This window comes from Coregonus clupeaformis, chromosome 8 (assembly GCF_020615455.1).
Source record: "Coregonus clupeaformis isolate EN_2021a chromosome 8, ASM2061545v1, whole genome shotgun sequence".
In the NCBI taxonomy this organism is placed as follows: Eukaryota; Metazoa; Chordata; class Actinopteri; order Salmoniformes; family Salmonidae; genus Coregonus; species Coregonus clupeaformis.
Genome location: NC_059199.1, coordinates 51,212,037 through 51,356,215, shown reverse-complemented (window position 1 = coordinate 51,356,215; position 144,179 = coordinate 51,212,037). Strand labels below are relative to the sequence as shown.

The 144,179-nt window shown below is 43.5% G+C and overlaps 4 protein-coding genes across 6 annotated transcripts in view; 3 read left to right on the top strand and 1 right to left on the bottom strand.

The window, feature by feature from the left end:
• The window catches only part of LOC121571915 (leucine-rich repeat-containing protein 3B), a 13,998-nt gene extending 1,653 nt beyond the window's left edge, over window positions 1-12,345 (top strand). The window contains exon 2 of the mRNA XM_041883709.1: window positions 10,072-12,345. Coding sequence (XP_041739643.1) covers window positions 10,273-11,094 — 822 coding nt within the window. The 5' untranslated portion in view covers window positions 10,072-10,272 and the 3' untranslated portion in view covers window positions 11,095-12,345. The remainder of the gene's footprint in view (window positions 1-10,071) is intronic.
• A 21,989-nt stretch (window positions 12,346-34,334) lies between these two features.
• On the top strand, window positions 34,335-73,703 carry LOC121571914 (septin-7). Of its 2 annotated transcripts, XM_041883707.1 has the most exons (15): window positions 34,335-34,549; window positions 35,156-35,157; window positions 40,471-40,573; window positions 47,577-47,683; window positions 58,931-59,031; window positions 59,174-59,308; window positions 62,254-62,371; window positions 62,828-62,920; window positions 65,085-65,181; window positions 67,661-67,712; window positions 68,026-68,151; window positions 68,512-68,532; window positions 69,138-69,273; window positions 70,349-70,494; window positions 72,455-73,703. In XM_041883707.1, the coding sequence occupies exons 1-15, from the start codon at window positions 34,495-34,497 to the stop codon at window positions 72,489-72,491; spliced, it is 1,329 nt and encodes a 442-aa protein (XP_041739641.1). In that variant the 5' UTR covers window positions 34,335-34,494; the 3' UTR covers window positions 72,492-73,703. The 2 variants fall into 2 exon arrangements, with proteins under 2 accessions (XP_041739641.1, XP_041739642.1); XM_041883708.1 differs by lacking the exon at window positions 68,512-68,532.
• An 8,094-nt stretch (window positions 73,704-81,797) lies between these two features.
• On the top strand, window positions 81,798-103,868 carry LOC121571913 (endonuclease/exonuclease/phosphatase family domain-containing protein 1-like). Its single transcript, XM_041883705.2, has 7 exons — window positions 81,798-83,125; window positions 95,676-95,727; window positions 100,067-100,177; window positions 102,289-102,423; window positions 102,581-102,719; window positions 102,904-103,098; window positions 103,346-103,868. The coding sequence occupies exons 1-7, from the start codon at window positions 82,275-82,277 to the stop codon at window positions 103,531-103,533; spliced, it is 1,671 nt and encodes a 556-aa protein (XP_041739639.2). The 5' UTR covers window positions 81,798-82,274; the 3' UTR covers window positions 103,534-103,868.
• A 21,204-nt stretch (window positions 103,869-125,072) lies between these two features.
• Window positions 125,073-138,388, bottom strand: LOC121571912 (uncharacterized protein KIAA0895). Of its 2 annotated transcripts, XM_041883703.2 has the most exons (7): window positions 138,042-138,388; window positions 135,625-136,394; window positions 133,673-133,816; window positions 129,027-129,159; window positions 128,296-128,601; window positions 127,648-127,745; window positions 125,073-126,848 (listed from the first exon to the last, which is right to left on the bottom strand). In XM_041883703.2, exons 1-7 carry the CDS (start codon window positions 138,064-138,066, stop codon window positions 126,690-126,692), a joined length of 1,635 nt encoding a protein of 544 aa, XP_041739637.1. In that variant the 5' UTR covers window positions 138,067-138,388; the 3' UTR covers window positions 125,073-126,689. The 2 variants fall into 2 exon arrangements, with proteins under 2 accessions (XP_041739637.1, XP_041739638.1); XM_041883704.2 differs by lacking the exons at window positions 135,625-136,394; window positions 138,042-138,388 and adding an exon at window positions 134,963-135,096.
• Window positions 138,389-144,179: the final 5,791 nt, after the last annotated feature.

The window sequence follows — 144,179 nt, the reverse complement described above, 5'->3', positions numbered from 1 at the left end:
GCGGGCTGCCCCCAGGTGGTAAGGGTAGGCAGCAACACATCTGCCACGCTGATCCTCAGCACAGGGGCCCCTCAGGGGTGCGTGCTTAGTCCCCTCCTGTACTCCCTGTTCACCCACGACTGTGTGGCCAAGCACGACTCCAACACCCTCATTAAGTTTGCTGACGACACAACAGTGGTAGGCCTGATGAGACAGCCTATAGGGAGAAGGTCAGAGACCTGGCAGTGTGGTGCCAGTACAACATCCTCTCCCTCAACGTGAGCAAGACAAAGGAGATGATCGTGGACTACAGGAAAAGGAGGGCCGAACATGCCCCCATTCACATCGATGGAGCTGTAGTGGAGTGGGTAGAGAGTTTCAAGTTCCTTGGTGTCCACATCACCAACAAACTATCATGGTCCAAACACACCAAGACAGTCATGAAGAGGGCACGACAACACCTTTTCCCCCTCAGGAGACTGAAAAGATTTGGCATGGGTCCCCAGATCCTCAAAAAGTTATACAGCTGCACCATCGAGAGCCTACTGTCCGGTTGCATCACCGCCTGGTATGGCAACTACTCAGCATCCGACCGTAAGGCGCTACAGAGGGTAGTGAGTACGGCCCAGTACATCACTGGGGCCAAGCTTCCTGCCATCCAGAACCTATATACTAAGCGGTGTCAGAGGAAGGCCCAAAAAATTGTCAAAGACTCCAGTCACCCAAGTCATAGACGGTTCTCTCTGCTACCACACGGCAAGCGGTACCGGAGCGCCAAGTCTAGGTCCAAAAGGCTCCTTAACAGCTTCTACCCCCAAGCCATAAGACTGCTGAACAATTAATCAAATGGCCACCTGGACTATTTACATTGACACGCTCCCCCCCTTTTGATTTTACACTGCTGCTACTCGCTGTTTATTATCTATGCATAGTCACTTTACCCCTACCTACATGTAAAAAATTATCTAGACTAACCTACCACTTTGAAGATGCAAAATATTTTTTATTGTGAAACAAACAAGAAATAAGACAAAAGAACAGAACTTGAGTGTGCATAACTATTCACCCCCCCCCAAAGTCAATACTTTGTAGAGCCACCTTTTGCAGCAATTACAGCTGCAAGTCTCCTGGGGTATGTTTCTATAAGCTTGGCACATCTAGCCACTGGGATTTTTGCCCATTCCAAGACATTTAAATGTTTCCCCTTAAACCACTCAAGTGTTGCTTTAGCAGTATGCTTAGGGTCATTGTCCTGCTGGAAGGTGAACCTCCGTCACATTCTCAAATCTCTGGAAGACTGAAACAGGTTTCCCTCAAGAATTTCCCTGTATTTAGCGCCATCCATCATTCCTTAAATTCTGACCTGTTTCCCAGACCCTGCTGATGAAAAACATCCCACAGCATGATGCTGCCACCATCATGCTTCACTGTGGGGATGGTGTTCTCGGGGTGATGAGAGGTGTTTGGTTTCGCCAGACATAGCGTTTTCCTTGATGGACAAAAAGCTCAATTTTAGTCTAATCTGACCAGAGTACCTTCTTCCATATGTTTGGGGAGTCTCCCACATGCCTTTTGGCGAACACCAAACGTGTTTGCTTATTTTTCTCTTCAAGCAATGGCTTTTTTCTGGCCACTCTTCTGTAAAGCCCAGCTCTGTGGAGTGTATGGCTTAAAGTGGTCCTATGGACAGATACTCCAATCTCCGCTGTGGAGCTTTGCAGCTCCTTCAGGGTTATCTTTGGTCTCTTTGTTGCCTCTCTGATTAATGCCCTCCTTGCCTGGTCCGTGAGTTTTGGTGGGCGGACCTCTCTTGGCAGGTTTGTTGTGGTGCCATATTCTTTCCATTTTTTAATAATGGAACATTTTCAGATCTTTTTTTATAACCCAACCCTGATCTGTACTTATCCACAACTTTGTCCCTGACCTGTCTGGAGAGCTCCTTGGTCTTCATGGTGCCGCTTGCTTGGTGGTGCCCCTTGCTTAGTGGTGTTGCAGACTCTGGGGCCTTTCAGAACAGGTGTATATATACTGAGATCATGTGACAGATCATGTGACACTTAGATTGCACACAGGTGGACTTTATGTAACTAATTATGTGACTTCTGAAGGTAATTGGTTGCACCAGATCTTATTTAGGGGCTTCATAGCAAAGGGGGTGAATACATATGCACGAACATTTACATTACATTTACATTTACGTCATTTAGCAGACGCTCTTATCCAGAGCGATTTACAAATTGGTGCATTCACCTTATAGCCAGTGGGATAACCACTTTACAATATGTTTTATTTATTTATTATTATTATTTATTTTTTGGGGTGGGGTGGGGTGGGGTAAGGGGGGGTAGAAGGATTACTTTATCATATCCCAGGTATTCCTTAAAGAGGTGGGGTTTTAAGTGTCTCCGGAAGGTGGTGAGTGACTCCGCTGTCCTGGCGTCGTGAGGGAGCTTGTTCCACCATTGGGGTGCCAGAGCAGCGAACAGTTTTGACTGGGCTGAGCGGGAACTGTGCTTCCGCAGAGGTAGGGGGGCCAGCAGGCCAGAGGTGGATGAACGCAATGCCCTCGTTTGGGTGTAGGGACTGATCAGAGCCTGAAGGTACGGAGGTGCCGTTCCCCTCACAGCTCCGTAGGCAAGCACCATGGTCTTGTAGCAGATGTGAGCTTCAACTGGAAGCCAGTGGAGTGTGCGGATTAGCGGGGTGACGTGAGAGAACTTGGGAAGGTTGAACACCAGACGGGCTGCGGCATTCTTGATGAGTTGTAGGGGTTTAATGGCACAGGCAGGGAGACCAGCCAACAGCGAGTTGCAGTAATCCAGACGGGAGTTGACAAGTGCCTGGATTAGGACCTGTGCCGCTTCCTGTGTAAGGCAGGGTCGTACTCTCCGAATGTTGTAGAGCATGAACCTACAGGATCGGGTCACCGCCTTGATGTTAGCAGAGAACGACAGGGTGTTGTCCAGGGTCACGCCAAGGCTCTTCGCACTCTGGGAGGAGGACACAACAGAGTTGTCAACCGTGATGGCGAGATCATGGAACAGGCAGTCCTTCCCCGGGAGGAAGAGCAGCTCCGTCTTGCCGAGGTTCAGCTTGAGGTGGTGATCCGTCATCCACACTGATATGTCTGCCAGAACCACTTTTCCGTTATTTATTTATTTTCATTTCACTTCACCAATTTGGACTATTTTCTGTATGTCCATTACATTAAATCCAATTTAAATTACAGGTTGTAATGCAACAAAATAGGAAAAACGCCAAGGGGGATGAATACTTTTGCAAGGCACTGTAATTCAAAATCCCTCAATGCAGCTCAAGACTATTTGCATAAATGGTTCATCCTTAATAATAATGTTGATTTGATTAACACAAAATGTATCAAGTGATATGGGACTGTACGCGTCAAGAAAACACAGTAGGCTAGACCACTGTAGGTCTAAGGTTATGTCCCAAATTGCACCCTATTCCCTATGTAGTGCACTACGGCTCTGGTCAAAAGCAGTGCACTATGTATGGTATAGGGTGCCATTTGGGATGCAACCCACATCTTTGTTGAATTTCAGGGTGATGCTATCCCATAAATATGGCCTTGACAGGAACATGTAACTTAAGTAAAATAATGACCATATCCTATGGTAAATGATAGAAATAGTGTCATGGTGTGTCAAAATACATTTAAACTCTAAGTCTTGGACCAATCTAATCACTCTTCCTCTTAATACAATGATGGTGTAAATCAAGTTGCTCTTATACCTGTGTAGTAACACTGTAATTACTACAGTAACAACATTGATGTTACATAGTATTCTAGTAATTGTTTTGTAAATGCATAGTAATGGAACAATGGACATTATTTCTTCTCTGACCTTATGGTGGGGTCATATCAAAGAGCTATTTCATTGAACTCTTGACCATTCATTCATCTTCAGGCTAATGCTTCCAGGCTGACAGTTTTGCAATGGATGGCTTCAATATCACTTAACGTAGAATAGTTATAGCTGTATTTATTTTTATTTACTTAATGATTGATCCTTACTGCCATGTTGAGATTTGTCATAGGAATTAGCTTTACCTGTAAGCTTTGGTTGACATCCATGGAAGTCAAAGCTAAGCTCTTACAAGGTGAGAAACAACATGGGGGAGAAAATGATTGAGCAGCCACTACATAGCCTAAGTGCTATTTACAAATCTCATGCATGATTGTAGTTGATTGGGAGCCCTTCCCAGTTCTAGAGTGCGTGCTAGATTGTGATTGCAGACCAATTTAGTTGCGTTTGAAAATAAGATTTTTGTAAAGGTAAAAAATGTAATGGTAAAAAATGTAAAAAATGTAAAGGTTGTATTATTCTCTATCCCCAATCCACTCCCCGGCCTCTACCCCTTAAAATCATATGATGACAGATATTTACTTTACAAAAATCAAAGTTAACATTGATGACATGATACAGATATAGGATCTTAATTTGATCACTCTTTTGTTGCTGAGAATTTTCCTGCACAGAAGGAAATGCAAATTTGTAGTGTATTCAAGGTTTAAAAAGGCTTCTAAAGTTTGTGATTTCCACTTTAAATGTCAGACTTGATTTACCCTAACAAAAAATGTATTATCCCCTACCTATCCACATAATAATTCAACATTTCATGTTGCTGCAGGATTATTTTCATGCTGTAGCAAACTGGCTCAAATTAAGATCCTACATCTGTAATTGGTTAGATTTTGAAAATTGTCTAAACCATACTGCTAACCAATATGATCATATAACGACTGCATGTAAAAAGTAAGGACTTTATTCAATTTATGAAGGTCTTAATCACATATGTCAGAGTCAAGGCCCGCGGGCCACATCCGGCCCGCGAGAAGGTTTTTTACGGCCCCTGGGATGATCTTGATTTATTATTAGAACCGGCCCGCAGACCGCAGCAAGCCGGCAGCCCGCAGATCTTTTACACGCACCAATACTACATTTCCCACAATGCAACGGTGACGCACCGAGCAGTAGGCTGCTTCATTTCAATATTTATTGGCACAGCAGTCGTCAGCATCACAGTAAAATTAACTTTCAGATACCCATCAAAAATGGCAAAACGGAAGGTGGACACTGAGAACCGGGGTTTCAAACAAGGTGGGAGTCGGAGTATATGTTCACGGAGGTAGCTGGAAAACCTGTGTGTCTTCTGTGTGGAGAAAGTGTGGCGGTACTGAAAGAGTATAATCTGAGACGACATTATGAAACGAAACACGCGGACAAAAACAAGAATATGGACATGGAACAAAGGCTACAAAAGGCAGAGGAATTAAAACGAGGCCTCAAATCTCGACAGGCTCTGTTCAAAAAAGCCAAATCACAAGGCCAGGCTGCTGTCAAGGCCAGTTTTATTTTGGCAGAAGAGATCGCTAAATCAGCCCGGCCATTTACGGAGGGGGGATTTCATCAAAAACTGCATGATTAAAGTTTGTGACGAAGTTTGCCCAGAAAAAAGGCAACTCTTTTTAAATGTGAGTCTGAGCAGAAACACCATTGCCGAGAGAGTAGACCAGTTGTCCATCAATCTAAAAGAGCAGCTTGTGAAAAAGGGAAAAGATTTCATTGCATATTCCTTGGCTGTGGATGAGAGCACCGACATTTCTGACATTGCCCAGTTGTCAATTTTCATCCGCGGAGTGGACTCCAGCCTAAGCGTGACAGAGGAGTTTTTGGCTTTACGTCCTATGCATGGCACAACTACGGGGCATGATTTGTATGAAGAGGTGTCAAGATGTGTAAATGAGATGGAGCTGCCTTGGGAAAAACTTCGTGGGTTTGACAACCGACGGAGCACCTGCGATGTGTGGACACAGGAGCGGACTGGTGGCGAAGATACGGGAAAAGATGCAAGAGGAAAACGCGACAGGTGAGCTGACAGCTTATCATTGTATCATACACCAGGAAGCGTTGTGCGGTAAAGCCTTGAAAATGGAGCATGTAATGAGCATCATCACGCGCACAGTTAACTTTATCAGAGCCAAAGGTTTGAATCACCGCCAGTTCAAGGCATTTCTGACGGAGTTAGAAACGGAGCATGGTGATTTGCCTTATCACACAGAGGTGCGATGGCTAAGCCAGGGAAAGGTGCTTCAAAGATGTTTCGAGCTTCGTGAGGAGATTTGTCTGTTCTTGGACAGCAAAGGGAAAGACACAACACAACTCCGAGACGAAATGTTTCTGTGTGAAATGGCTTTTCTGTGTGACATCCAGGCTGCTCAAACGTTGTCTATGTTTGGCAGCACATACCTGTGTGAACAACTGTTTTCTTTGATGAACCTGAACAAAACATCACACAGAAGTCGACTTACTGCTGAACACCTCCACTCAATTCTGAGGATTTCCTCAGCTCAGAGCCTTACCCCGAACATTGATGAACTTGTGGAAAAGATGGGACACCACCAAGTATCACCCTCAACCTCAAACAAGTGAACATTACTGTGCAATCACATATTTAGAGTTTTTACTCAGTTCAAGTTTAAAAGTTAAAGTTTAATATTTGTTTTCACTGCATGTTACTTCTCCTTAAACAAAGTGTTGTTTTTGATTAATAGATTTTTGCACTTTATTTTATTGTATTTCAATCCAATTATATTTTAAAAATATTTCAGTTGAGTGGATGATAGAAAATTGCTATTATTGTTTTTTTCTTTGAAGTAAATTTAGCCCACTTTTGCTAAAATAGAAAATATAGGCTACTGATGGTGCCTTGAATACCGGTTTCTTTCATTTAATGTTCATGTTATGGGGATTTTTATATAAAGGAAATTTGTCTTTTGTGTCTGTTGAAAATTAAAGATTACTGACAGAGCCATAAGAAAATATTGCTTTATTTATCTGATCATATTGGAATATATTTGTTAGGTTTTCAGTAGGTTCAATTAGGTTCACTAGACTATATGCGTCATTTAAAAATTTTTCAATGAACATTCGAACAGTCCGGCCCTCGGCTTGTAGCTAAATTTTTTATTTGGCCCTCCGTCCATTTGACTTTGACACCCCTGGTCTTAATGGTTCCACTGAATCTGAACGACAGAGCAATCATGTCCTTCTTGATTTGTGAAAAGAAAATTGAAGTGGTGGCAAAAATAGAAATTGTCGCAGCTGAGGCTGTATGCTAGTTGTTAGTGGACTGTGGACACACAACATTTACATATAAATTAACATTTGGCCAATTATAGAATTCAAAAGGCGCCCATTTCAACCCTGTATGTGAAAAACCTTTGACACTGCAGTGTGACCAGAGACGGAAGAGGGCCAGCAGCTGAATTCAGCCAGGTCATTACTGTGAAATAACTGTTGGGTATTATGGTATGACTTCAGTCAGTCAGTCATTGGACTTGAAAGGCCTCAAAGCTCACACACTCCCAGTGACACATAGCCTACATTCTCCCCTCCAAAGGGCCTCTGAAGATGATGCATTCAAAATCCCTCATCACCGCGGATACCAACTGTCACTTGTGTTGCTTTGCCATTTTTCTACTTGCGGATGGTGGATGACATGCCTGCATGCAATTCAGCTTTTTGGCAGTTGGCGTTTGAACCTAGACTCACTTGAGGGAGACTGGGCCTCAGACAACACAGATGCTTCCCTCCCTGAAATGGATAAATAAACATAAATTCTATTCTATTCTATTCTAGTCTCTCTGTCATATCTTTGAGCTGTGCCTGGTGCTCCCAGGGGAGACTGGGCCTCAGACAGTCAACACAGATGCTTCCCTATCTCCATCGCTCTCTCCCTTTCTAAATATCTCTCTATCTCTCTCCATCTCTCTCTCTCTCTCTCTCTCTCTCTCTCTCTCTCTCTCTCTCTCTCTCTCTCTCTCTCTCTCTCTCTCTCTCTCTCTCTCTCTCTCTCTCTCTCTCTCTCTCTCTCTCTCTCTCTCTCTTTCTCTCGTCATCATAGGATCTAGTGAACAACACAAGCTGTGGGGAGAGATAGAGCCGCTCCCTCACACTAGGTTATTATTATTTCTATGGTTGTTAGTATCTCTTTTCCCAGATATGGGGAGACGCCCATGTCCATTAACAATCATTGCATTCTAGAGCGTTCTACAATTTCTCCCATCAAGCTGCTGGGCAATATAGTAAAGCTGTGTATAATCAGAATTAATCATATGTCTAAGTGGATACTTTTTAGATCTTTTCCTGTTCGAGCTCGGTAATGAATGTGTTTTATCAGTACCTCAGGGAGATCTGACAGACACGTTAGTATGTGTTTATAAACATGATAGGTAGGGTCTCGATATTGGGAAAGTCATACGACAGAAAATAAGCGCATAGCTCCTTTATAATTGAATAGGGCTGTATTGTACAGTTGACTTACACAGACTACAGGATAGATAGGCTCTCAATATGGGGAAAATACAGTTATGGCTGAATAAAGGTGCCTAGCATTTTTGTGATTGAATAGGGCTGTGTTAATGTAGTTAATGTAGAGTTCCTGTACTGTAAGTGAATTCCACACATTCACCCTGTGCTGTGTCTTCCCCATGTGATGTTCTGCAGACAAAGATCTGTTTTGAGAAGGTGACATTACACAGTGTGCCAGAGGGAGAATGAAGGGGGCGTGATATAACCAGCCTGCTGCACTCCACTGTACTTAGCACTTATCACACAATGTCACCCTATTCCCTATGGGACCTGGTAAAAAGTAGTGCACTACATAGAGAATAGGGTGCCATTTGGAGCGCACACAATGTGTTGCTGTTATCCACAGTACGCAAGCTTACAATAGAGCAGGTGTGTGTTTTTTTACTAACAATACTGATCATGTCATGAATGGGAACGTAAGTAAACATCGCTTCCCTTGTCCGCTCTAACTGCCCATTACTGTGTACGTACTATATTCTCACTCTTACACAGATAATAAAATGTACATGTCACAACAGGCAATGTATATGTTTCACAGGTCGTCATTGTAAATAAGAATCTGTTCTTAAAACCCTTTCCTGCAGTCAAATTTCCAAATCGCCCTCTAGTGGCCTCATGGGTGGAATGTTATTAATATATATATTAAACGCCGAAAATCTGGTGTTTCTATGTCAAACGGTTTTGTTAAATTTCAGTCTTCTGTGATGTATATAAAGTGTAATATTGGGACGCAAACTCAAAATTGAACACATTTCATCTCTATGTCTGAAATGATACAGGTGCCTTCTTTTTTTAAGCCCATAACCATGTGTGTGAGGTGTATACTGTTTCAAAGTAGATTTGTTTAAGACTACCAAGAAACGCTCAGTGTGACCCTGATTTAACACTACCAAGAAACACTCTGTGTCCTTGATTTAGCGCACTGCAGTATAAGGTTAATTGACTAAATACACAACATAGTTTGTAGCTGGCTAGTGTTTGATTGACAGGAGGATTCACAGGTCCATGCTTATCGTCACGTCTCAGTAAAGACTGTGTGTTTATAAAGATGTGTTCTTTTAAGGACAGTGATTCTTCTAACCTAGCTTAACCAATCAAATGTATTTATAAAGTCCTTTTTACATCAGCAGTTGTCACAAAGTGCTTATACAGAAACCAAGCCTAAAATCCCAGAGAGCAATAAATGCAGATGTAGAGGCACGGTGGCTACTGCAGCAAAACCGCCCTAGAAAGGCAGGAACCTAGGAAGAAACCTAGAGAGGAACCAGGCTCTGAGGGGTGGCCAGTCCTCTTTTGGCTGTGCCACGTGGAGATTATAAGAGTACATGGCCAATAAATGGCCATTAAGTCCAGATTGTTCTTCAAGATGTTCAAACGTTTATAGATGACCAACAGGGTCAAATAATAATCACAGTGGTTATAGAGGGTGCAACAGGTCTGCACCTTAACTTTATCGTGTAGCCTAGTATGCCATAAATAGAACAAGTCGTGCAATATCGTTTCTATCAATAACAGTGAGATTATGATGATGTGTATACAACAGAGTAAATCAATGGTTTATTTTCACTTACACACCGTGGTGCTCCTGTTCAGCAAAAACCAAAAGGTCCACACTAGAAAAGTAGTTCAAAATACTTATAGTCCTCCATTAAGCAGTTTTAATATTTTTTAATGCTTCTATCTGTTTTTATTTCAGGTGTGATTATAGCATGAGTTCAACTGGTGGCAGGACCTGCTAGGCCTGAACAGGCCGTGAGTGTGTTGGGGGAGGCTCATCAGTCTCCAGTATGGAGTGTTTGGTATGAGCCGTGGCCGGTCTGTTGGTCCTTGGGCCAGTCCAGTGGTGTGGTGTCCCTGTCCCTTGGCGGGATGCTGAGGGCTGGTGGTCCCCACCAGTATGACTCCCCTGGACCTGTGGCTGTCCCGCTCCATCCCCATGTGCCTGCTCCTCCAGAGCCTGGTCCTCATGGCCCTGTGCTTCCCCTCTGCCTCCATGTGTCCCAAGGGCTGCGTCTGCCAGCGGGCCCGACCCGACCCGGGCCTCCACCTCGGCCCGGGGCCTCTGGGGCTCTTCCTTGGCCTCAATGTCACCTGCACCGGGTCCCGGCTCAAAGAGATCCCCCCGGACCTGCCTCCAGACACCGCCGTGCTCCGCCTCGACCACAACCAGATCATGGCCGTCCCCGACCACGCCTTCCGGGGCCTGAGGCTGCTGCGGGAGCTCAATCTGTCCCACAACGCTGTGGAGACGCTGGGGGAGGGTGCCTTCAGTGGCGTGGAGGCCACACTGCAGGTCCTCGACCTCTCACACAACCGCATCACTAGCGTGCACAAGGATGCGTTCGCCCGGCTCAAAGCGCGGGTCCTGGTGGATGACAACCCCTGGCACTGTGACTGCACCCTGCAGCAGGCACTGGGCGGCATGGCCCACAACCACGAAGCGGCTGCACGCGTCCTTTGCCGGAGCTCCGAGCTCCAGGAGCAGGAGGGACGCCATTTCCTGGCAGTGGACACAGACCTGTGTAACCTGGCCAAGAGGACCACGGACTACGCCATGCTGGTGACGATGTTCGGCTGGTTCGCCATGGTCATCTCCTACGTGGTGTATTATGTACGGCAGAACCAGGAGGATGCCCGGCGACACTTGGAGTACCTCAAGTCGCTGCCCAGCAAGCCTGTGAAGCCAAACGAGGTGGAGGACATCAGTACTGTGGCGTAACATGACATCATCACTACTGGACACTATCAGACATCAGTACTCCAGTGTGATCCCTGTAGTGAGAAATGACATCACTATAGTGAAAACTGACTGTATACGATAGAATTAGATTGCCTAATTAGTTCTAGAATTAGAATGACTAATTGATTCTAATTCTATGCATGACCAGCAGAAGTTCAGAACTAAACCCGGAGATATAGGACCCACATTTCTAGTGTTTACAACTGATTCCAAACTTCAAGATGGATGTAACGTCTTCTGTTGTGAAAATGTTTTTTTGATGTACTCAAAAGAAATCATGATAGATTAAACCTGATTCCTTGCATTTGAAGCTTCACACCCAATATGTGTTAATTACAAAGGTAAACACTGAGAAAGCCCAATTTTTAAAGAGGAGAAATGCTTAAACATTAGTGTTTGTTAGTAGACGCCAATCTAAAGTCAAGCATTTTTGAATGCACAGTATACATGTGCATAGACAACAGCAGTTAGTTCAGATCACAGTAACAGAAGGGTATAGTCTATGGGGGTACCACAGATGGCTTCATTGAGATCTGTTCTGAGATGGTTTTGAAAATCTGAATCTCAGGTTTACATTTTGATAAGTTGATAAGTCTTTTTTAGAGCAAAATCTGGAGAAATGGTTTGTTGGACAACATTTTTGTAAGGTAATGATAACAGGCCTTTGATCTAGAGAGTGTTCTGTGCTTTGTTTAATTTGAACAAATAACGGGCCCCAAACATCAATCATGAAACGTACCTTTAATTTCCTTATGTGAAATATTGGAATCAATGATTTCTTAAAATGATCATGACATCACCAATGTTGAAAAACTACTGTAAAAAGACTAAACATTTCTTCCTTCATTTTTGTCAAGTCCCTGTACTGTATGTTCTTGTTGTCTTGAAATGACAAAGTTGATCCATTGCAACTTAGTAGATTTGTGATGGTCAGATAACGTAGCACAATGGTTTTGGGTAGATATCAAATCAAATGACCCCCAAAAGAGTCAGTAGATTCAAGTGATTTCGTATGTGTGTCATGTGATTTACCGGTACCCTAGTAGTGTCCAAGTTCTCAAGTCCTGAGTCCGAACAAGCGTTTTGTGTTACATGTTAACACAACATATACACAACAACACCCAAAAACAATACTGTGCATTTGGTTTTTCCACAAAACCCATTTGCTATGATTTTTAATGACTCAGTCTATGCTTCCTGAAATAGAATAAATATTCATATTCATAGAAATGTGTTTCACACAAAGATTCCTCTATCAGCCAAAGTGGAGAAATACTCAGTGTCCCAAATGTCACCCTATTCCCTATATAGTGCATAGAGCCCTATGGGCCCTAGTGGAAAGTAATGTACTATGTAGAGAATAGGGTACAATTTGTGACGCACCCTCAGCGTCACTAACCTGGCGATGGGAAGACTGTAATAATTTCAACACAAACATCCCGTTTCTGTTCAGCCCCCATGCTGCGTTCAGAATGAAGATAGATGCATGCATCATTTACCTTGCCTTTAATATCACTGTGTGTAGAGTTCTATCCCCAGCAATGTGAGAAATGAAATTTGCAGCTGTCATTCGTTTAAATGGCTTTCACTTGCATCACAGTGACATGGGCTCACTAAAACATCCCACAGAGAGAGAGAGCTGGAGAGAGAGGGGAGGGGGAGGGCAGGACAGCGAGGGAGAGAGAGGGATAGAAAGTGAGAGACAGAGCGCGAGAGAGATAAAGAGAGAGGAGAGAAGTGGGCGAAGGAGCGATATGGGCAGGAGAGTGAGAGAATGAGAAAAGTGTAAGGTTCTTTCCATATTCAATGCGGATAAGAAATTATGTATTTTGAAAAGGAATGTTTACACAGTTTAGTTTCCCCCCCCAGTGCTGCAAGGTGGCCAGTTCATTTGGGAGGATTTGACGATATGATGAGCAAAGGTTGTTACAACAGGTAGTTACAACAGGTAGTTACAACAGGTTGTTACAACAGGTAGTAGTTACAACAGGTAGATACACAAGTAGGCCTAGTCACAGCACACATTTAACAAACTAACTGTAAATAGGTACATTATTGTTGTGTACAAGAAGGAATTTGAAATCCCTTTAATAAATTGTTGTATTTGAATGTTGTGCTACTGTGCAGCCTTTTGCGCTGTCTTGTCCTGCAGAGCAGAGGCCATGAGTTCATGTCTCATGTATTTGTAATGGGTTTAGGAGAGGATACTTTTTCTTTCAATGCATGTACCGTACCGCAAACGAAGAAAGCACAGTGTAGCCAAGCCAAGGACTCTGGAAGAATATTTAAGTGCCTGAAAAACTTCTCTCATATTTTCTGTTTCTCATTGAAACCAAATAATTTCACATTCAGAGTCGTTTTCTGGACATGAATGAAGAAAGCACTGCGTTTCACAGTCAAAGGTTTCTGTGTTTTGGAATCCTTTCATGTCCAGCATAGTGTATACAGAACCAACAGAACCAACACAAAGGAGACATTAACTCTGTACGGTTTGTCTTTGAAAGAGCTGATAGAAATTAAATGGACTTTGATATCCTAAATGGACTTTGATATCCTAGTTTTCCACCGTATACAGTGAGGGAAAAAAGTATTTGATTCCCTGCTGATTTTGTACATTTGCCCACTGACAAGGAAATGATCAGTCTATAATTTTAATGGTAGGTTTATTTGAACAGTGAGAGACAGAATAACAACAACAAAATCCAGAAAAACACATGTAAAAAATGTTATAAATTGATTTGCATTTTAATGAGGGAAATAAGTATTTGACCCCCTCTCAATCAGAAAGATTTCTGGCTCCCAGGTGTCTTTTATACAGGTAAAGAGCTGAGATTAGGAGCACACTCTTAAAGGGAGTGCTCCTAATCTGTTTGTTACCTGTATAAAAGACACCTGCCCACAGAAGCAATCAATCAATCAGATTCCGAACTCTCCACCATGGCCAAGACCAAAGAGCTCTCCAAGGATGTCAGGGACACGATTGTAGACCTACACAAGGCTGGAATGGGCTACAAGACCATCATCAAGCAGCTTGGTGAGAAGGTGACAACAGTTGGTGTGATTATTCGCAAATGGAAGAAACACAAAAGGACTGTCAATCTCCCTTGGCCTGGGGCTCCATGCAAGATCTCACCTTGTGGAGTTGCAATGATCATGAGAACGGTGAAGAATCAGCCCAGAACTACACGGGAGGATCTTGTCAATGATCTCAAGGCAGCTGGGACCATAGTCACCAAGAAAACAATTGGTAACACACTACGCCGTGAAGGACTGAAATTCTGCAGCACCCGCAAGGTCCCCCTGCTCAAGAAAGCACATATACAGGCCCGTCTGAAGTTTGCCAATGAACATCTGAATGATTCAGAGGAGAACTGGGTGAAAGTGTTGTGGTCAGATGAGACCAAAATGGAGCTCGTGGATGGGTATTCCAGCATGACAATGACCCAAAACACACAGCCAAGGCAACATAGGAGTGGCTCAAGAAGTAGCACATTAAGGTCCTGGAGTGGCCTAGCCAGTCTCCAGACCTTAATCCCATAGAATATCTGTGGAGGGATCTGAAGGTTCGAGTTGCCAAACGTCAGCATCGAAACCTTAATGACTTGGAGAAGATCTGCAAAGAGGAGTGGAACAAACCCCTCCTGAGATGTGTGCAAACCTGGTGGCCAACTACAAGAAACATCTGACCTCTGTGATTGCCAACAAGGGTTTTGCCACCAAGTACTAAGTCATGTTTTGCAGAGGGGTCAAATACTTATTTCCCTCATTAAATGCAAATCAATTTATAACATTTTTAGATGCGTTTTTCTGGATTTTTTTGTTGTTATTCTGTCTCTCACTGTTCAAATAAACCTACCATTAAAATTATAGACTGATCATGTCTTTGTCAGTGGGCAAACGTACAAAATCAGCAGGGGATCAAATACTTTTTTCCCTCACTGTAAATATCTTTGAAAGAGCTGATAGAAATTAAATGGACTTTGAAATCCTAGTTTTCCACCGTCGAAATAAAGAAGCAAAAAACGTGAAAGTAGCATGAAACAGAGAGAATGTGGTTATTGTGTTTGTTCTCTGCCTGTCAATGCTTTGTGATACAACTCAAGACCTAGCACTGATACAACCATCCACACATTGTAAAGGCATGTCATAAAAGGAAATAAAGGAAATATGGACACTCGTGTGATTTATTTTAATTTAGCTTTGGATGGTCATGATGTATGTTGTAGCCTTCTACCCAATACTAGGCATCAGGAGTGGAGAAGGCACCCATATGCCCGTGAAGTCAAGTCAACTTTATTTCAAGTGTTAATCATAAGGTTTCAATACACTTTACAGAGGGACATTTGCCATATGTTGATAACATTATCACACAACATGAAACCTACTGTGCTGTATCGATCACTTGTTCATGTTTTAGCTAAACAACATGTTTCTCTTTGAATAATGAGCTTCAGTATGTTTATTTGCATTTGTCTTTAAAGCTGAAATCCTTAATGGTGAAACTGCCATGTCCGTTTGCGATATTACAACAACAAAGAAGTTACTGCAAACAACGAACACAGTTTTTTCCCCTCTGACATCATTGCAAGGATGATAGAAGAGCACAATATTTACTGCAAAGTTTTTACCATGCTGCACGACGTTTCTCTGCTCGGCAACAAAAACAATAACCAGGGTGGTGGGGCGGCCAGTATGACAGATGCTGAATAAGGTATGTTCAGAAAACACAGACACACACACAGACAAACACACACACTGATGTGGAGCCAATCAGAGCTAAATTGAAACAAAGAGAAATAGCGTTTGAAGTTGAGACTAGAGGCCTCTTGTCAACGTTTCGCTAAAAGCACAGAGGAACAAACGCTGCCTGCCATACGTGAGTGCTCCTGTCTGTCTCAAAACAATTACTCACTTCTTTCTTCCCTTTGACACCACGGCTACATCTGTTCAATGTCTCCCGGCTCCCTCCCTCCAGCTCTCCATTCTTCCATCCATCTGTATTTAAGGCTGTGTTAGGATTGATGCCCAACTGTTCTGAATTCTCTCTGAATTATAAACTGCCACAGACTAAAATTAGATCCTAAATTAGATCTATTTTTATACTCAGACATATTTTTATACTGAAGATACACCCAGAGTCATACTTCATGGTCTCTGCCAACACCCCCCAACCCCTGCGATCTCTCCCTACCAACCACCTCCTCCCAGCTGTCCCCCTCTCATCCACACCCCCACTCTCCCAGCTACACCCCCACTCTCCCAGCCACACCCCCACCTCCCAGCCACACCCCCACTCACCCAGCCACACCCCCACTCCCCCAGCAACAATCTTCCAGCCACACCCCCACTCTCACAGCTACGGTATGACAGAGACAGGCTGTTCCAGAGATGATTAGAGGTAGTAAAATTACTGTATACATGGAAACTTCTCAGACATATGTGTCTCCAAGGACCAGTATCAGAGGGTTTTATATATTATTGAAGAGTGCAACATAACATCTGTCTCAGATGTGAACTTAGAGAAATTCAAAGGACTTCAAAAGATACAGAGAAGTATTGTCTCTCCAGAGGGGTTGGGTTAGGTACCTGGTCTCTTAAGGTGAATCCTAACTTCCACTTAGTCTAACACGGACATCAATGCATGACTACATGAACATTGAAAATTAGGGTTTGCCCCTTAGTGATTGTATCAGCTGTCCCTCAACAATCAAAAATACTCAGACAAGAATGTCCCTGTTTAGCCTGGTCCCATACTGAAGGCTATGTGTTGTAGCCAACTCTTCTATCATTGTCAAGGCATACACAAAGGCATGTTTGGTAATACAATTGGAACACAGACAGGAGTTGGCTAATAGCACACACAGGTCCATAGACTGGACCACCAGGTTATAGTCCCTGTCTAGTCACTATTATTCGAGTCACAAGCAAGTCCCAAGTAGAACGGGTTGAGTCTCGAGTCAAGTCCAAGTCGAGTAGAGTCACAAGTTGTTTAAGTCAAGTCTCAAGTCAAGTAAGAAAACACATCATACATGCAATGACTTGTTCAACTACAACAGTAAACTGTTAATATTCTTGATCACCAATTTTTTTTGGAGCTGCATATGTATTTATGGCTATCCTCTCTCTACAATTTGATGTTTGCGCTGCAACTGATCCTATAGCTAGCTTTACAGCAAATCAGCAATCTGTTCTCTAGCTCAGTGGTTCTCAAACTTCTTGACCCGCGACCCCCAAATATGAGTGGTTCAAAGCTCGCGATCCACCACGCACGGACATGCACGCGCGCATACGCGAACAAAATCCCTGCGCAAATGTAGCCTTTCATTACAGCAATTAACGGTGATGCATTTTCAAAACGCAAAATACAGAAATAAACTGCGTTTTATACCTGCATTTTGAGCGGAAAGTTATTCATGTTAGCAGTCAATATCAACTAGGGACATCATGTCACTTCAGAGCAAGCAGGATCATACGGCCTACCTGTATGAAGCAGAGGTTGAGGATCCTCTGTATGCAGGTAGGAAAGCATGGTCTGTCTGTAGCCTTTTTCTTCCTCACAAATATCGTAACAAATTCTCCAGAATATTTTACATCTTCATCCCAAAAGTATTCAGTGCAGTGCAATGTTACAGCTATCTTTAGACATATAGCCAGTGCGCAAAACTGAGGTACAGTGCATTCGGAAAGTATTCAGACCCCTTGACTTTTTCAACATTTTGTTACCTTACAGCCTTATTCTAAAATTGATTAAATTCATTTTTTCCCTCATCAATCTACACACAATACCCCATAATGACAAAGCAAAAACAGGTTTTTAGACATTTTTATTTACATAAGTAATTGCTATGAAACTCGAAATTGAGCTCAGATGCATCCTGTTTTCATTGATAATCCTTAATATGTTTCTACAACTTGATTGGAGTCCACCTGTGGTAAATTCAATTGATTGGACATGATTTGGAAAGGCACAGACCTATTTAAGGTCCCACAGTTGACAGTGCATGTCAGAACAAAAACCAAGCCATGAGATCGAAGGAATTGTCCGTAGAGCTCCGAGACAGGATTGTGTCGAGGCACAGATCTGGGGAAGGGTACCAAAAAATGTCTACAGCATTGAAGGTCCCCAAGAACACAGTGGCCGCCATCATTCTTAAATGGAAGAAGTTTGGAACCACCACGACTCTTCCTAGAGCCGGCCACCCGGCCAAACTGAGAAATTGGGGGAGAAGGGCCTTGGTCAGGGAGGTGACCAAGAACCGATGGTCATTCTGACAGAACTCTTTGGCCTGAATGCCAAGCGTCATGTCTGGACGAAACCTGGCACCATCCCTACGGTGAAGCATGGTGGTGGCAGCATCATGCTGTAGGGATGTTTTTCAGCGGCAGGGACTGGGAGACTAGTCAGGATCGAGGGAAAGATGAATGGAGCAAAGTACAGAGAGAGATCCTTGATGAAAACCTGCTCCAGATCGCTCAGGACCTCAGACTGGGGCGAAGGTTCACCTACCAACAGGACAACGACCCTAAACACGCAGCCAAGACAATGCAGGAGTGGCTTTGGGACATGTCTCTGAATGTCCTTGAGTGGCCCAGCCAGAGCCCGGACTTGAACCCGATCGAACATCTCTGGAGAGACCTGAAAATAGCTGTGCAGCGATGCTCCCCAAATACAGGTGTGCCAAGCTTGTAGCATCATTACCAAGAAGACTCGAGGCTGTAATTGCTGCCAAAGGTGCTTCAACAAAGTACTTATGTAAATGTGATATTTCAGTTTGTTATTCGTAATACATTTGCAAACATTTCTAAAAACTTGTTTTTGCTTTGTCATTATGGGGTATTGTGTGTAGATTGATGAGGGGAAAAAAACAATTTAATCAATTTTAGAATAAGGCTGTAATGTATCAAAAATGTGGAAAAAGTCAAGTGGTCTGAATACTTTCCGAATGCACTATAGCCACTATAGCCTAATAATGAACTTAACCAAACTAGGCCTATCTGAAATGATCAATGAAATCGCCAGGTAGCCTATTGTTCGCTGTTGCTGGGATGCTATGAGACCAGGCTGATTGTTCTGGCAAAGATGCGTCCGTAGCAGATTGCTAACTGTATTTTATACAGATTATATAAAAGTAGGTGTTTTTGCCAGGCAAAACAGGAGAAAATGAAACTTGAATACACACCTTGCTATCCAGTGAGCACCAGGCTTGTAGCACCACAACTCAGACAGAGACCAGACAAGACTGAGCCAGTTAAAACAGACCATGAGCCAGTTAAAACAGACCATGAGCCAGTTAAAACAGACCATGAGCCAGTTAAAAGACTGCCTGATTGTGATGTGTTTTCATTTCCTCCTGGTGTCTGAGGGAGGGAGCTGGCGATTTCTTATCTGCCTCTGCATATTGCTCAGCATCAGCCATGCCAACAGTGCTGGGTGGACCTAGACATAATCATTTTCCTTGGAAGACTCATCTTAAGTTCATAAAGTCAGAGCCATTAAAAGTGATCTTCAGGGGCATCCATTTATGGTAATTCAAGGTATTGTCCTCAGGGACAAGGTTTTGTCTGAGTCTTATACACAAAACATCAAGGGATGGTTTCCCAGACTCAGATTAAACCTCCTACTGAAATAAAAAGTATATGGAAATTCTTAATTGAAAGTGTTTTTTGGTCCAGGAATAAGCTTAATCTCCATATATGTTTTCACCTTATTTATGTTATTTGTTGCTAATTCCTCATATTAATTTCCACCCTCAGTGTTTGGCATTTTGCTTATCACTACCGTATAATAAATGAATGATGCCATGTAAATACTCTCGATAACACATATCTGATTTCTGCTCTGGGCCATTTTCTGTTTCGACTAAATTATTTCCTCTGGTATTAGACTCATTCTGGTATCTCCTTAGGGTTATTACAGAAGATATCTCTCTTGTCTTTCTGTTTTATCACAATCTCTCCCTGTGCTAGTCTGGTCTACCGTCGTCTGGTCTGGCATGGTTGATTAATGGGCCTGTTGCCGATGTTCATTATTGAATTGAGTTTGAATAAACTAAGAGGTTAATATTGAATGATAAAATGGAGACTCTCTCTTTCCCTTTCTTTCTTTTCCCTTCTTTGAACACACAGAGAAGTGTGATTTTTTTGCCTTTATTAGGATGCCACTGGCACACACACCCATACGCATGTACACACGCACACACACACCCCTTCAGGGCTTCGTGTGGCATTCACACAGGACCGGCTCACCGCCACCACCTGCCTGCCAGGTGACCCCATGACCTTTGGTTACCGTGGTTTCCTTCCTGAGGTTGCCTTGACTCTCTTTCTATATCAGTGGCAGTCAGTGCCGTTTAAGATTAAGGAGGACAATTCTTTTTTTTCATGAGCATGGCCTTATTTATATTACAGCATATTCCATTCACCCAGATCAATGTAACAGCGATAGGTTTAGGCTACTACACGATACTCAAATGTTCCTTATACCCATCATGAGGTTGCTACAACCTAGCCTATGAATAAAAGTTTACAACACAGGTCGAGAGAAAAAATGGAGGTGACAGACAGTGACACATGGACTGACAGTGACACATTCAATAACGCCTTGCACACTCTTGCCTGCATCTAGCTGATATAGGGTGTAATCATTAGTCCAACATTTGCAAACGAGAGTTTCTATTGGACAAATTCAGGTATGTTCATCCCCGTTTTGTTCAGTTTGCTTCCGTTTAAGAAAGGTTTTTCAATTAATGAATACACCCCTGATCACGTGTAAATACAGTTCACTTTCATAGCTGCCACGTTGTATCCCTTCTCACATCTATGCGCTCTCCTCCTCTCACCTTGCCCTTCGCTTGTGGACTTCAATGCACAACACATCAGCTGTATGTGACCAGGCGAAAAAACCTTTCCAAGCTAAACCTTATCATAACCACTACACACAGCCTACATCGTTGTCACTATATTAGCTAAAGTAACGTCATAGTCAACATAGCTAATAGAATTAACGCGTTAGTAAACCCGCTACAATCATGCAGTAAAGTTACAGTGTACAGTCCTTAAGCAGTTTAGCACTTACACCGGCGGGCCCCGGTGGCAATAAATTAGTAAAACCAAAAGCATACCTTGACTTGGAAGAGTTCCAGTGTTGTGTTGGATTGTCATCGCCAGCTAGCTAACATAGCATCCCTCTGTTTGAGCAGGGTGTTTGAGTAGGCTAAACTAGCTATCTGCATTTGCTAGCTGAATAAGTAAAACTGAAAGTAAAAAAAACTATTTTGGAATACATGAATTTGTTAAAAACTGTTCAACTATTGTCTTTCTCTCTCTTTAAGTCAACTACTCATCACATTTTATGCACTGCAGTGCTAACTAGCTGTAGCTTATGCTTTCAGTACTAGATTCATTCTCTGATCCTTTGATTGGGTGGACAATATGTCAGTTCATGCTGCAAGAGCTCTGATAGGTTGGAGGACGTCCTCTGGAAGTTGTCATAATTACTGTGTAAGTCGATGGAAGGGGGTGAGAACCATGAGCCTCCTAGGTTTTGTATTGAAGTCAATGTACCCAAAGGAGGATGGAAGCTTGCTGTCCTCCGGCTACACCATGGTGCTACCCTACAGAGTGCTGTTGAGGCTACTGTAGACCTTCATTCAAAAATAGTGTGTTTTAATCAATTATTTGATGACGTGATTATATTTAATATAGTTATATTTTAAAAGGATAACTTTTTTAATGTATTTTTTTTTTAAATGAAATTCACTGAGGAGGATGATCCTCCACTGAGGAGCCTCCACTGTTCTATATATATGCATGCCATTTTAAGTATGTGATCCCTGCAGGAATTGAACCCCCAACCTTGACAATGCTAGTGCCAACTGAGCCACACATAAGACCACTCACTGTCTTTAGTAATGAGACATTGTTATTCCTTAGGCAATAATATCAGTTTGGTGAGTTTATGCAGCCTCAGAAAGAACAACAATTAGGTATTATATTATATAGGAAAGAAAATCTATGTTTTTTTTTTACTGTATTGTATTGCCCTTCATTTGCTAATAAACATTACAGTGTCAGAGTATCACAGAAGAGGTAATCCTTCCTGAAACCTCATCAGAGGACTAGTCAGGAGGTAGATATGTCAAACGTTCCCCTTCTATGGTTAAATTGGTCCCCTTTGACACTCTACTCTACTCTACTATGAGAAATGTTCAGTTACAATGACACAAAATGAACACTCACTGCAGAGCCTAATTGGGGCTAGGCTGCAACCCAAATGGCATGCTATTCCCTACATAGTGCACTACTTATGACCAGGGCCTATTAGGGTGCCATTTGGGGTGCATATTAGGACTGCCGGTGGAGGAAGTCCTTACTTAACCCAAAACCACTTGTTATGATGGCGGTGCACCTCTCATTCTCAGAGGTACTGGAGAAGGTTAAGCGGTTGATTGGCTCATACAAAAACCATCACTGTGGCTTTCGTCAGAATTATGGTCATTTCAAATAACACATTCACAACCAGACAAAGCTTTTTACACTGTCTGAGTGGATTTGTTGCAGGTTTATTGTCTTAGACAAGACCATTAACAAACCATTACACTTCTCCTCCTGTTTTATGCAGCATACAGCTATTTCTGATGACACACAGGCTGCATGCCTTTACTGTGTATGTATGATGATATCAAAGGAGGATCTCCTGTCAATCTGTCCTATGATTAATTACAATGATATCCTTTTACGCAAGCCATTAGCTCATCCACGGCCTAAATTGCTCATTTAATAATACTTAATACAGCAATGTGTTCTTGTGCCTATTGTAAATGAGGAAATAAGGCACAAAAAACAGTGAAGCCATCAGGCTAATGTAGGGAATTATCTTTAATGTGTATTGGCAGACGCCTACTTTTCTTTACCGTAATTAAGTCTTTGTTATGTTTTAATTTGTTGCCGGAAATTGGGGATGTCAAAGTAATTTCCCCTGTGTTTGGTTTCGATTCCAAACATTGCTCATTTTGTCCAATTAAATGTTGTCGTATGACGACTGTAAATCCACCATGTTAAAAGAACAGCAATAAAACCATCACCTAAGATGGAGGTGTCATCTATAAAGGGTATACATACAGTGGGTTTATGAACGGTTAACAAATAATGAAAAAGTCATTCACAGATCATGAGTTTTATTTAAGAAATTAACAACATCATGTATCTTGCTAAAGAGTGAGATTGACAAATGTCTGCTGTCCAGGTGAAAATGTCACACATTAAATTACTCAGACAGTCCTTTATAGAAAAACAAACATGCTCATAAATGATCAAATCTGAGTTTATTACACCTTTGATAGCAGAGCCAGTAACGTATTGATGAGACTATAGGACAGGCAGTAGGCCTAATTATTTAACTTTCAGTGTCATCTTCTGTGATGCCAGTGGCACGGCCCAGTGATTATCAAACATCCTTTTTTTTTTTGGGCCCAAACACCGGAATAACCCACTCAATGACAACACAAGTTATGTTACCTGACCATTTGCAATTTCTCTCTCTCTATTTTACTAATGTAACCATGCAAGGTGTTTTAGGTATTAACCAACACAGCCATTAAGCTGATGATAACACATGAAGTGTGAGTGTAAATAAAACCATATAGGAAGTTCGTGGGTGGAATTATGAGGAGAAAGTGACAGACTATTAATTGGCGTGAACAAGCCCTTCTAATGAAAGCCACGGTGTAATACGTCGACAGGACCGCTCCCTGTGTGTGTGTGTGTGTGTGTCTGTGTGCAGTCAGGACTGCTCTCCTCCACCTTATCAGAGTGAAGCAGCCAGGACTGTGTGACTAAGCCAGCCTAGCAGAGACGTCACATTAACCTGCATGCATTTGAAGATGGGTGTAGTGCAGGTGATTACAAACCGGCTGTGGGTAGCCCTATCTAACTAGCTAGAACCAGGTATCCCAGCTGACCTGGAAGAACCTCAGCATGGCACGGCTGTGGAGGGATGCTGTTTTTAGTCTTCTCTCACACATTTACATTTACATTTACGTTATTTAGCAGATGCTCTTATCCAGAGCGACTTACAAATAGGTGCATTCACCTTATAGGCACTGGGATAACCACTTTACAATGTTTTTGTAATTTAAAAAAAAAAAAAATGGGGGGTTGGGGTAAGGGGGGGTAGAAGGATTACTTTATCCTATCCCAGGTATTCCTTAAAGAGGTGGGGTTTTAAGTGTCTCCGGAAGGTGGTGAGTGACTCCGCTATCCAGGTAGCAACAAGCTAGCTAAATTTCAAGCACAGTAGCCACTTGCTACCTAACGTTAACGGTTCAGACAATGAGGTTAGAAAACAGCTGAATGGTAGGCAATTATTGTATGTAATTATTGTAGGCAGCCAGCTGGCGTAATTACAGGCACTCTCAGGCGTGAAACAACTATACCGTTGCTAATAGCTACTCGCCAGCTAGTCCAGGTGGTGGGTTAGCTAGCTAGCTTCGTGCTACACTGGGCACAGTCGAATACAATACTAACCTACAATAATTACATACAACAACCCACGATAACTACCTACAATACCTAACTACAATCTAAATACATAGTTTAAGCCTTACTCGACAAAGCCCAAGCTATGTATAAAGCCAAGCTTACCCGACGCCAAGCTTACCCGACGACCTCCTCCTTCGACGCTACAGGAACTCAATGAATGTCACCCGACGTACACACCATGTTCCTTCCTTCCGTCCCTCCCTCCATCTCGCCTGGTTTCTTTCACCCTCTCATGTTCATCTTCACAACCTCTCCCAATCATCTTCACAACCTCTCCCCAAGGCTCTGGAGGAAATCAAAGGTGTGAAACCTCATTTCAATAATCAGCTCAATTTAGCATGACGGCGATGGCACTCTCATGGTTGTGCTGTGCTACAGGAGAAAGCAAACACGAGAAGGAGAATGACCATTCATAGCCAGATGATGGTCCTTGCTGTATGTAGGGATACTGAGAACTATATCATAACTGATTTATGTTGAAATAAGATGTACATGGAGTTCCTCAAGGCTCTGTTTTCGGACCATTGTTCTGATGATGACTTCTAGGAACTTGTATCCTTTGGGAAACTCTTCAGCTAAACCTTTATGGGGTAATTAGACTTTATCTACTGGAACAGATTCTGAGTTGAGGTTTTTACTGCTAATGGATGCATCAAACCATCAACTTTGAAGTACATTTTTTTCACATTTTCAAGCCAAACATCATTCCACCAAACACCATTACTTCCCTGTGAAGTAATTTATATTAGATAATGCTATTTTAAAGCGTGAAACAGGTGGCGTCAAAGACAGTAGAAACCTCGGTCTCAGTCTTTCTTTCCCTGAATAACATTAACAAGGTTAAACTTCTTACAAAGTTATAGTCATGTGGAAAATGCCAATTCTGCTCCTATTCGAAAGCAACACATAAGAAGCATTTTTCTCTATGTCCCATTACTGGCTATGACAGCTGAATGTTGTCCTCCTCAACATATTTATATCTTTGTTCTAGTTTTTGTGGTCTCGTTTCAGTGTGTTGATCAATAGTTTCTCGACAGACTTTAGGGTCTCTTCTCTTCCAGAGAGGATGGAATATGTAAATGCATCCAGTTAGCTAGGGCCACTGTCTGTCTGTTTGCTTTTATGTGTGATTTGGGCAGCTTGTTAGCAGAGTACAGCTTACACATCACAACTCACCCAGCAGAAAGCTTTGGCAGGCAGTTGGCAAAGAGGTCTCTCTGACAATACAAGGCTTTTTGCTTAGGAACTGAATTCTCATTCTGCTTGTTTGGGAGGGAGTCCATTGTTAATTATTTCTCAATGACAAGTAGATATCAGCCTCATTAGGAGGGTAAATGTAAAACATTTGGGAGTTTCTCAGGTACAACACTACGCCAGGATGACAAGGGAGCAGACCACAAGGGTACAACAATGTTAGATGTGAAGGTGTTCATTGAATTAAATTAGCTGTGTACCACCATATGGGCATACATCGCATGTGTGACACTGTCGATAGTGATATTAACATACTGCCTATTGACATGTTGCCAATTGAATTCCTCTGTGTTTTCTCATCATTTGATATATCTAATCAAACCATTTACATACGTTTTTGAAGGATGTATAGAACATTATAGGACTCACAGTATATACTGTTACAGTCAAAGTGTTACCAACTTACCTAGTAAAATAAGCATTATAAAAACCTCATGTTCAGTTTGTGAGTGATTGCACTCTTCATTACCATATTCACATGAAATCCTCTCATATGGCCAAACAAGGCATGTGTTGCCTATGTTTCCTATAAACAGGATCATGGTAAACTGTATTTATCCCTGTTTCAGCATGGCGCTTATGCCCTCATGCTATCTCTATTCTACCATGTAGGATAGAGGCCAGGGAGCAAAGGCTGCATGATAGTCAGTACTGTAGAGAGAGAGAGACACTAAACCAATGGCATGGTTTGCTCATACCAGGGATAAAGACAAACTTAAGAAAATAAGACGTAAAAACACAGGCTATGCTTGCTTACTCTTTGTGAAGAGATGGCAAATATGTTCTATATATGTTAAGTTGTCTTAAACATGTCTAGCTATTGGTGCCAGTGAATCACAACTAATCTGGTGTTGGAAGTGTGGAGGGCCTTAGCAACACAGCATCTGAAAAAATAGGAACTCATTCACTTGGATGGCCTATAACAAGGGGTTCCCAAACTTTTTTGGCCCGTGACCCCTTTTTGACATCATTTTAGCGACCCGACCATGTAAAAAAAAAGTGATGTAATCAAAGGCCATTGTTTACTTTTTTAATTTAGGGCTATGACAGTCTATTACAAATCAGTCTGACAGAATTTTTGACAGTATTTCAATATAAAGGAAGTATGGTTAGAAGTGACTGAAATGCATCAGAAAGGTACTGAGAAGTTCAGAAGATCATCAGGCAATAATTCTGTATGATATTCTGTGTAGAAAATAACATCATCATTGATTATCTTTTCCCCCCAGTCTGATTTAGGGGCTTCTGGGCATTGTAGAGGGAAACAGAAGACACATACCTGTCCTGAGAGTCTTATCTTTCAGTGATGGGGTCATAATATTTTATAGCTTAAACCATTCAAAAGATAGAGCCACATTTGTAGGAAGAAAACAGAAACAACTCTGTTTATTACAACCGCATCTAGCGGCTACCAGAGGTTACTGACGTAACCCCAGTTCTATGAACCAAGCGCAAATTATTTTATTTTATTTCACTTTTTCTCACAATCCCATTTTTAAGTCGCAACCCCTAGTTTGTAAAACGCTGGCCAATAACCTTAACTTCCCAGTATCCATGCCTACTGATGGCTTACAGGCACTGTCTCCCTTTCCACTGCACCCCCTCCCCTGTATTCCAAAGCGTCTAAAAATGGTATTTAATTCAGATGAAGAATGGTTATATGCAATTATTTTTTAAAGAATCCCTGAATATGCTAACGGTTTTCACAGGACACCCCTGAGTCTTTAATCATACTGAAGAATGTGGAACACCCCTGGGCATCTAGGATCCATGTCTTTCCTGGAGCTTTCATGCGAACACTGCTTGGGTCTCATAACTCTCATAGTTAAGTTAGTTCATGGAAGGTATTGGAGTACAGAGTACAGGATCAGACATATCTCAGCTTACTGTAGGTGACATGTAACTACAATGGTTAAATGGCACTATTATGACATACCGTATTCTAATGAGACCATATTGACAGGAGAACTGTGTTGTTGCTGTAACTGTATGTTATTTGAAGTCCAAGGAAAGTAGTGGAGTATAACTGCATGTTACTGTCGTCACTGAATTATCCTGAGTCCTCGTCTCATCGTACTGCTCACGTGTGCCTGCCTACTGTCGCCTGGAAGACGGCACATAAAAGAAGCCTCAGCCTCGGAGGGATCAAGCGGGAGAAATGTCTTAACAGTGTATGAAACACAAAAACTCCCACCGATGAAAATCAATAATGACAACAGGACTGTTTTATGTCCAACTCAGGGAAGCTTCAAAGCAAGCGAGGCTGCTGGAACCGGGTACACAGAAGCCATCAAGCTGCTGCAGTGGCAGAGACAAATGTATTCACATATAGACAAAGAGGTGTCGCATGTGATGGGAACAAAACAGAGTGCATATTTCTTCCAGACAAAACAATGTCTACGTAGAAAAACACCTGCAGGCCCCAAAACAATGCTTGTTCTCTCTCGAGTAAGCCTCTCGTTTTTAAAAACTTGATTGATTTTCTCATGCAGCTTTTCAAGTTGGCACTTTTGAGAGGTCCAGGAGGATCTTGCTTTGTTATTATGGAGGACCCCATGAAGACAGACACACAGACATACACACGGACACACACATGTTGGAATTAACAGTGTACTGTAGGCCTATCACTCCCAGTGCCCAGCCCTCGGCCGCAGCTTATTCAAATGAAGCTTCTCAGAAGGCATAGTGAGGTTTGAGTCCCATACAGCCCTTTCTACTGGTATAATAAGCAGGGTCGTGGCATGAAGGAGAAGGCGTCATAATCTGTCTGTAGTGTTTCCGTACATTAAAACACTCTGTAGGATGGGTAGGGGGTAAGGGTTTGGACACACACACATATTCACGCCTGTGCGCACACACACGCATACACACACACACACACACACACACATCATAGCTGCAAAGTACCAGTTTTCTCCTGAGCAAAGAAACCCACTTTTTCCCCCCATCTTTCTCTTTTCTTTCTCTTGAGCTGTGAGCTTTCCTTCTTTAGCCTCACTAATGAGCTATGGCTGAAGATGACAAGCAGTGTCTCTAATGGCTTGTATTATAACACACACATATGCACGTACACACACACACACCGCATGTTCATGCATGCATTACACCCATATACACGCCCACACTAACGCTCACCCAATAAATCCATACTCACAAGTGGATAAGTTTCATGATTTGATTTGATTTTACATTTTAAATTACATAAACATGATCATTACACTGGCAACAGTGACATTGGTTTGTGACAAAGGTGGGTATAGAATAATTATAGACGAGCACAGTTTTGCACGGGCAAGGACACACATGACATGAAGGACATGCATGTTCTGAATATCATTATTTCACAGACTACCAAAATTCTGTACTTCATTGACTTAAATCTCATAGGAATGTAGCACACATTTACAACTTGCAATAGACATGAAACGAAATAAATAATACCTACATATCTGAGCCTATTTTGGGATAATCTATGAAAAATGTATATACCATTTACTATAATTGTCTCTTATCATTGTAGCAGGAAAATGTCCCCCTGTGCCAAGGCACGCAACTTCACAGCATGGTTTCTTCCCAAGCACTCCAGGGTCCATGTGAAAGAATGAATGAATGAGCAATCGCCTCTCAGTTCTCTTTCTTTGAATGAGGGAATATAACATTTATGGAAATGATATCCATATAAACATACTATACTATACTATACTATACTATACACACACACACACACACTGTAATTAGCATTCAGATGTTATAGAACTACTATGTGAGTGGAGGATATTGACTGAGCTCTGCTATGAGATGCTGTGGAGGGTTTCAGAAGAGTCTGAGTCACAGTTATTACTGCACTTAGATCGACTGTGAATGAATGGCGATTCTCTTTATGACTCAGACATAAACAGTCCTCTACAGGAGAGCCCATTCCCAGGGCCTAGATGTGATTATACAGCCAATCCCGCCACTGTTCACTCCTATGAGAATAAATACTGAATTGCATGGCCATATAGTTGCATTTGAAATCACCAACACTGACATCTTGTGGAGGTTTCATGCCATAACTAATACTGTCTAATTGAGTGCTTTATTCATTGAGAATATTGAATATGTAAATTATGGGGTGTGTCTCTAAAGGCAAACTATAGTGTGTGATAAAGCAAAATAAAAATAGTGTAACTACCCCAATACATTTGTCATGTGTAACCTTTAACCAATCACTCCTCAATTACATCATCGGGCAGCCCTGTAATTTGTCAATTTTCTCACAGTAATATACTCAGACTTCTCTATAATTGGTTAGAGTATTTGTTCATTAGAAGGGTCTGAATCCATGCCTCAGTAATAACCCACACACACACAGTCAGTCATTCAGCCGATGATCTCTCTCATATCAGATATGTAAAGCGGCGTTCTCATTCCTCTACAGTGCCACATCCCATTTCATCTCAACACAGAGCTTGTCATGTGGTTAGTTGGTATGTTCAGGGTTTCAAAGTTTCAAAGTTACAGTCCAATTTTCCTCCTCTGTGTTGGTGATGATTTTAACAAGGGCCTGAGGGACTGTGGCATCATCCCAACGCTGCCACCAATTTAGATAATGTGTTGGACTTAGAAGGGAGCAATCAAGATGCTTGATCCAGTGACACTATGGTGATAGGGAAGGCATGCTATCTCCTGTACCATAGATGTCAAGACCTCTTGGACGATCCTGTTGTGTATATGTGAAGTCCTTTAAATAAAGATGGGCCAGTTTGCCTCCTGATTATGGTTTATCTTCCATACCATAACCACTAGGTGGCACCATAGGTCATATTATCAATCCATGAATGAATCGTTCCATCAAAGATGGTATAGGATTCCATAAACCAACCATGGCTTTCGGGCAGAAAACTTGCCAAATGATTTATAACCTACTTTACTACAGGCCTACGGCAATATACATACCTTATAGGTGATGTGAGTCAGTTATAATGCTGTTAGTAAATCAGGGTTATAAGAAAAGAGTGATGATCCGGGACCTCTGCTCAGTAATATTTCTGGTGGTCCTAAAATCTCGCGATACATTCCTCCCATTTCGTGCCATTGTTATTCACCAAGGGTACCGTGTGCATTTTTTGTAAGCACCTCCCATAGAGATAGTTAGAGGATGCAACATTGTATCTGCCCTATTGTGGCGTCTGTGCAGCATGGACAGCGCCACTGAGTCAATTTTCTTCTTCTGCTACTTCTATGAGTTGGTAAACAAACTGAAAGGGTGAATACTGCCACCTGGAGTGTGTTGTTTGAACAGGTATAAAGCCAAGGTTACTGCCACCTGCGGCTTTGGAATGTTTGCTCATGAGTATAATTCATTGGCTGATCCCTCCTGGTGACCTGGATGGAATTATGTGATCCTTCCTTAATCCATAGGATGTCCCACCCAGTGGTATAGTGGAGGGTGTACGCAGGTATACACCATATACCCACTTATTTTTCAGTGGGCATTGCGTATAGTCACTTCTTAATCCCTACGATGCGTATCAAAGTAGTGTAGTGGAGGTATATACTGTCTCAATTAATAAGGCTGATGGAACAGATCAGAATGTTTAGATAAAATGTTGATAAACTATTAGGCTATTTCTTCACATTTTAGGCGCAGCAATGTGCACCCGGCTGTAGGCCTACACGCTAATGTTCCAAAATGTAATTTGCGGAAAACACCTTTCTAAAATGTGGACCGCACATGGTAAGCGGTTTCATGGACAGAGATGGTAATATCCATAAAAAAATTAGAAAGAGCGGAGATCTAAAGATGCAACAACTGTCATGGATTGCTAATATGGCTACTAGACAATAAAATAAAGTTGAAAGAAAACCAATAGAATAGGAGGACCCATTTGAGGAAGTCTTTATAAAAGAATTGCCTCCACGTTTCTATGGTGGGATTTTGTCTATAGGCTACTTTAAGCAAGGTAAGATATGCCTCATAATACAGATGTAGGATCTTAATTTGAGCTAGTTTGCTTCCGCTGGAAAATATCCTGCAGCAACAGGAAATGTGAATTATTATGTTGATTATAATTAATGACTTTTTTATAGGGGTTGGTACATTTTTCGTTAGGGCAAATTAAATCTGACGTTTAAAGTGTCAATTGCAAACTTTAGAAGCCTTTTTAAACCTTGAATACAATACAAGTTTGCATTGTCTGCTGTAGAGGAACATTCTCAGCAACAAACGAGTGATAAAATTAAAGATCCTACATCTGTATGAAGTAACTCAATTAAGGAACAAGAAAAATATAGCAAAGGTAATGATAGGCCTAACCTTCTTCTGGTAGATGGAAAGGCTTTCCCAAAAACCATCTCAATTAAATGTTAACTAGTTACAAAGTAGCCTATGCCTAAATGGCAGAATGATATCATGATTATTTGCATTATTGGCCATTTCTTTTGCAAACTCCATCCCGTGCTACAGAAACACTGCTAACCAAACAACAGTGCCTATGCACATGAATTAAAGGGTAACTACACTCAAAAAGTAAATATTCCCAGACCTCCTGATGTGGTTTAAGCATTGTTATGGACTTAGAACATCCAATTTATCTACACAGTGCAATGTCCCCAATCACTGCCCTGGGGCATTGGAATGTTTTTTTAGACCTGAGGAAAGAGTGCCTCCTACTGGCCCTCCAACACCACTTCCAGCAACATCTGGTCTCCCAACCAGGGACCAACCCTGCTTAGCTTCAAAGGCAAGCCAGCAGTGGGATGCAGGGTGGTAAGCAAAGATGGTGGATAGATGGTGAAAACAAAGATGGTGGATAAATTAAGATGTCCCATTCGGGCCGCTTACCATTGATCACAGTTCCAGTCTGCTTAAGGACCACCATCACGGTTGACAACTCCATTGTGTCCTCCTCCCAGGGTGCCAAGAACCTTGGCATGACCCTGGACAACACCCTGTCGTTCTCCGCTAACATCAAAGCGGTGACCCGATCCTGCAGGTTCATGCTCTACAACATTCGCAGAGTACGACCCTACCTTACACAGAAAGCGGCACAGGTCCTAATCCAGGCACTTGTCATCTCCCATCTGGATTACTGCAACTCGCTGTTGGCTGGGCTCCCTGCCTGTGCCATTAAACCCCTACAACTTATCCAGAACGCTGCAGCCCGTCTGGTGTTGACCTTCCCAAGTTCTCTCATGTCACCCCGCTCCTCCGCACACTCCACTAGCTTCCAGTTGAGGCTCGCATCTACTACAAGACCATGGTGCTTGCCTACGGAGCTGTGAGGGGAACGGCACCTCCTTACCTTCAGGCTCTGATCAGACCCTACACCCAAACGACGGCACTACGTTCATCCACCTCTGGCCTGCTAGCTCCCCTACCTCTACGAAAGCACAGTTCCCGCTCAGCCCAGTCAAAGCTATTTGCTGCTCTGGCACTCCAATGGTGGAACAAGCTCCCCCACGACGCCAGGATAGCGGAGTCACTGACCACCTTCCGGAGACACTTGAAACCCTACCTCTTTAAGGAATACCTGGAATAGTATAAAGTAATCCTTCTACCCCCCCCATAAAAAAAAAGTGGTTGTCCCACTGGCTATCATAAGTTGAATGCACCAATTTGTAAGTCGCTCTGGATAAGAGCGTCTGCTAAATGATGTAAATGTAAATGTAAAATGGTTCTCCCATAGGCTCCAATGCATTAGCAACTGGGTCTGGTATGAACCAGAAAAAAGCAGCGAGTGAGATGTCTCGCTTCCTTTTCCGCCTCTGGTGAAAGTCCTCAATGGCGCTGCCAGGCTTTTGGGTAGTGCAGCTGGGATATGTGTACTATCCTGTCAGAGCTTTCGTATCCCGCCCTTTACAATGTTCTTGCTGTAAAATGTTTGGACGGGAAAAGTCGAGATGTGGGACGTGTGGGAAAGATCACTATGAAGGAGATGTTGAATGTTTAGTAGAAGAGTGGCTGAGGAGCAAAGACTTGTAACTGGGGTGGAGAACCTGAAGCGAAATCCTTGGAATGCCCGATTAGAGTGAAAGAGACTGAGGTTGGCAAAATCAGGGCAGTTGAGAGAGTCTCCTATGCGAAAGTTGTCCAAAGGGTAGAAAGGTCAAATAAGAGTTTGTTTAGCTGGGCAGAGTTTGTTTAGTTGCCCATAAAAGGCAAACATTTGTAAAATATTTTAAAAGCATTGGATTGGTGTGAGAAATATGGTATCCACTCATGGGGAGAGAATTGGAATTAAGCCTCAGATGAAATGGGTAGGTAGTATTACCAGCAGTACCAATACATTTTTCATTTGAAGAAAGTGGACTGTTGTGTCATTTATAGCAATGGTGGTAAACAGCACTGCCTGTATGGAATATACTTTTATTTTGTGATTTTCTTTTCACCCCGTCCAGTTGGCGGCGACAATACACCTTTTGTATGTAGTTCGCCATAAGACCTCACCGAAGAAGAAGAAGAAGGCTTTTGCGGTGCTAGTCCTCTATCTATCTCTATGTCTCCTTCACATCAAGCATACAGTGGACATTTTTGTCATTAAGCGAAATAAATTGCGTACGACTTTTACAGTTTTGTGGTCTCCCGTGAGTTCGTGAAAGGGAATGTCGAACGGTGAAAGATCGGTTAGTGAGGCGCCTGGGAACGGCAACATTATGGGTGAGTTCTCTGACTGTCCGTTTTAATTCATACTGGAACTTTTGCTATAGTTTGTGTCCTCGGAGTAGGTAGCTACTAAAAAACTTTGCCAGAATTAGCTAGCTTCCTAATAAGTAAGTTACCCTACTAGAAAAACAACGATAGCTCGAAAATGACCGCGAGGACTGTGGCATTAGTTGTGTTTGTTCGACTAAGTGTATTTGTTCTCTAGCACACAGTTTGCTAGTACTAGCAAACGAAAACTAACTTAGGGATCTACCAATTGTTAGCTAACTAGCATTTTAAGATACAGCCAGAGAAGTTGATTACTGGCCAAATGATATACTGTGTGAAGAATGTAAACTGAGTTGAGCAACTTCAGATGCCAGTTGTGGTGCTTGTGAGAAGTTGGCAACCCCAACAAAGGCGCATCATAACTGACGGTACGTTTCTAGCTAGCTACAGTACCTACAGTAGCTAACAAAACTAACGTTATCTAGCTAAGTTAGTTAACTAACTACTAGTACAGAGAGAACAATGAGGTTAGCTAGTTATAAAAACGTTTGCCACTAACTAGCTAGCTAGTAAGTTGTAATGGGATAGTTGACGTCGCAGCTCGCTTGCTAGCTGTGAATGGCTGCAATTCTGAAAAGTCGATTTAGCTAGTTTAATTTCAGACGTAAAAAAAAAAGTGTTGGTAAAATAATCATTAGTTAATTCAAATAGGTTTAATCAATGGTAAAGTCAATGTGGAGGAAACCTGGAGCAAAGTTGTTATGAATCTACAAACTTCCTCAAACACAACATCTAGCTAGCTAACGTTACCTACCTAATTTGAGTGTCTATCAAAATGTCAAACAAACTGTCGTCTATTCAGCATCAACAAAATGTTTTACTTGGAGTGGAGTAGAATGACTGCAGTATCTCCTTTTTGGAAAACCTAGTCCTTGTATTGGTTCACATGAGACTGGATTCATACTGTTGTACTGTACTCACATGGCAGATGCTCTGACTGAGTACCGAGTTACTCTGCCTGTCAGTTATTCCTCCATGTGACCTGTAACTGTAGTATCTGTCATGGAATGGGTTGCTGTGAGTGTAGAGGCCATCGATCCTCACCCTAGCCATTCAAACGTTTTCTCTAGTCCCTATGGAATGCATGCAATGTTATTACTTTAGCTTGAGTAAATAAATGCAGTTTCCCACCATATCTCTCTCAATTGTTATTGAACAATTGCCATCTCTCCATTATTGTTGCTAACTGTTTTTGTGTCAGTCAGTGCTAGGGGTGTCTCGGTGACCCCTGTGTTTTGTTATTCATATGAGAAATGCCATCGGGCTTTACCTGTTCTGAAAAATCCCCAGGCTCTTCATAAACAATTGATTTTCGTCATGTAATTGGATGGAAACTCTAAGCATTTCGAGCATGTCACCATTTTTGGGTTGTAGGCCTATTGTATGACATGACAGACGTATCCTGTGTACTACATGCACTACAGGCCAAGCCTTCCCCAGTGTGAAGGCATATTGTCCACAGTGACACAGCATAATAAGTCCAGTCTGTGAGTCAGTGTGTCAGATGGCTGGGCCTGGGAATGCCAGGATGTCTGTGATGACACAGACACCCCAGAGTTTGTTTAGCTGGGCAGAGTTTGTTTAGGTGCCAATAAAAGCCCCATTTTTGTATTCTTCCTCTAGCGTATTCCTTCACTCCCCCTCAAAGATTTTAAAAGCATTGGATTGGTGTGAGAAATATGGTATCCACTCATGGGGAGAGAATTGGAATTAAGCCTCTGATGAAACGGGTAGGTAGGCCTACACGCAGGCTGAGTATCACCAGCAGTACCAATACATTTTTCATTTGAAGAAAGTGGACTGTTGTCATTTATAGCAATGGTGGTATCCTTTAGTATTTGCAAGCCAACGTCAGTGTACTGTGCTAGGCTAACCTGCTAGGCCTTGCTTTAGGGTTAGCTAAACACACCTCTTTCTAACCTCAGGCTCTCAGAGGCAGACTAGCCTCACATCTCTTCCGTCAGTTTATCCACCACCAGCAAAGAAGAATAACAAATCTACTCTGTTTGAAGGGAGCATGTAGCAATGTGAGTGGGAACAGATTGTATCAGGCTATCAGTGCATGGGGAAATAGTGGTGGAAGGGCAGGCCTAAAGGAGAAGGCAGCGCTGCTTTCCTGGAGGTATGTAGTGGCCTTTGTTAAAGCAATTGTTTGTAAAGGTTGAGGTGAACAGCAAAGACACAGATGTCCACCACACAACGTGTTCCTCGCAGTGACCCTGGCCTTGGTGGAAGCTCTCTCTCCAACCTTGACAGTGGTATTTGAAATGTGTCATGGGAGTTGCCTTGAAAAAGACCTGGCTTCCTTTAGTAAATGTCAACAAGCCGCTTATGCCTGCTATATGAGTCAGGAAGTTGCGGTAGATGTAGCCTATGTTTCACTCCTTTCATTTTTTCATAAAAGATGAGGCTAACTTTTATGACCCTCCCCTTGGACTCACGGAAAAGTAGGGACGGCTCATTGTTTTTGGCTCTGAATTGCACATCAAACATTTCTCTTCTCAGCGCTAGCTAAGAGATCAGCATTATGATGTTGCTGCTGTCTCAGCTATGTGCTAAAGTGGTTGCCATGTGTCTGATCAGTGACAGGCACCACTGACAGTCGTACTGTACGTGACAGACGCTTCTGCTCCAGAGGAGACAGACAGACAACATCAGGAGGAAGTGGCTTGGGCGATGATGCATGCTACAGTAGGCTACATCTGTCAACTTCTAACTTCCCCCTTCCCACCTGGCATTTGCAACATTGAAACCCTCAAAGACAATGAGATTGAGTGAAGGCTAGGTGAGGCAGATCCTCTTCTGTGGAAGTGGGTCGTTAATAGCCAATGAGCTGAAAAACTGTAGAGAAAGAAACAGCCTCCTGCTCTGAGCAGTGCTTTACGGCCAAAAACGGCTCCTCCGCTTAATAATCTCAAGACTTTTGGCCCAACTGTCTTGGTCTGGGATAGCCTGAGTGAGTGCTCAAATTCTTGCCACCTTGTTGTTGATGGCTTTACACTACGATGTTTGAGAGACGAAACATGTAGGAAATTGCTGTTTGTCAGTGAGGACTGAAACGTGGAGTCTAGCTACTGACTCGGGATGATCTGCTCTTCGTCAGTCTCTCCAACACTGGAAGCCGTGTGAAGAGGCCCGTGGGCTGTCGGCCAATGGGATTTCATGGCTATGGGCTGGTAGCCAATTGAATCTCATTTCACATCAGCCGGTGAAAGGACTGAAGGATGTATCATCATCACCTCTCAACTCTGGGATTAACCAATAACAACTCTCATAAACTGACCTAAAATACTGTAGGAAGTTTGAGTTAGTTGTAACTCCTCCAAAACTGACCCTCTGAAGTGGGCTGTAGGAGTGAGGATTGGGCTATTTGAATGCTAGGTAGGTTGACCGTGTTTTCCTCTCTCTGATGTGCTGAATAACAAGCGTCATTGGCTGTCCTACTGCTTTAGCCTAAACTTGTCCATGTCATTACAATTGGCAAATAGATTTTTCTTCTTCCCTTAACTGAGAACATTGTTTGGCTTCTGACCCCACACTCCTCTTCGGTAATGGCTTCTATCCTATTTAGGTAAAGACCCGTTATAGAGGATCTTTCATGTCACTTTACTGGCAGCCAGAGAGCTGTAAAATAATCTGAGGCTACAACCCTGTTTTCCAGACTAGACCCGTCATGAATCGTGATCCATCTCTGTGTTTTACACCCTCTCTGATAAAAAAAAAAGGATGTCTGAGACGTTTATGCGTGGGTTTGACTACAAATAACCTAGCCCTATAAAACATTGGTAAAATCCCTTCAAATAGAATGAGGAAACTAAGTGGAAAAAGACTGGTTATGACCTTATTTATTTGTCATACCTGTGGCAGATTGAATGACATTTTTGGTGAAAGAGATGTAGGAACTAGCATTAACCAAGCAAACCAAAATGATGTGTACCACTACCACCACCACACATCTGATTGAGTGCTATAGGCAAAATAGAGTAGCAAGACCTATCAGTATATTGGTTAGTCTAGAAGTTACACAAGTGAGGTAAACTGTACCTCAGAAGTTCTGCCTTTCTGACTACTATATGAGTAGGCATGTTTCTTAGTCATGATGGCACTTGCACATTGAAACGGCGTCAAAGTGAGATTGACACCTGAGGTCCGCAGGCAGGAATGTGTTATTCTGACACAAGCTGGATGGTGGACTCATTTGTCGCTCTTCTTCTTAACTGATATAGTGTATTTCTAATTTCTTTCCTTTATGGTGTGGTGCTCCTCCTGTCTACTGTGGACTTGGAATCATTCTGCATCTCCTCTCATCCACCACCACCTCACTGTCAACCATCTTGACCTGCACACTCTCCAAACCAGCTGTAAGTATTATTGAGACTGATTACCTAACGTCACTCCACTGTGCTGTACCTTTCGGCTATAATATTTACTTATTTTACAATGTTAAGAGGTACTTTTGGTCATGTAGTGTATGTGGACACCTGCTCGTCGAACATCTCATTCCAAAATCATGGGTATTAATATTGTGTTGGTCCCCCCTTTGCAGCTATAATTGCCTCCACTCTTCTGGGAAGGCTTTCCACTAGATGTTGGAACATTGCTGCGGGGACTTGCTTCTATTCAGCCACGAGCATTAGTGAGGTCGGGCACTGATGTTGGGTGTTTAGGCCTGGCTCGCAGTCGGCGTTCCAATTCATCCCAAAGGTGTTTGATGGGGTTGAGGTCAGGGCTCTGTGCAGGCCAGTCAAATTCTTCCACACCGATCTCGACAAACCATTTCTGTATGGACCTCGCTTTGTGCACGGGGGCATTGTCATACTGAAACAGGAAAGGGCCTTCCCAAAACTGTTGCCACAAAGTTGGAAGCACAGAATCGTCTAGAAAGTCATTGTATGCTGTAGTGTAAAGAATTCCACTCACTCACTACTGTGTCGCTCTGGATAATAGCGTCTGCAAAATAACTAAAATGTAAAAATGTCCTTTCACTGGAGCTAAGGGGCCTAGCCCGAACCATGACAAACAGTCCCAGACCATTATTCCTCCTCCACCAAACTTTACACTTGGCACTATTCATTGGGGCAGGTGGCGTTCTCCTGGCATCCGCCAAACCCAGATTAGTCTGTCGGACTGCCAGATGGTGTTGCATGATTAATCACTCCAGAGAATGCGTTTCCACTGCTTCAGAGTCCAATGGCGCGAGCTTTACACAACTCCAGATGCTTGGCATTGCGCATGGTGATCTTAGGCTTGTGTGCAGGTACTCGGCCATGGGAACCCATTTTATGAAGCTCCCGATGAACAGTTCTTGTGCTGACGTTGCTTCCAGAGGCAGTTTGGAACTCGGTAGTGAGTGTTGCAACCGAGGACAGACGATTTTTACACGTTTCAGCACTCTGCGGTCCTGTTCTGTGAGCTTGTGTGGCCTAGACATTTCCCCTTCACAATAACAGCACTTACAGGAAGTCACTGAGCTCTTCAGTAAGGCCATTCTACTGCCAATGTTTGTCTATGTAGATTGTGTGGTTGTGTGCTCGATTTTTATACACCTGTCAGCAACGGATGTGGCTGAAATGGCCGAATCCACTCATTTGAAGGGGTGTCCACATACTTTTGTATATATAGTGTAAGAATGTTAGATTGGGCATATGAATTCAATTATCTGATGAATGATTGAATTCAACAAATTATCCATGTTGCTGTTTTTTTTATATTTCCTGGACCCGTCAAGTCATCAGTTTTTATAGGCCAGTGATATCCCAGCTACTGTAGCGAAATGTTAAGTGTTGGTAACCAGACTTTTGTTTAGACTTGTTACCCGCCCGGACAGTTGGGAAAAGCACTAACTGATGTTTGGTTTCGGTCTACAGCAACAGAAGCTTCTGGAAGGTTACGTGGGCTTTGCCAATCTCCCAAACCAAGTGTACAGAAAGTCTGTCAAGAGAGGCTTCGAGTTCACTCTCATGGTTGTGGGTGAGTAGAGATCTTTGCAGCCCATTTTACGTCTCCCGCTCCTCTTTTCCAAATAAGACCCCAAAGAACAGAAAAAAGAACCTGGGATTCATCTGGGAAAACAGATGGAGATTTTACTGCTGTGTAAAAAGCTCTTTGTATGAATCAGTGAAGTATGCATGAAAATTGCTGTTAGAGGCTCCATCTGCATCCCAAATGGCACCCTATTCCCTATATACTGTAGTGCACTACTTTTGACCAGGGTCCAGAGAGCTCTGATCAAAAGTAGTTTAGTATATGGGGAATAGGGTGCCATTTGGGACACAGTCCTCTGTTTGAACGATGTGGACACATCTGTGTAAGAAATGAATGTGGATATGTAATATAGCCTACACATGGCCATAGACGTTCATGTGTCTTAGGATAACTTGTCATGCATGTAAAGCGGGACTTGAACAAACCATATTTAAAACAAATGTGCTTGAGCAATGGAGGGTAGGCAGGGTTTATTTCCCCCTCTGGAATGTGTGTGAGGCGTGTAGTGTGCCTTTTGGATTGTGGGTGGGAGGTTTCCTGTAATTCCATTCATGCAGCCAGAGTTGGAGCCTGAACATCTGACGAGAGAGAGAGACGCAGGCAGGGTGCAGGCACCATTACATCCCTGCCATTCTCCACTCCGCTCTGTCCTCTCTGTTCCATAAGTCCTGCCCAGAGCTACTGTCCCTTCAGAAAGGATTAACACCCCTTGACTTTTTCCACATTTAGTTGTTACAGCCTGAATTTTAAATGGATTAAATTGAGATTGTGTGTCACTGGTCTACACACAATACCCCATAATGTCAGTGGAATTATGTTTGTAGTAATATTTACAAATTAATGAACAATGCTGAAATGTCTTGAGTCAATATGTATTCAACCCTGTTGTTATAACCAAAATGTGCTAAACAAGTCACAGTAAGACTCTGTAATTGTTGCCAAAGGTGATTCTAACATGTATTGACTGAGGGGTATGAATAAGATTTCTGTATTTCATTTTCAATACATTTGCTAAAAGGTTTACTTTGTCATTATGGGGTATTGTGTGTAGATGGGTGAAGAAAAAATAAATACAAATTCATCCATTTTGAATCCAGCCTGTAACACAACAACATGGGGAATAGGTCAAGGGGTAGGAATACTTTCTGAAGGCACTGTACAACACTTGGTTGTACAGGAAATGGCTGTGAACACCCTAGTGAGGTCATATTCTGTCCCCTGGCCCTGTGGTGGGCAGGCTGTCGAGTCAACCCATTCCCACCTGCCTCCAGAGGAGGAGAGAGGAGGAGGAGGAGGAGGAGGAGGAGGAGGAGGAGGAGAAGAATGAGGAGAAGAACGAGGAGAAGAACAGGGGGAATGCCTGCCTGTTATTCCAGACCCACTGCTGTCAGTCTGAGTAGAGTTGAAGCATTCAAGTGGTCCCTCCCTGGAGTTTCCCCCTGTGCTGCGCTCGCAGGAAAAAGACAGTTATAGGTTCAATTTTGTCTGGAGCATGTAATTAGAATGGCAGGGTAATTGAAGCTGAGCTCATGTCATGCTGGAGATTCAGCGTCTGATAGTAGTGCATGTTGTTTAGTCTCTGCTGCTCCGTGGGGTGTGTTTCTCTGGGTGTGTTTCGCTGTGTGTGTGTTTTCTTAATTACCAGAGAACTTATGTAATATCCCTGTTTGCGATGTGAAGTGTGCCAAAGTATTTTAAAGGCACCCGCATACTAGGTTTGGTTTGCTCCTAGCAGAACTCTGCAAGGTGACGCGAACGTCTCACATACTTCTTTAAAAGACCTTCACTTGAAAAACGGCAATCGTACTGTTTATCCCTCTTGAGACGCCGTATTAACAACATAGCCAGTATACACTTCCTCATAATATTCAAAATGTATCTAAGATTTATCAAGAAATCTGTAATTAGGCCTCCCGAGTGGCGCAGCATCTAAGGCACAGCATCTAAGGGATTTCCTTGTCCCATCGCGCTCTAGTGACTCCTTGTGGCGGGCCGGGCGCCTGCAAGCTGACTCTGGTCGCCAGCTGGACGGCGTTTCCTCCGACACATTGGTGAGGCTGGCTTCCGGGTTAAGCGAGCAGTGTGTCAAGAAGCAGTGCGGCTTGGCAGGGTCATGTTTCGGAGGACGCATGGCTCTCGACCTTCGACTCTCCCGAGTATGTAGGGGAGTTGTAGCGATGGGACAAGACTGTAACTACCAATTGGACATCACGAAATTGGGGAGAAAAATGGGTTAAAATAAAAACATTAACAATCTGTGATTTTGACTTTTACAGAGGAGGTCTTAGTTAAGCAATTTTACATCTAAGTAAGATGTTTGTAGTATTTATCAAGTTAAAAAAGGCGCACGAAAACCAGTCGTCTCTCGTTGAATGACATCAAGCATTTAATTGAAGAATCCCATCCATAGTTCCCACTCCTAGGAGTAGTACTGTTAACCAATCACCGACAAACGGGCATTGATTTCGGCTACCGAACTTCGTCTTGCCTCAAGAGAAAACGTTGTGTGCACGAACAGTCAAAAATGAACTGTAACGTCACGAAATGGTCATAATATATGCACGAACTGTTTCGACTGGGAAGCAAGCATGCGACAGGCTTTAGGCTCTCTTGGTCAGAACTGATTGTCGGCAGGCCAAGTCAATGAAAGTGGGCCACAGCAGTCAGATGTTTGCGTCAGGGAGTTGACTTACTCGCTGACTCGTTAAAGGGAATTGATGGGTTTGCCAGAAGATATTTAAAGATTGTCACGCGCTAGCCAGACTTATAAAGTTTTATTGTCTTTTCCTGTGCCCTATTTGAAGGGAAAATCCCTTTTTTCACCACACACACTATCATCTGAGGCATACTTTACCTGAACGTTAAATACAGTGAAAGAAGGATTACCTCAGCCAGTTTCTGAACAGAACCACTTTCAATTTCAGCCGTCAGTGTATTTTCTGCCCCGTGTCACTGCAGTAGAAGGCAGCGCCGTCAAATGAACTGTCTCCCTCTCCCTCCCTCTCTGCAATCCAAACCTTTTCCTGCTCCCCCCCCCCTCCCGCCCCAGGAAGCCCCTCTCTCCTTGCATGCAGAGCAGTGCGAAGTTCCTCTGAATAAGCCTTCATGGTTGACACAGCTGCTGGAAATGTCCTTTTAAAGGAAGTGTGCTGCTGGTTGGATTGGTTGCTGATCGAGGAGGGCCACTGGCAGGCATGGGTCAGGCAGGGCTGCACTGAGAGGGTGCCAGGGCCATGGTCATGCTCTGGTCTGGTGGCACTTGAATGCTACTTTCTAGGTCCAGGTCACATAAACCAGCATAGTTCTAGCTGTACAATCACAGAGGCTTCACCTAATACTGTTAATGTGTCAGATCTCTCACATCGTTACAAACACTGCAGTGCCTCAAGACTAAGTCTATTCCATTGCCCTTTGTAGATATTCAATTGACTGGTTTTCAAACGACGACACATTTTGAGTTGGGGGTTAGGCTACAACAGTAGCATCCATGCTAACTGCTCTCCAGTTTTCCCTGTTAACCAGACCACTGCGGAGGATCCCATCCCAGTGTAGGGAGATCCCTTCCCAGGCCCCAGCTATAGCCCAGTGTATGGAGATCCCAATTCTCATTTCCGTGACCATAGGGATTAAAGAGGCCTCTTTCTCTCTGCCTACTCCGCAAACAAATTCTGCAACTCCAGCTCTGAATAGCTTACATCAGCTCTGATATCCCTCCTTCATCCATCTCTCCCTCCCTCTCTCTCGTCTGCAAACAAGCAAACCCACTTCTGAAGTCTGAATAGACAACTTGCTCGCTGGTATCCTGCCATCCCTCTCTCTCTCCTCCATCCCTCCTGTTCCCTTCCTTCACTCTATCCCTCACTCCATCCTCCCACCCAGAGAGATGTGTAGTGTTCTGGCTCCTGTCTTCTTTTCTGTGGTCATAGAGCTAAGCTTCCTCTCTCTCTGCCAATCAATGCTGCTGGATCTGAATCTCTGTATTGAACCAGCTTCACAGACATTCTGTCAGCTTATGGTTTCCCTAATGCAAGCTGACATTTTTAAGACGTATTTCAGCCCACTGTTTTCACAAGACCACAACATGTCCCCTCCCCACCTTCCACCATTCTCCACCCAGCTCTCAGTGAGAGGAGTAGGCCCTAAATCCTGACTTCCGTCCTGAAGAAATATCCACATAGATGATCATATCCACATCGTTCCTCATAACAGCCCGACCGCTAAAACATTTCCGTTGTTATTGTGAGGTCAGTGTGGCTCTAGCCCTGGCGGAAAACATTTACCATGTGAAAGAGTGTGTTGAAAGAGCCTCGTTATAAGGGATGGAGGGAGGGAGGGAGCGCGAAAGAGTGCTCTCCTTTGTGTGGTGTTTCTATCTCTCTCTCCCTCTCTGCCTCTTTCTTGCTCTCTCTTTCCTTGCACACAAGCGTTCAGTAGCTGGTTCATTGGCAGTAGTGAGTTGTAGATGGAGGCTGGGCCTAACCACTCTTCTAAAGGTCAGGAAAAACGCAGAGCACGGTTGGTGCATGCAGCAGCAGTGTGATTCGGTCCTGTGCCAGCCCAGCCTGCGACTCCAGACCCCTTTCATCACACAGCTCCCTTTGTTCAGCCCCTTTCTTTGGCCCCCCCGTCCCCATGCCAACCATTGCTATGTATACTGTTGATGGCGTTGGCTTACCCAGACATAAGGAGGCACCTGGGATTGTTCTCTGAAAATCTGACAAAGATGGTGAAGGAAAATGTAGCCCATATACAAATTCCAGAGCATACTATTGAATGAGCGTACTATGGAATGAATATTTGCTAAAGGAAATGTTCATTGAAATACACTAAGTCAATTAAAATCATGGAACAAGGTTGGATATAGTCTCAATATACAGCATGTTGGAAAGGGAGACACAAAATGAAGTTGAACCTTTATAGTATACAGTGAGGGAAAAAAGTATTTGATCCCCTGCTGATTTTGTACGTTTGCCCACTGACAAAGACATGATCAGTCTATAATTTTAATGGTAGGTTTATTTGAACAGTGAGAGACAGAATAACAACAAAAAAATCCAGAAAAACGCATGTCAAATGTTATAAATTGATTTGCATTTTAATGAGGGAAATAAGTATTTGACCCCTCTGCAAAACATGACTAAGTACTTGGTGGCAAAACCCTTGTTGGCAATCAGAGGTCAGACGTTTCTTGTAGTTGGCCATCAGGTTTGCACACATCTCAGGAGGGATTTTGTCCCACTCCTCTTTGCAGATCTTCTCCAAGTCATTAAGGTTTTGAGGCTGAGGTCATTGTCATGCTGGAATACCCATCCACAACCCATTTTCAATGCCCTGGCTGAGGGAAGGAGGTTCTCACCCAAGATTTGACGGTACATGGCCCCGTCCATCGTCCCTTTGATGCGGTGAAGTTGTCCTGTCCCCTTAGAAGAAAAACACCCCCAAAGCATAATGTTTCCACCTCCATGTTTGTCGGTGGGGATGGCGTTCTTGGGGTCATAGGCAGCATTCCTCCTCCTCCAAACACGGCGAGTTGAGTTGATGCCAAAGAGCTCCATTTTGGTCTCATCTGACCACAACACATTCACCCAGTTCTCCTCTGAATCATTCAGATGTTCATTGGCAAACTTCAGACGGCCCTGTATATGTGCTTTCTTGAGCAGGGGGACCTTGCGGGCGCTGCAGGATTTCAGTCCTTCACGGCGTAGTGTGTTACCAATTGTTTTCTTGGTGACTATGGTCCTAGCTGCCTTGAAATCATTGACAAGATCCTCCCGTGTAGTTCTGGGCTGATTCCTCACCGTTCTCATGATCATTGCAACTCCACGAGGTGAGATCTTGCATGGAGCCCCAGGCCGAGGGAGATTGACAGTTGTTTTGTGTTTCTTCCATTTGCGAATAATCGCACCAACTGTTGTCACCTTCTCACCAAGCTGCTTGGCGATGGTCTTGTAGCCCATTCCAGCCTTGTGTAGGTCTACAATCTTGTCCCTGACATCCTTGGAGAGCTCTTTGGTCTTGGCCATGGTGGAGAGTTTGGAATCTGATTGATTGATTGCTTCTGTGGACAGGTGTCTTTTATACAGGTAACAAACTGAGATTAGGAGCACTCCCTTTAAGAGTGTGCTCCTAATCTGAGCTCGTTACCTGTATAAAAGACTCCTGGGAGCCAGAAATCTTTCTGATTGAGAGGGGGTCAAATACTTATTTCCCTCATTTAAAATGTAAATCAATTTATAACATTTTTGACATGCGTTTTTCTGGATTTTTTTTGTTGCTATTCTGTCTCTCACTGTTCAAATAAACCTACCATTAAAATTATAGATCATTTCTTTGTCAATGGGCAAACGTACAAAATCAGCAGGGGAGCAAATACTTTTTTCCCTCACTGTACAAGACAAATTCCCCAAATCTTTTGTGGTAAGACAGAGTCACTGTAACAGTATGATGACTTTGCCATCCCCTGGCTTCTCTCATCAGAAGAATCCCTGATTAGATTCCTGAAATGCAGACAAGAAAATAATTTGACTGGGAGGAAAGATATTCAGCCCTCCCTCCCTCTCCTGTCTCTCTCCTTCTCTCCATCTCATGTTCAATTTAAACACTGCACAATTTACAAGTGTAAATATTGTACTATATATTGTGCCTTCCTGTATTATACTTATGATAAAATGTTTATTCTATTCTACTGAGCCATTTACTTTGTTCGTATTCTTACCTTTTATTTCTTGTTGTTGCATTGTCAAGAAGGAACCTGCAAGTAAGCATTTCGTTGGATGGGGTATACCATGTGTATCCTTCACATACGACTAATAAAACAACTTGACTTGACGCTGAGGAACGATCTGGAGATGTTGCGACTCAGTCTGGCGTGAAAACAAGGATTAGAAAAACGGTGCGAAATACACCTCTTGAAATTAATCTCTCTACCCCTCTCTCTCACTCTTCTCTCGCCCCCATTTCTCTTTATCTGCCCCCCCTCTTTCTCTAGGTGAATCTGGTTTGGGGAAGTCTACACTGATCAACTCCCTCTTCCTGACAGACTTGTATTCTCCTGAATACCCTGGTCCCTCTCACAGAATCAAGAAGACTGTACAGGTAAACACTAAGATGCCCTATCTATTTGATGTATTTATTCATGGTATATTTGAATGGGAACAGATAGAAACACAGTGAATAAACGATCACCTGATTATATGTTGCACCATAGCGCCAACACATTTTCAACACCCTACTTGTGTTTCTCTCTAGGAATAAAACGTTATACTTCTGTCCCTTTTGTAACAGATTAGTAATCCCCGCCCCTCCCTCCTCTAACAGGAAACGACTGTTCTTTTCCAAAAGAAAATAAATATTTCAGCTCACTCGCCACATTAAAAAGCTGTTTCCCCTTTCTGTTGCTTTATGTGCAGTGTGGTAGCTAGGTAACGTGTCTCCATCCTGTCTGACTTACCCATAAGTCCCTCTGTTGCCCACAAACGGCCTGCTATTCTCTGGTATATTATCTGATGTTGAGGCACTGCCAAGTCAGCAGGTTTTATAATGCTGGAGCCTAAAGGAATTCATACCAGTAGGCCTAACCCAGTAGGTTTGGCCATAATCTGTCTGATGCAGATCTGGGTCGTGTTCAGTGGGAATGACATAGAAGAAAACGGTCCGAAACAGGCCCTGTAATATTTTTCTCTGGGCTGTGGCCTCTTCTGGAATAGTTTAACCCTGGCATTGGCCTGGTTAACTGCTGGTACCCCAGGCTGTGCTAACACAGGTGTGCCCCAGCCAGCTCCCACCCTGCCCTTTCTGTTCTCTTGTTTTGGTTCGTTGATGTCACAGCCCTGACCCTCCCTCCACTTCATACCTGCTCTCTGACACGCTTCTGGGTTGGCCACTCATAACCTGTTACACTCCGACAGGGTGGTATCTACTCATAACCTGGTACCACCGCTGCCCAGTCTGTTGTCTGTCTGTCTGTTTGTGAATAACAAGGCTTACAACCAGTTAATCTACTTAGACTAGGAGGAATGACTTTGACTGCAAAGATATGGGCCTCTGTAAACACACAGAATATCAGACTGACTCATTGACTGGGAAAACGAATGGTGTGCAAAACAAATAGCAACAGGGAGTTTTTGCTGGCGAGAGAACTAGTACATTTCATTATAACTGGAGTCATGCTCCTCTCCTCTCTGTGGGTGTAATAGTAGTGACTACTGAGACAGAAGTTGTTGCTCAGGTCAGGGGAAATTAGTTGTACTCGCTAAGGCAGGGAACGTTATTTCTAAAAAGGGTAACAGGCAGGAAATCGGACATCTCTGAAATGAAAATGGATGGCCCTCCCTTCAGCAAAATATATTTTACCTAATCCCTCCCTGAACGCTTGGGAAAAAAACAAGTGACCCTCCCCTATACCCAAAATAATAATTAAAACAAAGTGGATAGCAGAGAACATGTCTACCGTTTACCCTCACAGACCAGAGCCTTAGAGATGCAGTTTTAGAAACAGTTTTATGTTCTGTAAGCATTACATGGCAACGCAGGAATTTCGATAGCGCACAGGGCTTCGGGACAGAAGGTTGTGTGTTCGCAGACCACCGTGAACAAGAGTAGGGGTGAAAGGTTATCCTGTATAGTAAAAGCATTGCATGAATCTATCAACGTATTTGCAGGTCCGAGAAAAATTTAACTTTTATAAAAATGTCATGCAATTCTGTCATTTTACATATTAGCAGGATCTTTTTTAATACCACACAAATTACCGGAATTCCAGGCTAAGAATGGACAGAGAGATAGGCCTATGTGTTCATCTTATCATATTTCTCCAATGTCAAATCAGTGTCTTGTTTGCATCGAAACTGTCCCTGTTAAATAAATAATTAAATCTGACACGTCATTAGGAATCTGAGCATGATACTTTCAAAAGTTAAGCCTAACTTTCCACCCCAGACAGAGTAGGCCTACCGACGCAGGAAAATGTAAGCTTTAACTACTGGCTACTCTTCTTCCATGGCTTAACCCAATGAGAGAAGGTAACAAGTGTTTCCCTTAAAGCTGTCTGGGTTTAAACATATTGATACAGAAAGTGAATAGCTTAGTCAATTGATAGTGACAGATTACTTCCCAAGCAAAGTCTATTTCTTTGTCTCCTCTGCTATAGAAGGTTGTAGCGCAGCCTCTGAATGTCAGAGAAACTAAACAATTATATATTTCCACATATGCATCGGAGTCACGTCTTTCCCGGGTATTTCACAGCTTGTTTCTAGCATAAAGCACTGCATACCAAAGCGCTGTTATAGATCACTTTATATAATCGGATCGGTTTTATTTTCTTAAAATATCTTAAGCTAACAAGGGGTATGCCTGTGCTTTTTGCCATTTTCTTTAATAAAAGGAAGGCCTATGGCATGCCCTCTCATACCCCCTCAATTTGAGTCTTGGTTTTAACTTAACTGCCCTGCACTGACACGGAGGTAGGCTATTTAAAGAGTGCATGGTGGGTGGAGGAATTGACCAACAAATCTATGGATATAGCATCCTATAGCCTAATTTCGTCTGTCAAACAGGTAGACCTACCTCTTACTTCTTAAATAGGAAGAAATGGGCTCCAACACAAAGCCCTCTTGTTCTTAGTAAGTCTAATTAAAATGGAGACTGTTGAAATGAGTTATGCCTACTCTAATTGACTTACTTTCAGAACCATGAGCTGTCCATTTCTGATTGATTGTGCTGCGGCTGCTGCTTCATGTTTCACCACCACAATGTAAGTTACTTGAATCTGGCTTATTGTGAGGTCAATAACTCAGATAAATACATCATGGGCAAGAAACATATATATATATTGTTTTTATCAAATCAATTATAGTAGTATCAAGCTATCAAAGTTGACCTCCGGTCCTCCTCCTCATCCTCGCTCTCCTTCTCATACTGAACAGGTTATATCCCTCAAACTCAACTCTGGACCTTGACGCCAGTACCACTGCATTGTTTCATTGTTCCCCTCCTAATCAGAGTGATTTAGATCTGGGACACCAGGTGTAGCATAGACAGGTAATGATGGGAAAACCAGCAGGCTCTGGACTTTGTAGGGTAAGAGTTGAGTACCCCTGGGATATAGTCTAGTCTGCGCGCGCCTAATAAAAACATATTCTGTGAAGGAGCCTTTGACTCTCCTCCTGACCTGCCACTGCAGGCCTACACAGCACAGCCATTGGTTAGGCAGCGCACAAAGGTTTTGATCAGCAAGAGCAGAGCAGGCCGGGGCTCAGGGTTGGAATATCCATTGCAGTGTGTAATGCAGCCTAGTTTTATTTACACCATCCCAGCAGCTGTCTTAGAAATATAACTTTGCTCTGTGCTTCTCCGAGCATGCACTTTGTAGCCTATAGGCTATGGATAATTTGAGACCACACTAAATAGCCTATAGGCACACTTGATATTGCGTGTCCAGCGGAGATTCAGAGATGAGGGGCGACATCGAGATATATATATATATATATATAGGGCAGACCAGGGCATACCTATAAATAGTAAAACCAGAGAAACTGATCATCTTGCAGTGGTCTCTTACTTTTTCCCAGAGAGAGAGAGAGAGAGAGAGAGAGATATATATATATATATTAGGGCTGTCAAATGATTAAAATTTTTAATCAAATTAATCAGAATTTTCAGTGGATTAATCATGATTAATCACAATTTGCAATTACACCTGAATCCTAACCATTTTTTTTCTGAAATGCATACCAAAAGATAAATAACAGGACACAGATACATAATTTTCATATTATGTCTGTTTTATTAACACAGCCAAATAATGGTGTTTTAAATCAAGCTGAAACATACTACACACCATAATATTTGTCTTTGTAATGTTCCATCACTTCCTCTTTGGCATTCCTCTTAACCAGGATGTACAATTTACAGTATTCAATTGAACAGAAAGCAATAAATGTAGTCAAATCATAACAGTGACCTACCACATTTTTGCACAATTTGAGTCATCTGTGGGAAAAAACATTTTCAATAAAACTTTTAAATCAAACCAAAGAACAATCTTTTACCTTTTCCTCCATTCTTTAATCCAGTTGCTCAAAAATCCAGTTGCTAACTACTATAACATGTTGCACTGAAACTGGTCTTTTTGTTTGAACATCACCTTTCAAATCTACTGAGCTTCATCATCTTTCAGCCAGTTGCTGAGGCAAACTAACTTGTTCACATTTTCTGAAAGTAAAGCTGACCTTTTCTTGTTCACAATGTGACCTGCAACTGAGAAAAGTCGTTCACAGGGAACAGTGGTTGCAGGAGTGGCTAGATATCAAATTATCTGAGGTTGATTTTGTTAATTGCCTGCAAACATTCAGCGTGGTCTGGCGCAAACCACTTGCTGAATCTGACGGCCCAGCAAACGCATGTTTGGCGTTGACATGGTACTTCAAGCTTGAACAGCTCCGGTGAAATTGAAACTCCTTACAAATCTTGCAAATAACCTTGTACTTGTTAACTGTACCATCATCATTCTTTTTATATTTGAATCCGTCAATAGGCCCACTTTGCTCACCTTGCTCCATCTCGCCTCTAGCTCCCAACCACTTTCCTGACCTGAATAATTTGTCACACTGCGCATGCGTGAAATGCGTTAAAAAAATTGACGTAATTAACAGCAAACAACTAATTAACGTCGTTAACGCGCTATTTTTGACAGCCCTAATATATATATATATATATATATCCTAATAAGCAACTAATTCTAAAACACAAGTATTGAAAGTTAATCAATTACAAATTACATGACCCTCTGCTGGACTAGATAAAAAATAATAATAATACTAAACCCTCCCCTTGACTGAAACTGAAAAAGCCTGACCCTCCCCCAATTTCCTCCAGGTCCCCATTCTGTACATTTCGATCCCTCCCTAACATCCCTAGCTGCCTGATGGCCACTGCTGTAAACCTGTAGCCAGATGCACACATACACATGTCTTCTAGTCTGCAAGGAGGAAATATTAGTCTAGTCTGATGAGGGATGAGCCCCAGTCAATCTGGGAAATCAAGTTACAACCAACCAAGGGGATAACAATCAGACCACCACACTTCCCCGTGATTTATGATACACACACACACTCACAATGTAATTTTTCATTAAGAGAAGCATTGAAATTGATGAGAGATTTTATATTTTTGTGTAGGATTATGGATTCTCCTAAACTGGTCCAAACTAGTGTTTTGCTACTGGTATGGTGGTATTGACAGTGGGGTATGAATGGTATTAGTGATTTTATAGATATTCCCTCTCCTACTCTATTTGCCCACACGTTGAGAAATACTTTTCTTCTCCCGTCCAGTTTTATCACTGACACTGCCATGTTTCTGAATATGGAATATTCAAGAAGTGTCTGTAAAACATCACCACTGCAGACACCTATTTGTAAATGTCTGTTTTGCTGAGAGAGCTGCCTTAATCTGTTTGCTGATCTCTGAGCCCAGGTTTGAATGAGCCTAATGTGAAGTTAAGAGGATTCCCCAAAATGTCCCATCCTTTTGGTTTATTCTGTTTGTCTTGCAGCTGCCTGAATGAGTTCCCGAACTCAGCCACACACACACACACACACACACACACACACACACACACACACACACACACACACACACACACACACACACACACACACAGCCACACACACACACACACACACACACACACAGCCACACACACACACACAGCCACAGACACACACACACACAACCACACGCACACACGCACAAGCTCTGACTGGCGTTGGATCTCATTTAATATGTCAAGTATGGCCTCCAGGCCAATTCCTGGTGTTGAAAGCCATAAACAGCCTGCAGTGTGTGTGTGTGCACGCCATAGGATTGGCCATGCACGCGCCTCACAGCACAGAGGGGCACTCCAAACAGACTGTTTCCTGTGTTGATTGAACAGGTGTTAAACATGGGTCTCTTTTATCAGAGCTGGGCTACATGCCCCTAAATCTAATATCTCTCTGTTCCTATCTCTCCAATGTTTCTCTTACAGCCTGTTTGAGTTCACTGTGCCAATGGCACATCTTATCTTTAACCCAAACACCAGATGTTCTCGGGAGGAGTGGATTTATTTATTATTTTGTAATTTTTTGGTCAGTAAAGAGGCGTTGTTTTGTGAGGTGCTGGTTTATTTGTTTTGTTAAAGCGATTTTTTGCTGTTTGCTTGAGTGATTTTAGATGGCACGTAGTTCCATTCGATCATGCCTCCATATAATACTGTGCATTGCATTGACTTAGTTTTGTATTTTGGGACTGTGAAGAGACTTCTTGTTGCAGACTTGTAGGGTACGAATGTCAGAGCTGTATGTTAGCTGATTGAATAGACAGTTTGGAATTTTTAACACAAGAAGTGACGCAGTCAACCTCTCCTCTACTCCTGGGTTGACTACCCAGGTTGTTTGTGTCTTTGTTTGTTGGCGCAGCACTGACAGTAAAAATCCCAGTCCTTACTAAGGGTTCTGAATCTGAAGATTGAGGGAGGAAAGGAGGGAGACTGACAAGGAGAGAGCTGGAGAAAGAGAAGGGAGCGGGAGGATCTGATCTGTCTGGGTGTCACTACTACCACTACCTGGCGCCATGCCAGTTGAAGAAGAGGAAGTAGTCATAGTACTAACAGGAAGTAGTACTGAAGGTGCCAGACTTGGTTTACCGTCTCATGATGACAACACCTGATCAATGGTTAGCCTTCTAGTTTGACCTGCTTCCTCTCCTGGGCCCTCAGCATAGGTTAGGTGTGCAGCAGGAGTGCTATCTAGTTTTCAGACTTCACAGAAACATCCATCCAAGAAGGATTACCCACATTGTATTGTACCTCCCCTTTGAAGTTGCATGAAAGTGATCCCGTTTCTGTGATTCACTGCCAATAGAAACATAGCCTCTGCCTGGGTGTGTGTGGTATTCTATGTAGCTAGCTTACACCCACAGAAGCTCCAGCATTTCTCTGGACTTGTTCCCTCTCATGTGTGATTCTTCTCAACACTACAGTCTAAATCTCCACTAAGCCCAGACAGCACTGCTCTGTTTTCACCCAGCACCCGCCTATTTGTTTACCTGCGCATTACACACCCTTAAGCACTTATTAAAGTTTAAACGAGATTAGAGTGCATGTCTGTGTTTTCTCTGCTTCCTTTGGCTCCAATCATGAGCGTTATTCCAGAGGTTTCCTGATAAACTTGGCAGGGTCAGGATCCCAGAAGGGAAGAGTAGTTAGTGGGAACTCTCTGCTTGTTTATTCTAGAGGAGGAGGAGAGGAAGAATGACTACAGCCTTTCTTTCTTCTCCCTCTGTCCAGGAACCACAAACTAATGACATTTCACATAATTGTGGTGTCTTTTGTTTCCCAGTCGAGCCAGAGTGATGTGATGAAACCCAATGGAATGCATTGGTTGGGTAATGAACAACAGACCCACCAAGATCCATCCAGATCTGTTTGGAGGTCTGAAGACTGTGGGGTGATGAGGGTTATGCTATATTATGTTATTGGAGGGACAGTGCTAGCCTGGTCCCAGATGTATTCCTCCTATTCAGCCAACTCCAGTGCTCATTGCCACCAACCATAGGAGTTGGCTGAACAAATCTGGACCAGGCTAGGGCAGGGCAGGCGTCTATGTCGGTTAGTTAAGAACAGATGTAGAGGGGACGAGGCTAGCGCTTAGCGTGCTAATGTCTGTCTGCCAGCCCAATGTCCTCGTGTAACACAGCTGAGCAAACCAACCGTAGCGGAGAGGAGTGTGGCGAAATGGTCAGTGTTGTGTTCCTCTTCCCTGTCTGTCTGTGAGGACATTGTGGTCAGTCACTTAGAGGCATGGCTGTGGCATGACTCACTCTGTTGAGGAGAGAGGTAGGAACAGAACGAGAGAGGGGAGAGAGCGGGGGGTGGGGGATAAGAGAGTGAAAAGGAAGAGAGCGGGGGAAGGGAGAAAGGAGGGAGGGATTAAATATGTGGACAGATTATTTCGTAGATGTTTACTCAGCACTGATCCCTCTTCTCCTACCATTACACTGTTTAGTACCATCTAACTCCTTCCAGACAGGGAGGGGTCCATGTCAGTTGTTTTTGTTCATTCAGTGTCTCACACTAGCATCTGCCATTCATGACACTGTAAAGGGCGCAGTCGGTTGAATAGCATGAATGAAACCTGTTTTGTAATGCCACTGTCAATCATCTATGCTATGATGGAGCCTGAGAAGATATCTGTAACCAGTTTTTAGTTTTGGTTACAACGCCAGGGTTGTGGGTTCGATTCCTACGGGGGGCCAGTCACTAACTGTAAGTTGCTCTGAATATTTAGCTCTCTGCTAAATGACTAAAATTTAAACAATGTAAACAGGACAGTCTAGAGAAGGGGGAGGGAAAGTGAGTGAGGAAAAGAGGGGAGAGAGAGGGAGAAGGAATGAGAGTGGAAGAAGGGAGAAAGTCCTACTCTGATGGTGCTTAAAGGACCAGGGTGAGGTCTGAATCTGGGGCTAGAGGTCAGGTAAAGAGACAGGAGGAGCTTAATGTGCAGTCTGATGGATTCCTGTAAGGGTAGGTCAGGGGCAGTAAAAGGCAGCACTACACACACACACACACACACACACACACACACACACACACACACACACACACACACACACACTGTGTGAACAGCCGTGTTCTAGCCAGGCCCCCAGTGTCCGGTCTGGTGCGTAGCAACCTGCGTAGCAACTTAGCGGTGCCAAAAGCCCTGGTCTGCCCTAGAAAGCCCTGGTCTGCCCTAGAAAGCCCTGGTCTGCCCTAGAAAGCCTATATAAATTATGACCGCCAGAACGGACACCACATTTTTTGGGGGGGGGACTGTCGTTTTGGGCTCAAATTAGTTAATGATCAAGTTTGATCCCCACTGTGAATTATTACAAATTTGGACAGACAGACAGACGTGTTGTCACGCTGCCTTATAAAAAAAAAAAGCTGTGTGCATTCCAGCTCTGACGATTGAGTGACTCACGTCAACCGACAAATCTAGATTTACTAGCTGGAAATAAAATAAAAAATCTATCCATGCAATTTCCCTCTCCATTGTTTTCCCTGCTGGTTAGTAGTTCAACTGTGGCTGGAGCACGCACGAACACACACACACACGCACACAGATCAGTTCACACATGACATATCATCTGTGTTTTCAAAACATCCTTCAGAAGAGAACCCATCATGACCTGTCTATGCTACAGATAACGGTTTGGAAAAGTATGCATTGTTTCTGGGTCAAGGATGGTTGTCTAAAGTATGCATTTCATGCTTGTGAACGTAGTCTTTCAAATCAACAAAGTTAGCTATATTTTGAGAGGATGTACGTAGATGAATTGATAAGATGATACCTGTGAAAGTGTGACTCCTGCTTTTAGTGTTCTTTCTGCACAGCCAGCTAGCCATTCTAAATGGTGTCATTATTAGTGTTGTGGCAGAACGGTGGTCTGGACACAGTGGCCTGTTCAAACAGCCGTAAGATTGCGTCCCAAATGGCACCCTATTCCCTACATAGTGCACTACTTTTGACCAGAGCACTATGGGTCCTGGTCAAAAGTAGTGCACCTAATAAGGAATAGGGTGCGATTTGGGACAGATAAGTCACCCACCCAGAAAGCAGACCTACCGCCCGGCCTGGCAGGACACCTTTTTAGGTCCAACTCTGATCCCTTTCACTAGCTGACTGGAAATAGATGCTCCCCCACTAAACACCTGTTTTCTCTTTAATTACCTGTCTCTCCTTTTTTGATCCTCAAAATGTTTTGACTCATCACTGACTCAAACAGTTGTTATTTTATTCTCTCTCTCTCTCTCTCTCTCTCTCTCTCCCTTATCTCCCTCTCTCTCGCTCTCTCCCTCTCCCTTCTCTCTCGCTTTCTCTCTCCCCCTCCCTTCTCTCTCTCACCTAAATCAGCTTGACTATCACCTACCAAAACACACTAGTTGTTTTCTCTTTTATTTCCCTCTTTCTTTCGGAGGTCTAGCTAAATCAGCTCTCAGGCTGTTGCTCTGTGTTAGCCGGCCAGGTGGTGGCCTGCCCACAGTGGGGCCCACAGTGGGGCTGTGTGTGGGAGAGGAAGCCTTTAGCCAGGGCCCAGCTGGTGGGCAGAGGGAGAGCAGCCGTAACCCAGCCTCGGGCCCAGACCACGGGCATTCTGTGGCGCTGTCTAAGTGGAAGGTGACGGCTCAGTTTAGCTGCCTGTGGTTAAACTGAAATGTGCTGCTCTTTGGGAAACCATGGGCTGCCGGCTGGGCTGGCTTTCTCAAAATGGTCCTACAGCAATGAAGTATGTCATCAAGTAAACAAAATGGTAGTAATGCCGCTTATATCACGAAGTACATCCAGTTGTGATATGATGTGTGTGAAAGCATGAGGTATAGTAGTGTTTTATGTTGGGGTCTGTGTACAACCGCTAAAGCTGAGCTTGCTTTTACTGTACATACACAATGATGGCTTCCATTGCAATCTGAGCGGAACACGGCAGGCCTTCCATATGTTCCTCCTGATTTAATTAATTGAAGTGCAGCTCATCTGCTAATTACAAGTGCTGGTCTGCCTCGCCTGCTGATTTTAAAGCTCTCTGATCAGCTAAGAGGCCACTCTGCAAGCCGCTCTGTACACCCCTTACTGGACACTCCAGGTGGGCAGCCAAATACAGCTCTCTCTGGGTCTAAGGTCAAAGATCTAAGACCGTGTTGCTGGATTCATCCTCACAGTCTGCCTGGCTGGCAATCTTCCACAACCGTCTCTCTATCTGTGATTTATATCCGTGATATCTGTGATATAATGCCACATTTTTTTCTACCTGGGCTTTTGTAGTTTAATGGGTAGCTAACTTCTCCGAACAGACACTTTCTAGATAAAGATGAAAGGAAAGGACTGTCAGACCTCCTAACCAAGCCCCTGAGTCTGAGCCCATCCCCTCAACAGAGGAGGAGTGCTTTGAGGTGGAGAGACTGCAAACTGTCACCATTAGTTATTATTTCTTATACACGCTATGATGCAACGCATCGGATGATTCTTTTTTTCAATGTGTCAATATGTTTGTACATGTCCCTATTCCAGCGTTTCCCAAACTTGGTCCTTGGGACCCAAAGGGGTGCACGTTTTTGTTTTTTATCATCAGTGTAGTGCTAGGGCAAAAACCAAAATGTGCACCCCTTGGGGTCCCGAGGACCGAGTTTGGGAAACCCTGCCCTATTCAAATGAACCATAAATGGGAAGAGATTGATGTAATGGTGTTTTTGGAAGTTCAACATGATTCTGTGCTGAATTTCTACACGTCTTTGTTGTAATTATTTAGTGTTCTCTACAATCTCAGGTGGAGCAGTCTAAGGTGCTGGTAAAGGAAGGAGGAGTTCAGCTTCTTCTCACCATCGTTGACACGCCAGGGTTCGGGGACGCTGTCGACAACAGTAACTGGTACGTCTGACTGGATGGCCGGTTAACCGGCTGACTGACTAGCCTGCCCTATATCTCTATCTGAATGTGTATATTCTACATTAAATGTAGACACACTGTTACCTGACATTGAGTAATGTATGTGTGCTCTGCTCTCCTATAGCTGGCAGCCAGTCATCGATCACATCGACAGTAAGTTTGAGGATTACCTCAACTCAGAGTCCCGGGTCAACAGACGGCAAATGCCTGACAACAGAGTGCACTGCTGCCTCTACTTCATCGCCCCCTCTGGACACGGGTAGGTACTGCAGCTGAAACACAACATAAAAATTCAGTCGTGAATCACAGAGTTGAAATTGTCGTGTTGCTTCTGAAAATTTGAATAATTCTTCAAGGGTTAATTGAGCATGATCTTGAGACTGTTCCCTAACAGGGCAGACTAGACAGGGTGTTGGTCACGGGAAGAAATGAGTAGTACAACTACAGTGCATTCGGAAATTATTCAGACCCCTTGACTTTTTCCACATTTTGTTACGTTACAGCCTTATTGTTTTTTTCCCCCCTCATCAATCTACACACAATACCACATTATGACAAAGTAAAACAGGTTTTTAGAAATGTTTGCACATTTATAAAATAAAAAAACTATAACGTTTACATAAGTATTCAGACCCTTTACTTTGTAGAAGCACCTTTGGCAGCGATTACAGCCTCGTGTCTTCTTGGGTATGACGCTACAAGCTTGGCACACCTGTATTTGGGGAGTTTCTCCCATTCTTCTCTGCAGATCCTCTCAAGCTCTGTCAGGTTGGATGGGGAGCGCCGCTGCACAGCTATTTTCAGGTTTCTCCAGAGATGTTCGATCTGGTTCAAGTCCGGGCTCTGGCTGGGCCACTCAAGGACATTCAGATACTTGTCCCGAAGCCACTCCTGCGTTGTCTTGGCTGTGTGCTTAGGGTCATTGTCCTGTTGGAATGTGAACCTTCGCCCCAGTCTGAGGTCCTGAGCGCTCTGGAGCAGGTTTTCATCAAGAATCTTTCTGTACTTTGCTCCGTTTATCTTTCCCTCGATCCTGACTAGTCTCCCAGTCCCTGCCGCTGAAAAACATTCCCACAGCATGATTCTAACACCACCATGCTTCACCTGGGGATGGTATTGGCCAGGTGATAAGCGGTGCCTGGTTTCTTCCAGATGTGACGCTTGGCATTCAGGCCAAAGAGTTCAATCTTGGTTTCATAAGACCAGAGAATCTTGTTTCTCGTGGTCTGAGAATCCTTTAGGTGCCTTTTGGCAAACTCCAAGCGGGTTGTCATCTGCCTTTTACTGAGGAGTGGCTTCCGTCTGGCCACTCTACCATAAAGGCCCCGTGTAGCTCAGTTGGTAGAGCATGGCCCTTGCAACGCCAGGGTTGTGGGTTCGAATCCCACGGGGGCCAGTATGAAAATGTATGCACTCACTAACTGTAAGTCGCTCTGGATAAGAGCGTCTGCTAAAATGACTAAAATGTAAGGCCTGATTTGGTGGAGGGCTGCAGAGATGGTTATCCTTCTGGAAGGTTCTCCCATCTCCACAGAGGAACTCTGGAGCTCTGTCAGTGACCTCCCTGACCAAGGTCCTTCTCCCTCAATTGCTCAGTTTGGCCGGCGGCCAGCTCCATTTTAAGAATGATGGAGGCCACTGTGTTCTTGGGGACCTTCAATGCTGCAGACATTTTTTGGTACCCTTCCCCAGATCTGTGCCTCGACACAATCCTGTCTCAGCTCTATGGACAATTCCTTCGACCTCATGGCTTGGTTTTTGCTCTGAGATGCCCTGTCAACTGTGGGACCTTATATAGACAGGTGTGTGCCTTTCCAAATAATGTCCAATCCATTGAATTTACCACAGGTGTACTCCAATCAAGTTGTAGAAACATCTCAAGGATGATCAATGGAAACAGGATGCACCTGAGCTCAATTTCGAGTATCATAGCAAAGGGTCTGAATAGTTATGTAAATAAGATATTTCTGTTTGTTTTTTAAATGATAGATTAGCAAACATTTCTAAAAACCTGTTTTTGCTTTGTCATTATAGGGTATTGTGTGTAGATTGATGAGGGGGAAAAAATAATTACATCAATTTTAGAGTAAGGCTGTAACATAACAAAATGTGGAAAAAGGGAAGGGGTCTGAATACTTTAAGAATGCACTGTAATGTGCAGCCTAAGACTGTTTACATGTTAGCTGGTCATCCACCCTCCTGCCCCTGGTGTGGAGTCAAGCTGTCACTGTTCATTTAAGCCTAGCTGCGCTTCCCGCCCCACCCTACTGGGGCTGCTGAGAGGCACACTGGGACATTTACGTAATCTGTCCTCTCCTGGGCTCACTTTGTTGGAGGCTCAGTTTCTCCTCTCTGTATCTTGTCTCCAGTCCGTGCCCTGCTCTGCTCAACACTCAGCTCTCCCTGCTGTTACATTACATCTCTACGCTGGGCTACTCTGTGCTCCCCATAAACAAAGGGTCATTTGACAGGCCAGCGCTCTCTCCATTTGGATGTCAGTGCTCCTCACCGTCTTCTCTGACCAAGTCCTTGTTCTGTTCTGCTCTTCATGTGCCTGGCCTGCCTGGCTGGCTGCTGTCTGAGGTTATCCAAGAGGACTAGCACCATATGGCTCTATTCACATTTAACATCTGTCTCTTCCTCTGTGTCCCCATGGGACTCTCTCAGCACAGCTGGACCCAGGGCAGAGAGAAAAGTGTGAATGTAGGCCAAGTGTGTGTTCACACACACTGATCTTTCAAAATGAAGACTGAAACACAATCATTCCTCACAGTGTGAAGATTCATTCTGCTCTTTTGATCTAACTCTCTGAACGTAAAGTTTCATCTAGCCACAGCCAGCCAAGTCAGACCGGAGACTTGTACATGTTGGCATGCCCTTTAGCTTTTTCTTGTCTGCGTGCCAGGATTCAACGTTGTTTAGATATCCCAGCATCTCCTTTCACAAACAGACTGGAGTCTGTAACTCTGTATGAAATACCAATGTGATGGCTGTTTAAATTAGAGCAGTTTTCAGGAAGACAGAACAGAAGAATCCTGTTCTGCTCAGTGGATTTACAGTGTGTTGTGGGCCGGCCAGATGTGCAGTTTCAGCAGCAATGCTGCCATGGAGAGGGAGATTAATTCTGGACAGGAAATGCTGTTTTTTTTAGTCCTGAGGTCAGCCAAGCTGTGAAATCTGAGTTTTTCTCTTCTCTCTCTCCAGATTGAAGCCTCTTGATATAGAGTTCATGAAGCGGTTACATGAAAAAGTGAACATCATCCCGCTCATCGCCAAAGCTGACACAATGACTCCTGAGGAGTGCCAACAGTTCAAGAAGCAGGTATGTGTGTACATACTGTGTGTTATGGGTGACCTGTGTGTTTATGGTTTGTTTAAAAAACACGTCTTTCTCTGAATGCAGAAGTCGATAGTTTGTGAGTTGTGTGTGATTAGTAGTGTATGCAAGCTATTCCTGTGGGAGAGAACCCATGCAATAAATAAGTGATGCACAGTTGTTGCACAGAGCGAGTGTGTGTGTGTGTGTGTGTGTGTGTGCTGAGCACAGTTTCCTCATCCTGTCTATTGACTGACCCTTCAGCGTGAGTGAGTATTGATATTTGTGACTCGTTGGCCTAGATAGACACAACCAGAGGGGAGCAGGACTCACATGATTAAATATCATCTCGATCTCTCTCATCTTTCTCTCTTTCCTGCTTTCTCTCTCTTTGTCCCACCCTCCCCTTGCTCTCACCGTTCTCTCACTTTCTCCTCTCTCCCTCCCCTCCTGTCTTTATAGATAATGCGAGAAATCACGGAGCACAAAATCAAGATCTACGAGTTCCCAGAGACCGACGATGAGGAGGAGAACAAGATAGTCAAGAAGATCAAGGTTTGGATTCTCCCAGTGCCCAAACACACACACACACACACACACACTGCTTTCATTCTCCACCCAAGAGATGGAATTGAATATAAGAGAAAAAACTTGACAAACATGAACACACACATCTTTATCACGGTATGTCGTGTTTACAGCCCTGCTGAAGGCATAACATAAATCCAATAAATCTAACACTAGTGTTTTTGGCTGTACTGGCCCCACCAGCCCCAGTATTGACAAGAGAAGAGACTGAGTGGTTAGTTAGCTACCATAGAGACTGAGTGGTTAGTTAGCTACCATAGAGACTGAGTGGTTAGTTAGCTACCATAGAGACTGAGTGGTTAGTTAGCTACCATAGAGACTGAGTGGTTAGTTAGCTACCATAGGGCCTTACAGAGAAGGCATTTTTCTGCCATTTAAATCCTTGGGAGGAAGCATTTTTTCGGGTCACCTAATTCCAAACTGTAAAAAATATATATATTTATAAATAAACTGAATTAACACATTTATGTAAGTATTCAGACCCTTTACTCAGTACTTTGTTGACGCACCTTTAGCAGCGATTACAGCCTCGAGTCTTCTTGGGTATGATGCTACAAGCTTGGCACACCTGTATTTGGGGAGTTTCTCCCATTTTTCTCTGCAGATCCTCTCAAGCTCTGTCAGGTTGGATGGGAACGTCGCTGCACAGCTATTTTCAGGTCTCTCCAGAGATCGGGTTCAAGTCCGAGCTCTTGTTGGGCCACTCGAGGACATTCAGAGACTTGTCCCGAAGCCACTCCTGCGTTGTCTTGGCTGTGTGCTTACGGTCATTGTCCTGTTGGAAGGTGAACCTTCGCCCCAGTCTGAGGTCCTGAGCGCTCTGGAGCAGGTTTTCATCAAGGATCTCTCTGTACTTTGCTCCGTTCATCTTTCCCTTGATCCTGACTTGTCTCCCAGTCCCTGCTGCTGAAAAACATCCCCACAGCATGATGCTGCCACCACCATGCTTCATCGTAGAGTTGGTGCCAGGTTTCCTCCACACGTGACGCTTGGCATTCAGGCCAAAGAGTTACGTCTTGGTTTAATCAGACCAGAGAATCTTGTTTCTCATGGTCTGACAGTCTTTAGGTTCCTTTTGGGAAACTCCAAGCAGGCTGTCGTGTGCCTTTTACTGAGTAGTGGCTTCTGTCTGGCCACTCTACCATAAAGGCCTGATTGGTGGAGTGTTGCAGAGATGGTTGTCCTTCTGGAAGGTTCTCTGAAAGGTTCTCCCATCACCACAGAGGAACTCTGGAGCTCTGTCAGAGTGACAATCGGGTTCTTGGTCACCTCCCTGACCAAGGCCCTTGCTCAGTTTTGCCGGGCAGCCAGCTCTAGGAAGAGGCTTGGTGGTTCCAAACTTCTATTTAAGAATGATGGAGGCCACTGTGTTCTTGGCGATCTTCAATGCTGCAGACAATTTGTTGTACTTTCCCCAGATTTGTGCCTCGACACAATCCTGTCTCGGAGCTCTACGGACAATTCTTTCGACCTCATGGCTTGGTTTTTTCTCTGTCAACTGTGGGACCTTATATAGACAGGTTTGTGCCTTTCCAAATAATGTCCAATCAATTCAATTTACCACAGGTGGACTCCAATCAAGTTGTAGAAACATCAAGGATGATCAATGGAAACAGGATGCACCTGAGCTCAATTTCGAGTCTCATAGCAAAGGGTCTGAATACTTATGTAAATAAGATATTTATGTTTTTATGTTTCTAAAAACCTGTTTTTGTTTAGTCATTATGGGGTATTGTGTGTAGATTGAGAGGAAAAAACTATTGAATCCATTTTAGAATAAGGCTGTAACGTAACAAAATGTGGAAAAGGTCAAGGGTCTGAATACTTTCCGAATGTACTGTACACACACACACACACACACACACACACACACACACACACACACACTCTAAGTAAGCACTGTTCTCAACTGTCACTGCCATTAGAGCTGCTGTGATATCAATACACTACTTTATCTCCAGTCAATCTTCCATCCAATTTAAAAAAAAAAGGGTAACCTCGTGAATATACTTCACCGCAGCGAAGTTCACACAAAAGTTGACTTCTGTGGACTGTGTGTGTTGCCACATAGCCTTGTCTAACAGGTTTTTATTTATTTTTATTGTGTAACAGTTGTTCCTCCCTCCTGCAGGATCGCTTACCCCTGGCTGTTGTTGGTAGCAACACCATCATCGTGGTCAACGACAAGCGGGTGCGAGGGAGGCAGTACCCCTGGGGTGTGGCGGAAGGTGAGGAGTCATAGGTCAGAGGTCACAGTCAGGTACTGGCCTGGACACACACACACACACACACACACACACACACACACACACACACACACCCAGTCTCTGGGTGTTATTCCATATTAGCACAAAGGTTGTCCTACACATACTGTGTCTATGGGTTTAACTTTGAAAGGTTAATGTGTGGAAGTAATACAGTCTATCTCACCCTACTATGAGGTCAATACATTATCCTGGCAACGGCACTCTGCCTATAGTTTGTGTGTGTGTGTGTTGGGGGAAGTGCATCTGCAGGTCATGTTTGACTTAGAATGACAGTTATGCTTTGCCCCTTAGCCTCACTCAATGCAAATGCTCACATTTCTAGTTCCATCTACATTTCTAGTTTCAGCTCACATAGTTGAAGTTACACAAGTATTTACATGGCTGCAAAAAGAGTACAAATGTAACACTATTAAACACTATTCCTATACTAAACATTAGATTACTAGAACCAGGTTAAGTTCAGTAGCCTCCTGCCCAACAGTTGACATTTAGAGGTATGTTTTGTTGTCAACATAGACTTATGTTTTCTCTGGCTGTGTGTGTGTGTCCGTGTGTCCGTGTGTCCGTGTGTCTTGAGTGATAAAATGCTGTCTGCTAAAACTCAGCATTATCTACTGGTGACATAATGACCATGGAATGTTCTAAACACACAAATAGAGTAGTACTTAGGTCATATTGCATACAACGAAAATGACATTTGTTAATGTCTTAAAAAATGAAAATGACCGTTGCTATGTATCAACAAGTGTAACTATTTAGTTCTACTTTCACTCAATAGAACAGCCGTTTAGATGGAGAGGTGTGTTTTGAGCAGACAGTCCTGTATCTACTCAACAGGATATGTGTGTTCAGTTTTCTTTGATGCTAGACAGACAGACAGAACGACAGGAAGCTGCAAGAGTGCCTTAGCACTCATAAAAAATTGTTCCACTACCTCAAAAACACAATTAATGCATCCGACTAAGAAATATTTTCACGCAGGAATGCAACAGCTCACCGGGAGAGATGAATTGAGAGCACTGATTTGAAAGAGGACTGGTTCACCATTTTACACGTGTCTCCTGTTCATGCCTCTGCATTGTCTTTTTCAAACTCAAACTGACTTGATGGGTACAAATTGGATATGCTCTTTTTTAATTTGAATATAACCCCATGTAATGAACGGTTGTAAATTAGTCTAGAATCTACAGCACTGGTCTTAGTAGAGTAGACATGTTTATGAAGTTTAGCTAGCTCTTCTGAACTTTAACCTCACGACCCCAGCAGTCATCACCCCAGAGCTCAAATCACGTACATACACACACACACACACACACACACAAATGCACACAACACACACATACATACATACACTCTAACCCCAGAACTCCTTCATATCCCCTCTCTGTTCCCCACTGTTTTCTACCGCTGGATGAGTAAATGGTATAATCAGTTCTACCCTAAACTCTAACATTCAGATACAGCTCTTTATCTCTGTCAATGACCCGATTACAAGTCATGGTCTTTGATCTGTAATGATTTATTTTATGTGTGTGTGACTGTAGTTAAGGATAAGACAGTAGAGTTGTGCGCTCTCGACTGGATGAACTGTGCGATTACTACTACTAGAGACTACCTCAGTGGCGGTTGAATGTTACCCGCCCATGGGGAGTGAGTTTTGGAATGTAAAAAATGTTTCTGGCACCATAGAGAGGGCGGGAGATTGCAAGGCCACTCTTCAGCTATGTGATGCACTCCCTACACACAGCAGTCAGACAGAAACCTCAGGGGATTTAGTATATATGGGAGAGTATATGGGCTCCTGAGTGGCGCAGCGGTCTAAGGCACTGCATCTCAGTGCTAGAGGCGTCACTGCAGACCCTGGTTTGATTCCATGCTGTAGCACAATTGATTGGGAGTCCCATAGGGCGGCGCGCAATTGGCCCAGCGTTGTCCGGGTTTGGCCGGGGTAGGCCATCATTGTAAATAAGAATTTATTCTTAACTGACTTGCCTAGTTAAATGAAGGTTAAATAAAAATGTGGCGTCTGCCACCACCATGTGGCTGCTGACAGTATTACACCCATACACTCCTCCCTGTCTATTCCCCACAGCTCTCTAGGGGAAGATCTAAATCGCATTGTCATCGCGTCCTCTCTCCTCGTCACCTTCTCAGAACCCATTGGATGAGAAAGCCAGAGGTCCCTGACCTTCTCCTCCAATGGGTTTTGCGAGGAGTATGCGATTAAGATCTTACCTGGAGCTGTGCCTAGCTCTCAAGCGCTCACTCTGGCTCTCTCTCCCTCCTGTGACTGCCACACCCCCTTGTGGCGACTGACTGTTCTCTAACTATTCCTCCCTTATCTTTCTCTTTCTCTCTCTCTCTCTCTCTCTCTCTCTCTCTCTCTCTCTCTCTCTCTCTCTCTCTCTCTCTCTCTCTCTCTCTCTCTCTCTCTCTCTAGTGGAGAATGGAGAGCACTGTGACTTCACCATCCTGAGGAACATGCTCATCAGGTACCGTTATAACACACACACACACCTCTGCATTATGGTCATGCTCCACTGAGTGTCCTGTTTTAAACGCTGCATGAGCAGCAGCAGATGGCAGAGAGATTATGGTGCCAGTTTTCAGCGCCATGTCGTTCCTCACTGCTCTCTCTGACTGTTTAAATGTATTTTAGTGTCATTATTGTTTTTTACTGTAAAGTGTATTGCTGTGGTTAATTTTAGTTGTAAATAAAGTGATTTGATTTCAGTGGTTCTGTTCTGTGTTCTTGTTCCAGAACCTACATGCAGTTTAAATAAAGTTTAATTTGATTTGATCCAGAACCCACATGCAGGACCTGAAGGACGTGACCAACAACGTCCACTATGAGAACTACCGCAGCAGGAAGCTAGCAGCCGTCACATACAACGGAGTGGACAACAACAAGAACAAGGGACCAATGACTAAGTGAGTACTAACCAAAACTCCACCAAAGGTGTTTGTATGTGGTTCTGTTTTCCATTTCTCTCCATTCCAGGTCTTCTGTATCAGCGTGGATGAAGGGAAGGTGACGAGGCCCTGCACTAACACAATCCTCTCCCCTGATCACAGGGACTAACAGTCACCCACACACAGCTGGATCTAACACAGTCTGATAACCCTGAGCCACTGCTAATTCACAGCCAAGTACAGAGAACCTCACTAAAATGATGCACTGTTATATCACAGTAACCACCAGCATTCATTAGCTAGCGAATAGCACTCTAACGCATGGTCATCATAATATCAGCATGCTAAGTGTGTGTATGTTTCTGTTTGTTTTTTTAGATTTGACACAAATGAAGGCATGTAAGTGTCATTTCAGTTCTTCAAGAACCCCTTACGTTAGCTATGTTTTTACTCTCTCTCCTCTCTGTTTTTCCCTCTTCCTCATACATATATCTGTGTTGCATAAAGATGCTGCTCTTTACTTTATGCTAGATGCCCCTACCAGGTCATGAAATTGATGATATCATTCTACGGCACTCTAGCAAACTGCCCAGAAATCTTCATTGAATACGTGTTGGTAGAATGCTCTCCAATAGTCTTCCTGGAAAATCGTATTTGTGGTCCTGTGATTAGGCTCTTGCTTTCTTCGTGAGCTTCACTCAGCATCCGTACCAGTAGAGCTAGTTGGTGACTTGTTGGTGACGTTCACTAACTCAGCGACGCAATGGCTTGGCTTTACTAACATAGACAGAAATGGCTATTGAATCGCTGGGTCTTCCACATCCAGGGATCTTCCTCTCCCCTGCTCCTCCTCATCCTCCTCCAGGCATAAGTGTATGCAACAGAGATCGTGACAGGAATTTCCACCCTGGCCCAAAGTCTGAGTTTGACTACTCTGGGCTAGGGCTGGGGTGCAAGGCTTTAGCCTGATGGATGTTGTGTGTGTACTTGCCTCAACCCTGCAGGAGTCCCCTGGCCCAGATGGAGGAGGAGAGGAGGGAGCATGTGGCCAAGATGAAGAAGATGGAGATGGAAATGGAACAGGTGTTTGAGATGAAGGTCAAGGAGAAGATCCAGAAGCTCAAAGACTCTGAGCAAGAGGTACTGGAACCTAACAGAACACCTTCACACAAATCACTGAAAATACTCCATTTGTGTGTCCCTTGTTTATTCATTCATTTTCCATAGAGCAATCTCACTAAAAAGACACACCACAATTTTGAATGGTTACATTTTAATTTAATTTATTAACAGAGAAATAGATAATAGGTCTTATTTTACTTTACATTACTACTGCAAAATGCATCATTAGTAATTCAACATGGGTACAGTCCATAGAGGGCTTGAGCTGTCAATCAGAGGATGATTCAGAGGCAGACAGGAAGCCCTCAGAATGGCTTCCAGTTTCTCATCAGAAAAGAGACACTGCAGGTCACTCCTCCCACTCCAAAGCCTTTCTCCTCTCATGCTGCATGATTCTGTCCATTGTCTATCTCACTGTTGCTCTGTAAAAGAGAAACATACTCCTCACCTCCGTGTACCAGTCAACCAGACGGTTCTGCTCCTGCTCAGACAGGTGCTAGCTGTGTTCAAGGAGCATGGCCACCTGTCTGAGCCGGGACGTCCAGTACGGCTCACGCTGCCAGAAACCGGGCTGTCCCCCTCAACCTCTGCTATCCATGATGCCATCCATGGTACAGCCTGGACAAATTGCTGAATGAAGTCACTCATTTTTGAGAAATGAATCAAGCTAAGATAGGAGAAACATGTCACACGTCTAGTCTTGGGGTGTTGCCACCAATCTGAGTTCCAAATCAACATTGGCACCTTACAACCAAACATTCTAAATTCAAAACATTCCACTGAAGTTGCTCTATTTAAATGTGATATCATCATATTCAAATGTCAATGTATTCTTATGATTTAGAATCACCAAGGGAATAACTGAACGCTTTCAAGTCATCACCAACTCTGATTCTTAGCAACAGATGTGATGAAATGTTGTTTTAATATGGTCCTAGCTGTGATTACATCATACTCAGTCACACACACACACACACACACATACTGTATATGCGTGCACGCGCACACAAGAATATAACACACAAACATATATATACACACCCACAACTCCAGCCATGCAAATGGTGCAAACTGTCCTGTATCCTGTCTGCAGCTCCAGCGGCGCCACGAGCAGATGAAGAAGAACCTGGAGGCCCAGCACAAGGAGCTGGAGGAGAAGAGACGCCAGCTGGAGGATGAGAAGAGCCACTGGGAGGCGCAGCAGAGGGTGCTGGAACAACAGAAACTAGACACCTCCAGGTACAACACACTACTACAACACATACATTTCTATTGAACAGTATTACATGGAGTCAACCATGAACAATTGTTCAACCTACAGTGGGGGAAAAAAGTATTTAGTCAGCCACCAATTGTGCAAGTTCTCCCACTTAAAAAGATGAGAGGCCTGTAATTTTCATCATAGGTACACGTCAACTATGACAGACAAATTGAGAAAACAAATTCCAGAAAATCACATTGTAGGATTTTTAATGAATTTATTTGCAAATTATGGTGGAAAATAAGTATTTGGTCACCTACAAACAAGCAAGATTTCTGGCTCTCACAGACCTGTAACTTCTTCTTTAAGAGGCTCCTCTGTCCTCCACTCGTTACCTGTATTAATGGCACCTGTTTGAACTTGTTATCAGTATAAAAGACACCTGTCCACAACCTCAAACAGTCACACTCCAAACTCCACAATGGCCAAGACCAAAGAGCTGTCAAAGGACACCAGAAACAAAATTGTAGACCTGCACCAGGCTGGGAAGACTGAATCTGCAATAGGTAAGCAGCTTGGTTTGAAGAAATCAACTGTGGGAGCAATTATTAGGAAATGGAAGACATACAAGACCACTGATAATCTCCCTCGATCTGGGGCTCCACGCAAGATCTCACCCCGTGGGGTCAAAATGATCACAAGAACGGTGAGCAAAAATCCCAGAACCACACGGGGGGACCTAGTGAATGACCTGCAGAGAGCTGGGACCAAAGTAACAAAGCCTACCATCAGTAACACACTACGCCGCCAGGGACTCAAATCCTGCAGTGCCAGACGTGTCCCCCCTGCTTAAGCCAGTACATGTCCAGGCCCGTCTGAAGTTTGCTAGAGTGCATTTGGATGATCCAGAAGAGGATTGGGAGAATGTCATATGGTCAGATGAAACCAAAATATAACTTTTTGGTAAAAACTCAACTCGTCGTGTTTGGAGGACAAAGAATGCTGAGTTGCATCCAAAGAACACCATACCTACTGTGAAGCACGGGGGTGGAAACATCATGCTTTGGGGCTGTTTTTCTGCAAAGGGACCAGGACGACTGATCCGTGTAAAGGAAAGAATGAATAGGGCCATGTATTGTGAGATTTTGAGTGAAAACCTCCTTCCATCAGCAAGGGCATTGAAGATGAAACGTGGCTGGGTCTTTCAGCATGACAATGATCCTAAACACACCGCCCGGGCAACGAAGGTCTCCAGTCTCCAGATCTCAACCCCATAGAAAATCTTTGGAGGGAGTTGAAAGTCCGTGTTGCCCAGCGACAGCCCCAAAACATCACTGCTCTAGAGGAGATCTGCATGGAGGAATGGGCCAAAATACCAGCAACAGTGTGTGAAAACCTTGTGAAGACTTACAGAAAACGTTTGACCTGTGTCATTGCCAACAAAGGGTATATAACAAAGTATTGAGAAACTTTTGTTATTGACCAAATACTTATTTTCCACCATAATTTGCAAATAAATACATTAAAAATCCTACAATGTGATTTTCTGGATATTTTTTTTTCTCATTTTGTCTGTCATAGTTGATGTGTACCTATGATGAAAATGACAGGCCTCTCTCATCTTTTTAAGTGGGAGAACTTGCACAATTGGTGGCTGACTAAATACTTTTTTTCCCCACTGTATTTTTGTGGTGTCGTATAATACAGTATTTATTTTTCTACTCCTCACCTCATCCTGTACCTTCGTAGAATATGATGGAATATTACTTAGTGTCAATTTTTTGAGAAACAGATTTGTCTGAAGGGTTGGGAAAGGGCAGAGATCAAAACACACCCTTTTAGACAATACACACCTGTTGAAAGGCTGAAAACTGCAAAGTGCTCAGCCAAAGTGCTGCTTGGATATCACACACTGCAGCGAATACTGTATACACAGTTCCTTATGAAGAGCTCTGCCTCTTAATCAACATCTCTCTCTCTCTCTCTCTGCCCCTACAGGACCTTGGAAAAGAACAAAAAGAAGAAGATATTTTAATAGTATTGCAGGAGAACCACCGTGTAACAATGTATTAGTTGCCAATTTACCGGCCTGGACCGTCAGTTTGCCTGTTGACCAACAACCTGTTACTGTGTGTATGTGTGAAGGAGCAACGTGGTCTGTCTGGGGGAAGTGGGTTCTAACTGGGGGAGAGAAAGAGGGTCCTCCATTAGATTCACTTTCAGACAGGCTCAGTCCTGGGACATGCTCCATCACTATATATTAGTTCTAATTTCTTTTACCTTTCTCTCTCTCTCTCCTCCCCAAAGACCTTTCTTATTCTTCCTGAAATGGGCATGTTAGATGGTTGTACAATCATGTTTTGTGGTTCACATTTCTCAAGCACACAGTCTCACACATACAGTCTCACACACAGAAAAACAAAACACACAGTTATCAGCTCTTTCATGATTTCGGAGAGGATTTTCATTTCTTTTTAAACCCCAGAATGCAACAAGACTGTTCTTTCTTTCTTTTTCTCTTTCTAGTTAGATGACCTTGGAGACAGACTGCACTGCTATGTTGTAGTGTTCTATTTAACGCCAAATGACCAAACGGTGAAGTAGGAAGCTACTCACCTCAAGCTACACACCTCAGGCGTTTGTTTTATAACGGTTTTGTTCTTTCAGTTATTTAGTCATCGCTTTTGTTTTTTGTTTTTTTTACCCTCATCCCAAAATGATATGCTCTTCCATCTCTTGTAATTTAAATGATCTAGCCATGGACCCCATTGTATAACTTCAGTCATGTTAGAATGTTTCATTTATTATTATTTTGTCTGTTTTACATTTTTGGTTCTCTATTATATTGGCCCTGCTACAGTAATCGTTTGTTCATTATTCGTTTCATGTTTGTTTGCAGGTGTTTCCCATTCTGATCTTGGAGGTCTACTGTGCATACAGGATTTCACTCCAGCTGACACACAGTAGGCCCCCTTGACCACGGCTAGGAAACCCTGTTTTAGAAGACTGTGGGGAGGAATGCATGGTTGTTGACCCAACCCGTTAACACAACCCTGTTGTTGTTATTGTTGTTACTTACAATTTCCATTGACTGTAAATAAACAAGTCTATATTGTCTGTAATAAACAACTATGGGGTTCCTTTCCCTTACATCACATTTAATTATGTTCATGTACTGCATCTCTGTATTTTTTATTTGTCTTTTGTTGTGTTTTTATAGTCACATAATAAACTTGTGATGATACAACCCAACGTGGTTTTATTGAAATCAACGTTTTTTGTTAAGAAGGTTTTTGTTAAGATGGAAAGGAAATACTGTGGTAAGACGTGGCTTAGCTCACCTTCGAGTCAAATTAAAAGCCATAAGCTGTCTTCGGCGATTTGTCCTCCTCACCAAGATGCACGCTATATCTCACCAGCAGGGGGCAGTGAATAACTACGGACTCCGTCATATCCCATACAGCAGGGATCATCAACTAGATTCAGTTTAAGACGATTTGTTTTCTTGAGCAGATGGTCTGGGGGCCGGAACATAATTACAAATAATTTGTAGACTGTAAATTGACAACAAGACGCCCAAACAGATATATTTGACCAAAATATAATTATTATACACCCAAACGAGGGCATTGCGTTCATCCACCTCTGGCCTGCCGGCCCCCCTACCTCTGCGGAAGCACAGTTCCCGCTCAGCCCAGTCAAAACTGTTCGCTGCTCTGGCACCCCAATGGTGGAACAAGCTCCCTCACGACGCCAGGACAGCGGAGTCACTCACCACCTTCCGGAGACACTTGAAACCCCACCTCTTTAAGGAATACCTGGGATAGGATAAAGTAATCCTTCTACCCCCCCTTACCCCACCCCACCACCCAATAATATTTTTTTTAAATAGTAAAGTGGTTATCCCACTGGCTATAAGGTGAATGCACAAATTTGTAAGTCGCTCTGGATAAGAGTGTCTGCTAAATGACGTAAATGTATTTCAAACCTTGCTTAAATGTTATACTATCACACATTTCTCTATTATGAGTGGGAATACCTGGGAACAGATTTCCAAACCTAAAATCACTTGGAGCTGATTTCCTGGGGTTTTACAGTCTTAGGTCCAACAATGAGAATTCTGCAACGAAAAAAATTGGCTCAAAAAAATTGGGGGCCCAAATAAAAGCACCTTGCCAGTTGGGGAACCCTGCCAAACAGTCATGGGTTATATCTCAGGAGTTTCCAGGCTATGATTGATCAGTCTTATCACAGGCTTTTTCTCTGTGCGCTTGAACATACTGCTCTTTAGACCTGATTACCTGATCATCTCATCATGGTGTGCTCCAAACCTGAATCCTGCTGAGTGGAGAAATGCACTCAGATTCTGTATGAGTCCTGCTGGTTATCTTTTGATGCCTTTTACCCACATCAGGTGAAAGAGACTAAAGTCTCTCGTCTAATGTAAGTGGCTTACAGGAATTCCTTGATCAAGGCCTACAAGCTGAAATAAGCTGACTTGGACTATTTTCTTTTGTCATTGTCCAAATTCCTAGAACCCTGTATAGTTTACGTTTTCTTGTTTGTACTTTTTTTATTTCTGGTTTATTCAAACAAAAAGTGTCCCTTTGGACTCCCCACTGCTGTGTGGAACTCACACACTGCCCCAGCCACTCTAGAATCACGCCACAGCTCCACTGTCAGCTGCCTATGTTTGCCCACCTTTCTACTTGCTGATTGGTCAAGGGTTTTACCTGGTTATCCAGGTGGTTGGTGCCTTGACCAATCTGAACAGACCACTAAAGGTCCAATGTTTCAGCCCACATAGCGTGGTGTTGACTGACCATTCGCGGAGCCAGGGATGTAGGCCATGCATTGGACTGTCTCCCAAGATTGTCTGCCAGCAAAGAAAAAGTTAAACTGAAGCCCCTGAAGATTATAACTCTGTTCTGTAAAGCATATTCTGTTGTATATTTGCTGTTACTTGCTCACCTGTTGTGACATATATTGTGTTATTTTATGGCTGGTTATGACACCCACATAAGTGTCTCAACCCAAATGTATTCAAATGTTTTTTCCCTGCCAAGAACTTTCCTTTCATTTGAAAGTTTGTTAAGTCTTTTGTTGTAATGAATTTTCTACAGTCGTGTGTTTAATCATATTTACTTAGACTAAGAAAATGCACTTTATGACACTGTCAAGAAGCATTATGACCATCCCAATCATATAAGCCAGCCAGGCCTATCACGTACATGCCCTTATGTCAGTCATCAGTCAAAAAGAGGGTGTCTTGTCCTGCTCCTGAAATCTGCTCCTGCATTCATCCCAGTCATCAGAAACAGAGCATTGTGGTAGGTGCATGTCTGGCATCAATGTGTGCGCAATTACAATGACAATTTAATATGGTCAATTTCAGAAAAAGTTATATAAAATAACATACTGTTGACAAGTAGGCAATGGTGTAATGGAATGTTTTGCCTTGTGTTGTAGGTTTTGTGGGTTTTGACAATCTTATGTAGGTGTCATAACCAGCCATAAAACAACGCAATATATGTCACAACAGCTCTACATATGTGTCATGACAGTGTTATGACCATATTATGACAAGTTATGTCAGCAGTTGACATATTATGACACAGTTATGACGTGTCATAATAACGTGTTATGACGCTGGGTGTCAAGTAAAGTGTTACCAAATAATGAACTATTGGAAAAGAGACGACGGTGATCTAGGAATTGACTGATCGTAATAGTTAAGCAGTAAACGCCTGCCAATAGATATTGAGTCCACTGTGGACCGACACCCTTTGACACAGAAAGCTGTGTTGGCGTTAGTCCTTGGTGTCTGTCTGTTGACCACATCATCCCAGCCAAGTCAAACTGGACAAAGGTCAAGGTTCACATCCTGCTGGCCATGTGCTCAGTCAGCAGCCCTGGAGCCATGCAGTCCAGAATGAACGTACCTACAAACCAGGTTTTAATCATTTCTATTGCACTGAGGATAATAGCCAATTACTCCACTGAAAGTAATTGCATAAAATTTCAGTTGGGCATAGTGCATTTTGATCACACATCTACTGTATTGACCTGCTTGGGAGCAATGAAGAAACAGAGAAATATATCTTCCTCAGCTTTTCTGTAATCTCTGTGTATTGTCACTTTGAGGCCTGCCTCAGTTGTGGGCTTTCTCTAGACACTCTAGGTATAAAGATCCCTGACTATTTACAGTGCCCTATTCAGCTCTATGCCTCAGTGGAGTGGTTACTAATGCTATACCACTGGCATCAGCAGTCTCTTGCTGCCCGGTCCATGGGAAACTGGATCCAATCTTTGTTACATAACACCGTACGATACTCCGATCTCCCTCGCTGTCCACACCACTCCGTGCCTTTCTCTAGTCTATTACCCCTGAGACCTCATTTTTGCCAAATACTGTTCCATAGCTGTTTAAACACAAGGGCTCTTGCTAAATGCAGTCCCCTGACTTGGCTTGCACAGTCTGTTCTGCTTAATAGCTCGTTTTGACAATGACCTCCTTTGGTTTTTTGGAGCTCTGTGTGTGTGTGGTGTACTGGAGTGGGTCCAAGCAGACAGACAACAGAGGGAGAAGAATTACCGCTGCGGCTGTCAACAAGTTTAAGCTCTTTTCTCTGTGTTCCCATGGCTTGGACAAGGCAACACATAAACACACACACACTGTGTGACACACACTTGCTGTTCCACACACACACACACACACACACATTCAGTACACGCACACATTTTCGAGGGGGAGTGCTGTGGAATTATTTAAGATAGTCTTTGAAGAGGTAGGGTCTCAGACGTTTTCGGAAGATGGGCAGGGACTCTGCTGTGCTAGCTTCAGGGGGAAGCTGGTTCCACCATTGGGGTGCCAGGACAGAGATGAGCTTTGACTGGGCTGAGCTGGAGCTGCCGTCCCGTAAGGGTGGGAGAGCCAAGAGACCAAAGGTGGCAGAATGGAGTACTCTGGTTGGGGTGTAGGGTTTGAGCATAGCCTGAAGGTAGGAAGGGGCAGTTCCTCTTGCTGCTCCGTAGGCAAGCACCATGGCCTTGTAGTGGATGCGTGCTTCGACTGGAAGCCAGCGGAGTGTGCGGAGGAGCGGGGTGACATGGAAGAACTTGGGAAGGTTGAACACCTGGCGGACTGCAGCGTTCTGGATAAGTTGCAGGGGTTTGATGGCACACTACGGGGAGCCCAGCCAACACACATAGTGCACTCGCTTGGTGTGCCACACTCACTCTCTCTCTATTTCTCTCTCTCTCATTGTGCCACGCAGTATGGTTGCATAGCAGTACGTTAGTCTCTGGACCCATTAAGGGATCAGGGACCGGATTCTATTCTATTCTGTCTGAGTGTCTGCACCGTTTCACCACCTGCCACCACAGAGACGGGCCTTTTGTTAGCCAGAATCCCATTACGTCATTGGACCAGACAATGATTGTGTCTGTGTGTCTTTGTGCATCTCTGACTGCGTTTACACAAGCAGCCCAATTCTGATATTTTCTTCACTAATTGGTCTTTTGAAAAATCAGATCAGCTCTGAAAAAGATCTGATGTGATTGGTCAAAAGACCGATTAATGGAAAAAAGATCTGAATTGTGAATTGTCCATCTTGAACCCTCTGTGAAAAAGGTTCTGCATGGAACCCAAAAGGGTTATACCTGGAACTCAAAAAGGGTTCTCCAAATGGTTCTCGTATGTGGACAGCCGAATAACCCTTTTAGGTTCTAGATACCTGCATCCAAAGCCACTTACAGTTGGTGAGTGCATACATTTTTAGTATGTAATCCCTGTGGGAATTGAACCCACTACCTTGGCAGTGCTAGCACCAGTCTTGCCAACTGTGACACACTTCGTATACGTGTCTGTGTCCACATAGGCAAGTTAGTTTTAGTGGTGATTTAATCAGAGCAATTGAGAGAAGTTGAATAGGGGTTAAGAAGACAAGATGTTGGTTGTCCTCTGGTCACACTCCAGCTCCATGCTCTGTAGACCAACCTCCAGTCTTCTCTCTGCAAGTCAAGTGGGGCCAGGAGCCTTGGCTGCCACAGCTAGAGGATTAGTAATATTGGCAAAGAAGTGGCATGGAACAGAGCACAGGGTTACTGGCAGAGGAAGATGGCACTTTGACATCTGTCTGTTCATCACTTATTATATCTAAATCTTCTCAGCTATTTTTGGCTGTGTTCACTTTGTTTGTTTTGGTACATCTTGTTTTCTGGTTTTTATCATCTGTAGACATCATACAGATGTATTACCTGTTGGTGTTTTCTTCTCAGTGATTCTGACCTTGGTATTGCGTAATAAGAGCCAGGTTGAAATGAACATGGAAGTGTTCTGACTTTGAGCCATGTCATGAAACACTCTGATGCTATATAAAGAGGTGTGATGTGAACACTGCATGCATGGCTTTCCCCATCAGTACTGGTGAGGGTACTGTACTGGTGTAGGCTGCATGGCGATCAGATAGCTTCCTGTCTACAGCTTCCTGGTTTATGCCAGGGAGATTCCTGGGCAGGGGTGGCCTAGATTTGCTGAATCAGGTGTACTTAGAGCAGAGCTAGAGCAAAAGCCTGCATACACGGATCCAAAAGGGTAGTCCGCTGCTTTGTTATGCTGAACCCTCACAGCATTACATACATGTAGTTCAGAAAGTGTTATACATTTCAATAGCTTTTTGATCACCAACTTTATGTCGCTAGAGATGAAATCCAACATTATCCCATTTTGGCTCATCTAAAATGCAAATGAGATTCTAATCAAATCAGAGGTGAAAAAACCTGTAATGTAGAGAGACAGAATTGAATTACTTAGCCTTGCTGTACATTGAAACTGGCCACAATGCATCATGTTATGTAAAAATCTTCAGCACCTCTCTCTCATTGGTTGTTCTGTTGTCTGCATATTTCTATTTGAATGGAGAGGGACGAAACGGGGACCTAGCTAATTTATTTCCATTTTAGAGAGAGAGAGCCTGGTGGCTGTGGGCTATTTGAAGCTTTGAAATACCAATTTATATTATATCCCTGCTTGCACAGTGCACGCATATCTGTGTATTTCTTTTACCTAAAATAAATTAAGTGTTGTAACACTATTTGAAATGCAAAACTGAGAATACGTAGGGGCCTCTGTGACTGTGAACAACATGGAGACACGTTCGAGTAGTATTTGTTGGTGGCTGTGTGTAAAAAGTCATGTTACACATAGTATATTGAACAAAAATATGAACGCAACATGCAACAATTTCAAAGATTTTGCTGCGTTACAGTCAGTCACTAAATCAGTCAATTGAAATACATTTAATCTATGGATTTCACATGACTGGGCAGGGGTGCAGCCATGGGTGGGCCTTTGAGGGCATAGGCCCACCCACTTGGGAGCCAGGCCCACCCAATGGGGAGCCAGGCCCAGCCAATCAGAATGAGTTTTTCCTCACAAAAGGCCTTTATTACAGACAGAAATACTCCTCAGCACCCCACCCCCCCTCCCCTTAGACGATCCCGCAGGTGAAGAAGCTGGATGTGGAGGTCCTGGGCTGGCGTGGTTACACACGGTCTGCGGTTGTGAGGCCAATTGGACGTACTGCCAAATTCTCTAAAACGACGTTGGAGGTGGCTTATGGTAGGGAAATGAACATTGAATTCTCTGGCAACAGCTCTGGTTGACATTCCTGCAGTCATTATGACAATTGTACACTTGAGACATCTGTGGCATTGTGTTGTGTGACAAAACTGCACATTTTAGAGTGGCCTTTTATTGTCCCCAGAACAAGGTGCACCTGTATAATGATCATGCTGTTTAATCAGCTTCTTGATATGGACACCTGTCAGGTGGATGGATTATATTGACAAAGGCTAAAATGCTCACTAACAGGGAGGTAAACAAATTTGTGCACAAAGTTTGAGAGAAATAAGCTTTGTGTGCGTATGGGGGGGTTGGTATGCAAATTGGAGTGGGTCTAGGGTTTCTGGGATAATGGTGTTGATGTGAACCATGACCAGCCTTTCAAAGCACTTCATGGCTACAGATGTGAGAGCTACGGGTCGGTAGTCATTTATGCAGGTTACCTTAGTGTTCTTGGGCACAGGGACTATGGTGGTCTGCTTGAAACATGTTGGTATTCCACACTCAGTCAGGGACAGGTTGAAAATGTCAGTGAAGACACTTCCTGGTACACTTCCTGGTAATCTGTCTGGCCCTGTGAATGTTGACCTGTTTAAAGGTCTTACTCACATTGGCTACGGAGAGCGTGATCACACAGTCGTCCGGAACAGCTGATGCTCTCATGCATGCTTCAGTGTTGCTTGCCTCGAAACGAGCATAGAAGTAATTTAGCTCGTCTGGTAGGCTTGTGTCACTGGGCAGCTTGCGGCTGTGCTTCCCTTTGTAGTCTGTAATAGTTTGCAAGCCCTGCCACCTTCGACGAGCGTCAGAGCCGGTGTAGTACGATTCAATCTTAGTCCTGTATTGACGCTTTGCCTGTTTGATGGTTCGTCGGAGGGCAAAGCGGGATTTCTTATAAGCGTCCGGGTTAGAGTCCCGCTCTTTGAAAGCGGCAGCTCTACTCTTTAGCTCAGTGCGGATGTTGCCTGTAATCCATGGCTTCTGGTTGGGGTATGTACGTACGGTCACTGTGGGGATGACATCATCGATGCACTTATTGATGAAGCCAGTGACTGATGTGGTGTTCTCCTCAATGCCATCGGAAGAATCCCGGAACATATTCCAGTCTGTGCTAGCAAAACAGTCCTGTACCTTAGCATTATCATGAGCACTTCTCCTTTTCATAAAGAGCACCTTGGGCAACATGCACGTTGTATGTAGACTGCCTACTTAATCGAAATAAGTCCTGTGTACCCACTTGTGTAACCTTCTGACCCGCTTCAGCGGTGTCAAACAGAGACCAACAGATTAGGAGATTTAATAGAAAATCAAATTTTAGGATTTTGATGTGGATTAAGTGTTTTATAACCTGTTGATGAAGTAATATTCCTTATAACACATACAATGGATTATACCTCTCCACAGTCCACAGTTGATTAATCCTTTTGTAAAGGAATGTTCTTTATGCAAGTGAAAGTAGCCTAGCCTAAACTATTAGGCTACATTTTACATGTGATAGCCTGTATTGAGATATCTAAATTTTGACAGCTCTTCTCTCTTTAGATTGTAACCATTTTAATTTAAGCATGTGTTCTAATGTACACGGCATCAGATCTGAAGTCATCTTCAAGGACAGAGTAGAACATGTGGACAGAAAAACGGATTCGTCAGTCAGGTTAGAGCCACGCCCCCCTGGTGTGACGATGAGACCAGCTGGCGTTTAACGCGAACACGGTGCTGCAGCATCAGCAGGCAACTGTTGACCGACAGTTCCTCTAGGCAAGCTGACCGGTGTGGACGGTTAATATACCTGAACATTCAGCAAGGAAATAACACCAGTAGGCTGGTGACAAAAATGAGATAGACAGCTAAAGGGCTAAAGAATTGGACCTGCGAGGGGAACCGAGTCGAACTGCTGTTTTGTGCGTAAACCTGTCTGGTGCATATTTTCTATCTATTTTAATCCCGAAAAAACAAACAGACGATAAAACGTACTACGGCTCATATGTCTGTAAATTAAAACTGTCACGTCTACAACTTTCTTGCATGCAGGGCATGTATCTGAGCAGGAGTCGATCAATCACACTGTAGGCTACTTTTCCACGTTGCGCGCCTGCTGCTGTGGTGCGGCTGCCTTCGCGGCTCTGCCGGGTCTACCCACGGTTTAGACTGTTCCAAGCCACAGTAAATTGCACTGCCAACTGAGCCGCAGCCATGGGTGGGAATTTGGGGTGCCACCGCTCGATCCCCAAAGACCCTACGGATTTCAGTAACAGCAAGCGCAAATTTAGCGCCGCGTGCAACTTCAGCCACATCCTCGTGAACCAGGAGCGGTTGAATATCAACACCGCCACCGAGGAGGAGCTGATGACTCTACCCGGAGTGAACCGCATGGTAGCGCAGAATATCGTGCAGTATCGGGACTGCATTGCGGGGTTTAAAAAGGTAGAGGACTTGGCTCTCGTGAGCGGAATTGGTGCCGGCAAACTGGAGATCATCAGACTGGAAATATGCGTCTCGAGCAGGACGAGCTCGTCCCAACACTCGCCGTCGTCTCAGCGTAAAGACTTCGAACCATACCTGTCATGCACAGGTATGAACATTAACACCGCCACACCGGCGCAGCTCATGAGCATCCGTGGCATCACAGATAAAGTAGCGAAGAACATAGTAGAATACAGGATAGAAAACGGTCCGTTTAAAAGCATCGAAGACTTGGTGAGGGTCAATCACATAAACTCGTCTCTATTGGACAAAATCCGCTTTCAAGTGTTCGTGGAGCGTTCCAGAACACCTTCCACCAATACCAACGGGGGGTTGACATACACCACCAAGTCTCATCCGAGCCCCACATCGTTCAGTCTCCGGAGTGAGGATCTGGATCTTCCACCTGGGGGGCCGACTCGGATAATGTCTGTGCGGCCCAACGTAGAGCCTCCGTCGGGGATGCGGGAAGGGAAGGCGGTGGTCAGGGTGGCTACCTGGAACCTCCAGAACTGCTCCTGTGAAAAGGCCAACAATCCTGGCATCAAAGAGGTCGTGTGTATGACACTGCTTGAAAACGAGTAAGTATTGATCTAAAACCTACAGACATAAACTGTCCATTTTATAGACATACGTTGTCCTGACATAATGACATGTCCATTATACATTGTAGATTACACTGAGTGTACAAAACATTTAGGAACACCTTCCTAATATTGAGTTGTGCACCCCCTTTTGCCCTCAAAACAGCTTAACTTTGTTGGGGCATGGACTCTACACAGCCTGCTCTCATAGACTAGACATAACATAGTAAATGTAAATCCGAGACACTAATTAGTATGATATGTTATGTTTGGTATGGTTACATAAGGGTGGTTGATCGGGGTGGATGGGTGGGCGTATAACGCAAACGTCTAGCAACCCAAAGGTTGCGAGTTTGAATCTCATCACTGACAACTTTAGAATTTTAGCTAATTAGCAACTTTTCAACTACTTAATACTTTTTTGCTACTTTGCAACTACTTAGCATGTTCGCTAACCCTTCCCCTTCCCATAACCCTTTTAGCACACCCTAACCCTTTAACCTAACTCTTAACCTTAACCCCTAACCTAACTAATTAGCCACCTAGCTAGAATTCGTAACATATCATACGTTTTTTTCAAATTCATAAATTATTGAGAATTTTTCTAATTCGTGACATTGTACGTTTTGCAAATTCGTAACATAATACGAATTGTAATTCGTAACATATCATACGAAATGGGTGATGGACAACCACAAATTAATACATACCATATGAAACGTAACATATCATACAGAGTGTCTCAGACTTACGTAAAGAATAATACGAAATGCTCTGAGACCAGCTTGCTCTACAAGGTGTCAAAAGCGTTCCACAGGGATGCTGGCCCATGTTGACTTCAATGCTTCCCACAGTTTTGTCAAGTTGGCTGGATGTCCTTTGTGAGGTGGACCATTCTTGATACACACAGGAAACTGTTGAGTGTGAAAAACCCAGCAGCATTGCAGTTCTTGACACACTCAAACTGGTGTGCCTGGCAACTACTACCATCCCACTTTCAAAGGCACTTAAATATTTTGTCTTGCCCATTCACCCTCTGAACGGCACTCATACACAAATAACTTTCTTCTGAAATGCGTCATTATATTCTTGTTCTGAGAAATTAAGGCTATTCCATGTGAGAAATTGCCAAGAAACTGAAGATCTCGTACAACGCTGTGTACTACTCCCTTCACAGAACAGCACAAACTGTCTCTAACCAGAATAGAAAGAGGAGTGGGAGGCCCCGGTGCACAACTGAGCAAGAGGACAAATACATTAGTGTCTAGTTTGAGAAACAGACGCCTCACAGGTCCTCAACTGGCAGCTTCATTAAATAGTACCCGCAAAACACCAGTCTCAACGACAACAGTGAAGAGGCGACTCCAGGATGCTGACCTTCTAGGCAGAGTTGCAAAGAAAAAGCCATATCTCAGACTGACCAAAAGCCATATCTCAGACTGACCAAAAGCCATATCTCAGACTGACCAAAAGCCATATCTCAGACTGTTAGGACACACACACAGACACACTGTGTTTGCGGCAGACTGAAACTATCCCTGGTGTTAAGACTGAAACGCCGTGGCGGCCGCTGATTGGGTGAATACCCGGGGCGCGAGGTGGTTGGAGTTGTCAACAAAGTAGCATGACAGAAATATGATGGTACTTTTTCGAACTACCGGTAGTTTCTTTGAGAAGATCTAGAAAGCGATCTGTGCATTTTGAACAACAGCATAAATACACGTATTTGACTTTTGCATGCAAAAAACAAATTACCACTGTTGCACGCTGCCACTGTTTTGAACAGATTTGATTATACTATTTAGAATGAGCAACCAGCTCACGAAAGAACGAGCTTGTACACCAGGGAGAACGCAACAAGTATGCAGACGCAAGTTAAAACACGTTATCTAATTGGGGATAGCTAGCTAACATGTCAGAAAACATGATGCGCTAGCCAGCTAATTTTCATTCTGAAATAACTTCATATTTCCGAGTTAGATATTAGTTTAGAAAGACTTGAAATTAGAGTTAACTAGCAAGCAAGCTACCAGGTAGATAACTGGTTAATTTGACCAAAAGATCTACCAAACTATTTCTCAATGTTTCTCAAAATTAGTGTAGCTAACTAATTAATATGATCATGTTTTGTGATACACCTGGTTTTAAGCTGTTTTAGTCCACACATGTGACCTACAGTATAACATGATGAACACCGGGGGAAACAATACAATTGGACATGCTTTTTTTTGTCCTGTCAGATCCGGGATGAGAAGGTTCTAGCTAGTGTATCCCTCTGTCCTTCGACTCTTGTTGGATGTAGTTGTCCGGTTTATCAGGTCCCAGTTACCCACAACTGTTATGATTATTTATTTACAAGTTAATTACAATTAGCTTTTTGGTTTAGTGCCATCTGTACCTGATAGGGCAGATGTATTCAGAAGTAAGCCGTCTGGTGTGAGAGACTCATTGGGAAAAGGAGACTAGAGCAGACCCAGAAGTTCTGACTGAATGGATGCACATTTCATCTCCCCAGGACGGTCCATTTACTTTGTGCTGTTAGAATTTATTTACGCAACTCAATATTCGGGAGGTGTTCATAATGTTTTGTACACTTTGTATATAAAAAATAATCAAAGTTTGACCAATCACAAGTGGGGGGCCGCCCCTAACGCCCTGATTGGCGGACTGCCCCTGAAACCGCTACCGTCAGAACATGTGTACCTGTCATGGTAATTTCTGCACCCAGAGTCAAATATTACGGTGCAGTCCCAAATCCAGTCTGTCACGAGAGAGTACTGTCATCATGCACATGATCCCCTCGTGTCTGTCGCTGAATGTAAAGAAAGAACACTAAGTACTGTGGTCCTCTGTAGCTCAGCTGGTAGAGCACGGCGCTTGTAACGCCAAGGTAGTGGGTTCGATCCCCGGGACCACCCATACACAAAAAAAAATGTATGCACGCATGACTGTAAGTCGCTTTGGATAAAAGCGTCTGCTAAATGGCATATTATTATTTATTATTACTGCCCCACCCTAGTCTCAAAAAGTACAGTGACACACACACTCATGTTTTACTAACCTTGTAGGGACACACAATTGATTCCCATTGAAAATCCTATTTTGCCTAACCACAAACCTCTAACCCTAATTCTAACCATAAACCTAAACCTAACCCCTAATCCTAAAAATAGGGGACCCAATTTGTTCAAATGTACTTTGACCCCAAATACTTCCTTGTTTTCCTCCTCTGTACTGGTTTGGAAGCAAAAGCTCTGATACTTCCCCTGGCTCTCCCTCCCGTTTCCTGGGTGCGGAGGGAATGAAGGGAGAGAGGTGGCGGGGGGAATAGGGGAAGATGGAGAGAATGGGAGCAAGGGAGGGAGAGACGGTGGATGGGAATAGAGCGAGGTAAGAAAGAAGAGGAACGGGAGGTGTAGCGAGAAGTGTGTGAGGAGAGGTGGAGAGGGTGTTGTCTGTTTGCTTAGCGCTGAGCTGTGGAGCGAAAGATCACAGGCTGCAGGCAGGCAGCAGGGCTAATACTTGTGTTTACAGTGCAGGCTGAGCTGGATTGTCTTGGCCTGCCTCCAGCTAGCACATGGAGCGAGCCACTGGAGTTCAATGAACTCCTCCGCTCTGCTCTGTGCTGCACCACACGGAACCAAAGGTTAGACAAACAATCGTCTACAAGTGCCGCCAGCCTGATGCAGCCTTGGAGGAGAGGAACACCCCTCGAGTTATGTGTAATCAGTCAGCTGAGCGGTTGGTCTTCCTACTACCACTCCCTGGCTGAGACAGACGGAGACTAAGGGAACAGGGAAGTGGCCCCATCAGGCTGACTAGCTAGAAGGGACGTGACGGGGATAGGGAGGTTACTATAGGCTAGCAGGGAGTAAGGTTAATACAGTTCAGCAGTACAGAGAATGTGTAGAATAGAGCTGCTGACACACAGTTGACTCGTATCTCTAGAAGAAAAACAAGTAGTCTGGCTAAGATGTTGAACAGCTGTATTACTGACAGACTCCAGGGATATCCTCTCTGTGGACTATGTTGTGTCAGGGAACGGTAGACGAGGGAACGGTAGGCCACAGAAATGCTGTAATGTCAGTTTTGCAAGATCGGTGGAGTGTGATGCATTGCGATATCGATTGTGCCATTTTTTCACTTTGGCTGTCACAAGAGGCAACTTCTTTCTTCTTTTGAGCTAGTGGTAGGGGATTTTGTCTTGGTCAGTGTAAATTAGATTTGGACATAAATCAGCCAACTGAGAAACCACATGAGGTTAACCATGGACGTGCAGCTCTAGCGAAAATAAACTCACATGCTGCCCTAAACACACTCTCTCTCACTCTAGGTCAGCCTCTACAGGGTTAGTGGAAAAGGCCTTCCAAGGTTTAAATGGGTCTGAACTGACTTGATGTACTGAGGAAACCACTCTTGTTTTTACGTTGAGGGCAAACTAACAACTGCTTTCACTGCAGTCTGAACTTCTATACAATCAACCCTAAAAAGCAATAAACTCCCCCACCCCAAGGTATGTCTGACACACTCAGGACAGGGGTGTGGATTAGAGACCTGTTGGAATGTGTTCTGATCTTCATCGTTAATGAGGTTTGTCATTAGAACCCTGACAGTGTTTCTGATCTAAATCGATTCAACCAGACCAGCCCAATAACAGAAACAATGTGTTCTGTGTTCATCTGAATGGACATGATCTGATCAGGGAAAATAGTATCAGCTTATCTAGTTGGCTATTCTAAGGTCAGTCGATCAGTCTCGTAATGTAATCATCCAGTGATTCCCATCACCACACAATCTCTGGACAAGATCTTCTCGACGACTCCTAAACATATTACTGGTATTACAGATCAACTGTGTACTCTTGCTTCTAATATTGAAGCATTATGTTCTGTATTGGGTCGTTCCATTTGATTTCAATCACTTTTTGATTTGAACGAAACTTTCCATACATATTTGCCCATGGAAGAAGTGGTCAGAAAGTGTTTTTTTTTTTTTACCTGAATGCCAAAACATTTAGGATGGTGGTGCTCAAAGTTGACCCATTTTGCATACCTTACCATGAGACATCCATGCCTTCATCACTGCAAAAGATACATGGTTGAGTTTGATATCATTTAAAAGCTTACAAACAGGGTTGTCAAACTATTTGATAAATTCTTGAATAAACACAGCACCCTGTATTCAAGAGCATGCTGTGTCTCAACCGATGATGGGCACAACACAAACACCTCAGATGATGTCAAATAGGGTCTAAATTACAACATTAAAAAAATAATCGTAGTTTACGCGTTTTTAGATAATTGATGTTAAATGCAGGTGTTGTCTGCCTGCCACTCACCATGTTAATCCCTGTCCTAGTGCATGATGGGAAGGTCACATCTACATCTAACCCACAGCAGCAGGTATGTCCTCCGACTCACAGAACAGAGCAGACTGCCTGTCAAAACAGACAGCATGACTATGTGCTGGACTCTGCTGCTATGGTACACAACCTCTGTGCATCCCAATGAAATACGGAGCTATCGGAGAAGCACAGTTTCTCTCAGCCCTGTCAGCGTGTTTTGTGATGGTGTGTGTGAGTGTCTCAAGATTGATGCTGAGGTCATGAGCGATGGTGTGTGGTGTTGGGGAGGTCAATGCTGACCGGAGAGTGTGTGTGTGTGTGTGGTGCTGGCGCTGAGTGTTAAGAGCACAGAGGGAGAAGGCACTGGTGGAAAATTCCATTAGCGCCGCAGTTTGTGGCCGATAGTAGGACAGACTGTGCGTGAGAAGCATTACCCAGAAAACACTGCTTCTGTCAGTGCCAGGACGGGAGCAATCGTGCCCCTCCTGTAACTGTAACCAGTTTGCAGTTTACTCTGGTACACACTCTGCCTTGAAACCAGCATTGCACTGGTTCTCAATTGACCCAAACAACAAGCTACACTGATACACCATCATCTCTCAAACCAGTCTGCACTTATAAACCGCTATCTAGTACAGTACACTCTGAAACAGGATTATTCCAAGGTGACCTTCGTGCTGCAGCTCATTAATTTTAGTTACAAAACTATATCAGTGTTATCAGATTTACGCTTATCTGACAAGTACAGACAGTTTTCCTTCATTGTGTATTCAGTGCGTGTGTGTACGTCTACAGTAGGTTTCCTACCCTGGTAAATCATTCAAAGTTTCTGCGTGACAGTGGTTATTTTCTCCATTGTAATGACATTGAGGGATTACAGTTTTTCTCTGAGCTGTATATAATGTGACTCTGCTCTCCCTCTTCTGCTGCAGTGTGGATCTTTGACCTTTGCTGCAAGCCTCCATCTTTTTTCATTCTGGTGTGCGTGCCCTCTCACTTGTTTCTACATTGCAGTAGAGCCTTCTTTTCTCATTATTCTTTTTTGTTTTTTTGGTGCCTGCATGGGGTGCATTTGTTAATCTGCCTATCCTGTCGAGCTATGAGGAGGAATGAGTGAGGATTTGAGGAGTCTGAACACGCTATCCTGTTATTTATACAGTACCAGTCAAAAGTTTGGACGCACCTACTCATTCAAGGGTTTTTCTTTATTTTTACTATTTTCTACATTGTAGAATAATAGTGAAGACATCAAAACTATGAAATAACACATATGGAAGCGTGTAGTAACCAAAAAGGTGTTAAACAAATCAAAATAGATTTTAGATTCTTCAAAGTAGCCACCCCTTGCCTTGATGACAGCTTTGCACACTCTTGGCATTCTCTCAACGAGCTTCATGAGGAATGCTTTTCCAACAGTCTTGAAGGAGCTCCCACATATGCTGAGAACTTGTTGGCTGCTTTTCCTTCACTCTGCGGTCCAACTCATCCCAAACCATCTCAATTGGGTTGAGGTCGGGTGATTGTAGAGGCCAGGTCATCTGATGCAGCACTCCATCACTCTCCTTCTTGGTCAAATAGCCATTACACAGCCTGGAGGTGTGTTGGGTCATTGTCCTGTTGAAAAACAAATGATAGTCCCAATAAGCGCAAACCAGATGGGAAGGCATACCGCTGCAGAATGCTGTGGTAGCCATGCTGGTTAAGTGTGCCTTGAATTCTAAATAAATCACTGACAGTGTCACCAGCAAAGCACCATCACACCACCTCCATGCTTCACGGTGGGAACCACACATGCAGAGATGATCCGTTCACCTACTCTGCGTCTCACAAAGACACGGCGGTTGGAACCAAAATGTCCATTGCTCGTGTTTCTTGGCCCAAGCAAGTCTCTTCTTATTGGTGGTTCTACTTCCTTTAGTAGTGGTTTCTTTGCAGCAATTCGACCATGAAGGCCAGATTCACGCAGTCTCCTCTGAACAGTTGATGTTGAGATGTGTCTGTTACTTGAACTCTGTGAAGCATTTATTTGGGCTGCAATTTCTGAGGCTGGTAACACTAATTAACTTATCCTCTGCAGCAGAGGTAACTCTGGGTCTTCCTTTCCTGTGGCGGTCTTCATGAGAGCCAGTTTCATCATAGCGCTTGATGGTTTTTGTGACTGCACTTGAAGAAACGTTCAAAGTTCTTGAAATGTTCCGTATTGACTGACCTTCATGTCTTAAGGTAATGATGGACTGTCGTTTCTCTTTGCTTATTTGAGCTGTTCTTGCTGTAATATGGACTTGGTCTTTTACCAAATAGGGCTATCTTCTGTATACCCCCCCACCTTGTCACAACACAACTGATTGGCTCAAATGCATTAAGAGGGAAAGAAATTCCACAAATTAACTTTTAAGAAGGCACACCTGTGAATTGAAATGCATTCCAGGTGACTACCTCATGAAGCTGGTTGAGAGAATGCCAAGAGTGTGCAAAGCTGTCATCAAGGCAAAGGGTGAAGAATCTCAAATATAAAATATATTTTGATTTAACACATTTTTGGTTACTACATGATTCCATATGTGTTATTTCATAGTTTTGATGTCTTGACTATTATTCTACAATGTAGAAAATAGTAAAAAGAAAGAAAAACCCTTGAATGAGTAGGTGTGTCCAAACTTTTGACTGGTACTGCATATATTAGTACACACTCTCCTGGAAGGTCATGGTCACACTAGCATCAGACCCTGTGTCTGCACTGCGGCCAGGTCACCTGTGGTCAGTGCAAGGAGGCCGTGGAGCCCCAGAGGCATTCTATTTCTATGGTAGCCTCTCATTGTGTGATCACACCTAGAGAAGAGGAAGGGAAGGGGTGTTGTCACCCTCGTAGAGCTCTCTGGCTCCAGACCTGTTTGTATTCACTAGTTCCTGTTTTGAGAACAGAGACCAGAGATGTCGAGATCTCTCTCACAATCTAATATGAAAGAATTAGGGTGTTAAGGTAGGGTGGAAACTCGTGTGGTGGGTAAGCAAAAGCATCAAACAATTTGAAGACCGCAACCAAAGTAGCTAGATATAAATAAATACAAATCTCTAGTGCTGGATATTGAGTGTTCCTTTGCAAATGGGTCCATAGTACATTCTATAATAATTTGTCTCCGTTTAATATCAGTCGATATATGACCGTGAAATAGTCTCATATCTCTGGGTGGATTCTCTGCTGTCTGTTCTTATCAGGTTAGTCTCGTCGGTCATCCCTGACTAATCTCTCGTTTATGCTCTTCATTTCATTCCCTCCCTCTTTTTATGGACTGGGTGCTCCAGTGAACCACCTCCACCTAATCAGTCCCGAGCAGAGAAGACCGGGAGGCTAACGTTGACATATGTATTTTTTTAGTTATATTAGCAGATTCGGCGTTGCATAAAGGGTCAAAGTCAGAACAGATGCAACAGTAGTGTTGTGTAATGTTCAATAATAACCGCTGGAAAACTGACAACCTACTGAACTTGAGACGTGTTGGGAGTAGAGTGTGGCAGAGCACTAATCCTGCTAGTCGCAAGGTCTCCAGTCCACTTCTCCAGTCACATCCACAGTGACTGAGCTGTATGCTAGAATTAGAATCAATCTTAGCTGTCCTGTCTGTCTCCTGATACATATTCATATACTGGACCCCTGGTTCCGGAACTGTCTGTCTCCTGATACATATTCATGTACTGGACCCCTGGTTCCAGAACTAACTGGGAAGTGAAGGTTGAAGAGTCGAGAGGTGACGATAACAGATTCCACAGCATTCTGGATCTGACGTGTGAGGGGTCTAACGTGAGAGACGTTTCCCCAGGCTGTTGGGTGGTGTGTGGGTGGGTCCACTGCCCTATGGGTGGGTAGAGGGAGTCCACTGCCCTGTGGGGGGTAGAGAGCAAGGGAGTCCACTGCCCTGTGGGTGGGTAGAGGGAGTCCACTGCCCTGTGGGTGGGTAGAGGGAGTCCACTGCCCTGTGGGTGGGTAGAGAGCAAGGGAGTCCACTGCCCTGTGGGTGGGTAGAGGGAGTCCACTGCCCTGTGGGGGGTAGAGAGCAAGGGAGTCCACTGCCCTGTGGGTGGGTAGAGGGAGTCCACTGCCCTGTGGGTGGGTAGAGGGAGTCCACTGCCCTGTGGGTGGGTAGAGAGCGAGGGAGTCCACTGCCCTGTGGGTGGGTAGAGGGAGTCCACTGCCCTGTGGGTGGGTAGAGGGAGTCCACTGCCCTATGGGGGGTAGAGAGCAAGGGAGTCCACTGCCCTGTGGGTGGGTAGAGGGAGTCCACTGCCCTGTGGGTGGGTAGAGGGAGTCCACTGCCCTGTGGGTGGGTAGAGGGAGTCCACTGCCCTATGGGGGGTAGAGAGCAAGGGAGTCCACTGCCCTGTGGGTGGGTAGAGGGAGTCCACTGCCCTGTGGGTGGGTAGAGGGAGTCCACTGCCCTGTGGGTGGGTAGAGGGAGTCCACTGCCCTGTGGGTGGGTAGAGGGAGTCCACTGCCCTGTGGGTGGGTAGAGGGAGTCCACTGCCCTGTGGGTGGGTAGAGGGAGTCCACTGCCCTGTGGGGGGTAGAGGGAGTCCACTGCCCTGTGGGTGGGTAGAGGGAGTCCACTGCCCTGTGGGTGGGTAGAGGGAGTCCACTGCCCTGTGGGTGGGTAGAGGGAGTCCACTGCCCTATGGGGGTAGAGGCAGGGAGTCCACTGCCCTGTGGGTAGGTAGAGGAGTCCACTGCCCTGTGGGTGGGTAGAGGGAGTCCACTGCCCTGTGGGTGGGTAGAGGGAGTCCACTGCCCTGTGGGTGGGTAGAGGGAGTCCACTGCCCTGTGGGGGGTAGAGGGAGTCCACTGCCCTGTGGGTGGGTAGAGGGAGTCCACTGCCCTGTGGGTGGGTAGAGGGAGTCCACTGCCCTGTGGGGGGTAGAGGGAGTCCACTGCCCTGTGGGTGGGTAGAGGGAGTCCACTGCCCTGTGGGTGGGTAGAGGGAGTCCACTGCCCTGTGGGTGGGTAGAGGGAGTCCACTGCCCTGTGGGTGGGTAGAGGGAGTCCACTGCCCTGTGGGGGGTAGAGAGCGAGGGAGTCCACTGCCCTGTGGGTGGGTAGAGGGAGTCCACTGCCCTGTGGGTGGTGCTGTCTTAGAGAGTGATTGAGTGCACAGTGCAGCAGCTAGGTGGAGTAAGCACCTATGGGACCTGGCACCAGGTGAAGGAGAAACCACAACTCAGACCAGAAAATGCAAATTGAGTTGCTTTTTGCATAAGGATAATGTGGGTAGCATACTAAGGGGAGAGAGAGGAGGTATGGACTTGAATAATACGCCATTGAGAAGCCTGACTGAATCCGTGTGGGTTGGCCACTCACCAGCTCGTAGGACCATGAAATCATGTCAAACATTCCCTCAGCCAATCTCATTCCCAATGCCTTATCAACATTTGCTGCATCACATGACGCAAGTCTGTCACAGCTACGCAGAACCAACTCATTTAGGGCAGTTATTATTACTTCCCCTTACATTTGTCACATACCTTGATTGTCTTATATCATAACTGTTATCCCAACCGATTGTCTTCATTCATGGAGTACATGTGGGCCACAGCAACCCACCATGTAACCGGCCCAGTTTCACAAATACTTTGTGAATGAATGCAATCTGTTGAAAGGCTCTTTTGGAATGATTGGCATGGGAGCTAAGCTTGTGGTGTCCCTGAAGTAGCAGCAGCGTTTCACAAATAGAACCCCCCCCCCTGCCTACGCAACCTCATTTCGCCATCTCTCTTTAGGATTACTAGGTGTGTGTGTGTGTGTGTGTGTGTGTGTGTGTGTGTGTGTGTAATTACCTCTTCACAATAGGCATAAAATACACTAGACTACATGTTTTAGCCCGAAGAAAATTTAGTCATTTTTCACTGCTGTAGATTTAATTATCTAATTAAAGTTCATCAGCTTTGATCAATACTGTGGACAGGGGGCCATAAAACACTACCTGGTCGGCATTGGAGACCGAGGATGTGCAGTAAAACATGAGGAGGTGCTATAAGATATTTCCATAATGGACATACTGTAACAGTGGGGGGTGTAATCCCATCTGTGAAATACCTCTTCTGTTACAACTGTATTCCATAGTCTAAGCCGTTGAAGATAAAAACAATTATAAATCCTATTATCAAATTAGGTTTCTCTGGGGCCTATTTGTTTTTTACTTGTCTGAATGTGTCAGTGAACGAATGAGGAATGTTCAGTTTGCTCATTTAGTTAATAGCCAGCAGTGTGGATCTGAGTGAGCGAGGGGGACAGGAGAACAGTGTGTGTGTAGCAGGATGGAGCGAGAGAGAGGAGAGTGGGTCAAGACGGAGGGAGAGAATGGTGCTTATGCTTTGCCCTTTTTTTATTATGCTGACTAGTGGGCTGGAAAAATGATTAGAAAGTAATCAGATTGTTTACGGAATAGTAAAGTTCGGTTCCACGCTATCTCTGCACCAATGTGTTTGATATAAAATCTCCTCAGCTTGTAAATAATTAAAAATATAAATAATAGTCATTTAGCAGACACTCTTATCCAGAGTGACTTACAGGAGCAATTAGGGTTAAGTGCCTTGCTTAAGGGTACATCGACAGATTTTTCACCTAGTTGGCTCAGGGAATCGAACCAGCGACCTTTCAGTTACTGACCCAACACTCTTAACTGCTAGGCTACCTGCTGCCCATAGTCCAAAGTCTACTCTCCCCCCTCTGCCTTTCTCTGCATAATAAATTATTTGCATGCATCTGAAATGCACCCTATTCCCTAGTGCACTACTTTGGATCAGAGCCACTGTGTATAGTGCACTATGTAGGGAATAGTGTGCCATTTCAGACATATCCATTGAAGTGAGTTAGTTGTCACATGGTGCCTCGGGGGGGAAGCATCCTGTATGTGGATGGAGGCCCTCTGTGTTTTCTCATAACTGTTGTGGTTGTTGTGTAAATAATGCATTGGCCTCTCCTCTCTATTACCAGAACTGGTGTGTGTGTATATATACTACCCTATCATATGGCTAATAATAACACAAAAGTCAGCTTGGATAACAGAGATGATTCGCCACTGTTTTATTGATGCATCCATGTGTCTCACACCATCTCTCTCGCTCTCTCTCTTTCTCGCTCTTTCTCTCTCTCTCTCTTTCTCTCTCTCTCTCTCTTTCGCTCTCTTTCTCTCTTCTCATTCTCTCTCTCTCCAGCATCAAGTTACTGGCAGTCCAAGACCTGGTAGATCGGGAGGCCCTTGACAAGGTACAGTGTAGCAATCCCTTTCTTCACCTACTAGATAAAATACATTTTCTTATTGATTTGGGGAGCAAAGCTCTGTGTACCCATTAGTCCACCAGTACATATCATCTTTATGTTCGTGATAATTATGAGATGCTCTTGACCGTAAAAACATGTAGCGAACCTCCCTCCCTTGTTTTCTCTCTATCTCTCACCCACTTAACCTTCTGTTCTTCCTCTATTATGCATAATTCTCAGTTTCTCTCTCATTCTTTCTCTCTCTCCAGCTTTTTCTCTCTTTCTCTCTCTAAAAGTCTGCTCCAGCGCTGATATAAACACCAACATAATTTAGACACCGGCCAACATATACTTGTAAACACACAAATGATCTTCAGACTAGATCTGATCTGTTATCTATAGATCTATCCACTTAACTGAGTGCATATTCACCAGACATCAACCTCATATTGCTTCATGATCGTATATCAGGCAGCCCCTAGACATGACCTTCTCTGATTCTGTCCACAGCTACATTCTCCTAACCTCATTACCAAAGTAGAGCACAGACCTGCAGAGAGAACCCCTAATGGGTTGAGGATGTTACATAACATCCAGTAATAGAGAAGCAGGTATTCTAGCGGTGTACAGCAGCATACCAGGGCAGTGTCCCCCATCTCTATCTCCTCGCACTCGTAAGAAATACACCCTCTTCCTTTCTCCACACCTACCGTAGCAACTACTGACTTATTTATTGCGGTGAAAGCACAGGAGAGTGGCTTCACAGATCACACTTTAAATGTAAGCCTGGAAATAGAACATAGTTTACACCGAGGGAGCCAGGGGGAGATTGAGAGAGACCGTATGTGATGTGCTCCTGGAGAGAGAACTAGGTCGGCAGAGCTAATGTCTCTCAGAGAGAGTTACAGAGAGAAAGTTTCTCTCTGAAGAGAGGGATTGAGAGTTTCTCTCTGACGAGAGGGATTGAGAGTTTCTCTCTGACGAGAGGGATTGAGAGTTTCTCTCTGACGAGAGGGATTGAGAGTTTCTCTCTAAAGAGAGAGGAGAGAAGGGAGCTGAGAGGAAAATATAGGCAGAGGAGAGATGGAGGGGAGGAGGATGCTCTGAAGAGAAATGATTCCTCTTTCCGCTCGTCTTCCACGGATAAAATGTTCTCTCCCTCCCTTTATCTCTGCACTGCAGGCAGTCAGTGAGTCACGAAGTGTGAATGGTTCTGATTTCACACTATGTCCAAACCCAAAGGCTACACAAGTTGCCAGAGACTCTCTCTGTCACTGCTCTAACATCACATCTTGTCTTATTCCCCCAACTAATTCCTCAACTCCCTGTAGGGTTTCTTTAACTCCCCAATGGAATTCCACAACTTGAATGTTACATAAAATTCCAAAACTGAAATTACCTTTTCTAGTTTCATAACTTCTAGTTGAGAGTTCCCCCTATAATCAGACAAAACAAGATAGAACTGTAAATGCATACTTTAGCCTATATATTTTTGGGAGGTATTTTGACGTTTTATTGACTGATCGGGATTAGAAAATGAGGTGGGGAGATAGATGAGTGGGATGCAGTATAGAATGTGAGAGGCGGAACGGGGGATTGAACTGCTGCCTCCAGTGGCATATGTGTTCCAGGGGTGATAGCACTTCCACTCGACAAGCCCCCAACACCAAAATACATACTTTGATTGGCTTTCTATTGGTTTCTGTTATAATTTGTTTACCTTTGTAATCTCTGCAAATATGGTCAACACACCTTATGAAGTCTCTGTCTGTGATGCAGCATCACACACCACACGCTATGACACTATGACTAAAGCAAAAGTTTGAGTTGACATATTTACTGTTTAGTCACTCTAAGGATGTGTAGCAGTCTTAGTCACTGTTTTATTGTTCTGTTTTGTAGCTAAGGAACCTTCTGTGGTTTGTGGTGAATTACTGAGCAGTGAATAAGGATTCCCCTAAAAGATTACTCTTGGTGTTCTAGTTGTTTACCAGATTTTGCTAGTGTGAAGTTCAAAACAACTTGACTGTGTTAACCAGAGTTACATTAGGGCTGAGGCTGACTGACAGTAGGGACTTTCACACACACATTTTCTTAGCCCAGTGCTGTCATTAACCCTAGGTTAAATCTGACCGAGGTGGCTTACCCTTGTTTCACACAAGCCCTTAACCCTGGGCTAACCAAACAACAAGCAAGAGTAGAGTAACATGGTGGGGTAGTTGGTTACATCACAAGACACACCCACACTATTTACAATTTTGACCCACACTAAAACACTCCCACACATTTCCTTTGTATTCTTTCCCTCAGACAAGTACTGTATTTATCTATTGTAACACCATAGTGAAACATGGTGGTCATGTGTGGATTTGCTATGCTTCCTTATTTCCATGACAACAAGTAACTATCTGGAATAAAGCTTTCTTTCCTCTTACTCACTCCTGCTAAAACATCCACGGTCTCCATGGTGACCAGTTAGTGTTTTATGGCCCCCTGTCCACAGTATCGATCAACGCTGATTAACTTCGAACTCAGAATTTTTATATATATTTTGTTTTTTGGGGGGGGGACTCAGTCGGGTTCTCAACTTACTGTTGCGAGTTACAATAGTGGAATACACAAGGTGAAATTTGGTTGAGCATCAGCAGTTTTTCTCTTGTTATGTCAGTCACTGATAGTCAGTCAGTTAGCCCATGTCAGCTAACATTTTTAGATAGCTGGCCGATTGGTAAATTAGTCTTGTAGTAATCATGGATGAATTACTGCCCAGGGGGCCCCCATTGATTTTGTTAGTCAGTCTCACTCAGATGTCATATTAAAAACTGCAAACATTTCTCTCCGCCCTATGGAAAAATGTGTAGAATTGCAGGAAATGATTTATAGAATTACTAAATCTTCTCTCCACCCCATGGCAAAGTGTGTAGAATGATACAAAATGTACTCTAAAACGTAAAAGGAATTCTCTACGGGCTGGGAGGTTTGGCGCCGCAACTGTTTGGCGCCCCCCCTTATTTTCTTCCGGCTGCCGTTTTGAAACTTTGTTATTAGCATCATTTATTGTGGGCTGCTTGGTGCTGGATTACTGCAACTCGCTGTTGGCTGGGCTCCCTGCCTGTGCCATTAAACCCCTACAACTTATCCAGAACGCTGCAGCCCGTCTGGTGTTCAACCTTCCCAAGTTCTCTCATGTCACCCTGCTCCTCCGCACACTCCACTGGCTTCCAGTTGAGGCTCGCATCTACTACAAGACCATGGTGCTTGCCTACGGAGCTGTGAGGGGAACGGCACATCCTTACCTTCAGGCTCTGATCAGACCCTACACCCAAACGAGGGCACTACGTTCATCCACTTCTGGCCTGCTAGCTCCCCTACCTATATGGAAGCACAGTTCCCGCTCAGCCCAGTCAAAGCTATTCGCTGCTCTGGCACCCCAATGGTGGAACAAGCTCCCCCACGATGCCAGGACAGCGGAGTCACTGACCACCTTCCGGAGACACTTGAAACCCTACCTCTTTAAAGAATACCTGGAATAGTATGAAGTAATCCTTCTTCCCCCACCCCCCATTAAAAAAAATATAAAATAAAAATAAATAAAAAACGTGGTTGTCCCACTGGCCATCATAAGTTGAATGCACCAATTTGTAAGTCGCTCTGGATAAGAACGTCTGCTAAATGATGTAAATGTAAATGTGTCAGCCTGAGTTGGTGCTTGACATTAATAGTGCCTACAGGAGAGGATGATGGGGTATTTATTGATGTGGTAAAGACCCAGGCAGGGCACCCTCTGCTTTCCTGGTGCCCCATAGGGAAGCTCTCCCTCTGGGACTGATAGTAGACCTAGTAGCAGCTCAGCCAGGGAGAGAAGGAATGCAAGGCAGACTGTCTCCCTCTCCCGTGTGACCTTTCACATGTTAGAACACTACTGGTGTCTGGTGCACCCTGAAAGACATTTGGTCACTTCCTTTTTCTGAGTCTATTTCCTGTAGGATATGGTACTACTTGAGGTCATTTCAAATGGTATAATTGTAGGTCTAAAGGTATCATTTGAGGAGACATTTCAGTTCTATAGCTTTCACTTCATACTAAAAACGGTGTTCATTTAATTGTAAGTCTTTAAATATCTTCTGTGGCTATTTTAAGAACAGATCGTAGAGGATAAATCAACAGAGACCAATCATGTGTTGACAGTTGTTGTGATGTACTGCTCTGTGTAGTCATACACACCCTACATATATTGTAATGCCCACTTCATAAAAATAGAATATAGAATGACTACTACACTGTTTCTATGGTCTACTGTCCAGTGTTGTGTAATAATATGTACCCCTCGTCTATTGTGTTGCAGTTCTGTGTGGAACTGAACCAGGGCTCGTTGGACAGCGTGAGGAAGTGGAGAGGACCACGGGGGGTCTGGAAGAGTACCGTCTCTGAGAAACCCACTGGACTGTCCAACAAGGTAGGGTTACTGATTACATCACTGCACAAAAAAATATTGTATTCTTTTCCGTTCTGTCTTTCTTGCTTCTCTCTCTCTTTTTCCATCTCTCTCCCACTCTGTTCCCCCCCCCCCCACCCTCCAACCCCTCTCTCACATCCCATCTGAAACAGACCACCATCTCAATAGTTCACACAGCCCAGAAATAAACACAGCCATTATTAGTAAAACATTTACTACACTCTCAAACAACCTTTCTACACTCATAAAACAGAACCTACTAAGGGGCTGTTATCAGTGACCAGACGTAACGAAATAGATCCCATGATATAAGGCCTGCTGTAGGAATCAAAGGTCTAGTACAGTATGATTAAAGCTGGTTGATTTATGGGACCCTTAGAGAGGACATTCCCATAATGTCTGTCCAAAACCACCAAGAATCTCTCGGAGAGGACACACATACGCACACACTCTGTCTTCCCAAACACCAGAAGGACTAAATAGCGGTGTTTATCCTCAGAGGAAGCTAGTCCTGATATGGACCCTTGATATAAACTTGAGCTTTATTCTGCGTCTCTGTGGGGATGGCTCCTGTCAATAAGATGGATAGTACAGATGATGTGGAGGGGGGTCGTAAACAAACCCTCCCCTCTGACCTCTAGAACTGTCAGCCTCCCAGCTCTGTCATCCCCTCTGTCCTCTAGTACTGTCAGCCTCCCAGCCCTGTCCTCCCCTCTGTCCTCTAGTACGGTCAGCCTCCCAGCCCTGTCCTCCCCTCTGTCCTCTAGTACTGTCAGCCTACCATCCCTGTCCTCCCCTCTGTCCTCTAGTACTGTCAGCCTCCCAGCCCTGTCATCCCCTCTGTCTTCTAGTACTGTCAGCCTACCATCCCTGTCCTCCCCTCTGTCCTCTAGTACTGTCAGCCTCCCATCCCTGTCCTCCGCTATGACCTCTAGTACTGTCAGTCTCCCAGCCCTCCCTCTCCTAGTCCTGCCACTGCCAGCCTCCCAGCCCTCCCTCTCCTAGTCCTGCCAGCCTCTGCAGTTTGTCAAGGAGCTGTATTGTTAAGATGTTTTGGAATGGAGCTATAACTCTTCTGCTCCTGCCCTGATCTGTTCACAATAGAAGGATCTGTGTGTACGATTTGATTTAGTTTTTATAATGGCTTTTGGTGGTGGGGTGGGATGTGTGTGTACGATTTTGATTTGTTTTTAGTGTGTGTTTGGTATCTGCCCTCTGCACATGGTTTAAAACGCTCCACTGACTTAGCAGCAGGAAGATGTAGCCAGTGGGTATCATATCTGTCTGAGGCTCCACTGCAGTGATCTATGACACACATCTCTCTCAGTATCAAACTGGGCCATCTGCCGCTGGGTCTAGCTGTGATGCTGACCGTGCCCCTCTCTTACCCTGCTGTTACCCTGCTGTTACCCCCTGTTACCCTGCTGTTACCCCCTGTTACCCTGCTGTTACCCCCTGTTACCCTGCTGTTACCCCCTGTTACCCTGCTGTTACCCCCTGTTACCCTGCTGTTACCCCCTGTTACCCTGCTGTTACCCCCTGTTACCCTGCTGTTACCCTGCTGTTACCCCCTGTTACCCTGCTGTTACCCCCTGTTACCCTGCTGTTACCCCCTGTTACCCTGCGGTTACCCCCTGTTACCCTGCGGTTATCCCCTCTTACCCCAGCACATGATCCCCTCAGAGAGGCTTATACCCTCCCTGGGTGAGAGGGGGCTCATTCAACCAACAGAGAGGATAACTGAGGATATCTACAGTATATAGGCCAGATATCCCCAGGCTCTTTATATTTAGAGGGCTAACCAGGAAACACCCTTAGTGATATAGTACAGAGGCTGAGCTCTGGCTTTGGGAAGTTCACTGAAGACTGAGTTGACTCCAATACTGGTTCAAAGGCGTCCTGAAAGTTTAACTAGTCTCTTTTCTTCACTCTTGTCTGTCTGTTGTCCTCCGTTTCCTCAGGGAGTCAGTTATTCCTCTGACTGTGTCTCCTGTTGTCCAATCTCCTCCAGGGAGTCAGGTATTCCTCTGACTGAGATTCCTGTTGTCCAATCTCCTCCAGGGAGTCAGTTATTCCTTTGACTGTGTCTCCTGTTTTCCTCTCTCCTCCAGGGAGTCAGTTATTCTGGATTCCTGTGGGACAGCTCTTCTGGGATTGACCTGAAAGATGCTTCGGTCCTGGAGAGTCCTGTCGTCAATGGCAACGGGAAGCACCCCCACCCCCGGCCGTATCTCGCCCACTTTTATGTAAGTCAACAAGGAGTGCGTGTTTGGTGGGAACTCCCTAAACTGAAATTACGAACAGAACGCATGACTCATTTTATTGCCCCTATCAATACCATTATAACCATATAATGTCCTGCCAGAGAGACTAACATTATGTTAATAGTTAATATGTGACTAGGTTGGATTGTTGGAGCTGACAATGGTCAATGTCCACATGAGAGCTCCGGCTAGGGCTGGGGAGTCCAACGGTAGGAACCACCACTCTGAGGAGGTTAAGGCCCATAGACTGACCTCCAGTATCCAGGACATACTGAAAGGTCAGTAGCTGAAGGTCAAAGGTCACCCTATTCTGTATTTTCTAAGTTTACGTCCTCTTTCTCTTCCTTTATTCTTACCATCTTTCGCTTCCTCAGTGGTTTATTGTATTTGTTTATTTGACCTAGTTACAAAGCTAATGTAGCTACATCGCTAATGTCCATCTGTGGTTCATCTGTGTGACAGGTCAGAAGGGCCTGGTGGTGTTGGGGGACTTTGGCCTGCCCCCCCAGAGCAGTGAGCTGGACCAGCTTAGGAAGGAGAGGCTGAGCCCCCTGGTGCCCCCCAACATGTTCACCAACATCAGCACCCGCTCCCCCCAGGGCTCCCTCTGTCTGGACAACATCTGGGTCAGCAAGTCACTGAAGAAGAGCTACGCAGGTACGTCTGTCTGTCTGATGTCTATGCATGTAACTGTGTGTGTCAGAATATGTAGTATTCATACCATTCTAGTTATTCCCACTGCAATAACATGCCAATCTAACAATTGGCACATGAATGCTAGATTTGCATGTGTCTGTTAGTGTTATGAGCTTGGCTATGGAGGGATTGTAGTGCCACCAGGAATAGAGTCTGATTGTGTTACCCTCTGACCTGTCTGTATCTCCGTGTGTGCTTCCCCCTGCAGGACACTGTCTGGTGGTGCGAGAGGGCCTGACCAACCCCTGGATACCTGACAACTGGTCGTGGGGCGGGGTGGTGTCCGACCATTGTCCTGTCATGGCTGAGTTCTTCGTGGATGTGGCGCAGAAGGAGCTGAGAAACAGAGTTGCCGTGGTAGAGAGAGGAGAAAGTATGTCGAAACACGAACGGTGACTGCCGCTCGCGGTCGCCATGGAAATACAGGCGCGACCGTTGTGGAGGGAGATTGTGGCACTGTGGATGTGATATCAAACTGACTTGACTTTGCCCTGGACTGGATCCTGCTTTGGCCTGGGTTTTGCAGTGGATCAAAGGGTGGATTTACCTGACGAATATGAATTGAAGCACCGAGATTGCCTTTTTAGTGTCCTTTAGCAATGTACTGTAGAGACTATCATGACATTGTTTTGGAGTAAATCATAGAAGACAGATACTGTGTGTGTGTTACAGACATGAGTGTGCCAAAACATTTTTAAAATGTATATGAAATAAAATGACATTAATAGACATTTTCTGTGTCAACTATGCTGATCTTTGATCTGAGATCCAACCACCAGAGCCCTAGATTGTTCAATACAATATGATATACGCAAACACAACTAATGTTAATTTAATTGTTGTACTTGTGCCTGTGACCTACCTATTGTAGCTGTAGCCTAAAGCTTGCACACTGATGCACAGTAATACTGGTACATTTAAGTCAGTGAGTGAAATGGGAGGCTGGAGCTTAGGTGTCGAAGCCATTAAAAACTGCTCTATTAAATTATGTAAACAGGTCCTTAGCGTCTGTGTGTGGAAGTGAGGCAACTTGACATGGAGCCCGGGAACCAATTACTAGCTCCTTTCAAATATTGTCTGTCCAGATGAAGATAGGATACAGTATGTGAACACACACTCACACACCCTGATCTCTGAACTACAGTGCCTTCAGAAAGTATTCACACCCCTTGACTTTTTCCACATTTTGTTGTGTTACAAAGTGGGATTAAAATGGATTTAAATTTCATTTTTTGTCAACGATCTACACAAATTACTCATGTCAAAGTATATAACTCTAATATATCTTAATTACATAAGTGTTCAACCCCTGACTCAATACATGTTAGAATCACCTTTTGGCAGAGATTACAGCTGTGAGTCTTTCTGGGTAAGACTCTACAAGCTTTGCACACCTGGATTGTACAATATTTGCACATTCTTTTTTTAAATTATTCAAGCTCTGTCAAGTTGGTTGTTGATCATTGCTAGACAGCCATTTTCAAGTGTTGCCATAGATTAAGTTTTTTTTAAAAGTCAAAACTGTAACTGTAACTAGGCCACTCAGGAACATTCAATGTCGTCTTGGTAAGCAACTCCAGTTTATATTTCGCTTTGTGTTTTAGGGTATTGTCCTGCTGAAAGGTGAATTTGTCTCCCAGTGTCTGGTGGAAAGCAGACTGAACCAGGTTTTCCAAATGTACAAAATCAGCAGGGGATCAAATACTTTTTTCCCTCACTGTACACTACCAGTCAAAGGTTTGGACACACCTACTCATTCAAGGGTTTTTCTTTATTTTTACATTGTAGAATTAATAGTGAAGACAACAAAACTATGAAATAACACATGGAATCATGTAGTAACCAAAAAAGTGTTAAACCAATCAAAATATATTTTATATTTGAGATTCTTCAAATAGCCACACTTTGCCTTGATGACAGCTTTGCACACTCTTGGCATTCTCTCTACCAGCTTCATGAGGTAGTCACCTGGAAATAATTTCAATTAACAGGTGTGCCTTCTTAAAAGTTAATTTGTGGAATTCCTTTCCTTCTTAATGCGTTTGAGCCAATCCGTTGTGTTGTGACAAGGAAGGGGGGGTATACAGAAGATAGCCCTATTTGGTAAAAGACCAAGTCCATATTATTGCAGGAAAAGCTCAAATAAGCAAAGCGAAACGACAGTCCGTCTTTACTTTAAGACATGAAGGTCAGTCAATACGGAACATTTCAAGAACTTTTAAAGTTTCTTCAAGTGCAGTCGCAAACACCATCAAGCGCTATGATTAAACGGGCTCTCATGAGGACCGCCACAGGAATGGAAAACCCAGAGTTACCTCTGCTGCAGAGGACAAGTTAATTAGAGTTACCAGCCTCAGAAATTGCAGCGCAAATAAATGCTTCACAAAATTCAAGTCACAGACGTATCTCAACATCAACTGTTCAGAGGGGACTGTGAATCAGGCCTTCATGGTCTAATTGCTGCAAAGAAACCACTACTAAAGGACACCAATAAGAAAAAGAGACCAGGAAATCACACTACAAGCTATCACCCTCATGCTCTTAAGGAGATCATGAATGTCATGGATACATTAGAACTAGTGGATATATGGAGGCTTAAATATCCTGACCTAGTGAGATTTACATGGCGGAGACTCAATCAAGCTAGTCGTCTTGACTTCTTTCTTATGTCATTCTCGTTGGCACCAAAAGTTTAAAAAGTGTTGATAGGGGACAGAATGCGGTCGGACCATCATATCATTGGCATATACATTACTCTTACTGAATTTCCACGTGGGCAAGGATATTGGAAAATAACTTGTTTTTAACTAGGACAGAGGAATTTATAACTGAATTTTTCCAACATAACATAGGTACAGCAAATCCCCTTATTGTATGGGACACTTTTAAATGTGGCTTTTAGATGCCATGCAATTCAGTACTCATCTCGAAAACAAAAGCAATTTAGGTCAAAAGAGTCCATACTAACAAAGGAAATAGAAGGTCTAACAGAACAGATAAATAGCAATAAAAACTGTAACATAGAGGCTAAGAATGATTGAGAGAAAAAAGGTATTGTTGGCCATTATTCATTCTAATCAGACAGGTTTTTTACATGGACGATACATTGGAGATAATATTAGGTAAGTACTGGAAACAATAGAACACTATGAAAAATCTGGGAAACCAGGCCTGCTATTCATAGCTGACTTTGAAAAGGCTTTTGATAAAGTACGACTGGAGTTAATGCATAAATGCCTCGGGCATTTACAAAATGGGTTAAAATCATATACAGTGGGGAGAACAAGTATTTGATACACTGCCGATTTTGCAGGTTTTCCTACTTACAAAGCATGTAGAGGTCTGTCATTTTTATCATAGGTACACTTCAACTGTGAGAGACGGAATCTAAAACAAAAATCCAGAAAATCACATTGTATGATTTTTAAGTAATTAATTTGCATTTTATTGCATGACATAAGTATTTGATACATCAGAAAAGCAGGGATTTTGACCCACTCCTCCATACAGACCTTCTCCAGATCCTTCAGGTTTCGGGGCTGTCGCTGGGCAATACGGACTTTCAGCTCCCTCCAAAGATTTTCTATTGGGTTCAAGTCTGGAGACTGGCTAGGCCACTCCAGGACCTTGAGATGCTTCTTACGGAGCCACTCCTTAGTTGCCCTGGCTGTTTCGGGTCGTTGTCATGCTGGAAGACCCAGCCACGACCTATCTTCAATGCTCTTACTGAGGGAAGGAGGTTGTTGGCCAAGATCTCGCGATACATGGCCCCATCCATCCTCCCCTCAATACGGTGCAGTCGTCCTGTCCCCTTTGCAGAAAAGCATCCCCAAAGAATGATGTTTCCACCTCCATGCTTCACGGTTGGGATGGTGTTCTTGGGGTTGTACTCATCCTTCTTCTTCCTCCAAACACGGCGAGTGGAGTTTAGACCAAAAAGCTCTATTTTTGTCTCATCAGACCACATGACCTTCTCCTATTCCTCCTCTGGATCATCCAGATGGTCATTGGCAAACTTCAGATGGGCCTGGACATGCGCTGGCTTGAGCAGGGGGACCTTGCGTGCGCTGCAGGATTTTAATCCATGACGGCGTAGTGTGTTACTAATGGTTTTCTTTGAGACTGTAGTCCCAGCTCTCTTCAGGTCATTGACCAGGTCCTGCCGTGTAGTTCTGGGCAGATTTTGCTGCGAAGAGACAGAATCATTAGATCATTTGTTTTGGTACTGTCCATTTGTAGCTTGTTTTTGGTCACAGGTCCAAGAATGGCTGAAGGATTAAAATATTTACCTGGAGCTAACCCTGCAGATAGCACTACTGGGTGATCTGAAAAGTCATAGTCAATCGATCAATAATATAATAATATTTTTAGCAAAAATGTTTATTTTCAATTTACAATCTGTAGAAACAATGAGAATAGAAGGGTTCAGAACTTTTGTGAAACATCACAGCACAGTTGAGAAATATATGGCAAGTAGAAATCCAATATGGATGGTGTTAATAGATAGATGGGAGGGGTTGAATGGAGCTGAAGGTTGGGACTAATAACAACTAATAACAACAAAATAACTAATGTAAAACATACTGTGTCCATAATAAGTATATGGGTTGTGAACTTTTGTGAAAGAGCACAGTTTGGGGGATATGGCATGTAGAGGCAAACCGGATGGACATCATGAAAATGATCGGAGAGGTTGAGGGTAGAGGAAGTTCAAGAGTAAAAACAAACAAAATAGAATTATAGTAAAATTGACTGTGTCCATAAAATGTATATAGTATGTACAAGCTGGAAGAAGAGGCCTAAGCATTGTTGTTCACTAGTTTACTCCAATTAGGGGAGGGGTGGTGGGGTAGGAAAGTAATAAAGGAAAATCAATTATAAAAAAGGATATGTATATATATGTATGTATGTGTATTTATGTATATGTATATATACAGTACCAGTCAAAAGTTTGGACACACCTACTCATTCAAGGGTTTTTCTTTATTACTTTTAACAAATCAAAATATATTTTATATTTGAGATTCTTCAAATTGCCACCCTTTGCCTTGATGACAGCTTTGCACACTCTTGGCATTCTCTCAACCAGCTTCACCTACAGCACCCGATGTCACAGGAAGGCCAAAAAGATCATCAAGGACATCAACCACCCGAGCCACTGCCTGTTCACCCCGCTATCATCCAGAAGGCGAGGTCAGTACAGGTGCATCAAAGCTGGGACCGAGAGAATGAAAAACAGCTTCTATCTCTATATCTCTATCTATCTTCTATCAGACTGTTAAATAGCCATCACTAGCACACTAGAGGCTGCTGCTGCCTAATGAAATCACTGGCCACTTTAAGAAATGGAACACTAGTCACTTTAATAATGTTTACATATCTTGCATTACTCGTCTCATATGTATATACTGTATTCTATAATATTGTACTATATCTTAGTCCATGCCGCTCTGTCATTGCTGTCATTGCTTGTCCATATATGTATATATTCTTGAATTCCATTCCTTACTTTGTGTGTATTGGGTATATGTTGTGAAATTGTTAGATATTACTTGTTAGATATTACTGCACTGTCGGAGCTAGAAGCACAAGCATTTTGCTACACCCACAATAACATCTGCTAAACACGTGTATGTGAAAAATACATTTTGATTTGATTTTATTTGACCTGGAATGCCTTTCCAACAGTCTTGAAGGAGTTCCCACATATGCTAAGCACTTGTTGGCTGCTTTTACTTCACTCTGCCGTCCAACTCATCCCAAACCATCTCAATTGGGTTGAGGTCGGGTGATTGTGGAGGCCAGGTCATCTGATGCAGCATTCCATCACGCTCCTTCTTGGTAAAATAGCCCTTACACACCCTGGAGGTGTGTTGGGTCATTGTCCTGTTGAAAAACAAATGATAGTCCCACTAAGCCCAAACCAGATGGGATGGCATATCGCTGCACAATGCTGTGGTAGCCATGCTGGTTAAGTGTGCCTTGAATTCTGAATATATCATAGACAGTATCACCAGCAAAGCATCCCCACACCATAACACCTCCTCCTCCATGCTTTACCATTGGAACTACACATGCAGAGATCATCCGTTCAAGCACACCGCGTCTCACAAAGACAAAAATCTCAAATTTGGACTCCAGACCAAAGGACACATTTTCACCGGTCTAATGTCCATTGCTCGTGTTTCTTGGCCCAAGCAGGTCTCTTCTTCTTATTGGTGTCCTTTAGTAGTGGTTTCTTGCAGCAATTCAACCATGAAGGCCTGATTCACACAGTCTCCTCAGAACAGTTGATGTTGAGATGTGTCTGTTACTTGAACTCTGTGAAGTATTTATTTGGGCTGCAATTTCTGAGGCTGATAACTCTAATGAACATATCTTCTGCATCTGAGGTAACTCTGGGTCTTCCATTCCTGTGGCGGTCCTCATGAGAGCCAGTTTCATCATAGCGCTTGATGGTTTTTGCGACTGCACTTGAAGAAACTTTCAAAGTTTTTGAAATGTTCTGTATTGACTGACCTTCATGTCTTAAAGTAATGATGGACTGTCATTTCTCTTTGCTTATTTGAGCTGTTCTTGCCATAATATGGACTTGGTCTTTTACCAAATAGGGCTATCTTCTGTATACCCCCCCTACCTTGTCACAACATGTGACGAGTACTGAGGATACGAAGAGGCAGGACGCAGATGCAGGAATCAACAAGGTAAAGGTTTACTTAACAATGAGAAAGAGAATAACAAGAAGCGAGTAAACGACACGACGCTAACAATTACACAACAATGACTGAACAGTCCAGGGCTATGTAGTGGTGGTGATGAGATGATGAGGTGCAGGTGCGCTGGAGGTGTTTAGGGTGCGTTGGGTTTCCATTCCTGTGTTGCCGAGGTGGAGCACTCAGACCGGTGGCTCAGTAGACCAGTGAATAAGAGCGCCGGAGGGCAGTCAGCTTGGTCCTTCTGCCAACGAATCGCCCTCTGGAGATGGACATGGGCGGCCCTGCAGAACCACTCGTTGACAGCGGGCGCATCGGTCTGGCTGGGTGTCCAAGGGGCCAGGGCCGGCTGGTACCCCAGGATGCATTGGAAGGGAGTCTGCCCCGTGGAGGAGTGAACGAGGGAGTTCAGGGCATATTCTGCCCAGGGAAGAAACCTCGCCCACTCACCCTGCCGGTCCTGACAGTGGCAACGAAGAAACCTCCCCAGCTCCTGGTTCATGCGCTCCACCTACCCATTCGACTGAGGCCTATACCCGGAAGTGAGGCTGGCCGTGGCCCCGATCTTCTCCAGGAAAGCCTTCCACACTCGGGAAGTGAATTGGGGGCCACAGTCCGAGATGATGTCCTCCGGAAGTCCATAGTGGCAGAAGACCTGTTGGAACAGGACCTCAGCGACCTGGAGAGCAGAAGGAAGACCAGTTAGTGGCAAAAAACGGCATGATTTTGAGAACCGATCTACGACCACCATGACTGTGGTGAAGCCATCAGAACGTGCGAGGTCGGTGACAAAGTCTATGGACAGGTGTGACCAAGGTCGCTGAGGCACTGGTAGAGGAACTAGTTTGCCTGCCGGGGCATTCCGAGGTGTCTTCGTTTGGGGACACTCTCAAACTTTAATAAGTTGTACTTACACTCATACTACACAACACTACGTCGCAATAAGTACACGGTTTACTACGTCCGCGTTGCAAGACTTTACAGAGCACGGTCTGCAGATTCAGCACATACGGAAAAGGAGTTGACATAGCGAGAGACATCAGTAGCCAAGGTGAGCCACCAGTATTTTTGTGTTAGAGAATGCAGGGTGTGCGTAATACCGGAGTGCCCTGCCGTAAGGGTGGTGTCCGCCCAGATCAGCAGGCGGTCACGAACACTGGTGGGTACATACAGACGTGGTCAAAAGTTTTGAGAATGACACAAGTATTGGTCTTCACAAAGTTTGCTGCTTCAGTGTTATGATATATTTTTGTCAGATGTTACTATGGTATACTGAAGTATAATTACAAGTATTCCATAAGTGTCAAAGGCTTTTATTGACAATTACATTAAGTTTATGCAAAGAGTCAATCTTTGCAGTGTTGACCCTTCTTTTTTAAGACCTATGCAATCCACCCTGCCATGCTGTCAATTAACTTCTGGGCCACATCCTGACTGATGGCAGCCCATTCTTGCATAATCAATGTTTGGAGTTTGTCAGAATTTGTGGGGTTTTGTTTGTCCACCCGCCTCTTGAGGATCGACCACAAGTTCTCAATGGAGTCTGTGGAGTTTCCTGGCCATGGACCCAACATTTCGATGTTTTGTTCCCCGAGCCACTTAGTTATGACTTTTGCCTTATGGCAAGGTGCTCCATCATGCTGGAAAAGGCATTGGTCGTCACCAAACTGTTCTTGGATGGTTGGGAGAAGTTGCTCTCGGAGGATGTGTTGGTACCATTCTTTATTCATGGCTGTGTTCTTAGGCAAAATTGTGAGTGAGCCAACTCCCTTGGTTGAGAAGTAACCCCACACATAAATGGTCTCAGGATGCTTTACTGTTGGCATGACACAGGACTGATGGTAGCGCTCACCTTGTCTTCTCCGGACAAGGTGTTTTCCGGATGCCCCAAACAATCGGAAAGGGGATTCATCAGAGAAAATGACTTTACCCCAGTCCTCAGCAGTCCAATCCCTGTACCTTTTGCAGAATATCAGTCTGTCCCTGATGTTTTTCCTGGAGAGAAGTGGATTCTTTGCTGCCCTTCTTGACACCAGGCCATCCTCCAAAAGTCTTCGCCTCACTGTGCGTGCAGATGCACTCACACCTGCCTGCTGCCATTCCTGAGCAAGCTCTGCACTGGTGGTGCCCCGATCCCGCAGCTGAATCAACTTTAGGAGACAGTCCTGGAGCTTGCCTGACTTTCTTGGGCACCCTGATGCCTTCTTCACAACAATTGAACCTCTCTCCTTGAAGTTCTTGATGATCCGATAAATGGTTGATTTAGGTGCAATCTTAATATCCTTGCCTGTGAAGCCCTTTTTGTGCAAAGCAATGAGGACGGCACGTGTTTACTTACAGGTAACCATGGTTAACAGAGGAAGAACAATGATTTCAAGCACCACCCTCCTTTTAAAGCTTCCAGTCTGTTATTCTAACTCAATCAGCATGACAGAGTGATCTCCAGCCTTGTCCTCGTCAACACTCTCACCTGTGTTAACGAGCGAATCACTGACATGATGGGGTGAGCTTCCATAGCTCAGATGGGGTGAGCGTTGAGGCTCCGTGAGGTGTTGGGAACGCCGTCTGTCTCTCAACATGTCATCAAGACGGATGGACGTGGCGATGAGGGTATCAAGGTCCATCTCGTCCCGACATGCGAGTTCCGTCTTGATGTGCTCCCGTAAGCCTCTCCTGAAGGCCGTGCGCAGAGCACGCTCATTCCAGCCGGAAGACGCCGCCACCGTGCGAAAGCTCAGAGCGTACTCGGACTCGGGCCCCTCTCCCTGTTGTAGCTGGAGGAGATGCTCACCCAAGTCCTTTCCTTCCGTGGGATGATCAAACACCGCCCTGAACTGAGCGAGGAAGGTGGAGTAGGGAAGCGCCACGGCCTCACCTCCTTCCCAGACTGTCATGGCCTTTCCATGGCCTTTCCTTTAAGTAGCGAAATCACCAGTGCTATCCTGGTTTGGTCAGATGGATATGCCCCAGGCTGACGCGCCAGATAAAGTGAAACCTGTAGCAGGAAGCTGCTACATTTAGTAGTTGTACCGTCATAGCGCTCCGGTAGGGCAAGGGGTCCCTCAGAAGTTGGTGACAGCACCGGAACAGGTGGACTGGGTGCACTCGCCGCTCCCTGAGGTGGAGCCTGAGCGCTGGGCAGATTATGCAGAGTTTGGAGCACTTCCTGCAAGGCGGCGTTCAACTGGGCTAGCTGCTGCTTGTGCTGGTCGGGGTGCTGGGATACTCCAGGAGGATTACCTGCTGCATCCATTTTCGTGAGAGGTGTCTAATTCTGTGACAAGTACTGAGGATACGAAGAGGCAAGACACAGACGCAGGAATCAACAAGGTAAAGGTTTACTTAACAATGAGAAAGAAAATAACAAAGAGCGAGTAAACGACACAACGCTAACAATTACACACAACAATGACTGAACAGTCCAGGGCTATATAATGGTGGTGATGAGATGATGAGGTGCAGGTGCGCTGGAGGTGATTAGGGTGCGTTGGCTTTCCATTCCTGTGTTGCCGAGGTGGAGCACTCAGACCGGTGGCTCAGTAGACCGGCGAATCAGAACGCCGGAGGGGAGCAACGGGAGGAGACGTGACACAACACAACAGATTGGTTCAAACGCATAATTCATGGAGGAGGAGGTGTTATGGTGTGGGGGTGCTTTGCTGGTGACACTGCCTGTGATTTATTTAGAATTCAAGGCAAACTTAACCAGCATGGCTACCACAGCATTCTGCAGCGATACACCATCCCATATGGTTTGGGCTTAGTGGGACTATCATTTGTTTTTCAACAGAACAATGACCCAACACACCTCCACGGTGTGTAAGGGCTATTTTACCAAGAAGGAGAGTGATGGAGTGCTGCATCAGATGACCTGGCCTCCACAATCCCCCAACCTCAACCCAATTGAGATGGTTTGGGATGAGTTGGACGGCAGAGTGAAGGGAAAGCAGCCAACAAGTGCTCAGCATATGTGGGAACTCCTTCAAGACTGTTGGAAAAGCATTCCAGATGAAGCTGGTTGAGAGAATGCCAAGAGTGTGCAAAGCTGTCATCAAGGCAAAGGGTGGCTATTTGAAGAATCTCAAATATAAACTATATTTTGATTTGTTTAACACTTATTTGGTTACTACATGATTCCATATGTGTTATTTTATAGTTTCTATGTCTTCACTATTATTCTACAATGTATAAAATAGTAAAAATAAAGAAAACCCTTGAATGAGTAGATGTGTCCAAACTTTTGCCCCTGTAAAAAACTGATTTAGCCTCTAAATACACCGCTGTCTTCAACCAGGATCTCAGCGATCACTGCCTCATTGCCTCCGTCCGTAATGGGTCCGCGGTCAAACGACCACCCCTCATCACTGTCCAACGCTCCCTAAAACACTTCATCGAGCAGGCCTTTCTAATTGACCTGGCCCAGGTATCCTGGATGGATATTGACCTCATTCTGTCAGTAGAGGATGCCTGGATGTTCTTCAAAAGTGCTTTCCTCTCCATCTTAAATAAGCATGCCCCATGCAAAAAATTCAGAACTAAGAGCAGATATAGCCCCTGGTTCACCCCAGACTTGACTGCCCTTGACCAGCACAAAAACATCCTGTGGCGTACTGCATTAGCATCGAACAGCCCCTGCGTTACGCAACTTTTCAGGGAAGTCAGGAACCAATATACACAATCAGTTAGGAAAGCAAAGGCTAGCTTTTTCAAACAGAAATGTGCATCCTGTAGCACTAACTCCAAAAAGTTTTGGGACACTGTAAAGTCCATGGAGAATAAGAGCACCTCCTCCCAGCTACCGATAAATCTACGATAAAAGACAGTACTGTGCAGCCGTCTTCATCGACCTGGCCAAGGATTTTGACTCTGTCAATCACCGCATTCTTATTGGCAGACTAAATAGCCTTGGTTTCTCAAATGACTGCCTCGCCTGGTTCACCAACTACTTCTCAGATAGAGTTCAATGTGTCAAATCGGAGGGCCTGTTGTCTGGAACTCTGGCAGTCTCTATGGGGGTGCCACAGGGTTCAATTCTTGGGCCGACTCTATTCTCTGTGTATATCAATGATGTCGCTCTTGCTGCTGGTGACTCTCAGATCCACCTCTACGCAGATCACACCATTTTGTATACATCTGGCCCTTCATTGGACACTGTGTTAACAAACCTCCAAACGAGCTTCAATGCCATACAACACTCCTTCCGTGGCCTCCAACTGCTCTTAAACGCTAGTCAAACTAAATGCATGCTCTTCAATCGAACGCTGCTTGCACCCGCCCGCCCAACTAGAATCACTACTCTCGGCGGGTCTGACTTAGAATATGTGGACAACTACAAATACCTAGGTGTCTGGTTAGACCGTAAACTCCTTCCAGACTCACATTAAGCATCTCCAATCCAAAGTTAAATCTAGAACTGGCTTCCTATTTCGCAACAAAGCCTCCTTCACTCATGCTGCCAAACATGCCCTCATAAAACGGACTATCCTACCGATCCTTGACTTCGGCGATGTCATTTACAAAATAACCTCCAACAGTCTACTCAGCAAATTGGATGTAGTCTATCACAGCGCCATCCGTTTTGTCACCAAAGCCCCATATACTACCCACCATTGTGACCTGTACACTCTCGTTGGCTGGCCCTCACTACATATTCGTCGCCAAACCCACTGGCTCCAGGCCATCTATAAATCACTGCTAGGCAAATCCCCACCTTATCTTAGATCATTGGTCACCATAGCAAAACCCACCCGTAGTATGCGCTCCAGCAGGTATATCTCACTGGTCATCCCCAAAGCCAACACCTCCTTTGGCCGCCATTCCTTCCAGTTCTCTGCTGCCAATGACTGGAACGAACTGCAAAAATCTCTGAAGCTGGAGACTCTTATCTCCCTCACTAACTTTAAGCATCAGTTGTCAGAGCAGCTTACCGATCACTGCACCTGTACACAGCCCATCTGTAATTAGCCCACCCAACTACCTCATCCCCATATTGTTATTTATTTTGCTAATTTGCACCCCAGTATCTCTATTTGCACATCATCTTCTACACATCTATCACTCCAGTGTTAATACTAAATTGTAATTATTTTGCACTATGGCCTATTTATTGCCTTACCTCCATAACTTACTACAATTGCACACACTGTATATAGATTTTCTATTTTGTTATTGAATGTACGTTTTGTTTATTCCATATGTAACTCTGTGTTGTTGTTTTTATCGCACTGCTTTGCTTTATCTTGGCCAGGTCGCAGTTGTAAATGAGAGCTTGTTCTCAACTGGCTTACCTGGTTAAATAAAGGTTAAATAAAAAAATAAAATAAAACATAACTAAATGGTCCAACCTATCAAGTCTCCTGAACTCCCTCTGATAAACGTCAAGCCAAGATAGATGGTAACCCTCCAAGAAGAAGTTCCTCTCCTCCTAACTCAATGATGGAAGTACTGTATATTTTCTCTCCAAGTTAGTCTCTGCATTTCCCCATAAAGCCTAGGATGGATGGATGAGAGCTGGGGCCTCATTTATTAACATCGGGTACCCACAAAATATGCCCCAAAACATTTGTGCAACATTTCTCAAGCAAAAGTTGGCATTTATAAAAACTGAACTTGACATGAATGTGCTTATCCTCCTGCAAACCGTAGACCATGCGTACACAGTTTCTAGTGGTTGAAGTATTGCATCGCAAGAAGGCAAAAGTAGCCTTGTGCAAATGGGGAATATATGATGACTTATTCATAACAAAAAAACAAGTAGCTAAATATAATAAGATACAATCATTTGCTGTTCGAGAGAAGAGCGAAAATCGATTTTATCTTTGTATTCTAAAATAAAATAAAAAAATCTATTTCAGATTATTTATTTCATTTCCATAATAAATTCGTCACCTTTTCTAACTGATGGTTTCATACTCACGAAATAGCCTATAGGCAACAAGTTAGAATAGGCTACCATTCGTCCCATCACTCATTTAATTGGACCCACTTCACAGTAGTAAATAGCTAGTCTACCGGTATTTAAAGTATTTTGCTCAATGCTATCCGATCTGAAGCGCAGTTTTGCGGTAGAACAGACAGTTCACCTTTTCCATTGACGTTTGTAGGCTATGTCTGAACACCCTAATGTAAAATATGTCGAGTAGTCTAGACAATATTTAATTTATAAACATAATACATACAATTTACAAACATATATAATGATAAATAGACTTGAAACTTGTATCTCATTATGGTGTATTGTGAAATAAGTATAGCCAGTTATAATTGTAATGGCTTAGCTGATAATAACAAAAGAATAACAATATTTACATGGCTCAAAGAGAAGGAATATAATATCTATTGTATACAGGAAACTCATTCAACAATTCGAGATGAAGTAGCGTGGAAAAAAGAATGGGGGGATATACTTCTCCCATGGGCAAAGAAATTCAAAAGGGGTGATGATATTAATTAATAGTAATTTCGATCCGAATGTGCAAATTGTCAAAATAGATACGCAAGGTAGATGGATTATTTTAAATATGTTATTGGACCATAAACAGATATGGCTCATTAACCTTTACGGACCAAATAATGATGATCCACAATTCTTTGACAATATATATAATACATTATCAAGCCTGCAAGCAATTCAAGACAATATTATTATGGTGGGGGATTATAATACTGTTTTAAATAGCTCAATGGACCGTAAAGGAAATCAGACCACAAACAATCACCCACATGCTCTTAAGCAAATTGTGAATGTCATGGATACATTAGAACTAGTAGATATATGGAGGCTTAAATATACTGATCTAGTGAGATATACATGGCGGAGACTGAATCAAGCTAGTCGTCTTGACTTCTTTCTTATCTCATTCTCCTTGGCACCAAAAGTTTAAAAAAAAGTGTTGATAGGGGACAGAATGCGGTCGGACCATCATATAATAGGCATATACATTACTCTTACTGAATTTCCACGTGGGCGAGGATATTGGACATTTTATCAAAGCCTATTGGATGATAATTTATTTATAATTAGAACAAAGGAATTTATAACTGACTTTTTCCAACATAACATAGGTACAGCGAATCCCCTTATTGTATGGGACACCTTTAAATGTGCCTTTAGAGGCCATGCAATTCAGTACTCATCTCGAAAACAAAAGCAATTTAGGTCAAAAGAGTTTATACTAAGAAAGGAAATAGAAAGTCTAACAGAACAGATAGATGGCAATAAAAACTGTAACATAGAGGCTCAGAATAAATTAGAGGAAAAACAAAAAGAAATGGAGAAACTTATTCAAGAAAGATCAAGTGTAATATATTATAAAAATAAAGCAAAATGGATGGAATATGGGGAAAAATGTACATTTTTTTTTTTTAATCTTCAACATAGGAATGCTTCCAAAAATAACTTAATGAAACTGGTTACAATTGATGGAGTTACCCATAATTCACCAAATGATATTTTGAAGGAAGAAACAAAGTACTTTAAGCATATGTTTTCTTTTCAGTCGCCTCCATCTCCTCTAACTGAAGCTAATTGTAGAGATCTTTTTCTATTGATAATGTCAAATTAACAGCCACACAGAAAGACTCATGTGAAGGTGAAATTACAGAGGAGGAACTTCTGGATGCAATTAAAGACTTTAAGTCTGGGAAAACTCCAGGGTTGGATGGCATACCAGTCGAGGTATACCAAACCTTTTTTGATATACAGTGGGGGAAAAAAGTATTTAGTCAGCCACCAATTGTGTAAGTTCTCCCACTTAAAAAGATGAGAGAGGCCTGTAATTTTCATCATAGGTACACATCAAATATGACAGAGAAAATTAGATTTTTTTTCTCCAGAAAATCACATTGTAGGATTTTTAATGAATTTATTTGCAAATTATGGTGGAAAATAAGTATTTGGTCAATAACAAAAGTTTCTCAATACTTTGTTATATACCCTTTGTTGGCAATGACATTGGTCAAACGTTTTCTGTAAGTCTTCACAAGGTTTTCACACACTGTTGCTGGTATTTTGGCCCATTCCTCCATGCAGATCTCCTCTAGAGCAGTGATGTTTTGGGGCTGTCGCTGGGCAACATGGACTTTCAACTCCCTCCAAAGATTTTCTATGGGGTAGAGATCTGGAGACTGGCTAGGCCACTCCAGGACCTTGAAATCCTTCTTACGAAGCCACTCCTTCGTTGCCCGGGCGGTGTGTTTGGGATCATTGTCATGCTGAAAGTCCCAGCCACGTTTCATCTTCAATGTCCTTGCTGATGGAAGGAGGTTTTCACTCAAAATCTCACGATACATGGCCCCATTCATGCTTTCCTTTACACGGATCAGTCGTCCTGGTCCCTTTGCAGAAAAACAGCCCAAAAGCATGATGTTTCCACCCCCATGCTTCACAGTAGGTATGGTGTTCTTTGGATGCAACTCAGCATTCTTTGTCCTCCAAACACGACGAGTTGAGTTTTTACCAAAAAGTTATATTTTGGTTTCATCTGACCATATGACATTCTCCCAATCCTCTTCTGGATCATCCAAATGCACTCTAGCAAACTTCAGACGGGCCTGGACATGTACTGGCTTAAGCAGGGGGACACGTCTGGCACTGCAGGATTTGAGTCCCTGGCGGCGTAGTGTGTTACTGATGGTAGGCTTTGTTACTTTGGTCCCAGCTCTCTGCAGGTCATTCACTAGGTCCCCCCGTGTGGTTCTGGGATTTTTGCTCACCGTTCTTGTGATCATTTTGACCCCACGGGGTGAGATCTTGCATGGAGCCCCAGATCGAGGGAGATTATCAGTGGTCTTGTATGTCTTCCATTTCCTAATAATTGCTCCCACAGTTGATTTCTTCAAACCAAGCTGCTTACCTATTGCAGATTCAGTCTTCCCAGCCTGGTGCAGGTCTACAATTTTGTTTCTGGTGTCCTTTGACAGCTCTTTGGTCTTGGCCATAGTGGAGTTTGGAGTGTGACTGTTTGAGGTTGTGGACAGGTGTCTTTTATACTGATAACAAGTTCAAACATGTGCCATTAATACAGGTAACGAGTGGAGGACAGAGGAGCCTCTTAAAGAAGAAGTTACAGGTCTGTGAGAGCCAGAAATCTTGCTTGTTTGTAGGTGACCAAATACTTATTTTCCACCATAATTTGCAAATAAATTCATAAAAAATCCTACAATGTGATTTTCTGGATTTCTTTTCTCAATTTGTCTGTCATAGTTGACGTGTACCTATGATGAAAATTACAGGCCTCTCTCATCTTTTTAAGTGGGAGAACTTGCACAATTGGTGGCTGACTAAATACTTTTTCCCCCCACTGTACTAAGAGGACCGTTATTAGCATGTTTTAACCACTCCTATGTAAATGGTAGATTATCTGACACTCAAGAAGAAGGTCTGATCTCATTATTACTGAAACAGGATACAAGTGGAAAATATAAAGATCCAGTCCATTTACAAAATTGGAGGCCCCTTACACTTCAGTGTTGTGATGCAAAAATCCTAGCAAAATGTATAGCGCATAGAATTAAAAAGGTATTGTCGGATATTATTCATTCTAATCAGACAGGTTTTTTACATGGAAGATACATTGGAGATAATATAAGGCAAGTATTGGAAACAATAGAACACTATGGAAAATCTGGGGAAACCAGGCCTGCTATTCATAGCAGACTTCGAAAAAGGCATTTGATAAAGTTCGACTGGGGTTTATATATAAATGCCTGGAGCATTTCAATTTTGGAGAATCTCTTATAAAATGGGTCAAAATCATGTATAGTAACCCTAGGTGTAAAATAGTAAATAATGGCTATTTCTCAGAAAGTTTTAAACTGTCAAGAGGAGTGAAACAAGGTTGTCCACTATCAGCATATCTATTTATTGTGGCCATCGAGATGTTAGCTATTAAAATCAGATCCAATAATAATATCAGAGGATTAGAAATACAGGGCTTAAAAACAAAGGTGTCATTGTACGCTGATGATTCATGTTTTCTTTTAAATCCACAACTAGAATCCCTCCACAGCCTCATAGAGGATCTAGATACATTTTCTAACCTCTCTGGATTACAACCAAATTATGACAAATGTACTATATTACGTATTGGATCACTAAAAAATAAAATGTTTACATTACCATGTAGTTTACCAATAAAATGATCTGATGGTGATGTGGATATACTCGGAATACATATCCCAAAGGAAATAAATGATCTCACTTCAATACATTTTAATAGAAAGTTAGCAAAAATAGATAAGATCTTACTACCATGGAAAGGAAAATACCTGTCAATTTGTGGAAAAATCACCCTGATTAACTCTTTAGTATTATCCCAGTTTACCTATTTGCTTATGGTCTTGCCTATGCCTAGCGAACAGTTTTTTAAATTATATGAGAAAAAAATATTCAATTTTATTTGGAACGGCAAGCCAGACAAAATTAAAAGGGAATATTTATATAATGAATATGAATTCGGAGGACAGAAATTATTAAATATTAAAGCATTAGACCTATCACTAAAAGCTTTAGTCATACAAAAGTTATACTTAAATCCGAACTGGTTCTCAAGCAAATTAGTAAGATTGTCTCACCCAATGTTCAAGAAAGGCCTTTTTCCCTTTATTCAGATTACAACAACTCATTTGCAGTTATTTGAAAAGGAAATCATCTCCCAAATATCACTATTTCTAAAACAAGCCATAGAAAGTTGGTTGCAATTTCATTTTAATCCTCCAGAAACGACAGAACAAATAATGCAACAAATATTGTGGTTAAATTCAAATATACTAATTGACAAAAAAACTTTATTTTTTGACAGAATGTTTAAAAAAGGTATAATCTTCGTAAATGATATCATCGGTAGAACTGGTGGAGTTATGTCACACATGCAGCTAACAAAAACATATGGAAATGTCTGCTCTACCCAAAATTACAACCATATAATTGCAGCCTTACCGCAAAAGTGGAAGAGGAAAGTGGAAGGGGGAGAAAGTAAGGAACTTGTCTGTCGGCCTTGCATTAAATAACATAATTGGTTAAGGAAAACTGTGATAAATAAAAAAGTATATCAGTTTCACTTAAGGACCAAAGGATTGACAGCCGTCCCATATAGATTGCAAAATAGTTGGGAAGAGATCTTTGACGTACCGATCCCATGGCATAGTGTTTATGAACTGACACGCAAAACGACACCGGATTCAAAAATTCGAATCTTTCAATTTAAATTATTATATAAAATTCTTGCTACCAGTATAATGTTATTTATATGGGGGATACAATCTTCCCAGCTCTGCAGATTTTGCTGTGAAGAGACAGAATCATTAGATCATTTGTTTTGGTTCTGTCCATTTGTAGCTTGTTTTTGGACACAGGTCCAGGAATGGGTAAAGGATTGCAATATTTACCTGGAGCTAACCTTGCAGATAGCATTACTGGGTGATCTGAAAAGTCATAGTCAATCAATCAATAATATAATAATACTTTTAGCAAAAATGTTTATTTTTAATTCACAATCTGTAGAAGCAATGAGAATAGAAAGGTTCAGAACTTTTGTAAAACATCACAGTACGGTTGAAATATACATGGCAAATAGAAATCCTATATGGATGGTGTTAAGAGATAGGTGGGAGGTATTGAATAGAGTTGAAGGATGGGACTAATAACGAATAACAACAAATAATAACAAAGATAGCTAATAATGTAAGCATACTGTGTCCATAATAAGTATATAGGTTGTATGTTGGAAGCTTTTGGGAAAGAGCACAGTTAGAAAGATATGGCATATAGAAGCAAACCGGATGGACATCATGAAAATGATCGGAGAGGTTGAGAGTAGAAGAAGTTCAGGAGCAAAAAAAATAAATTATATATATATATATATATATATATATATATATATAATATAATTATTGTAAAATTAACTCTGTCCATAAGGTGTAGATAGTAAGTATAGACCGGAGGTGGAGGCCTGGGCGTTGTTGTTCACTAGTTTGCTCCAGGTAGGGAAAGGATGGCGGGGTTGAAAAGTAATAAAGGGGAGTATATATATAAAAAACATGGGGGATTGGAAGTGATGCAGACAATTACATTGATAGAAGATACAATCTATCTGCAATATTAAGCTGATCCATCCCCCCCATAAAAAAAAAGATAAAAAAAAAAAAAGATTAAAAAGAAAAAAGAAAAAGAAAAAAGAAAGAAAAATAAGTAAAAATGTATCTGTAGGGAACACAATATATGGTCTGTACTTGGCATGTAGGTTTCTCACTTATCGGTGGCACAAACTGCGACATGGGGGAGGGGAATGGGCAGGGCATATGCAAATTAAACACTGTAGTATTTACTATAGTTTAAAAAGTGCAGTGTTTTTGCAGACCTTATTGTAGTATTTACTACAGTGGTTTTTCTCTCCAGAGAATACTGTAGTGTTTACTATAGTATTCTACAGTATACTACAACATTCTATAGTAAGTACTACACTACACATGATCGAGGGATCCTACAGTGTGTTGTATAGTATTCTACAGTATACTACAGTTTATGATAGAATTATATTGTAAGTAATGTAGTATTCTATAGTAAACTGTAGTATTTTGTCATGTGGGCAGACATTCAAGAGTATTCTTTATCAGTATCCTAAAAGGGTAGACCTGGCTTTCCAACCAGATGTGAAAATAAGGACTATTTGGAAGCTGTGACATCCTGAAGGTAAGTGTCTGGAAAGTGTCGAGCTCTGCTCTTGCGACAGCTTATCGTTTCAGTTCAGCCAAGTTCTTCTTTCAGTGACACAAGACTGAGTGAACTGTGCTTAGGGGATGTTACATCCTCTATTTCTATGGTTACATCACTGTCAGCATCAGGATGAGGAAGTTCAGAGGGAACTTTTGGTCTGTGATGTCATGTATACAATCATATCCTCAGTAAGAGTATGGTTACTATCGGTCAATAATAGCAGTGTTACATTAGGATTGAATGTGTTTAAAGTAAAATGCACCTTTTGTAATCTTCATAATACTACTTTCATCATTGGTATATGATGTTGGGGGTTGAGTTGGCGCTTTCTTCAGTTTTTAAGTGATTCCTCACATATCGTAGTCGAATCATATCGCTCCCCAATAGAGTTATGGAGAAAGTAGTGGATGTGACTGCCCTCTAGTGGTGAAATATTTGGACTGCAGAGGCCTCCTCTCCTTCTGCCCACCTACACTTCAGCTGTCACCCTGTCCTATAAACGCCTGACCCACTTTGACCAGACAAGCTTCTAAAACAAAATGCTTCTGTGAAATATTTATGGTTGGCTTCCAAGCCATGTGAAATACAGTTCACGCCCTAACAAAATAAAAACTGTCTCAGAATGTTTAGAAACTTGCCTTTGAGGCTGCTGAGGGGAGGATGGCTCATAATAATGGCTGGAATGGAGTCAATGGAATGGTATCAAACACGTGCATGTGGTACCATTCCATTGACTCCATTCCAGCCATGATTATGAGCCATCCTCCCCTCAGCAGCCTCCACTGATAAACACCCATATCTAACTATAGAAAACACCTCCTGACAAGCCCACACTATGAAGTTGTCTCCTCAAGTAGAACAAGCACCTATCAGTTTAACAAACCAGGGCACACCAGTAGAAAAACGTTTCAAAACGTTGTGCAACAGAAAACTAAAACAAGCATTTCTTATTGGACAAGTTCCGATAGTACCTCCCTGTTTCGGCCTGTTTTCTTCCATTTCGTGCCTAGTGAATACGACCCAGGTTCTATGGAGCAGAGTGGAAGCCCAGGATAAGAGGCCCTGTTCTTGTTGGTGGTCCCCGTGTAGACAGAGGCCTATTGTCCAGCATGTCTCCCGAGTGGCGCAGTGGTCTAAGGATCCTGGTTCGAATCCAGGCTCTGTTGTAGCCGGCCGCGACTGGGAGACCCATGGGGTGGCGCACAATTGGTCCAGGGTAGGGGAGGGAATGGCAGGCAGGGATGTAGCACAGTTGGTAGAGCATGGCGTTTGCAACGCCAGGGTTGTGGGTTCGATTCCCACAGGGGGCCAGTATGATAAATAATGTATGCACTCACTAACTGTAAGTCGCTCTGGATAAGAGCATCTGCTAAAATGTAAAAATGTCAGTGCTTGTAGGTGCCAATAAATGGAGTCCAGTTTCACAGCAAAACCGGAGATGAATGAATGGGACAAGGTGACTGCAACACCTCTTGCCCCAGATTGAGACAGAGACACAAAGCCAAGTCTCCAAGGTGATGGATCCAATTTATTAGGGTTTCCCAGGGCTTCAGTGAACACCAGGAGGTATTAAAATACAGTACAGTTACAGTACAATACAATATATAGTGCAACATAACTTATAAACACCAGTGCTCATCATACAGTTGGATCATACCCAGGGCCATTTGTGGTAAAATAGCAGCAGCAAACATGCTACCTACATCAGGTCAAAGTTAGCCTGGTCCCAGATCAGTTTGTGCTGTCCTGCCAACTCCTATGGTCATTGGAAATTACTATTAGCAAGACAGCACAAACTGATCTAGGACCAGGCTAGGTGGAAGTGTCAATATAACCATATTTATCAAATATCACAGTGTTCAGTTCTCAAAACAGGTACCAAAAGCAAGAACATCAACAACCTGTCAATCATGTTTGACCAAAAGGAGAAAAACATTACAGTACAATATTATGTTGCACTGTGCCTTTAAAAACACTAGTCCTATTGGTTGGATTTAAAATGCAGCAAGGAGAGTTCATCAATGTAAGGTTGTAAGGTTATCTCTAAGGAAACTGCCAGAAACAAAGCAGTTCAAAGTTCATAGGTGAAAGGTTATAAATGCTGGAGAGAAAAGTGCAAATCTTAAGACTGTGGGTGTGTTTGTAGGGATTGATGCTGCTGCACCAAGGTAACCTCTTGCTGGATATGTCAACGGGGCACAAATACATATGAGCCACAATGCATTTCTATGCTATCCCAATTCTACTATCTCAGCACTATGCTGCTGTCTTGTGCTTCGTTAGGTTGCCTCTTCCACATGCCTTTCTCCACTGTGACCTGGCACATCATAAATCAGTGTTGTGCTTTTATGATACCATAGCCATCTCTCTCCTGTATGTCTCTCACTGCAGCCCGATCCTGACAAACACACACACTCTCTGGTTCATGGGTAATTCCCTGAACATCAACTATCACAACAGCAACCAACCAAGTCCACAGTAAAACTCTGTTTAGAAACATTAGTATAGGAACCCATTGGTCTTTGGAACTGGAGATTGAAAATAGAAGTACACTTAGCTTTGGGGTGCAAGAGAGCGATATAGAGATGGAGAGATGGAGAGAGATGGAGAGGTGAGCGAGATGGAGAGGGAAACCCTACATACAATACAGTACTCTGCACAAGTCATGTCACATCACACAACTACCATAGGTGGTGGAAAACCAGTTTACAACCAGGAAATTACATCATCATGACATCAAATGCCATTTTGCCTGTTGGGGATGGTAGTGGCGGTGAAAGATGCAAGGGTTGTCACTGTGGATGATGTCACTGACTTTAATGAGGTTTCGGTAGCCCAGTAGCTCGGTGGAGGTGTGGCATGCTGGAGGGTCAGGGGTCACTTCTTTCTGGGCATGCTCAGATGAAGAGCGTAGAGTCACTTCTCATGGGGTACCGGGCCAGAAGAACCAACACACTCACTTACTCCAACACACACCTTTATAACAACCTTATAACAACCTCTATGCCTTTGTTATATACAAAACGTTTAGATCCCAAATGGATCTTGGTCAGGTTGCTGTTAACCTATAAAAGCTATGTGTAGGAGTAACTGAGTGTGCAGGCCCTCCTCTAGTCCACCATGTCTCAGATGAGCACCCTGAGCTCCTCGTCAGTCAGCTGGTTGACCTCCATGATCTTCTCCAGCTGTTCAGCGTAGCACGCCGTGTCCTGCAGGAAGTGAGGTATCCTCACGTGCTCCATCTGCGCCAGACCTTTCAGCCGATCCACGTCCTCGTACGACACCTGGGCAAGCAGACAGACAGAAACAATCAAGATCATGCTAATGTATTTTAGAACAAGCGAACAAAAACGTCAGACTGACAGAAACAATCAAGATCGAATTTGTGCTAATGTAATAAAAGCAGGTTTCTATTCTGCAGGGAGTGCCACTGGCCAAACCGCCTCTTGGCAGGCTTTTGTTCCAGCCCTACTCTAACACACCTGGAACTGTGAATCCATGCTCTGATGAGCAGCTCATTAGTAGAATCAGATGTGCTAGAGCAGGGCAGGAATAAACGCCTGCATACCAAGTAGCTCTCTAGGAGGGTTGGCCACCTGTGCTATACAGATATGCCTAAAACAGACAGCAGTAACACTGTAAGCCCATCTGTGTGAAACACATTGAGTCATGTGTTCCCTCTCTATGCCTGAAGTCATTCTTCTTCTCAGGCAGAATAACATGGTCTGCTCTGCTTTCTCCTCATACAGCTGTAGTTACGTAAGCTTATTCAGCCTGGCATCTCATTCAATTTCATGTGCAAATAAGCATTGTCGTTATGGTGAAGGAGAAAGAGGAAGAGAGGAGAGCGATACGAAAGCTGTGCAGTCAAACACATCAAACATATTGCCTTTGTGTCTCCTGTCTGCAGTGTAATGCAAACCCTTTGAAAAATAATAATTATGCACAAAAAGCCATAGGATGCAGATCATAGAATAATAATTGGTGACCTTGTTAGCCGGTTTGGCAGCCTCCTGATAAACCTACTCTTGCTATGTCTACGGGTCCTAGTCTGACACACTAAACAGACCCCCTGTTACGCACCTTGCCCAGGGACATGAGCAGCTGGAAGTCAATCTTCTCTCTGTGTCTCAGGATCTTCAGGATGCCATCCAGGTACACCTGGTCCTTACTGAAACAACCTGAAATATACAACAACAAGCCCATGGAGATGACATCAGTACGTCCTCAAACAACCTGAAATATACAACCACAAGCCCATGGAGATGACATCAGTACGTACTGAAACAGCCAAGTCCACATTCATTACATCTGAACTTAAAAACCCCCAAGGCCTGGTAGAAAATGCTGACTCCAGTAGGTGGAAAAGCTAAAGTAAGAGATAGGTGTGTGGCTGCATGCAGGAATGCCTATGTACAGATGTAAGATCTTAATTTGATTACCCAGTTGCAGGAGAACTTTCATGCAATGCAGAACATTTAAAACGTGTAGTATATTTGAGGTTTAAAAAGGCTTCTGAAGCTTGCAGTTTATACTTAAAAATGTCAGACTTGATTTTCCCTTACGAAAGATGTATCAACCCCTACAAAAATGTCCATTAATTATAATCAACATAATAATTCACATTTCCTGTTGCTGCAAGATTATTTTCCTGCTGTAGCAAACCGGCTCAAATTAAGATACTACATCTGTATGGGCGTGTGAACAAAAGGTTGTGTCTGTGTTAGTTACCTGGCTGTGCAGTGTCGGTCTGTCCCCTCTTGGCTCGTACACAGTAGTCCCAGCGTGTGTTGGGGTCCTGGACGAAGCGTCCCAGGCTGTGGAACAGCTGAGAGAAGGACATGCGGCTGGCCTGGTACACTGTGTAGTAGAGTAAGGCAGCCCTCCACAGGGTAGGGTCCTTACGGAACAGGACAGAGTGGATGCTGGCCAGCCCTTCCTCCGTAGGGTTCAAAGGTCGGAGATTGTGCTTCTTCCTGCCGACTACGATGTTCCACGGCTGCTGGGCGTTGTTGATGCCCCGGAAGTAGTGTGTGCCTAGGAAGAGGGCACAGACACAGGAAATGATCACAGTGGCTATATTGCACCAACAGGGTGAAGAGACCCAAGCTGACCTCATCCTAGAAGAAATAACAGTGCCGCTGAGTACAGCAGAGCTGACTAGTGGGCCGGTGAATTACTGTGCGTGAACAGCAAGTTCAGTATTGAGTGGACCAGGACCATGAGTAATGATTGTGTTAATATAAATGTGCTGTGGTTGCGGAAGTGCCTCTTATCAACCAATACATGTTTTGCACCTAGCTCTCCTGACCCATTCTCCCTGATCCAGGACAAATGTGTGCATTATGTCACCCTTGAAATACATTACTGTGTGGGTGTAATACTGGAACAAACACTGGGATATGTGCACCACTTGACAAAACGACGCACCCCTAGAGGTATAATGGAGTTATAGTACCAACCGATCTCGTGTCGAAGCATGCCCTCCAGCCAGTGTTCCCGGGCTGTGGCAATGTTGATGGTCAGAGTGGGACGGCTGTTCACCACCGTCATGGACGCTCTGGAGAGGAGGTCGTCTGTCACGTTGACCACTATCTGACGACAGAGAGAAGGAGAGATGTTGAGACTCACTTTATATGGAGCACTATCTGGCAAAGACACCACATAGAGATAGGTAGTTAAGAAACGTCTACCTTAATAAGCGATACGGTACCGTAGCAGGATATGGGGTTACTATGTGGCGGCTACATCATATGAGGGAATTGTTATGATTGGGGTGTGCAGAATTGTAATTATAGTGATCTTAGGGGGTTTGTTCTTTTGGGAGATTTAGGAGGAACAATTAAAAAAAATTGATTAAATATTTATTTTTCTCTCACCCATCTACACACAATACCTTACAATGACAAAGTGAAAACATGTTTTTAGAAATTTTTGCAAATGTATTTAAATGAAATACAGAAATACAGTACCAGTCAAAAGATAGATACAGTGCCTTGCAAAAGTATTCATCCCCCTTCACGTTTTTCCTATTTTGTTGCATTACAACCTGTAATTTAAATGGATTTTTATTTGGATTTCATGTAATGGACATCCACAAAATAGTCCAAATTGGTGAAGTGAAATGAAAAAAATAACTTGTTTAACGGAAAAGTGGTGCGTGCATATGTATTCACCCCCTTTGCTATGAAGCCCCTAAATAAGATCTGGTGCAACCAATTACCTTCAGAAGTCACATAATTAGTTAAATAAAGTCCACCTGTGTGCAATCTAAGTGTCACATGATCGCAGTATATATACACCTGTTCTGAAACGCCCCAGAGTCTGCAACACCACTAAGCAAGGGGCACCACCAAGCAAGCAGTACCATGAAGACCAAGGAGCTCTCCATACAGGTCAGGGACAAAGTTGTGGAGAAGTACAGATCAGGGTTGGGTTATAAAAACATATCCGAAACTTTGAACATCCCACGGAGCACCATTAAACCCATTGTTAAAAAATTGAAAGAATATGGCACCACAACAAACCTGCCAAGAGAGGGCCGCCCACCAAAACTCATGGACCAGGCAAGTAGGGCATTAATCAGAGAGGCAACAAAGAGACCAAAGATAACCCTGAAGGAGCTGCAAAGCTCCACAGCGGAGATTGGAGTATCTGTCCATAGGACCACTTTAAGCCGTACACTCCACAGAGCTGGGCTTTACGGAAGAGTGGCCAGAAAAAAGCCATTGCTTCAAGAAAAAAATAACCAAACACGTTTGCAGTTCGCGAAAAGGCATGTGGGAGACCCCCCAAGCATATGGAAGAAGGTACTCTGGTCAGATGAGACTAAAATTTAGCTTTTTGGCCATTAAGGAAAACGCTATGTCTGGCGCAAACCCAACACCTCTCATCACCCCGAGAACACCATCCCCACAGTGAAGCATGGTGGTGGCAGCATCATGCTGTGGGGATGTTTTTCATCGGCAGGGACTGGGAAACTGGTCAGAATTGAAGGAATGATGGATGGCGCTAATTACAGGGAAATTCTTGAGGGAAACCTATTTCAGTCTTCCAGAGATTTGAGACTGGGACGGAGGTTCACCTTCCAGCAGGACAATGACCCTAAGCATACTGCTAAAGCAACACAAGAGTGGTTTAAAGGGAAACATTTAAATGTATTGGAATGGCCTAGTCAAAGCCCAGACCTAAATCCAATTGAGAATCTGTGGTATGACATAAAGATTGCTGTACCAGCGGAACCCATCCAACTGCCTTGAAGAATGGGCAAAAATCCCAGTGGCTAGATGTGCCAAGCTTATAGTGACATACCCCAAGAGACTTGCAGCTGTAATTGCTGCAAAAGGTGGCTCTACAAAGTATTGACTTTGGGGGGGGGTGAATAGTTATGCACGCTCAAGTTTTCAGTTTTTTTCTCTTATTTCTTGTTTGTTTCACAAGAAAAATTATTTTGCATCTTCAAAGTGGTAGGCATGTTGTGTAAATCAAATGATACAACCCCCCCAAAAATCTATTTTAATTCCAGGTTGTAAGGCAACAAAATAGGAAAAATGCCAAGGGGGTGAATACTTTCGCAAGCCACTGTATTATGGCAAGAACAGCTCAAATAATGACAGAAAAAGGACAGCCCATCATTACTTTAAGACATGAAGGTCAGTCAATACGGAACATTTCAAGAACTTTGCAGTCGCAAAAACCATCAAGCCCATGGGGCGGCGCACAATTGGCCCAGCGTTGTCCAGGGTAGGGGAGGGAATGGCCGGCAGGGATGTAGCTCAGTTGGTAGAGCATGGCATTTGCAACGCCAGGGTTGTGGGTTCGATTCCCATGGGGGGCCAGTATGAAAAAAATAAATGTATGCACTAACTGTAAGTCGCTCTGGATAAGAGCGTCTGCTAAATGACTAAAATGTAAATGTAAAATGTAAGCGCTATGAGGAAACTGGCTCTCATGAGGACCGCCACAGGAATGGAAGACCCAGAGTTACCTCTGCTGCAGAGGATAAGTTCATTAGAGTTACCAGCCTCAGAAATTGCAGCCCAAATAAATGCTTCATAGAGTTCAAGTAACAGACACATCTCAACATCAACTGTTCAGATGAGACTGTGTGAATCAGGCCTTCATGGTCGAATTGCTGCAAAGAAATCACTACTAAAGGACACCAATAAACAAGAGCAATGGACATTAGACCGGTGGAAATTTGTCCTTTGGTCTGGAGTCCAAATTTGAGATTTTTGGTTTCAACCGTGTGGGTGAACGGATGATCTCCACATGTGTGTTTCCCAACGTAAAGCATGGAGGAGGAGGTGTTATGGTGTGGGGGTGCTTTGCTGGTGACACTGTCTGTGATTTATTTAGAATTCAAGGCACACTTAACCAGCATGGCTACCACAGCATTCTGAAGCGATACACCATCCCATCTGGTTTGGGCTTAGTGGGACTATCATTTGTTTTTCAACAGGACAATGACCCAACACACCTCCAGGGTGTGTAAGTGCTATTTTACCAAGAAGGAGAGTGATAGAGTGCTGCATCAAATGACCTGGCCTCCACAATCCCCCGACCTCAACCCAATTGAGATGGTTTGGGATGAGTCGGACCGCAGAGTGAAGGAAAAGCAGCCAACAAGTGCTCAGCATATGTGGGAACTCCTTCAAGGCTGTTGGAAAAGCATTCCAGGTGAAGCTGGTTGAGAGAATGCTATTTCATAGTTTTGATGTCTTTACTAGTATTCTACAATCTAGAAAATAGTAAAAATAAAGAAAAACCCTTGAATGAGTAGGTGTTCTAAAACTTTTGACCGGTAGTGTAAGTATTCACACCCCTGATTCAATACTTTGTAGAAGCACATTTGGCAGCGATTACATTGTTATTTTCAAAATTCTTCAAGCTCCGTCATATTAGTTGTTAATCATTGCTAGACAACCATTTTCAGGTCTTAGATTTTCAAGTAAATTTAAGTCAAACTGTAACTCGGCCACTCAGGAACATTCACTGTCTTCTTGGTAAGCAACTCCAGTGTATATTTGGCCAGGTTTTCTACTAGGATTTTGCCTGTGCTCAGCTCCATTCTTTTTTATCCTGAAAAACTCCCCAGTCCTTAATGGTTACAAGCATACCCACAACATGATGCAAGCATCACTATGCTTGAAAATGTGGAGCGTGATACTCAGTAATGTGTTGTATTGGATTTGCCTCAAACATAACAGTTTGTATTCAGGAGAAAAAGTTAATTGCTTTGCCACATTTTTTGCAAACAGGATACATGTTTTGTAATATTTATATTCTGTACATGCTTCCTTCTTTTCCCTCTGTCAATTAGGTTAGTATTGTAGAGTAACTACAATGTTGTTGATCCATCCTCAGTTTTTTCCTATCACAGCCATTAAACTATGTAACTGTTTTAAATTCACCCTTGGCCTCATGGTGAAATCCCTGAGCGGTTTCCTTCCTCTCCGGCAACTGAGTTAGGAAGGACGGCCTGTATCTTTGTAGTGACTAGGTGTATTGATAAACCATCCAAAGTGTAATTAATAACTTCACCATGCTCAAAGGGATATTCAATGTCTGCTTTTTTTTTTACCCATCTACCAATAGGTGCCTTTCTTTGCGAGGCATTGGAAAACCTCCCTGATCTTTGTGGTTCAATCTGTGTTTGAAATTCACTGCTCGACTGAGGGACCTTACAGATAATTGTATGTGTGGGTAGTCATAAAAAAAACATGTTAAACACTATTATTGCACACGGCATGAGTTCATGCAACTTATTACGTGACTTTTATGCAAATCTTTACTCCTCACCTTATTAAGTCTTGCCATAACAGAGGGGTTGAATACTTATTGACACAAGATATCTAAAAACATAATTCCACTTTGACATTATTGGGTATTGTGTGTAGGCCAGTGACAAAAACATCGATATTTAATCCATTTTAAATTCAGGCTGTAACACAACAAAATGTGGAAAAAGGGTGTGAATCCTTTCTGAAGGCACTGTAGTTGACCCTGGATCTGTGGTAAGGGGTATCTTATACCTTTCTCCAGGTAAAAGTTGCCCTTGACCACAGATTTGGAATCAGATTACTCCAGCTGGTCCATGTCCTCTCACCTCCCCAATACAGCCCTCCTTTTCCATGTACTTCTTGACCAGGTACCAGATACGACACTTGGTGAGCAGGTTGCCCCCTGTGGCTTGCTCAAACATCTCATAGCTCCCATACTTCTGGAGGGCCAACTCCATGATACGCACCGCCTGTAGGGGGAGAGAAACACCATGACAGAATACATTATGGTAAAATCTAATGATGGACTTAAGTGTTTTCTTGGTAAGAATACAGCTATAAAGGCTTGATTCAGTTCAGGAGTGCAACTTGTGTTGAGTTGATATTGAGGAAAATAACAAGAACTTGAGTAATCCTTCAGTTGATTTGTTTGGAGGGAAATACTGCATAGCAAAGAGCTATCTATGATTAGGCTATATAAATAGCTCCCTATTAGGAATAGCACTTGGAGAAGTTTTGTCCGGTGACAAGGCCAGGGCAGTACAGGTCAGTGCTTTCTCCATTCTCTCTGTGGTGTGGTCAGGGCTGTGGAATAGGCCTAATAGAGACAGTCCCTACTCCCTACAGATCATTACAGAGATCATCCTCTCTCTCGCCCCAGCACACACGCCACAGAGACCAAGTAGAGTCAGTTCTGTTAAATGTACACTAACTGGAGTTGTTACGCAATAGTACAATTAGCTGTTGAAGTCACATAGTGTAAATTTGTTCCTGAAACTTATCAGGGTTAGGATTACTGCATGAGGTAGCCTAATCAACATGAAGTTGGGCAGATTAGTGTTTCATCGTTTTGAAGTTTAATAACAGTTGATTGTCAGCATTGAGGATCAAACTAAAAAAGGGGTCCTATTCTACATCAGTGTAGAGAATGGCCACACAGTTATACACAATGGGAATCTGTAAAACGATACTAGTGCCAGGAGTGGAAGACAGAAAACATGATAGCACAAAGGGCAATGTCCACCACAGGATCACATTACCTGCATTTTCTGTAGACTTCATTCAACAAAAGAGGCTGCCATAGGTTCCTATCAGTATACTAGTGTTACCCAGGTAGCTAGCACTCAACAGAACACCTTAGGGGTTGCTATTAAGTTCAGACAGCACTAGAAACACTAGACCAGACTACATTCTATTAATTCTCCTGAACTATATGTTAGACAGCAGGCTATCTAGTACAATCACTATGATTTACAGTAGTACTTAAAAGCATATTTTCTTGGAAATTGATTTGTCCCTCAATTCATTCTTGTAGCTCCGCTAACTATTGCGTAAGGTACTGATTTCTCTTGTCTCTCTTGTTGGGGTAATCACAACATAACTTTTAACATACTCACTCAGCTATTGATCTGTCGGTAGAGTAGCTTGTTGGCTATCTGCCCAGAATAAGGGCTAATGTGGATAGCCATTTGATAAATACTAATGTGGATAGAGAGTGCACAAAGGCATATTTTCTACCTCAATCCTACAGCTCAGACAGAGAGAGCACTGATGTCTCTTTCCACCCCCTGACTGGTGTGCTGGAGTTTTAAAGCACCCCCCCCAACTAATCTATCCAAGCTTGTCTGACAGGGTTTGTCTGCTGCCTGGCTGCGTGGCTTTCAGTAAGTGGGCAGATTTACTTCAGCTCAGTCCTGGGAGAATAAGAGGTTTGGCAGAGACATTTCTTGGCCCCAGGCTCTGGGCTTGACCCCTGGCACAATGTGCCTCGCTATCTAAAATCAGCCGACTCAGCAGTAGCCTTGGGCACTTGGGACATGGTTTAGGACAGGGTAGGTCACCTGTACCGACCTCTGGAAGTGCTTACTGTTTGTTTGTTGTGCCTAGTCTACCTCTTGCCTTAGTTGTATAAAACCTGTCCTGTCCTTAGACTTACCTGTAACAGTAATTGGCATGATAATTCACTCCTCACCTCTCCACTGTTATAGCTGATGTGTAGGGAGATTTATGGTTTAAAATGGCCCGAAAAGCACTATTAATTCATTGACATGGGTCTCACCTGTGTCAGGAAGCGGTCGGAGGCGTTGTTGTGGCGAGCCAGCACCAGCGGAGACACAGGGTTGCTGTACTCAAACTGAGGATTGTAGCTGAAGTCCGACTTGAAGAACTTCACCTTCTCCTTCTCCACGTTGGACGGCTTGATGGCGGTGAGGATGCAAAGCTTCTTGATTCCGGCGTTCTCCCCTTCCCGCATCACCCCTCCTCTGGGCAGCGAGGGCAGCTTGGTACGGGTTGAGCTGGAAAAGCAGGTCTTCCATGGCCGGGCGACAGGGCGGGGGGACAGGCTCATGGTGCTACCCAGGACTGTGATGCTGTGGGCTGGCTTGGGTCCACTGGCGAAGCCCCCTGAGGCGGAGGAGAAGACATGGTGGTGGGAGGAGTGCCTGGTGTCCCTGGTGTCTCCGCTGCCCTGCTGGCCCAACAGTAACAGAGGAGTTACAGACGGATGGTGGTGGTTATCGTGTGACCTGCTGGATGTAGAGGCACATCTCACAGTCTTCTTGGGTCTGCGGTACGGGGAGTGCTTGGGGCTCTGTCTCTCCTCCTCCTCGCCCTGCAGGAGCACATTGTAGCTGCTGGTTCCTGTGGTGAAGAGGTCCTTGAGGATGCTGGACGACAGCTTCTCCAGGCACACCTGAGTGGGGCTCAGAGGCCGCTTGTCCGGCACCGTGGGGCTTGAGTACTTCTTAGAGATCTCCATCTCTACCGGCAACGTCGAGCTCAGGAGGTACTTCTTAGACTGCTCCATCGATGGCCAATGGAGCCTTTCTGAAACAACAAGTGTTGATGACTGACCAAGGGTTGAGTCAGTAATACTGACGCAGCAGCTTGCTTATTTTAGATTATCTCTCTCACTCACTCACTGAACAGTACCTAGACTAATCCTTTTACAGAATGAGACAGAGGAGCTTCTTCAGTCTGCAGCCAGTTCAGCTCTAAAGCTAGACTTCTGTGAATTCTGTCATGTGTGCATGCGTTGTTTACAGAACCCAATAGAGGATTATTCAATAGCTCAGAGGGTGATATCATTGGTTTGGGTTTGGAGTGCAACACTGACTCACTCAGACCAAGCCAATAAAGGCTGCTACTATCCTCCTCCATTTCATAGAATCACAGTGCATAGACCTTAAATGGACATATCCAAATGGACATTTCTGACAACCTCTCCAGTTACAGCTTTATAGCAATTGTATCAGCAGTCCTTATTGGGACTATTAGCTATGCTTCATTGATTTCTCTATGCACAAAGCACAGTCAGTTATGATGTAGGTGTGTCACCAAATTATTCCCATCATGTCTCCAGAGTGTGACAGGGTAGCAGCCCTAGTGTAGAGCCTTGTGTCCTGTGCTCCAGTGAGATGGGCTGGATGACCAGGAGCGTCATCACACTGTGTATAACTACTTTGTTCAGACAGGAGCACTGATGTGGAAGCTATGCAACCATTGCACTAACAACACAACCACTTCGGGGCTTCGGCAGATCACATGGCAACAACAGATTTCAAAACAAACCATCTCAGATAACATTACCCAAGCTGAATCATTCCAAAAGATGAGTCAGTAGCTGGTCATGGAACAAATACATTAAGAATGGATAAATATCCCTTGACCATGTCAATGTTTTCTGCTTTATTACAGCAACAGGTGTATATTGCAGTTCTACATTATGTTAGCTACACTATTCTGTTCTTGCTGCACTGCAAAATAGCTTGATTTAGATTTTTGAGGTAGTACAGTACTGACAAATAATGCAATACAGTGGCTACTGACAGTTATAATGCATTGTTAGACTTGTTATAACAATGTTGGTGTACTTTTTTTATACTTACTTTTTTTTAATGTGTGATTTTATAGATTTTTATCCTGCTGTTGATTATCTTGTGTATGTAAAGTGACTTTGAATCTCTTGAAAAGTGCTTGAAAAGTTAAGCATGTATGTTATGACAACTTTATAATGTCTAAAATGTCTATAATGTATTTACAAGATCATCAGCAGACTCCATCACCATCATCTACCATCCTCTGACCAGCTCCCTCCACTCAAGCCATAAACTGACCCTACCCATCTTCGGAGGATGCAGCTTTCAAAGACTTGGCCTCTATTTGTTGACCTGTCATGATAATATTGCTTGTTGTTTTTTTCTCTTGAAGCGCTTTGAGATTCTATGAAAAGCGCTAAAGAAATGTAACAAATTATTATTATTAAAAACATCCTATTAATGAGTGTCAAAACAACAGCCAGTTTCAGAATGAGTGGAAAATGCAGAACAACTTATTATAAGCATTTTATGTTTGAAGTTCAGACTTCTGTGTTCAGTGTGTCTCTGTTGTTGCTGGCTTTCTGACCAGATTGGAACGCTAATGTTAGCTAATTCAAGCAAATTCAAGTCATACACAGATAAAGTGCATACATACCAGTCACTTTTATTGATTCGAGCATTGATTCGAGTCTTTGTTCTGTGGACCACCTCTTGACAACAACGTCTCCCAAGCAAAAAAAAAACAAGTAGCTAGCAAGCTAACAAGTAACCTTAGCTAATGTAGCTAGCTAACCAGTTTGCCAACTGTCACTAACCTAACCTAACTAGCTAGTTAGATCAAACTAAACAAGATTAGCTAGCTAGCAAGCTAGACAGTCAACTAACGATGATAGCAGATAACCAGCTAGCTGAGAATGTCTTCACAAAAAGAAAAGCCTTGTTGAAGGCATCTTGTCCTTCTATTTTGAGCACTCAGACATCAGTCGTTCCGTACTGTTGAGACTGAAGAACGAAATTACACAAACTAAGAGCTGTTTCCATAGTGCCCGTGCAACGTCACACATAAACGACTGTGCTTCTGGGAGATAATGTTTTCAGTAAAAAGACAAGATTCGATTTTTTGCAACTAATATTATTCCAAAGTGTCATTACAGTTTATACAGACTTGTATTATGTTTTTAACTTTTTTAACCAAACCTCAGACAAATTCCACCAAATTGTTTCATAAATGTGGCTTCATTCAATATCTACTTATCTGATTCCATGTATTTCTGCATGTTTAAAATTTGTGACTCAGACTCAATGGCATAAAAAATATATATGCTTAATTTAACCAGGCAGCACAAATTCCATCCTCCTCCTAATTTCTCACTGAAGGTAGGGACTTGAATTATGGGATTATAATGATGACAGAAGCACAGAACTACCTGAGTTTGTATTCTGAATTTCGTGGTTGCACATTATGATTCATGGTTGCAAGTACGATTCGCAAATGTGTAATTTAATTTCGCAATTTCGTGTGAAAGATTTAACAACGGTCGCAAACTTGTAACTTGACATTTGAATACATTCAATAAGACTTGCAAGCGTAAAGTCAATTTACAAGTATGAATATTCTGCTGTGAATCAAAAATACACTTGCAGATTTTGAATCTGCTTGCACTCTGAGTTCTGTCACTGTTGTCACCTTACCAAGAGATTCGTGGGGGCAGGACCGTTTACTCCTGAGTCTTGACCAATCAGTTTCCTCTGCCAAAACCACAGCCGCCTAACCATTGGCTGGATTGTTCCATCGATCAAATCAAAGTTTATCATGTGAAATATAATGGTACATTTCAGATGAACTCCAGACCACTCTACGGGTACTTAAGAATGGCTTGACAGAAAGGACGAGAGCATGGCTAGAAGAACGATTAAGACAGGCAAAGTGGAGGCATGGCGGGAATTTTGCTCCACTATTGGTAGAGGGACCGAAATTGGTGCGCTTTGGAAAATGTTTTTTTAAATGATGGGGAAGGATAAAACTGATGGAATTCCAGTGTTGGTAGATGGAAACGTCATAGCTGTATCGAGTAAAGAAAAGTAAAATGCCCTAAGTGGTGCGTTTGCAGCGGTTCATAGATGTGAGCACCTGTGTGATGAGAGTAAGAGGAGACCATAGGGAAAAGTTAAAGAAGCATGGAGATGTCTTAAAGAGAAAAGGGGAGTCAGGAGAAGCTATGGATGCAGAGTTCTCTATGTTTGAGATGACAAGGGCAATGGAGGGCTGTGGGCAAACTGCTCCTGGAGATAAGGTGTGTTATATGATGATGTTTAAGCATGCATGGTAGAGTGTGTTGGAAGCAGTGTTAGGGTTGTATAATAAGGTGTGGAGGACTGGGGTGATACCTGCTGTGTGGAAAAGTGAGGTGGTGTTGCCGTTTGTAAAATCAGGTAAAGATCTCGCTAGGGCAGGCAGTTATAGGCCTATCGCGCTGACACCCAACGTGTACATTTATGGAAAGGATGATAGTGAGTAGGATGATGTATCTCTTGAAAGTTAGGGGTTTGATGAGCGTAGCACAGAGTGGGTTTCTGGAGAGGGAGGTCTGCCATGGATGCCCTGGTGACAGTTAGTACATATATAGCCAGAGGTGATGAGTGTTGTGTATTTTGACATTGAGAAAGCTTACGATACCATGTGGAGGGAAGGGTTGTTGATCAAGTTTAGTGCCTTGGGCATTGGGGGACTTCTGTATAACTGGATCATAGAGTTCCTGTTCGATTGAGTCATACGGGTGAGGGTGGGGTCAGAATTGTCAATGCGGTTTGAAGTGGACAATGTTACTCCTCAGGGAAGTGTTGTTAGTCCGGTGTTTATCACCCTGATGATAGATTACATATTTAAGGAGGTGGGACAGGGAGTGGGTGTGGCCTTGTATGCCGATGATGGAGCTGTATAGAAGAGAGGTGGGGATGTGAAATATGTGATGAGGAAGATGCAACAAGCTGTGGAAGTTGTGGAAGACTGGTCTCTAACATAGGGGTTTAGGATGTCTGTGGCCAAGTCCTACTTTATGGTGTTTTCTAGGAGGAAGGTTAAAGATGTTAGGCTGCACATATACGGTCAGGATATAGGTAGGGTGTCTGAGTTTAAAGTGATTAGGTATGTGGTTTGATGAGAGGCTTACGTGGAAGAGACGTTGACTATATTGAAATTAGGTGTAGGAAGGTGCTGAACCTCATCAGGGCAGTGGCAGGATATGATAGGGGGTCGGATAGACAAACACTGTTGTATATGTACCAGGTATTGATCAGGTCATCTTTGGATTATGGGTGCTTTGTATATGGATCGGCAGCCAAAATGGTACTACAGCGCCTGGATAGGATATGGTCAAGGGCCCTGAGATTGTGTGTGGTTGCCTTCAGGACCACACCTGTTGAGGCGTTGCAGGTGGATAATGGGGAACTGCCACTGAGAATAAGGCGGGACAAACTTGCATTAGCATACTGGGCGAGGTTGAAAGGGAGTTCAGAAGGACATCCTGCGGCCACAACAATTGGGGAATGCTGGGAGCGAGGAGGGGTTAAGCAGAGGGCGTACGGGTGGACAATCGGGCAAAAGGTGGTAGAATATGGATTGGGGGAGAGCGAGATAGGGCCGCCAATTGCATTGGGGAACGTTCCTCCGTGGCTGTTTCCGAAACCAAGTGTAGATGTGGACATGATTGAGGGCAGGAGAGAATGGGGTGAGGACGTGAGACGGTGTGTGGAGAGATACTGCTAACAGCAGTGAAGGAGGAGGGAGAGACACACATGGACCACAACCCCAACACCACAATGGGACAGACAACACTGGACCCAACAACCCAACAGACTCCACCCCCCTCCTGACAGCCCCCCTGTCAGCTCCCCCATAGCTCTCCTGACAACCCCTACACATCCACTGAGGACACACAAAAGCCAGAAATTGTGCTCCTCATTGACTCAAATGGCAAATACATTCAAGAGAATAAACTTTTTCCCAAACACAAAGTGGCTCAACTCTGGTGCCCAAACACTAGGCATGCCCTGGAGCTGTTGTCAGAGGACAGACTAGGGTCCCCCAGCCACATTATAATTCACACGGGCACAAACGACCTGAGGGCCCAGCAGGAAAGGGTGGACACAGCACCCAAGGGAGTGATTGAAAAAGCTTCTTCCACTTTTGCTAGGATGCTGAAGGACGTCACCCTCAACCGCAGCCCCAGCACCTCACACAGGAGCAACGGACACCTCGCCCAGACCAGCGAGACACTCTCCCAGACCTGCAAGACCCCCTCCCGAAGGACCTGCATCAAGATAACCCATGCCAAGAGGACCTACACCCAGACCACAGCTTCACCAGCCACACCCCAACCAGCTGAGACCACCCCAAACACACAAAAACAATACTAGACGCTATGGAACACAAAGCTTTTACTATCTCATCCTGGAATATATAAGGTCTGAGGTCATCTGCCTAAAGAGCAGGAACCCAGACTTCATCAAAGAAATTGGAAATACAGACATTGTCATCCCACAAGAAACATGGTATAGAGGAGACGGACCAACTGGTTGCCCTCTAGGTTACAGAGAGCTGGTAGTCCCATCTACTAAACTACCAGGTGTGAAACAGGGAAGAGACTCAGGGGGTATGCTAATTTGGTATAGAGCAGACCTAACACACTCTATTAAATTAGTCAAAACAGGAACATTTTACATCTGGCTAGAAATTAACCTCTTAAGGATCAGATCTTTTTTTTCAATTTTTGCCTAAAATGACATACCCAAATCTAACTGCCTGTAGCTCAGGACCTAAAGCAAGGATATGCATATTCCTGATACCATTTGAAAGGAAACACTTTGTAGATTGTGGAAATGTGAAATTAATGTAGGAGAATATAACATATTAGATCTGGTAAAAGATAATACAAACAAAAAAAACATGCGTTTTCATTTTATTTTATTTTTCATCATCTTTGAAATGCAAGAGAAAGGCCACAATATAATATTGCAGTTTAGGCGCAATTTAGATTTTGGCCACTAGAGAGCAGCAGTGTGTGTGCAAAGTTTCAGATTGATCCAGTGAAGCATTGCAATGCTGGACTATTTTGTATCAAGTCTGCCCAAATGTGCCGAATTGGACAATTGATACATTTTCAAGTACATAACTATAGAGAATGTACAAAAATGATATGGTAATACAAAATGTAAGTTTACACACTCCCAGGAATGTCATACATGATGGATCATTAGCTTATACACTAACTTTCACACATCTAGATGGCCAGGCAGGGTGGGTGTGGAGCCAGAGACAGCAGAGGTTCAAATTATTGAACCCAGTTCCTACATTTAAATATAAAAATTGATTGTATCAAACAAAACTATGCTACATTTTATCTCTAGGACCCTCAGGATGACAAATCCGAGAAGATTACTGAATGTAAGTACATTATTTACCTTCAGAGGTGAATGTATCAAACCAGTTGCCGTGATAAGTTTTTTGTTGTTGTGCACTATCCTCAAACAATAGCATGGTATTGTTTCACTGTAATAGTTACTGTAAATTGAACAGTGCAGTTAGATTAACAAGAATTTAAGCTTTCTGCCCGTATAAGACATGTCTATGTCCTGGAAAGTTTGCTGTTACTTACAACAGTCATGCTAATCACATTAGTGCACGTTAGCTCAACCGTACCGTATACGGGACACCGATCCTGTAGAGGTTAATAAGAAAATTATCTCAACAGAGAAAAATTTCCTCATGTGTGCTACCTATATCCCCCCAATAGAATCCCCATACTTACTTCTCCATCCTAGAGGGGGAGATCAACCATTTCCAGGCCCAGGGGCATGTACTAGTCTGTGGCGACCTAAATGCCAGATCTGGACAAGAACCTGACACTCTCAGCACACAGGGGGACAAACACCTACCTGGAGGTGACAGTATTCCCTCCCAAATATGCCCCCCTAGACACAACTATGACAAAACAACCAACAAAAATGGGTCACAACTCCTGCAGCTCTGTCGCACGCTGGGTCTGTACATAGTCAATGGTAGGCTTCGAGGAGACTCCTATGGTAGGTACACCTACAGCTCATCCCTTGGCAGTAGTACTGTAGATTACTTTATCACTGACCTCAACCCAGAGTCTCTCAGAGCGTTCAGAGTCAGCCCACTAACACCCCTATCAGATCACAGCAAAATCACAGTCTACCTGAACAGAGCAATACTCAATCATGAGGCATCAAAGCCAAAGGAACTGCACAATATTAAGAAATGCTATAGATGGAAGGAAAGTATTGTAGAAACCTACCAAGAAACAATTAAGCAACAACAAATTCAATCCCTTTTAGACATCTTCCTGGACAAAACATTTCACTGTAATAGTGAAGGTGTAAATGTGGCAGTAGAAAGCCTAAACAGTATATTTGACCTCTCATCTTCCCTATCAAATCTAAAAATCTCTAACAGAAAACTGAAGAAAAGTAACAACAATGACAAATGGTTTGATGAAGAACGCAAAAACCTAAGAAAGAAATTGAGAAACCTATCCAACCAAAAAAATTGAGACCCAGAAAACCTGAGCCTACGCCTTCACTATGGTGAATCACTAAAACAATACAGAAATACACTACAGAAAAAGAAGGAACAGCATGTCAGAAATCAGCTCAATGTAATTGAAGAATCCATAGACTCTAATCACTTCTGGGAAAATTGGAAAACACTAAACAAACAACAACACGAAGAGCTATCTGTCCAAAACGGAGATGTATGGGTAAACCCCTTCTC

Bases quoted from the DNA above. Each gene is read 5' to 3' on its own strand.
- LOC121571914 (XM_041883707.1), top strand. From the start codon at position 34,495: ATGTCGAACGGTGAAAGATCGGTTAGTGAGGCGCCTGGGAACGGCAAC. The intron at 59,032-59,173 runs GTACGTCTGACT...GCTCTCCTATAG, and splicing joins GCTGTCGACAACAGTAACTG to CTGGCAGCCAGTCATCGATC. The intron at 69,274-70,348 runs GTACTGGAACCT...TCCTGTCTGCAG, and splicing joins TCAAAGACTCTGAGCAAGAG to CTCCAGCGGCGCCACGAGCA.
- LOC121571913 (XM_041883705.2), top strand. From the start codon at position 82,275: ATGGGTGGGAATTTGGGGTGCCACCGCTCGATCCCCAAAGACCCTACG. The intron at 95,728-100,066 runs GTACAGTGTAGC...ATTGTGTTGCAG, and splicing joins ATCGGGAGGCCCTTGACAAG to TTCTGTGTGGAACTGAACCA. The intron at 103,099-103,345 runs GTACGTCTGTCT...TTCCCCCTGCAG, and splicing joins ACTGAAGAAGAGCTACGCAG to GACACTGTCTGGTGGTGCGA.
- LOC121571912 (XM_041883703.2), bottom strand. From the start codon at position 138,066: ATGCTCGAATCAATAAAAGTGACTG. The intron at 136,395-138,041 runs GTATGTATGCAC...TTGTTGTTTCAG, and splicing joins CGAATCAATAAAAGTGACTG to AAAGGCTCCATTGGCCATCG. The intron at 127,746-128,295 runs GTAACTAACACA...TGTATATTTCAG, and splicing joins GACCGACACTGCACAGCCAG to GTTGTTTCAGTAAGGACCAG.